Here is a 117,369-nt window from a genome sequence, read left to right as displayed (position 1 = left end):
TGTATTTATGTTCACTGCGAGATAAGTGTACACTGTACATTATTGAGTTATGTCCATTCCAGATTATTTGTATAGGCCTTCTGTTGTTAAAGGACGCCTGCAAGAAATAACACGCTTTAACTGCTGAAAGACTACCACAAGAAGACCTAATACCCCAAATTTGAAGCCTTCAGCTTCTATAACAAAAAAGTTCTAGGCATTTCAAAATAGCATTTTATAATGGAATTTTTGAAAGATTTCCAATGCTCATAAAAGAAAAAACAATATTAAATTACGTTGCCTAGACATAAAATTATAACCTTATCTTTGTCAGAAACTTAGATTGCCTGTAACTGATTACATTTTTACAATAAAAACATCACATTTCATAGTCAAAATCTATGAAAAAAATTCGATTTAAATTGCATTTTTAAACGAAAATCATAGAGGAAAAAAAGGGGTAAACTAATACAAGCTTAGCTGTGATTGGTTGTTAAGCTGATTCAGCCTTCTGATTGGCTACAGTACATTCGGTACAACGCAAGTAAAACTTAATTTTTTTTAATGATTTTGACTATCAAAATGGGTATTTTTATTGTAAAAATATAATTAGTTACTGGAAACCTAAATTTATGACAAAAATAAGCTTATAATTTTGTTTCTAGGCCACGTAGTTTAATTTCAAAGTTTACAACATGAGCATTGTAATTCTTTCAAAATTTCCATTGTACATAAAATGTCATTTTAAAATGCCTAGAACTTTTTTGTTATAGAAGCTGAAGGCTTCAAATTTGGGGTATTAGGTCTACTTGTGGCAGTCTTTCAGCAGTTAAAGCGTGGTATTTCTTGCAGGCTTCCTTTAATCAAAATATTGTGGGAGCATAATCTATACATTCCACCGTTTGACCATTATCAGATTTTAAGGTCATAGATTTTTGGAGAAAATCGTTACATTTTACCGTGAACTGCACTAGATCCAAATAATCCTATTATATAAAGTAGTAAGCGTTTTTTGTCTGTCCCGAAGGATCTCGCTAACCACTGAACCGATATTGTTCTCCTTTACAGCGAAGCTTCTTATAGGTCCTGGGAAGGTTTTAAACTATTTTTCGAGAGGGTGTCTTAACCCCCCTCTCCCCCGAAAAATATTTTTTATAACTCTTTGGAAACTCAAATTTAAATAGGATGAGGTCGACTTTCCTTCTCCTACCAGTGCAGTGCCCCTAGAGGCTTCTAGGGGCGTAGCCGCTAGTAATAAAAGAAAGGGACATTAAACAAAACAGTTCTAAAACCAAGTTTTGCAAAAAGAGTATTTGGATTAAGTCAAGCTGAGTATGCCAATAGCCTGTTTTGGCACACGCTACTTGACTTGGGGGAATATTGGCATACTCTTCTTGACTAGGGGGAAAATTGGCACACGCTGCTTTACTTAGAGCAATATTGGCATACTCTGCTTTACTTGTCAAGTTATGCTTTTTCTTAAATTTTGAAATAATTTATGTATATATACTAGCGGCTCCACCCACGCCCCCCCCCCCCCCTCGATGTCTGTAAGGGAATTTGAGGGAAGGAGAGAGCTGAAAATCTCCTTTACATTTAGGTTTTAAAAAGAAAAACTATTGTAGCAAAATCATGGTATTTTAAAGGACCAATAAGAAGCTTCATTGAAAGAAGAACCATATCAGTCCATCAATTAGTTAGATCTTTTATTTTGAAATTTTAATGGTTTAAGCTAATTTTCGTAATTTTTCTGCTACTTGGAATAAAGAGCTCTTAGTAAAATATAGGTTTTTTAGTCAAAAAGAAGAATACTCTGAAAATTCGACCTGATATCATTTATTTATACCTATATAGAGAGTCCCACGTCTTTGTTTAAATCATATGTGCATAGCCTAATTTTTTTCTTCATATTTTAATATTTTATAATAAAACTCTCTATTTTTCTCAAAGATCTAACATTATTTAAACAAGTTTTATTCGTTTATTTATTTTCTATGATGTTCTTTTAAATCCACAATAATATTTGTTTGTTTTTTTGTATAGAAATACATTTTAAATAACTATAATGGCATTTAAAAGTTAAAATAAATTTCAAAGTATATGAAGATTTCAACTAAATTAAAATAGCAATTCAGATCCTTATACTGGAATAGGTCACTAGGACAAACAAACATTAACACTTATAAAATAATCACAATATATAAAAATGTCTAAAAGTTGAAACAAAATTGGAGTAAATTTGTTGAAAAACTGGACGTAATTAAGGACATTCTGGTAATGATATTACAGTTGCTACATTTCTTAAATTATACCTACCAAAGTTAAAATACTACAGGAATCACCATGGAAAGTTTGAAATCGATAAGACAATTCTAATATGTCTAAATTAACGGGAAAAGCTCTGGACGGACCGACCCTAATTATAGAAAAGTTTTACTTTTAATAAACACATCACTTCGAATTTATAATTCATAATTACAAATATGTTTTACAAGAATTACGAAGACCTGTTGGTTCCTTCAGATTTTTAACATCTAAGCCTTCCTTTGCACCAGATTTTACAAGCTTAATTTTCACTAGTTCCTGTCTTCTTCCACTAGTTACCCAAATTATTTTTCGAGCAATTGTAAAATATGGCAAGTTAGATATTAATGAAACAATCACACTAAGAATATATTTCATTACTATAGGTTGAATTATTATAATATAAATCGGAAAATATGTTAAATTCATTTTTTAAAATTTTTTTGTCATGCTGCTTTGTTTGATAAACTATTGGCATACTATGCTTTACTTGATGAAATATTGGCATACTATGTTTTACTTGGGGGAATATTGGCATACTCTACTTGACTAAATATATAGTTGTGTGTGAATATTGGCACGCTCTGTTTTACTTGTTGCCATTGGCACACTCAGCTTGACTTGATCCGAATATTTTTTCTTTGAAATATGACAACATTTTAGAGAAGGTAACTTTCTTTGTCCGCCTGTCTTTGGATATATTGACAAGGGAAAATTTGTCGTCAATTTTTCTTGCTAATCACAGTTATGAAATCTTGACCACAAAGATTTTTTATCCAATCTTGACAAGTAAGGTATTTTTGGAAAGAGGAATATATATAGAAAACGCCTATGTAAATTAGAAAATCCACAGAAATCATAATTGCAAGTTATTTGCAAAAATCTGCAATGTTAATTTGCAAAATTATTTTCATGCCTTAAATGACAGATTTAGAAAAAAATCTTTTTATGAAACATGTTTATCTATAAGTTTAGAACATAATTAAGGCAAAACAATTTTCTTTAGTGTTACTTTTTTCTCCCTATATATGAAAAAAACAGTTTCTCACATTTTATGATAAAAAAAGGTATAGGAACAAAAAATATGTTTTTTCTTGATGTAAAAACAATAATTGGCACAAAATCTTTCATCCTAAATGTAAAAATCAGATATAGAATCCTTTTTAGAGGAAATATGGTGCAAAAAGTAACTAAGACATTTTTGCAAAGTATTAAAATCTAAAGAAAATAGTTCTTTTTGATTTTGATATACATATCAGATAAATGTATATAAAATTAGTGATCAAAAACTATAAAACATGTTATAAGTTTTTTCAACACTGTCATTGATTAAATTGCACTTTTAGGTTTAAGAATTGCCAAAGTAGTGCATAAAAACTCTTTTTATGAAGAAATTAAACAAAATAAATGTCAAAAAACCAACTACATAATGGCATTATAAAAAACGACTAATTGTTGATTTGAATTTATTTGTTTAATAACTTAATAAAAAGAGTTTTTATGTGCAACTTTGGTAAAGAGCAAACCTAAAAGTGCATTTTAATCAATGATATGGTTGAAAAAAGTTACAACTTGTTTTATAGTTTTTGATCACTAATTTTATATCCATTTATCTGATATGTATATCAAAATCAAAAAGAACTATTTTCTTTAGATTTTCATACTTTGCAAAAATGTCTTGGTTACTTTTTGCACTATATTAGCTCTAAAAAGGATTCTATATATGATTTTTACGTTTAGGATGATAGATTTTATGCCAATTATTGTGTTTACATCAAGAAAAAACATATTTTTTGTTCCTATACCTTTTTTCATCATAAATTGTGAGAAACTGCTTTTTTTATATATAGGGCCACAGTAAAAGTGTCTGACTATGACGTAAGAAAAAATTAACAATTAACCAATGAGAAGCCAGTATTCATAATGGTAAAATATATAGCGTTCTCTCATTGGTTAGTTGTTAATTTTTTCTGACGTCATAGTCAGACACTTTTACTGTTTTCATATATAGGGTGAAAAAAGTAACACTAAAGAAATTTTTTTGCCTTAAGTATGTTCTAAACTTATAGATAAACATATTTCATAAAAGATTTATTTATAAATAAGTCATTTAAGGCAAGAAATTAATTTTGCAAATTAACATTGCAGATTTTTGCAAATAACTGGCAAATATGATTTCTGCGGATTTTCTAATTTACATAGGCGTTTTCTATGTATATTCCTCTTTCCAAAAATACCTCACTTGTCAAGATTGGATAAAAAAATCTTTGTGGTCGATATTCCATATCTGTGTAATATGAGGTCCTCATTCATTGGTTAATTCGTTCATCCAGTAGGAGGGTATGTGGATGGGGGGTATCGTTATTTTAACCAGCTGCAGGCATTACCTTATCAGAGTGCATGAAATTCTGGTGTAACTTCCAAATAATAAAATCGATTGATTTACATTTGACCAATAATCAACAATCTGTTTTCTTTGTCCGTCTCTACCAAAACAAGTTACACATCACTATAGCAGTGGCGGGCAGAATATGGATGTATCCAACCCTGGTAAAATTAAGATGGACATGAAAGAAATTTGCATGCTTCACACGTCAATTCTCCAGTAAAATGTTTTTTTTTTGACATTTGATTATGTTAATTGTATAGAGGGTTGACACCTAGGGGGATGTATCCAACCCCTGGTTAATAGAATAACACCCCTCTGTAATAAATCCCCCTCAATTTGTCAAAAATTTTTGGTGGACTTTAAGCACCACTCCGACAATAACCTGTGCTCGCCAATTCATAGTTTTAAGGAAAGACCTGTCTGTTAGACTGAGATATTCTATAAATTTTGAAGAAATTCCAACAAATTATGACATGAGTTATTTTTGTCTGCATATTGTAATATTTAAGAAATAAAACAAAATATTTAAAAATTGAGGAGAATTGTTCTATCGATTTCAAACTTGGTATTACTATAACAGTTAGAATAATTTATTAAGCGTAGCAACTCTATAATTATCACTAGAAAGTCTGTACATTCATTTAAAACATGTTGAATTATTTTTTCTTTAAAGAATTTTTCACATTTTAATGAATTCATCCTATCCATCTGATTTATTGAATAATGATGACAATAACAACATAGTAAAGCATTTTATTTTAAAAAGTCATAAAAGATAAGTATGTCCTTACATGTCTTGGTATACTGGAAAAGGTAAAAATCAAGTTTTATTTTGGGCGCTTTTTGAGAAAATCCGCAAAATATTTATTTTTATTTTCGCCTAAAATCCTCTAAAAATTAGGTAAAAAATGTTAGGGTAGGCTTTTTTTTGCACAGCCCATAGTTATCCTAAAAAGATTTAGTCATACCAATGGAAAGCTTATCTCCTCTAGTTTTCAAAATGACAAACATTTTTGACGTGCAACATAGATACAAAACCATACAATGCACGTTAAAAATGTTTGTCATTTTTAACCTACCCGTGAGACCTTCTTGTATGTTCTACTATACCGTCTGCTTTTAAAGCTTTGCTTTTTTGAATGGTTTCATCTATGTTTTCTTTACATTTTGATAAGATTTTTTTTCAAATGCCAATGGGTTACAAATTAGATTATTTTTTGAGAAATGTATTATTTATTCCATTTCCATCTATTAATATTAAATTATTTAATACGTCTGATTCTACAAGTAGCTAGGTACAGTTTAGAAAGCGTAGCAACAATCTTACATATCTGAATTAATAAGAACTATCAGAAATGGAAGCGTCGGACCAACACTAGAATTTTCCCCTGTAATAAACGCAGATTAAACTCGAATGAAGTTTTTATCATGCTCTGTGAATTAAAATTTAAAGTTTTAATGTAACTTACAGAGCTGTATTAAACGGTTGTTGCTGGGCTGTTGAAAAATAAAATCTACAAACAAAATTTAGGATGTATAAAATTAAATTGTAAGTTTACTGCTTTGTCAATTGCGAAACCATATATAAAGTATGGGAGAAATTGTCAAATAATTACCAATTATTTCCATTTATATTTTAAAAATTCCATATTATCAATTTGTTGGTTGTTTGTCATTGTTGTAATGAAGAGTACCATCAGACCATTAAAAGTCTGGATGGCTCAAATATATGCTGCAGAAAAACACAGAAATATGGACTGTCGTATAACTATGAAGTATCTACACTGATTAATTTAAAAGAAAATATGTTTTATTAAAATTCTATAATTAGGGTCGGTCCGTCCGTACGTCCGTCCTTCACGGATAGCTTTTTTCGTTAATTTAGACATGTTAGAATTGTCCTATCGATTTCAAATTTTGCATGGTGATTCCTTTAGTAGTTAGGTATGATTTAGAAAGCGTAGCAACTCTATAATCATTACCAGAATGTCCGTACGTCCATTTTAAACATGTTGATTTTTTTTACATTTTTAACAACAAATTTGTATGTGACCTAATTATCCGATTGGTCTGATTTTTGGTATACTGATCCTGGGACAACAAAGTACAATATTATAAGCGAAGCAACTCTATAATCAAGTCCTAAAAATGTAAGTATGTCCATAATCATTATCCTGTATCAAGCAGTTTTTCAACAGATCTACTTACAATTTTGCTTTGACTCTTATACATTCGCATTCTGATTATTCAGTTCTGACATTATACAAGTGTTAATGTCCGTTTCAGAGCTTCGCTTTTATGGATGTTGTCATCCTTGTTTAAGTAATAGTACGGTACTATTATAGTGCATATTAAAACAAGGATAACAAAATCAATAATTTGGGTAGCAATAAAAACAAACTTACATTTTCATAATAAATATAAAAAATCACGAAACCTTTTTGCATAAAATATGTATTGGTCTTTTGTAACATTTTCGGCAGACTAAAGGACCAAGTAAATTATATGTTTGATGCAAATTGATAAAGTAAATCTTGACAACAAATTCCAGCCATATTGTATGAATAGCATCCGAAAAATGCACATTTTCAGGTTTTTAACCGACGGACATTTCAAATTATAAAGTAGCCTCCCTACTAAACATGTTGTTTAATTTTTTAATAATTTACTTACAAGACAAAATTGAATAACATCCTGTGTTGCAATTACAGTACACAAATCACAAAAACTAGAATAGCATCAATCTAAAAAGTTGAGCCATAATAATATTAAGCGGAGAAAATTAAGCTATACCTTCTACAAAAATAGTTTTGCACTTTGGCCTTTGGTAAAATATTTAGATCAACGTAATTTTACAGCTTTAACTCACGCACGCCCCCATAATCACAGGACACAATATATACAAACAAGAAAGATAGAGTCCATTTGTAGCTTATATTACTAACTTTCAAATATTATGTAATAATGTGTTTCAAATATTTTAAAGAAACTTGTCTGTATATTAAAATAAAAGAATAGAGGGGGTACGAGATATAAATTACTCTACCCACGGGGTGGGGACCAAGGGTCTTTAAATATGTCAATAGCATTGGAAATATTAACACAGCCAAGTCGCTACAAATAAGGAGAAAGCATTTTACTAGCAGACTAAAAGTTGTCTGGGTTATACATCTATACTTATACATTTATTGTCTGTCTCTCCTTATATCTGCCACTTTCCATTGTACCGATTAACTTATATTTTTTCTGGAAGCTTCATATAAGTTAAGGTTAGTTTTGTTCCTTCAACATAACCAAGAAAATTTTTTAATGTTTTATATATACAGAGAAGATACACACTTTTCCCATTTTTAAAAACAGATAGATATACAAAGCTATGTCTAACCGCCGCCGTGTGATATTGTAGAGTAGATTTGCTGCCAAAAAATCTATTATCAAAAAGGCCATCAAAGTCTAACCAGACAAGGTAATATAAAAATCAATATGACAACATTTTAATAAAAATCTTATGAAATCATGATTGCGTAATTTTTGTTATTTTTTGTATTTAAATCATTTTAAGCTAAGAGATAATATTTTTTATTTACTTAATATTTATTAGATAACCTTTGTCAATGTTACGTTACAAAGTTGTTCACGTTTTTCATGCGAAAATCTCCAAAACGGCTGGTCTGATTAAGGCCGTCAAAGCTTTTTTTGAGGGGGTAAAATGATGGGTTTCAATGTTTGTGGGGGGTAATCTTATTCCTTTTAATTTTGGGAGGGGAGGGTAAATTAATGGATTTTAAAATTTGAGAGTGATAAACACCCCTTAATCCCCTCCCCCTATTGATCTGATCATTCCACAATTTTAAGGGAGGCTTAATATTTGTCCTGAGAGGGTTTAGTGGTATTTGATTTTTCTCATCTAAAAGAATATGAAGTGGGTATCCCCCAATTCTCAAAGAGAAAAATACCTTTTCTCTCTCCGATTTTTTTTACATAAATGCCCTTTTGATTGTTAATTCATTACTGACCGACAAACCACATACTTAATATAAAATTGTGCATAATTAACTATTAACTGGCAGAAAGAGAGGGGACAATGGGATTTTTATTACACTAGTCCCCAAAGTTTTATAGTAATGTATTCTTATTCGTCGGCTTAACAATTTTTGGGACTTTAGTGAATTTTGATTGGTTGCTTTATTTAGTTGCTTGTTCAAACGTTTCAACCACAAGTTTTACGTTACAGATGGGGCAATTTTGTATATCATCATTGGGGATGTCCATCGATTTATCGGCCATTGTCTTATCCCTTTGGATCCCTGATTAACTGGCCTATTCTAAGGTCTCTTGCCAAGGTACACATGTCATTGTCAAATAAACATACACATATATTAAGTGGTTTGTTAAGACATTTATAAATGGTATTAACACAACAATTAACCTGGCTAGCCAGAGCAGAAATTATAATGTGATTCTTTAATGAAAAACAATTATTGAAACATCTTCTTATCTTTCTTATCCTGTATCAACTCTAAAAACATAAATACATGCAAAGAGCTAAAAAAGAGTCAGTATGCATTTAAATCAAAACAAGGATAACAACAACCATAATTAGCGTAGCACAACAACAAAAATTATGGATGGGCCAATGGACAAAGTGAGTTGATGTGCAGATGTTCGGTAGAGATAAACAATAAATGTAAAGAAAATAGAATAAAAATTTCCCTATTATGATATATAATACTAGCGGCTACGCCCCTAGAGGCCTCTAGGGGCACTTGAGGAGGAGAGAGTCGAATTTGATAATTCAATTTCTTATTTTAGATTTTAAAAGAAAAAGTAAAAAAAAATTTACGTTTGACGCTTATTTTTCGTTGAACTCTCTTTCTAAAATTGGTAAATTTAAAAAAAATTTAATTTCTCTAGGGAGGGTGGTGGTACCCTCCCCCAAAATAGTTATAAACCTTCCCGGGACATATGAGAATCTACCCTGTTAAGGAGAACCCAATCGGTTCAGCGGTTAGCGAGATCCTTCGGTACACACAGACAGACACACAGACAGACAGACACACAGACATCCTGTTACTTTAGTGTATGTATTTGTCCTCTTGTAGCATTACAGATAGACCTACAGACCAACTAATTTAAAAAACTAGAGATCATTGAAAGAAATCGAAGTAGCGAGTTTTGTCGTATTTCCACAGTAGCTTTTGATAGGTTATTTTGGGTTAGGTTAAAAGTTAATGAATGCCCCGCAGGGTTAAGATATATATCTTAAAGGGGCAAGCAATAGGAGAAAAGCTTCTGTGAAAATATTATAAAACCTGCTACTTCGTTTTCTTTCCATGATTCAAAACTAGATACTCTGCCAAAATTTTCAGCCGTCTGATATGAATACAAGCCAAGAAATTGAAATTTTCTTTATGACATTTCTAAAAGACGACCAGATATTTTGAATTATAGAATAGCTTCACTACTAAAAAAATCATTAAAAAGTCGTGCAGATTTTTTTTTTGTAAAATAACGACAGTATAGTTATTATTCTAATGAAATATCTGCCGTATTAATGCGAGTACAATTTCAAATGTGAAGAAACTGCATGAATTTGAAAACAATTGAACTGTCCCTTTAGCTTTAAATCCTAACTTTCTATATTCTTTTCTCTCACGCTGCGCCTTATACTTATGTATAGTTGTCAGTTGATAAGATGGGTCCGTCTTGGTTGGTTGTGCTTCTAGGGCTCTCCTGTGCTCTTCTAGTAGAGGTCTGTATTTTGTGTGTGTGTTTTTAGTCAATTTGGCAGTTTTTATTCTAATTTTTATTTTTATAAAGCAATTCTTTTAACTTTTTTGTTGTTAAAATGATTTATTCAACTTATAGAAAAAATCATAAAAAATAATAAGAAAAATACAAACAATTAACTAACAAAATGATACACAGATAGCAAATAATCATTAGTACAGTAAGTTAAGAACAATGTTTAACAATCTCACAGTGAGTTAGATAGGTTCAAAAACGATAAATATGATAAGTTAGTTATGAGATTATTAGCAACATAATGTTATAACATATATAATATAATGACACATAGGTTATAATATGGTTAATATCATGATATAATAGTTATTGGATGATAGAAGTTAAAGTTTTAGCAGCTAGATTCAAATTTCCTCATTTATTGTAGATATTTATCCACTGACAAATGAAGTTTACTATTGTCACTTTTTACACTATATACATAATCCACAAAGACAAATGTCATTGCTTCTCGGTGCTGATTTCTTCTGCAGTATTACCATGACTTGAAATTTGAAGAGGAAGGTGTCAGGAAACTGCAACTCGTCGACAGCAAGACGCCAAAGTTTCAATTAAGAAACCCTTCATCCATAAGTTAACTTTTTAGTAACTTAATTTGAATGCCAGTTCACGCTTAATTTTGTCATCTTAACGTTCAGTTTTTAATTTAAAAAAATACTTTTTATTAATTGGATAAAGGGGGGGGGGGGGGGCGGATGTGCCACTTTTTGAAACCAAAAGTAAAACGCGCATTATCTCGGACCAAAAAAAAGTTACAGCTCTAAAAATTGGCACAGCAGTTGCCTTTGTGGAGAACAATATGGAACTGTGCAGAACCGCCGCTCCCGCCGAAAACCGCCGTTTCCCGCCGAATTTTTTTGCCTTTTTTCGCCAAATTAGACAGTCCTCAATCAACTGAGATAAAAAAAAAATTTCCCTTACATTTTCACATGACACTCACATTATTTCAAACATGTCAATATTAAAAAAAAATTGCATGTGTAAAATCTTACAAGCGTTAAGTGAAAATATAAGGAAAATTTTTATGAAAAAAAAGTTTATCTCAGAGGATTGAAAATTGTCTACTATGGCGAGAAAAGGCAAAAAATTCGGCTTGAGCGGCGGTTCTGCCGCCGTTTCTTCACAGTTCCATATTATTTTCCACTAAAGCAACTGCTGTGCTGAATTTTAGAGCTGTAACTCTTTTATGGGCCGAGATCATGCGCGTTTTATTTTTGGTTTTAAAAAGTGGCACATCCGCCCCCCCCCCCCTTTTTATCCAATTAATAAAAAGTCTTTTTTTTAATTAAAAACTGAACGTTAAGATGACAAAATTAAGCCTGAACTGGCATTCAAATTAAGTTACTAAAAAGTGGCACATCCACCTCCCCCCCCCCCTTTTTGAATTCCACTTAACTCTTTTCTTTGTCATAATTGTTCATTTATGAGTGGCATAGTTACTCTTTACTTCCTAGTTTTGTAAGTCATCCAACAAAAATTCATATTTTCAGCGTTTATTAACATTTTTGTTCTATATAGAACCTCTAGGGGCCCTAGAGGTGGAGTAGGAAAGTCGTTAGAGGCATCTAGGGTCATTGGTTGACTTTTTTTTTGGGGGGGGGGGGGAGACCAACCTCCCTCTTTTTAAATTTTAGTTTTTAAAGGAAAAATTAAATTAAAAAATGGGATAATTTTTTATAGGGGCGATTTCTCTTGGGAGGTTGGTGGTATCTTTACCCAAAATATTTATTAACCTTCCCAGGACGAGAAGCTACATTGTAAAGGAGAAGCATATAGGTTCAGCGGTTAGTGAGATACTTCAGTACAAACAGACAAACACACAGGCATACTGTTATTTTTATATAAGGATCATGAGAGGAGAAACAAAAAAAAAGGGATCTTATGGGATAAGACAATGAACAATAAGTTGATGTTCTGTGGGGGCAATTATAATTAACAAAATTACCCCCCACCAAAATTATATATAAAAATTGTTTGTTGTTAAGTTAACACACCAATATGTGAAAGCTTTCGAGTTCAACAACTTACTTCTCCATTCGGGGATTAACAATTTTTATGTAAACTTTTTGGTATACATCTTGATAAATCTGGTTTTGCAACTGTTTTTCTATTCTTCCGTTTAGCTTTTAAATTGGCTACATTAAAAATGTTCTGAGAAGTTAACTTCTTTGTTCATTTTTCCTTGGTTTTAATTTTTTTAAATTCAATATAAAATGATAATTTGTAATATACTTTAGGGAGGGAGGGAATATTGAGATGTTTATTACACTAGTACACAAAGTTTTATAATTACGTTTTCTAATTAGTTTACCTATCCCCCAAAGTTTTATAATAACGTTTTCTTATTAGTTGACCTAACAATTTTAAGGACTTTTATTGAATTTTAAACCATTTACCTGAATTAGAGAACTAAATCGGTTCAGTAGTTTTTGAGATCTTAAGCTTTAAGCAAAAATAACCTTACTACTTTTTATATTACTAGCGGCTTCGCCCCTAGCCTCTAAGGGCTTTGCCCCAAGAGGTATAATTACATCTTCTATTACTTACCCAGCAGAACGGATTGCAAATTTTCGCACCTACCCAGAAGGAAAACATTTTCTCGATTAAATAACAGAATTCGCAAAATTTGTAAAAGAAAAAAAAAGAAAAATAGCGATTAAACAACGAATTTGCAAAATTTGTAAAAAAAAAAATGGGGGGAGGATTTTTTTGTTTTTGGGGGGGTTGGGGGTGTCCCACCCCCCAAGAAAATAGCTTAAAACCACCGCAGGACCAATAGGTATATACCCTGAAGAGTAGAATCCGGTTCAGTGGTTACCGAGATCTTAAGCTTTAGACGGACGGACAGACAGACAGACAGATAGACATCAAGCTACTTTGTATTATAGATAGGATAAATTTCATCTAAATCGTAAAGACAAAGATTAAATATTGATATTTCTTAAAAAATTAATTTTTAGGGGTTTACAATTGCGACCAAAGAACTAGCAAAGGAAGCAACAGAAGAAGAAGCTAAGGTAAACTTATTAATCACTAAACCACGTAATTTCATTCTAGTACTAAAGCTACTCGGAAAGTAATCTGCGTCTTATGGACTGTTAGTCTGTATGATAACATGTTATAAGGTACACTTCACATTTGTTGGTGATTTATCAATTTATAGAATGAAATATGTTTTTTTTTCTGTTTGGGGCTCTAACCCTGCGTGGCCACCTCCCAAGAGGGTGATATAAAAGGACTATTGGTCAGTTCACTCATCCAGTATGAGGGGAGGGAATGGGGTAACCGGGGTTGATGGAGGTCATCGATATTTTAGCCAGCTGCAAGCCTTTTTTTTATTAGAGTACATGAAAATCTGATGCAACATCTACGTAATCATATATCGATTTGTATAGTCTTATATTGACATAATAACAGCACGGAAGCTTAACAGGGTGCGAGGTTGACCAGATTTGTATGGTTGTCTAACACTACATACATGACGACATAATTTAATTTCCGCCTTTTAAATTTATGCTTTTTACTCAGCTGTATATAATTTCAATTTTTAAAAGCAAAGTTTATATACATATTTTGGGGTGGTCCGTCCTTTCGTCCGTAATCGATAGCTCTTATCGTTATTTACTAGTCATGTCCCATCGCTTCCAAACTTAGTTTGATGAGAATTAAAATAGTTTGGTACAATTAACAAAGTGTAGCAACTCTATATTTACTAAGAGAAAGTAAGTTTGTCCATATTAAACTTGTCGATTTCTGGATTTCATACCCAATATTTTATATCTTTTATGTTAAATAATCAACCTATTTAGTTTTTAAAGAAGTGGCTGAGTCAAAATATGACGTCAAAAAAATTAACCAATGAGAGGCCAGTATCAGTGGCGTGCGAAGCACTTTGTCTAGGGGGGGGCATTTTGAAGATTTTGTAAAATTTTGCCCCCCCCCTAAATCAAAGTGCTTTAGGGGGGGGCATTTTAATTATATATACTAATTTTAAATAAGGGCGTTTTAAGGGGTGGGATTATTTGATTATGGGCCTTCTAGTCCTTATCCCTTCTTCCCCAACCCTATTTCCCATTTATACCCCCCATCTCTTCCCCCCCCTCTCTTCTCCCCCATCCCTTCTCCCCACCCTGCAATGACCGAAGGGAAGGGAGCTAGAAAGCATCTTCGAAAAAAAAGTACAGAAGATAATTTAACCTTCCACCCCCCCCCCCCCCACCACAAAACATTTTTTATGGGAGGAAGGGGATGTTATAAAATCTCAGCAGGAAGGATGAATAACCCCATTAAATAAATTTTTTTGGGGGGGGAGATAAAAACACTCATTTTGGAAATAATTTACCAAAAATAAACCTAATATGTAGAACTGATTTTAAATATTTCTTTATTGTATGACAACAAGGATGACAACATCTATAAGTAGCAAAGCACAAAAAATCATTAATAAGAATATAGACAAGAAGATTTAAAGAGCATTAGTTTAAATAAATATATATTTTAGGTAGAAAAAGTCACAAATCCTTTTTTTTTGTATGTTGTGTGATGACAGTCAAAGTAAATTACATACTAGATGCTCGGAACAACGAGAGATTTTATTTTTTTGGATATTATAATCCACAAAAAAATTTATTGTGCTATAAAATCCAAAGATATAAAGAACTTTGTAAAAAATAAAAAAAATACTTGTCCTTTCATCTACAGATATGAAAATCTCTTAGAAATATGGAAAACTTTGGGGTATAGTCTCTTTTGTGGCAACGCCTCTTAAGGGGCATTTCGTCGTATTTTCATAGTAGCTTTTAATAGTTTATTATAGGTTAAGTTAGGTTAGGTGATTTTGTGAATTGGACCAAACAATGGGGGAATTGTGAAAGATACAAAATTGCCAAAAACGTCCTAAAAAGCAGTCCGACCTCCAGAAATTTCTAATATTTATTTATACTCCATAATGTTGGGAGTGTTAACATTAAGTTTTAGCCTTCTATCTTTAATTGCAGTTAAGAAAATTACATTTCCCCATTAGCATTACAAACTGACAGCCATAGTTATTATAGAGAAGATAAAAAGTTATATCAACATATCCTACCCTCTTCAAATGGCAATTTAACAATATGTCAATTTTTCATGAAGTGGTGTTTTCAAGGATTTATTAGGGCAGTGTGCAAAGCGCACCGAAAAATATTTATTTCCTCTTTGAACTAAAATCAATTAACTACAACAAGAGTGACGTATTTTAACAAGTTAGGAATATAGAGTGTAGTTAGTTTTAAGGCTCTTTAATGAAAATTGTCATAAAAAAAAACATGTCTTTTTGTAAGGGTATGTAAACAAAAAAATTATAAACTTATCCTGAACATCATATGACATCATATAAGTTATTAATTTAGACAGACATACAATGTTGAAAAAAAGGCTTAGATAAATATCAACGCTGTCTCATTTTTATTTAAATAACTTTTTGATTAAATATTTGATTTTTACAAATGTTTTTATACAATGTGATAAAAAGCAGAAACCAATTGGAAGGGCGCAAAGCGCAAATTTTTTTCTTCAAATATGCAGGGAGGAGGGAAGGTGTTTTGGGCTATTTATTACACTAGTCCCCAATATTTCATATAAACATTTTCTTATTCGTTAGCTCAACATCTTTTGGGACTTAAATGGAATATTGATTGGTTGGTTAATTAAGTTGAGTTTCCATACGTTTCATCCACTAATTGTAATCTATATAAGGGGTAATTTTGTGTATCATCATTGGGGATGTACAAATTTTCTTTGGTAAAAAGTTTATATTATACAAAAAAAGATACTTCCTATTAAGGTTAAATGAATAGTAACTGTCTGTTTGGCGCGAAGCGCAAAAAATTTTTTTTGTTGAGTATTTCTTGATCTTTTTTTTTGAAAATTGGGAGAGTTTTGCTTTTTGTAGGGTAGGGGACAAAAAGGGGCATTTTTGTTTACCAGGGGGGGGCAAAACGGGATATTTTTCAACATTTAGGGGGGGGCAGGGGGGGCGGTCGCTAGGGGGGGGGGGCAGGGGGGGGCGTTTTGGTCGCTAGGGGGGGGCGATTGCCCCAAACGCCCCCTTCGGTTCGCACGCCACTGGCCAGTATACACTGTAATTGACCAATGGTAAAATTTATAGTGGCCTCTTATTGGTTAATTTTTTTGGACGTCATAATCTGAGTCAGCCAATTTTACTAGCTTCTTTTTAAATTATGGATTTCAACGACTATTAGTTATCATCTTTATTTTCAAGTATTATCAAGCATTCTATACCGCTGATCAATATGTATCTACTATCAAACTCTTGAGTCATTTAATCCAATTTTAAAGATTTGGATCCCTTTTATAGAATGCTCATGATATATACAAGTTGCTTCACCCCTAACCCCTCTGACTTTTGAAATCTAATGGTTTAGAGAAAAAGTCAGTATTTAAAACACAATTAAAGGATAGATTTTTTGTTTCTCATTAACATATGACTTTAAAAATGAAAAATAGCATGATATTTTATCACAGACGGACAGAAAGACGGCGGACATCCTTTTTCTTTTATGAAGACATTGTATAGTGTAGTATACAATGTTTTAAATCTAATTTACACCCACGATGAGTAACAGAATATGTAAGGTAGAGATGGGGAATAGATTTAGTACATCAAGATGGTCAAACTGGCCCCATTATCCGTCAAACTTAATAAGGAAATGCCTTTGTTTAATGTTTATACAATAATATGAGTAACGACATTTTTCGAAGATATAATTTCCCGATGGCTATCTTCATCCTAAGAAGTTTAACTATTTATAGCTGATTTAATTATTATTCTGTTTTGTCATAAGTTTAACATTTACGAGGTAAAAAAATTTACATGTTAGAATTTACGCAAGCAAAGCTTTATCCTAATAAATGCAACTATTTATAGGTAACTCATTATTCGAACGAAATGGAAAAATAACCGCTTTTTCTCACCAAAGTCTGAACACATTCTAAACAATAATATAGTCGGATTGTTCTTCCGCTGTTTTCCTATTGAGCATGTATCTAGATAATATCTATTAGATGGTGTAACTTTATAACCTTGTTTTACCCTTCATTCTTATTAAATTTGATTAGCTATATAAATAAAAGTGAAAGGATGTGTCTCTGTCTGTTTATCTTTGTTTGTAGCTTAATTTCTTGCCAAGTGCTGAACCGATATGGTTTTCCATTACTGTGAAGCTTCTTATAGTTCCAGGGAACGTTAATAACTATTTTGGAGGAGGGCACCATAATAAATAGCACTAGGAAATTGCCTTAACAAATTTTCTTTTTAACATTATAATCGAAAGAGGAGGACTTACGATAAAAGCTATCCGTTTCGCACTTATGACTCACGGACTGACCCTTATTATAGAAAATCTTAACTTTTAATAATCTAATCAATTATGTTTAGGAATAGATGTTGAATATACGTGGATACTATGACAAGAGAAAATTGTCATAAATGTAGCTTGCTAAATCCTCTATCATTTATTGGTCGGGCCGTTCATCCATTAGGAGGGTAGGGGATTTGGGTAAAGGAAGGAATGGGGGAAATCGTTATTTTAGCCCGCTACAGGTTTCACTTTTGAGAGAACATTAAAGTTCCAAATAATAATAGATACATTTGTTTAGGCCTTTTTGGAAGAGTATAACTTGCAATATGGACTGCTGTTGAACGAGGCAACTATTGCACAATGGGCCTATGATACCAACATTACTGACTACAATGATGAAATTGCACAGGTTTGGTCAAGGATATAAAGGGATAAGACATTGAACGATAAATTGATGTGCATTCCCAATGATGATAATCAAAATCATCCCTTCTGTTGATTAAAATCATTAGTTGAAAAGTTTGGTACTAATATTTTAAAACAATATAATCAAAATTTTATATAAAAAAAATACCCATAGTTTTTTGATAATATGGCTGTAAATAAAACTTTGGGTACCATTCAAATTTACATCCACTGTCTCCTCCCTCCCAATGATTGGAAGATTTTATTTTTATGGACGAAAAAAATAACAAGGATGACAACTTCCCAAAATGTTACAAACAAACAAACATTAAAACATTTTAAACATAATTATACAATGATATGCATTTTTTTGTAGAATTGATTTAAATGTAGGAACTTGACTTTTATGACATATTGCTTATTTTCATTGATAAATTGATTTTTACCATCTCAAAATCTTAAAATATGAAAAAATATCCATTAAATAATTTAAAACTAAGCAATTAATGCAATATAAAAAATATATACCCAAAAAAAATTTGATATTTTGTACATCAAATATTCTTATCCATAATTTATAAATGAAAACATTTAGAATTTGAAAAGGACAGTTGTATTGTTGTATACTATATGTAATATTTATTAACAATTGTGGTAAATTCTCATGTTCTGGACAAACTAACCCCCCTTCCCCATCTTATTAGGGGGACGTTGAAAGTTTGATTGTAACTTTATCAAATTTAAAAGGCCTGCGGAAGGGGGGTGTAGGGGGTGTCAACACCACCCTTCAAAATTGAAATTCGAAATGCCTGCCATCTAAGAATGTTTGTATATCGTGGGGTGGGTAAAGAGGTATTACCTATCCCAAACAATAATTTTGGGGGTGCCGCAAGGGTGCTTTCACATCACTCTTTTAAAGTTTATAATACAGTTCAAAAGGGGATTTATGTGGTACACGTCTAATTTAAGGAAATTCACCGCCATTGCTGACATTTATATTTTTCTATACTTCTCACCATTGTGTAGTTTTTTATATAAAATCTTTACATTCTATAATTTTTATTGTTGGCGCAGCTTCTCATAATTTAGTCATTTCGTAAGTTTGTCGGTCAGATACATAAGTATTATGTAATTAAATTACGAGTTACTTACAGACAAACAGGCACACAATACAACACATATGGTCACAAATGTTTTATAAACCTTTATGTAAAACTATTTTTGTCTGCAAATCATCAAGTTTACTACTGAGGTGGATTCTTAAAAAAATTTGACCCACTAATCGCTTAGTGGGGCAAAATTGTTTTCGTGAAAAATCCTCCAAAATCATATAAAAAATCTACAAAAATTAAATAAATCTTATGTTAATAACCCTTCAATGATTTTGTTTAATTTTTGTAGATTTTTAATGTGATTTTTGTGGATTTTTCACGAAAACAATTTTGCCCCACTATTTTTTTAAAGAATCCACTTCTGTTTCTTTTTTTTAAATGTATTTTAGGTTATTGTTCCATTTTCTTTGTATTTTAGCTGCGCTACTAATATGAAGAATGTAGATGAATTTTCCTTGTGAATGTTATGCTTTTTTAGCAAAAAACAGAACAAAATTATTATTACTATGCAATTGCACTAAGGAATGATTATTTGATCTGAATAGGAACTATTTCGCCTCGATTTCCTTCTTTGTTTCTGTACTATAGTATAAATACAACGTTATGATGTGAATGTGTTTTGGTAAAACTTTTGAAGACAATTTATATTTATATACTTTGATCCATTTTGATTGCAAAGATTAAAATTTATTTTAATTTAGAATGCTTGGTTCAAAACCTCCACGTACAACGATGAGGCATTTGCTATTGCCGACGCTTTTGATACAACCGGATTCTCGGAGGATACCAAACGTCAGCTCAAGTAAGTGGAACTTAAAATGGATAGCAATATGCATATTTCTTGTATGGTTTTAAATTTGGGCATTTTCCCTCAAAGTGTCTAGTTGTGCAAAGAACTTCCTTCCTCCCCACTTATTTTGAACTAAAATGGCTTTTTTAGTTTCAGTTTTTTTACTTTAAGTCAGGTTAGGTCAGGTTATTTTGGGTACAGTGTAAACCCCACAAGGTTAGGGCCCCCCTTCCTCATTTTCTATGTATTTTAATAATATTGGGAGTAAAGTTTCAATGCTGTCTAGGCACCAAAGCACCAATTTTAGATTTACAGTTGATTGATTTCGGCTACAAAATTTTATTAACTGTAGGTCAACAATCAAGGGATTAAAACAGATATTTATAATTCTGTTTTCGAAAACAATTTTTTTTTGGCGCTTTTGCTTAATTAATAACAACAAATATTTCCTTTTAATGTTTTTAGATTTCATTTAAAAATCATATCAATACAGATATGTAAATTCAAATATTTTTTGTAATTGACGAAATATCTAATGTTAATTTAAGTGTTAAATACATTTTTTAAGATAGTATATGATATTAGATTTTAAGGAATTTAATATCATGAAACAATACATAAGAAAAAGATGAATAAAGGTTAATTCAGTATAGTCTGTCTTGAAATGTTAAATCTATTTATTGTTTTATTTCATACACAAGGACGTTTTTTTGGGTGGAGGGAGGGTAAAAAATTTCTTTTTCTCAGGGGGGAAATTACCCCTTCTTTTTTTTTGTCCACCTTTCACGTAAGCAGAAATTTTGTACAGTGTGTTATAATTTGGAGCAGGCTTAATTTTATTTTCATCTACTACCATATATCCCTAAATTCTAGTAAAATAGTTGTATTATTGCAGGAAAGTTGGAAGTAGGTCTCTAAACGACACGGAATCTACAGAATTATCTCAGGCTATCTCTGCTATGGGCAAAATCTATGGATCAACTAAGGTAAGAAACAATTTGCTAACGGTTGCACCCCTACCTTCTAGAGGCTCTGTATTCGAAATGGTTGGGAAAATTAGCTTAAAACCACCTTAACATTTTATTTTGTAAAATAACTTACAGACTGAAGTAACAAGTCAGGAATCACACAAAAAAGCAGCAGTCTTTCTTGTATACAAGCCTAGAAAATCACATTTCCCTAATAGCGTTACGGACTGACGGACGGACAGACAGATTAAGTGCACTATAGCTTCGATACATAAATCCCTCATTCATAAAAATATATCTCAAATATTTGATTATACTGTTAACTTATTTGAAATTATTAAAATTTTAAGTTTTATAATTATTATTTTAATAATTTTTTGGATAAATTTAAATACGTAATTATTGTAACTGATGAATTTTTAAATTAAAATTTATTGTAGAACTGTTATTTTGTAATGCAATTTTTTTCAAAAACACCTGGGGGGGTGGAGGTTTCAGTGCTCGACAGACACTTTAAGGGAAAGCATCTCTTTTGATATAAAGTAAAGTACATATTCCTCCCTCTGATACGAGAATAGTTATTTATCGCCCGTATTATAAATAGCTTTCCGTGGACATTAAAGGTCTCATAATTCTATTCCATGGACATTAAATGAAAAATTATAAGATTCGGCCGCTCGGGGTTCACAAAACTGGTATGATTTTTGTTTTAGTATTCGACTAAAATTGTCTGTAATATGATGCTCTAAATGATTTCTAAGCTTTGCTGAGAGCCGGTTCAAATCCAGCGTTTTCAAAGCCAAACTAGAAAGTACACTATATAAATGAAGTGAATATTGTTATCAGGTTTGTGTTGACGAGGCTGAGGAAGAGTGTTACAACCTTGAACCAGGTATAGTTTCTATCTAAACAACAACCATCTATCTATGTTCATACCTCTTATTCTAAAGAAAAGTATAAAATGCTGATGTCGACCCTCCAATTTTAGTTTTTAAAAGAAAAGCAATAAAATTCTGGGGTTTATTTTGTTCATTGGTTGATTTCTCATAGGAGGATTTATGTAAGTACCCTCCCATAAAATATTCATAAACCTTTCTGGACCCCGATGAGCTTTATTATAAAGGAGAACAATATTGGTTCGCAAACACATAGACATCATGTTACTTTTATGAATTTATAAAGTATACAACCACCAATGAAATGTTGTCTGAGTATCTAAGCTTGAAAGAGTTATCACTTTTGGCTATCCAATTGTCTATCTGAATGTAAGAGATACAGTTTTCCTGTCTGTAATTCAGTAATAAGTTACTTCCGATCTATCTTTTTTATCTGTATAGCTATCTATTAATACATCAATTAATCTATCTATGTATCTATCTAAATAACAAAGAGTTGTTGTGTTTGTTAGAGAAGTAACCTTGAAGTGTAACTCAATCTATTTAAATTTCATCAATAAACTTGGGATTCAAATTTTACTTTCGATTTCATCTCACTTTTGTTCAATATAAATACAAATTCTTTTTTTCCCTACCCTTTTTCAAAGTTTCCTTGATCATGCACTAAAAAGCTTTCCTAAAAACCAAAGACCAGTTGTTTATATAATATCATGCAGTTGCCCAATTTTCGAAAAAAGAATTACACATTTGAAAATAATAAGGCGGTAAAGACCATAAAATCAACCCTCCAACTTCCCCTCACCCCATCATTTTTGTCCGCCTGTCAGTCGGTCCGCAATGCTATGGAGGAAATATGACTTTCTCGGATGCGATTGAAGATAGTCACCTGAAATTTTTAATAAAGATTCGTATAACATATTCGCATCTACACCATACTTTTTTTGTTCGTCTGTCGTCCGTTTGTCCATTTCTTGTGCTTCGCTACTTTTGAATACTTTTTTCTGGTTCGTTTGAGTAGCTGTAACTATTATGACCATTTTTAATCCCAATTAAGCACCACGAGAATTTGAATAAAGAATGTTAATATACACAACAGTATAATCTGCTAATACTATTTTAAAACATATTATGCTTTATAAAACTGCATTATTATCATTTGTTTTATAATGTGCAAAAAATCTAAAAATAACTGGTTTTAAAATAGATTTAATTTTTTTTTTAAAGTTGCAAATAAAATGTTTTGAAATGTCATTTATTGTGATTCCTCCCACAAATACTTTATTTTGTTGCCTTCTGATCTACAATTATAGCTTGCTCGTCTGTTTGCAGTAATGAGATGATCTATATCTTACTTATGTTATATTGATTTTCAACTTTTCAAGTTTGCCAAAGATACATTAGGCCTTTTGTATGATCACATGGGCTTCGTTTTTATGGATTTGTCACTATTAGAAATAGAATTAGAATTCAGGGATCTAAAGGGATAAGACAATGGCCGATAAATTGATGTGTATCTCCAATTTATACCCCTTATGTAGATTACAATTAATGGTTGAAACGTTTTGACACTCAACTTAAAGAACCAACCAATCAAATTTCATTAAACTTCCCTAAACTTGTTAAGCTAAAGAATAAGAAAACGTTATAAAAATAAATAAGGCTAGTGTAATAAACAGCTAGCTCACTGTCCCCTTCCTTCCTGATTAGAATTAGTATAAAAAATATGATGTAAATTATGTCATATTTGACGTCATCGAAGATCACAAAAATCTATTAGTTTTTCCAAGAAAATTAAGGGAAAAGATTTAGTTTATAGAACACAATGATGTTTCAGAACAAGAAATATTATTTTGCTTAAAAATTTTTTTATTTTTCTGCCTGATAAAAAAATCTTATGTTGGAAAAGCTTCTGAAGGTTTACCTCAAAGTGCCGAGTCGAGCAAATAATCACCCTATTATTTTGAAATTAGTTGAAAATAGGGGGAATGAAGGGGGTAAGTTCTGTTTGTTTGTTTTTTACTTAAGGTCAGGCTAGTTTAGTTTACATTAGGTAATGGGTAGCCCCGCGGGGGCCAGGCATAGGGAACAAAAATACCCTTTTTTCTTATTTTAAATTTACTTTAAAAATGAGGCCGGGGGGGTCAGCGTAGGCAGGCACTTTGGTTGAAACCCTCCAGCTTTTGGATTTCATAAAAATCGAGTATAATTTTAGGACTAACGAACATATTGTCAGAATCTAAAGATTACGACCTCCTGCTCACGGTCTGGCAAAAATGGAGAGATCAGGTAGAAATACAAATTTTCAGGATCATGATAAGAAAACGAGGTAGGGGGTTTTGTCGTATTTTCACAGTAGCTATTCTCATATTTCTAGCGGGCAATCATTATTTAACATTTACCTAACCTAAAATAACCAATTAAAAGCAACTGTGAAAATAGGACGAAACTCCCTACTTCGTTTTTTTTAATGATCCAATTTTATTTATACTTATTATCTAAGGTATGTGTTAGATGTAGGTACACCCAGTGGTGTGCACAGGGTTTTGTCAAGGTGTTTGACAGTCCCTCTAAACCAAAATCGAGGGGCGTGGATACTTAAAAGTCAAACAAGCGTCCTTTGAATGGTAAATTGGTAAAAGGTTATTATGTATTCCTTGAGAAGTACAACCTAATCGGTTAAGTGGTTACCGAGATCTTACACCTCAAACGGACAGACATAAATAGTACTTCTTTGTATTATACATTAAACATCTAAATTAAAGGATATAAATTTTTAAAATAATACAAAGGGTACAAATATAATTTTGAAGTTAAGTTTGTATGATGAATGATGTAAAAGTTTTTATGTTGTAAAAGTTTCAATAAATACAAATATTTGATATGGTACATCTTTCATTCATAACGTCTTGGTTACTGTTTCAACAGTGAGATGACACTCCTTTAAAAATTCCAAAGTGTAGTTAGAGAGAGTAGTATGCTCTGTAACTATCCCCTCAAAATGATTCTAAAGAAAGTTAAAACAAAATGTGTAATTTGGACATTAACTAGTCATTTCCTAAGTCTTATATAACTCTTTCTATCTATTTACAAGGATTATGAAACTATAACTTTTAAGCTAATTTAGGAAATTTAATTGGATTTGGCCTAGTTTTGATAGTTTTCAGACCCAAATTCAAATACTTTGTACATTTTCCACACACATATTTCAAATATTTTTTTATGGCGCTCATGGACCATTAACAAAATTTAAAAAAAAAAAAATTTTAGGCAAGGTTAGGTTTAGATAAGAATGGAAGAACCCCGTAGGAACCGTACCTGTCGTACATATATCATTTGAGTTTTTTTAAGGTTGGACGTGCAAATAAGCCGCACTACGTGAAGTATGTTGAGTTGAAGAACAAGCAGGCTGTTCTTAATGATCATGATGATCTTGGTGATGAGTGGAGAGATAGGTATGTAATCTATAAACATTTTCAGTACTACTTTATAATTATAACTAGCAGCTTCGCCCCTAGCCTCTAGGGACTTTGATACAGTTTGGAAGAAACTTGAATTGCTCATCTGTAATCTATAATACAAAGTAGAACGATTTCTGTCTGTTTGTCTGTCTGTCTGTTTGTTTGTAGCGAAGGATCTCGCTAACCGCTGAACCGATTGGGTTCTCCTTTACAGGGTAGCTTCTCATAGGTCCCGGGAAGGTTTATAACTATTTTCTTGGGGGGTGGGACACCCCTAACCCCCCCCCCCCCAAAAAAAAACACGAAAAATTAGTTTGATTAAACCTCCTTAGGCAAAGCCCCTAGAGACTAGAGGCGAAGCCGCTAGTTCAATAAAAACTACTTAATTTTTTTGAAGGTTATTATTACTATAAATACTTTGCCGGTCGGTTTATCAGTACACCTTAGATTTCTGTATTATAATGGATATTTGCTTTTTAATAATTATGATGAAATAAAGTATAGGGGCGCAGAAAAATATCCTTAGTCATCTCAACAAAAGATTTAATGGCAATTACCATCAAGGGAGACTTATAAAGCTTCCCTAAAATGGTGAATTGAATCGGTTCATTGGTCAGTAAGATCTTAAAGGACAAAAAAATACATAGACGTCCAAGGGGGGGGGGTAAAAGGGTGATTACCCCCCCCCCCCAAATTAAATAAAATGCCTCTATGAAATAATGAGCTTGGGGGTGCCCCCAAAATTTTTATTTTCAAAATTTTACCCCCCCCCCCCCCCCAAATAAAAAAGCTTGGACGCCCCTGAACAAATATATCTCTTTTAATCTTGTTTTTTTTTTCATTTTGAAAATATTAGAAAGGGTTAAAAAAATAAGACTCATATTGTGAAGAAAAAATCTTGTGTACAACTATGTATGACACAAATAAAGGTACTAAGAAAGAGAGGGAATGTCTGATTGAGCCAATAGGAGAATCGCATCGGTACATACATATGATTTCATTGGTTGAAATTTTGTACACATCTTGTTACGAATGCATGTTTTTTTCATTTCATACATAGATAAAAGTCAGCTGTAAGCAGTATATTTTCTTAGTAGAAAGCTTTGCGGAATCAGAATTAATTGCCCAAAAATTTCGTTGAAATTTGAAAGCTTAGTAACGAGGTGGATTCTTTAAAAAAAGTTAAGCTGGCTACTCGCTGGTGAAGCAAAATTATTTTTGTGAAAAATCCTCCAAAATCGAAAAAAAAATTTAGAAAAATTAAATAAAATCTTAAAAGGGTTATTAACATATGATTTTGTTTAATTTTTGTAGATTTTTAATGTGCTTTTGGATGATTTTTCACAAATATAATTTTGCCTCACTATCGAGTAGCGAGTCTATAATTTCTTAAGAATCCACATCAGCTTGAGTCGAAAGAAAACAATACTTTTGTCTGGTAGAAATGTTCCTTCTTAGATTTGACGAAAAAAGGGTTCAGTATATGCTTCTATTCTTCTATTTCTATTATGACACAAAATTTTACATGATGAATTTCTTAAGATAAAAACGTTACTACAAAATGACAACAAATATTTAGTAGCGAAACTATTTTGCAAAATTTAGATAGGTTGATATGTTCCCGATTTCCTATATTATTTACTTAACACTTAATTATTATTATTTTATAGCCTCCAACTTGATATTTGTATAAAAGTCGTTGTTAAAATATAATTTTTTTGTCATATATAAATATTATTGTTATGTTTTGGTAAAAAAATGCTAACGTAAGATTTTTCTACGTCTGTAAGGCAAGTTTGAGGGGAATAAACACCCCTTTACTGCCACCCTTGGACGTCTATGATGCTTTGGTTAAAAAAAATTAACTCAAATTTTTGCTACGTCACAAAATTATGTAGAAATATTTTAATTTATATTCGACAGTATAAAGAAAACTTAATAATGAACAAGGATGACAACATCCATAAGTAGCGAAGCATAAACAATTAAATAAGAATTTAGATATTAGTTGACAAAAGCATGCATATTAGGAAAAAATCACGAAACCTTTTCAACATTTGTTAATTTCTTAATATTTATTTATATTTCTGTACTATGACAGACTGACGGTCAAAGTAAATTACATACTGGATGCTCAGAACAACGGGAAATTTAATTTTGATATTTTTAACTACAAAAATTTAAAAAAAAACGGACCATAAACACCAAAGATATGAAGAAAAATGTGAAAAATATAAAAATAGCCAAAAACCTGCAAAAAGGCAGTCTGACCGCCATTGATGTGTTCTTGAAACGAAAGGAAATTTAATTTTGATATCTATAACTGAAAAACTTTAGAAATTGGGCCATAAACACCAAAGGTATGGAGAAAAATATGAAAAATAAAAAATAGCCTAAAACCTGCTTAAAGGCAGTCTGAACGTCATAGTTGTTTTCTTGAAACGACAGGAAATTTAATTTTGATTCTATAACTGAAAAAATTTTGGAAATCGGACCATAAACACCAAAGATATGAAGAAAAATGTGAAAAATACAAAAATAGCCTAAAACCTGCTAAAAAGCGGTCCTATCGACATTGATGTTTTATAGTTAATTGTGCTCCTTGACAATGGGAATGTTGTCAAAAAATTTCAGCCTTTTATCTTTTATAGGAGCCGGAAAAATCACGTTTCCCCCAATCTAAGACGGACAGACGGACAGACGGACATACGGACAGACGGACATACGGACAGACGGACATTTCAAATTATAGAGTAGCTTCGCTACTAAAAACATTTCTTATGATATGGATTACATTATTTGAATTAAGTTAAATGAACTTTTTTATTCATGGTGTATACAATCCAATATATAATTGGTTAATATCGTTCGTTCGTGCATACGCCCCTAGCATTTAATGGCTCTGTGTTCGAAGGAGCAGAGAGGGGCTAAGAATAGCTTAAAACCATCCATGACCTAATTCTAAAAATTGAATAGCCTAAAACAACCTCAGGACCAGTGTAAAGCTTTCCTAAACCAATCGATACAGCGGTTAATGAGATCTTAAGCTTTTGACAAAAAAAATTTTTGAATCTTAAGGGATAAGACAATGGCCGATCTATTGATGTATATTCCCAATGATGATACACAAAAGCACCCCTCGTTTGAAACGTTTGGACACTCAACTTAATGAACCAACCAATCAAAATTCAATAAATGTCCCCAAAGTTGTTTAACCGACAAATAGGAAAACGGTATTTAGAAACTTTGGGGACTAGAGTAATAAACTCCCTTCCCTCCTTGGCTGTTATTGCTGTGCTACTTTTGTACCTTAATAATTTTGTCTTAAATTCATTAATCTAGCTTTAGTTATTAATTTTAACTTAAAAGTAATCAACAAATTTTTTCGGTGGAAAATAATTTTATTGAGAGTAGAATCATTTTTAAAGGTTAAAAATCTTTACTTAATTGTTTTATCAAAAAATTATATTGTACAGTTTAATCTAAAAAAATCGAAAAGATAAATTTATTTATTTACATTAGATCTTTTCATGAAAATACCATTTCATGAATTTCATTCTTCTGCTAACCTAAAAAGTTACTTTAGGGGCCTAGAAATACATGTACAAAATTTCAGCTCTTTATCTCTACTGGCGACCTAGCGCCAGGCATGTAAAATATCAACAGATAACGGTACCACGGCGGTTTTACGTCTCTATCTGTAACAGGAGCCGAGATAGAGGGAGGGGTCTGTTAGGGGGTTAAGTAGGGGTACAGAAGTTTAACTGCCTGTTTTTGCCGGTTTTGGTGCTGGAAGCGCCAATTTTTTTTAACTGAGAATAATATCTTAATAAGTTGTAACTATAAACAGTGAAAAAAGGGACAAAAAAAAAATAATTTTTAGGCCTTTTCAAAAGGCAGTTTTGAAATCCCATTATTTCATAAAAAAATTTAAAATGCTTAGAGAATGGCTTGGAAGGTGAATTTAGGTGTTCTGCATATTTCAACTTAAACACATAAGGCCTAAGATATGATATCCCAAAAATCTCTTGTCAAAGTCTACTCTACACCTAGCGCTGGCGATTTCATTTTTCACAGGTATAAAATGCATGATTTTAGAAAACTGACTGGTGTTAGGTGTAGAGTAGACTTTGACAAAAGATTTTTTGGATATAATATCTTTGGCCTTATGTGTTTAAAATGAAATATGCAGAAGAGCTTAAAACCTGCACATTACTGAGATATTGTTAAAACCGCCGTGCTACCGTTATCTGTTGATATTTTACATGCCTGGCACTAGGTCGCCAGTAGAGATAAAGAGCTGAAATTTTGTACATGTATTTCTAGGCCCCCAAAGTAACTTTTTAGGTTAGCAGAAGAATGAAATTCGAGAAATGGTATTTTCATGAAAAGATCTAATTGACATAGATGGACTGTTTGAAACAAAATTCAAATTAAAATATTTATAGCTGCTTTATATATGGAAGAAATAAAAAGAATAACTGCTCTTTTATATCCGATCTAACCAATAATCTGGCCAGATTGGTTCCAAACTTTCTTCTTATTGTTCCAATTTACTGATTAGGGGTATTGTTTTACTATATTATAAAAGAATATTTGATTTATATTTAGTATTATCTACAAACTTTTTTTGTAATATATTTCCTTCCTTAAAAAAAAAAATAAGCTGATCTTCCTATGGTTTCCAGCATTTAATTTAATCCCCCCCTCAAAAAAAAATGAATTAAAGCCTGCCCGGGACCTATAAAAACCTTTTTCTAAAGAAAAATACAAAATGGTCTAGCATATAGTAAAATCTTTACATTTTCCTCATTTATATAAGGATAAGAATTACCTGAAATATGGAAGATTTAAACTAAACAATACAAATACTAATATGTAATAAAGAGAGAAGAAACAAAAAGAGTAAATCTAAATGTAAAAACTATATTTTACTCTTCAACCCAAATAAAAACTTTGTTCTTACTTCTGGAGTGAGGATAAGGAATTGACTACACTAAAATAAAGAGGCTGACATAATAAATATAGAAATACTAGATCAACAATCACATAATTTGACCAATGAGAACACTGAATACAAACAACACAACTTCATTGATAGTTAGAATGAGTACATATTTTTCTTCCAAAGTATTATTTAATTAAATCGTAATTATATACAAAAATCTTCGTCTGGTAGAAATTCCTTCTTATGCGAGACAGATTATTTAGTCTGATTGACTATCTAGGTTAATAAATCTATTGCTGATATTCAGCTTAGGGAGAGTATATTCTACACTAGTTCTCTTTACATTGGATTTGCAAAACCATTTGAAAAAGTATTTAATTCATAATTATGAAAAAATCTCCTATCTTAGAAATATACTATACTAAAAATAATGTTTATTGTTTGATGAGCCAATGTAAAAAAGTGTTTGAATTTAAGGCTATAATATTATAAACTTCTGTTGGTTTCGAAATTATTCTTTTTTTCATTTTAAAGCTTCCTAAATCTTAGAATCCAAATTACCTACTTTGTTTCACCATAATAATTTTATGTTCCTTACTATTCCCCAAGAAAGTTTTTTTTTATAAGTTTGGATGCGTATTGAAAATATGGAAAGTATGTAATGAGTGAATTCCCTGGTAAAAAAATGGACCAATTTAGAAACATGCACAGTACATTTAAATAAAAGAATGGATTGGGCAGGGGATAAATAACTGCATGACCACGTTGGGGACTAGTGCCGACTTTCAATTGGGTCTTTGAATATCAGCCAATAGTGGTGGCAATATTAACACAAAAGAGCAGACAAATCTAAACAAAGGGACATTAAATGCTCTGGAAATTATTCATTTTAAAAAATGAAAGAAGGAAAAATATAAATTTAAATTTTATATAAACCTTAGCTTAAGATCAGTTGTCACGAAAATAATAAAAACAAAACAAAAATAAAAATGAAGATATACTGCTTAAATATTTTTGATAAAATAAAATTATTTTAAAACATGACATTTTCCATTTTTGTACATTTATTCAAAATTTTAAAATGTTTCTATATAGGTATATATACTAGCGGCTGCGCCCCAATTAACTAGGGGCTTAGTATTTAAAAGAGTAAAAAAAAAGTTGAAAAATAGCCTAAAAGACTTCAATCGAAAAATAAAATTGCCTAAAACCAACCCGGGACCTATGTGAAGGTTCTCTAAAATGGAGAACCCAATCGGTTCATTGGTTAGTTAGACCTAAAGCTACAGACAAAATACCGTACTATTTTATGTAATACTAGCGGCTACGCCCCCTAGAAGCCTCTAGGGGCACTTAAGGTAGGAGGGGAAAAAGTCGACCTCATCCCATTTTAAATTTGAGTTTCAAAAGAGAGAAAAAAAAATTTGGGGGGGGGGAGGAGGGTTAAGACACCCTCCCCAAAAATAGTTTAAAACCTTCCCAGGACCTATAAGAAGCTTCACTGTAAAGGAGAACAATATCGGTTCAGCGGTTAGCGAGATCCTTCGGGACAGACAAAAAACGCTTACTACTTAATATTATAGGATGATACTTTTTTGATGCTATTATGATAAAAAAACCAATGCTCACAGTAGGAAATATGTTTAACTTTTTTAACAGGGAAATTGAGAAATAGACAATTCATTGTAAACTTAGGAAATATTTTTTCCTTATTTCTATTATAATTACGCAAATTTTAAACGCGAATTATTTCTGCTTACTTGTAAGTTCTTCCGCCGTTGTAATTTCTGCATTGATTACATATCCTAGATTAAGAGTCATGTAAGAAAAGATAGCATAAAACAACTCAATAGTCATAATTCGAATGTTATTTTTTTACATTTCTAATTTTCTATTGCTGCTCTGTAAAAGTGATGTTTGTATCTAGTTTTTTTTTAACTTAGCTGCTATGGATGTTGGTATACTTGTTTAATCATAAAACCGCAACTTAAAATTTAAATCAACTCTTAATTAAATTAAAGGTTTTACCTACGTCAAACTCAAGTTACAAGCTACAAGGAATCTAAAGGGGTAAGATAAATTGATGTACATCCCGAATAATAATACACAAAATTATCCCTTCTGTAGATTTTAATTAGTAGTTGGAACGTTTTGACGCACTCAACTTAAGGAACCAACTAATCAAAATTCAATAAATCCCCAAAGTAGTTGAGTTAACGAAAAGTAAAACATTATCTTTAAATTTTGGGGACTAGTGTAATAAACAGCTCAATGACCCCACCTTTCCCTCCCTGTATAGCTATTCTTATATTTCTGGTGCCAGGCATTCATTTCAACGGTCAGGCAATCAATACCTGGATTTTATGATTGGATTAACAACAAAAATTGGCATATTTGTGTATGTAAATATGAACGTTAGCAGCATTACAAAATTTATTAAATGATTTTTTAGGGTAAAAGGTTAAATACGATTTTTATGGTAAAAAGTAATATAAATTATTTATATTATTGTAAAATTTATAAAAATTATTTTTTGCAGGTATGAAACAGATGACTTTGCAAATGATGTTGTACAGCTTTACAAGGTAAAATTTGGATTATTTATCTTTAATTTAAACCCCCACACTTAAAATCGAAAAGCCCCTTTTTATACCTCTTGAACTTAAAGTAACAGGTGTTAGTCTGTATGCATTTTCTTTTTACGGCTAGTGATAAATCTAAATCTTTGAGTATTGTCTTTATTTTGCAAAATACCAAAAAAATACTTAAAATTGAACAAAAAATTGTATAATACTATCGCATCGTATTATAAACAGCTTTACGCGGAAATAAACTGTTCAAATATTATGATTACATTTTTAATTTCGTAGAAAACTGGATATAATACGATACGATGCTTTTTTCAGTACAGCTTAGAACCGGTTCTAATCTAGTGGATATTAATCGGTTTCGAAGCCATACTGGAAATATAATAAATCTGAAATCGAAAAATTTTACAATTGGTTTCTATAATTTTAGGACATGGAGCCTTTATACCTAGAACTTCACGCCTACATCAGAAGGAAGGTAAGATCATGAAAATGTGGTTTTCGCAACTGCTATTTAAGATAGAAGTTTAAAAATTGTGTATGAAGTTTCTTTATACTAACGAGCATTCATTATTTAATTTGCTTGATCCGTCTGTCCGTCAGTCGAATCATAAAATAAGAATATCAAAACACATAAAAACTTTTGTGAAAGGTTTCGTTATTTATATATATATATTATATATATTGCCACTGAACGCCTGCTTTTTAAATCACTTTGTCCAATGTACGCTCCCCTCCTGTAAGTCATTATCCTTGTAAATGTTTTAGTTGTTTGAGACTTATGGAGAGGACAAGATTGACTTGCTGGGCCCCCTGCCTGCCCATCTCTTAGGGTAATAATGTTTTCAGTATGGCCTCGAAACCGGTTAATATCCACTGGATTGGAGCTGGTTTTCAGCTTTACTGAAAAATTATGCATAGCATTGTATTAGAGGCAATTTTTCACGAATATTAAAATAAACTGGTTTTATTCTTAAAATTTTACATTTTAATATGTTCTCAAAGTTCTCAAAAACTAAAAACCGAGATCGTAACAGTCAAACAACAAAATCTTTCTACTTTATATAATAGGATGATAGATCGATATTAGGCGGGCAAAATATGATATAGTTGAGGAATGATACATCATTTCATTTTCCACTTCGGGGAATTATTGCTGGAGAAAATCTGTACAATAATGACGTTTTTCCTTGTCAGGGAGAAAGGGGAGGTAGACAAATTTAAAATTATTTCTGGTCAAAATCTCTACAACAATGACGTTTATCCTTGGCAGGAAGAAAGGGAAGGTAAACAAATTAAAAGTTATATCTGGTCAAAATATCTACTAAAATAATAGGGGATGTAAACAGATTAAAAATCATAGGGGCATAAAATCTCTACAATAATGACGTTTTTCCTTGGCAGGGAGAAAGGGAAGGTAGACAAATTAAAAATTATTTCTGGATAAAATCTCTACAATAATAACGCTTTTCCTTGGCAGAGAGAAAAGGGGAGGTAGACAAATTAAAAATTATTTCTGGATAAAATATCTACAACAATGACGTTTATCCTTGCCAAGGAGAAAAGGGGAGGTAGACAAATTAAAAATTATTTCTGGATAAAATATCTACAACAATGACGTTTATCCTTGCCAAGGAGAAAAGGGGAGATAATCAAATTTAAATTATCGATGGATAAAATCTCTACAACAATGACGTTTATCCTTGCCAAGGAGAAAAGGGGAGATAATCAAATTTAAATTATCGATGGATAAAATCTCTACAACAATGACGTTTATCCTTGCCAAGGAGAAAAGGGGAGATAATCAAATTTAAATTATCGATGGATAAAATCTCTACAACAATGACGTTTATCCTTGCCAAGGAGAAAGGGAAGGTAGACAAATTAAAAGTTATATCTGGTCAAAATCTCTACTATACTAATGGGGAATGTAAACAGATTAAAAATCATAGGAGCATAAAATCTCTACAATAATGACTTTTTTCCTTCGCAGGGAGAAAGAGGGAAGTAGACAAATTTAAAATTATTTCTGGATAAAATCTCTACAATAATGACGTTTTTTCTTGTCAGGAAAGAGGGGAGGTAGTTAAATTGAAAAATGTTGGTGGAATCATTTAAGGAAGAAAATTATTTGCAATTTTTCTATTTTGCACCAAACAAATATGCCATTTTTCAATTTCTAAAGTCCTAAGTCACAAAATTAATAGAAAAAAAATCATAAAACGTTCAACGCTTTTTTAACACCATGAAGCATAAAATTTATATTTGTAAATAGTTTCTTTATTTACCTTGCTGTGTTACTATTGATTAAATATTTTTACAAAAGTAAAAGGATGTCTGTCTTCTGTTAACCGAAGGATATCTCTAACCGTTGAACTAGTACGATTCTCCTTTACAGTTTAGCTTTTCATATGTCCTGGGAGATTTATTACTATTTCGGGGGAGGGTTCCACCACTCTCCCAAGATAAATCACTTTAAGAAAAAAATGCCCCCCCCCCCCTAAAAAAAAAATTATTTTTTCTTTTTTACACTAAAATTAGCTCACCCATCATTCATAAATACATCCCTTTTTTCTGCTACTGAGTAATATTTTTACATAGAAATCTAAAACAAAAATAGAACATACAATCTAAAAATGAAATAGACCATGTTATTTATGGTCAGGTTATTATGAATATTTATAAAAAATAATAATGCAAAGATTATCTTTAGTTGAGGTATTTCTGTACGTCCTTGTCAGACTTTTGGTTAACCATCTAATTGTATGCCACTTTGAGGATTTAATTCAGGGCTCGACAGCCGCACGTTAGGCGCAGGGAAATCAACACTTTTCAATTAAATAAATAAATTTGAAGTCTAAACTCGACGCAAACAGGGCAATCCCTCTTTTCAAAGCATCTAAACGGGTTTAAATTTGATTTCATTGGTTCGTAAGTCACCGTTTGATTTTACAACTGTGGAAAAAAATAGCGGTACTTTCCTATAAATTGCCTAGTAAACACAGCAATCTCTACCCCCCTCCCCAATTAAAATTATAAATTGAAAATTAAAGGTGAGTGAGTTATTTTATGCCTAATCTCTATAGGGGGCCCTTTACCTGTGGGGCCATAGACGTCTAAGGGGGGGGGAGTAAAGTGGGGATTACCCCCCCCCCCCCATCGAATTTGGGGGTGCCGTAAGCACCCCTAAAATTTTCATTTTACCCCCCCATTTGAAATTTACCCCTACCATGAGGGTGCCGTAGGCACCCGCAATCATTTAGGAGGGGCTGCCCTTTACTCAATATTACCTAACCTAACCTAGTCTAAAGTAAAACAATAACACTGAAAAAATTTTAATTATGGATAAAAGTTAGGTTATCTTTTATTAACCTGTCTAGTAAATCCCCTAAAACAAGTAAATAATCTTTGACGAATGTTATCATCTTTGTTATGTTTATTTGTGGGTGTGTTGTGGTACTTTAAATAGATTATTCGTCATATTGTCTCAGGCTTAACAATAACCCGTACTTTCATTTATTGAATTTATCATGTTAAGGACAATGGAGTTGGAGATAGATAATTATTTTTAGCTAAATTCTGTTAAATTATACTTACTGGAGATTATTTCCCTTATTACTGATACCAATAACTTAAACTATTAAAGCCTAACATGAACGATTCTATCTAATATTAATATTTAATAATGACGAAAGGAAATGATATTTAAAATTTTTTTTGTGATTTCAAGTGCTTTAATTTTGTCAAAGTGATTCAAATTGAAATAATAAAATACTCCTTTGTAGAATATTCAAAAACCATCCTTTATCCTTCCTTACTAATAGACATAATTGTAATTTAAAACAACTAATATTGAGAGATATCTTATAAATATTTAAATATTCTTTTTTTTTGTTTTAGAGATATGTGGGGACGTTTCTGGGGAAACCTGTACACCATGGCTGTTCCCTTCCCTGATAAACCACAAATAGGTAAGCTTCGCTGATATTTATTATATTCATCCTTGTTTTTTTTTCTTATAAATTAAAACAAAATATAGTTTTAAGTATAGATTTATTAAACAAATCTAGATAAAAATAAAAATATTAAATCAAAACAAAATATTCATAAAAATAAAAATATTAAATCAAAACAAAATATTCATAAAAATAAAACTAATTTACTTTTGGTTAATCTTAACATCAATAGCTTTAGGAGTCTTCTTATTAGCAGTTATAACCAGAACTCCATCTGAGGAGAGATTAGAGACAACATCCTCTGGCCTTGTATCTCTGGGAAGTGTATACTTCCTGACAAACTGTCTTGCCACCATCTTACTCCCATCCTCGGCCTTCTCCTCGTGTTTACCCTCAATTGTCACAGCACCATTAGCAACACTGACGCTCAATTCATCCGGTCTGTAATTTGAAGTATCGAGGCTGACCTCCATCTTACTGTCATCCTCCTTCATTCTGATGACTTCACTGTCCTTGGTGTCCTTGAAGAGGTTCATATCCTTTAGATCCTTGAAGATATTGTCAAGGCCGGGAAGCATCCATTTGCGGGGGAAAATGCGGGAAAATGGAAAAGAGTCATCTTCGTCGTTCATCCATTTGTCAAGAGCACTTTCATTCTTGCTAACTTCAGAAGAGTTAGTTTTCTTAAGATCACTTTCAGATGACATTTTTCTCTCTGAGCTGCTGGACATTTTTCTCTCGGAAGATGAACTCATTGATGACCTAACAACTTTGCTTTCAGATGACTTTAATGAAGACTTTCTTTCCCTTGAATCAATTGACTTAGCAACAGATTCATTTCTATCCTTTAAAGATCTGTTGGAAGATCCAATCCTATTGCTGGACATGCAGGCCATATTCTTGAAATCTTCGTCAAATCTCTTCCACCTTTCCTCGGATTCTTGAAACATCTTTTCGCGGATTTTATCAAAGTCCTCCCAGGTAGACTTGAAGAAGGGATCCTCAAAGAAGAAATCTCTGATGGTCATAGGAACTGTGATTCTGCTTTCAGTCATTTTTGGTTTATTTGTTGCTTTGAGTATATAGTTAATTGTTGTTTATATGGCTGTAGTTGTTTTGTTTCTGATACTTGTTTTCAGATTTGTCCGATGTTTTATAGGAGATGCGCGCGGTAAAAAAGCTTTCTTTAACATTCTATAGAAATCTAGACAAAATTACGCCATCGGTCCTTGAGAAACTACCACAGAATATATTACATTAAATTTAAATTCCAGTCAATGTTTGTTAATATTCATAATTTATTCAGTTTATATCAAAAAGAAGGCTTAAATACATAGATAAAAATCAGTACTAGGTAACAAAAATATAAACATCTTTTAATATATACTCGTAGAATTTAGAAAATTTGTTTTGTATTTTAATTAATTAAATACTTGTAAAACAATGCAATTTGATTTTCTATATAAATCTTTATTTAAACAGAATAAAATTTTTTGAAAGAGGTTACTTAAGACATAAATTCGTTTATTAAAATTGATGAAACGTTAGTGAGTTAGTTAGGGATCTTTCTCATTCACACACACACACACACACACACCTGTTGCGTAGGCGTAGTATTATAGAAAGGGGCAGGCAGTCAATTCTTATTTTATTTGTAAGAAAGAGAGAGAAGGTCGATGAGTAAGAGAAAGAGAAAGAACTAGAAAAACATAGAAAGAGAGAGAGAGAGAGAGAGAAAGAGAGAGAGAGAGAGAGAGAGCGCTATTCATAGAGAGAATGAGAGAGAGAGAGAGCTAGAAAAATTTATAGTATAAGAAAGAGAGAGAGCTAATGATTGAGTGAATGAGAGAGAGAGAGAGAGAGAGAGAGAGAGAGAGAGAGAGAGAGAGAAAGAGAGAGAAAGAGAGAGAGAGAAAGGAGGGGGAAGTCTGAGATAGAGAGTGATAATAAAAAAAATAGAGAAAGAAAAATGGGAAGGAACTAGAAAAAGTATGCGTCATACATGCATTATGCATATGAGTGCGCTTCACTTCTTTATATGAATCAATTTTAGGCCTTTTACTTCATTAAAATCAGCAAATTTTCATATTAGCCAAAAAAAGTTTAATGATATAGGAATAATATTATAGTTTATCTAAAGTTGTGCTAAAAGTCATTCTTAAATTAGATATACTTTTCTAATAAATATAATTGGTTAAAATTTTGGGGTTGTTTTGCTGGTTTGATTTAACACTAGTTCAAATAAAGATACTTCTAGACGCTACAAAACTGTTTTATGTTCTGAATTCATTAAAATTCTACAAAACGATTTTCGTAAATGATGTCATTTTTCATTTTTAGAAATATCCTGATTATTCATTAGATCCCATATATAAAAGAAGTTGGATGCTTGTCTGTTTCTTACTTATGATCGCAAAACAGTTGGACATGAGTCAGTAATTTCAGAGAATCTTCATAGTTTTCCCTGTTAATTTTGTAGTTTTATATTCAAGAAAAAGGGTCAACACCTTTGCTTAGTAAAATTAATCCTTGTGTAAAAGCAACAGGATGTTTGTATGTGTATGTGTGCCTGTACCGAAAGATCTCAAAAACTGATGGCAATATTATTATTGAAGCTTCGTATAGGTCTAGCTAGGTTTTATCTATTCAAGCTTGGAGATAATCGATACCAGGATCATGTTACTGAGAACTAAACCTGACCCCTATATTTTTAAAAGCGAAGCTTTTCTGTAATTAGGGTTGGTCCGTTCGTACGTCCGTCCGTAATAGATAGCTTTTTTCGTTAATTCAAGCATTTTAGAATTGTCCTATCGATTTCAAACTTTGCATGGTGATTCCTTTAGCAGTAGGTACGATTTAATCTCTATAATCATTGCCAAAATGTCCCTACGTCCATTTTAAACATGTTGATTTTTTTTCTTTTTTAACAACAAATTTTTATGTGATCTAATCATCCGATTGATCTGATTTTTGGTATATTGATTCCTGGGACAACAAAGTATAATGTTATTAGCGAAGCAACTCTATAATCAAGTCCTAAAAATGTAAGATTGTATTTAAACATTATCCTGTATCAATCAGTATTCCATCAAATTTGTTCGACTCTTATATATTTTTATTCTGATTATTCAGTTCTGACACTATATAAGTGTTAATGTCCGTTTGTCCTATCGTTTCAGTGCTTGGCTTTTATGGATGTTGTCATCCTTGTTTGTTTAGTTCCCAATGAAGAGATGAAGAAGCAGAACTACACCGTACAGAAAATGTTCGAAACTGGCAATAATTTCTATACAAGTAAGTTGAAACATTTTATTCATTTAAACATTATTTTTATAAACAATTTGGCACTATTCATCTTTACCAAGTAAGGAGGCCTTTCCTTAGAGAAAGGGGACATTGGATTGTTTATCAAGAAAGTCCCCAAAATTTTGTAATGAACATTTCTTATTCGTTGGCTTAAAGAAATTGGGGACTTACATTAAATTCTAATTGGTTGGTTCTTAAAGTTGAGTGTCCAAACGATTTGACCACTAATTGTTATCTCAAAAACGGATAATTTTACGTATCATCATTGGGGATGTACAATGTACATTGTACATCTATTTATCGGCCAAGATACAACGTCATTGTTTTTGTGTTAATATACCTGTCAATCACTCATGTTCCTTTATTTTTACTATAATATCATGTAAAACAGGGGGGGGGGGGTAAAGTGGTGATAACTCCCCCCCCCCCCTATAAAATTCCCCATACCTTGGGGATGCCGTAGACACCCACAAGCATCTAGGTAGGGGTATTTCCCCCCCCCCCCAAAAAAAAAAAAAAAATAATCGATAACAAAAACAAATTTTGGCGCTTTTCGCGCGCAGTTTTACCACTAAATAATTAATAGTATTTCATAATTTCGCACATCATTTTACCCCCCCCCCCCCATTATGAAATTTTAAAGTTTACCCCCCCTTCAAAAAAAAATAAAAAAGCATGAACGCCACTGGTGGGGACATTGGACTGGAAATTATATTACTCACAAAGTTTTTTAAACACGTCCTATTTGTCCAGTCATTTCCACTAATACTTTTAACCTACAGAAGTTATTATTATGTTTATTATAATTAGGGGTGTAAATCAATTTATCGTCCACTGTCTTTCCCCTCAAGATTTGTGCAAAAAGTACTTAGCATACATTTTTTGGATGAATATTTGATAATGTTTTTATACAAGAAAATATACATAAATGTTGTTTTGTAACCATTGATGGGAAAAAAATGACAACATTTTTAAAAGCAAATATCTTCTAATAATATGTATTTTTTTTTTAGTTTTTAGTGGAAAGAAAACAATTTGTTTTTTGAGGGTCGGTTAGCTTTTTCGAAAGCTATTGGTTATGACGTTTCAGACAACCTATTCAACAAATGTATCTAACTTCTTTTGACAGGATGTACAGGGTGTCTCAAAAAAACTATGCTATATTTACACCTACATAGGTCTGGGCATTTACTCTGTACCTGACACCTTCTGGAACATGTCTATGTTGGAGATATAATTATATTTACTCCTAGGTCTGGGCATGTACTCTGTACCTGACACCTTCTGGAACATGTCTATGTTGGAGATATAATTATATTTACTCCTAGGTCTGGGCATGTACTCTGTACCTGACACCTTCTGGAACATGTCTATGTTGGAGATATAAATATATTTACTCCTAGGTCTGGGCATGTACTCTGTACCTGACACCTTCTGGAACATGTCCATGTTGGAGAAGCCTGATGATGGAAGGTAGGCAAATGGGAACAAGGCTGCTTATGACGTCATACAATACAAATGACCAATGATAGGCCAATACACATTTTAATTGAACAATGATAGGCCAGTATACATTTTATTTGACCACTGATAGTCCAGTACACATTTATATTGACCAAAGTTTAAATGTTTACTGGCCTATCATTGGTCATTTGTATTGTACAACTTTCATTTTTATAGCCACTATAAGATGCTTCCCAATAGAAATATGCATGGTTTGGCTTGAATATATTACTTTAGAATTTTCTTGAGGCTTCGCCTTAATACCCAATATCTAAATTTATTTTTATAGGTATTCCCTAAACATCTCTATTTGTGCTACCAAGTTTTCAAATATGGTAATGAATTCACATGATAGGTGTCTAATTAACTTTGTAACATAGGGAGGTAATCTGTCATGCTACTGCCTGGGATTTCTATGATGGAGAAGATTTTAGAATCAGAATGTGCACAAGGAAATTTCAAATTCAAAACATGTTTGAAATTTATAAATGTGTTGTTGAGTGTTTATAGTTTGGTAGTATTGCATGTGAAACCAAATTATAACATTTAATATAAACATTACAGTTTTAAAATTAGTAAATTTTAAACAGTATCCTACATAAAAATGCTAATATCTTGAATTAGTTTTAATAAAACCACTTGGTTTTTTCTATAAATTCTCTATAAAAAAAGGGAAAATCCATAAGTAAATTAATTTCAAAACACTTTATAAACCCTTTAAAAATAGAAAAAAGGACATAATTTTATTTATTGAAATTCTTAAAATAGAGAAAATGCTTTTGAAGACTTACAAACAATTCACCATGAACTGGGACACGTTCAATACTATCAAAACTATAAGAAACAACCACAGGTAGGCGTTGATGCATGACAATGTTCAATAGCATGCTGAACAACAATCTTAGATATAATCATGAATACTATAAACAACATAATTTGGTATAGGTTCTATTCTAATGTATTGCATGAATCTTTGAAATTAAACAAAATTTATTACATTTTATAGTTTGGTGATGGTGGCAAAATTGACAATTTTTGTTGTTGCTTTACCTGATTTTTAAGCACTCTAGGGTGGGGGGTTTGCAGACACAATGATCCATCCAAATAAACATGAATTTTTATTAGAAAAAGATTTTTTGTTAATATTTATTTATTCTTTAACTTCATTTTTACCAGAATGTGGTTGGATTTTGTTCTTACTCTTTTTAGTAGCGAAGCTACTCTATAATTTAAAAATGTCCGTCTTAGTTGGGAGAAACGTGATTTTCTCGGCTCCTATTAAAGATAAAAGGCTGAAATTTTTTGACAACATTTCCATTATTAAGGAGCACAATTAACTATTAAACATCAAAGGCGGTCGGACCGCTTTTTAGCAGGTTTTAGGCTATTTTTGTATTTTTCACATTTTTCTCCATATCTTTAATGTTTCCAAAATGTTATCAGTTATAAATATTAAAATTAAATTTCCTGTCGCTTAAAGAAAACAACTATGACGGTCAGACTGCCTTTAAGCAGGTTTTAGGCTATTTTTGTATTTTTCACATTTTTCTCCATACCTTTGGTGTTTATGGTCCGATTTCCAAAATTTTTTCAGTTATGGATATCAAAATTAAATTTCCTTTCGTTCAAAGAAAACAACCATGACGGTCTGACTGCCTTTTTGCAGGTTTTTGGTTATTTTATAATTATTCTCTTATTTTTTCATATATCTAATGTATATAGTCCGATTTTCCAAAATTTTTAAGTTAAGGATATTAAAATCAAATTTCCTGTCGTTTGAAGAAAACAACCATGGCGGTCAGACTGCCTTTTAGCAGGTTTTTGGCTATTTTTAATATATTTCCCCATATCTTTGGCGTTTTTGGACCAATTTAAATAACTTTTTTGGGATATCAGTATCAAAATAATTTTTCCCATTGTTATGAGCATCTTTTAAGTGATTTACTTTTACCATCATCATTAAACAAAATTTGTGTTTATTTTCTCCAATAAATCTATTCTTGATTTTGATAAATACACTTTAAATCTTCTTGTATGTATTCCCATCCATGATTTTTTGTGCTTTGCTACTTATTATTCTTTATGTATTGCCAATTATCCTACTTTTCAACTTTTACACTAGCAGACATTTGTATATGGCTGTAAATGAAATGGTCTCTATGCTAGTTTGTAGTAGGGAGGTGAAATTGAGCTATTTATTACACTAGTCCTCAAGGTTTTAAAATAACATTTTGTTATTCATTGACTAAATAACTTTAGGGTCTTCTATTGAATAATAATTGGTTGTATCATTAAGTGTCCAAGCGTTCCAACCAATATTCTACAAAAAGAAGAAATTTTTATCATCATTAGGCCATTGTCATATCTCTTTAGATCCCTATAACTTACTACTCTAACTGTTATTTGAAATTATTTCCTTAGTCCAATCACTATATACCTGGATAAGATATTCTAAACTAAGTGTCTTAATAAGATTTCATTCATAAATACCAAAAATTCTTAGCATACCAACAAGAAATAAAAACAAAAAATAATAAAACAAATAAAAAACTTTTTGAATATTGAAATTTTCCTCACAGAGCAAATTCTTTTGAAGACTTGCAAACTATTCACCATGAGTTGGGGCATATTCAATATCAACAAAATTATAAGCATCAGCCCCAGGTATTTGTACATTTTATTATCCAACTTTTAATATTTTTTTTCCTTATATATTACTGGATATCTGAAGCAAGGGCATCTGTATCCTCACATGCAACTAATACTATCAATTAACATTGATTTGTAACATATTCAATATCAGCTAAATCATAAACATCAGCCCCAGGTATTTGTACATATTATTCTGCAGTATTCTCCAACTTTTATCATTTATTATTGGACGGTAATATATCATTATTATTTACCTTATATATTACTGGATAGCTGAACCAGTGAACAGGGGCATCTGTGATTCTGTATCCTCACCTGCAAGATAGTGCATCTAATACAAGTAATTACATTGATTTGTAATATATTCAATATCAGCAAAATTATAAACATTAGTCCCAGTATGTGTACATTTTATTACTAAATATTATTTTCTTTATAAGTATTGTCATAACCAAAATCAAATAATTATAAATATTAACCCAGGTGTTGGTTGCTGCAACTTTCATTATTTGGTAAGGTTGGAGATTGCAATTAATACTATATTTATTAACTAAATAATAGGTATCAATACAATTGATACTAAAATTATTATTTAGAATGGTACTAAGGTATACTGTATGGTGGATTGGAGCATATTCAATATCAGCTAAAATATAAAGTTTTTAACTTGGAGTATGTTCTAACTTTATTAGTTTTTTGGAATGGTGCAAGGGATGATTATAATTTGTTTTAGGCATGCTGCTACTTTTATAGTCAGAGATAGTTAGACTTTATTTTTGTTTTTTAAAACTTGCAATTTTTTAATAACACAAGCCTAGCAGATTAGTATTGGTAATTATTCAATAGCATTTTACAACTTTTAAAACAAAAATTATTAGGTGTACAGGGATGGCGCAAATGATGGTTTCCATGAGGCTATTGGAGAGTTGATGTCTCTAGTGTCCTCCACTCCGTCCTATCTCTCCAAGATTGGTCTTCTACCTGGATATGAACCTGATGAGGAACAGGTATAACTTTATAAGGATGGAATCAGATTATACTTTTCATAGATTTTTTCTTTTATTTTAATACCCCAGAAATGATATAATTTTATTTTTATATTTAAAAGAATACCGCAGGCACATTGAAGTTTTATTTAATCATAGTGATACTTTCTTTTATGGCAACAAAATGTACTATTTGTAAGATTTTAGTGTTCTTAAATTCAACTTTATGGAACATGAATTGAATTCCTAAGGAATAGTCTCACTGATTTTACAATTGAATTTTTTCCTATGCTGTCCTGAACTGAAATAAGAATTGTTGGAGAATATTGTTTACTACATTAAATTTACACTTCGATTTCTACATAGGATCTGAACTTCCTTGTTAGTCAATCTTTGGTTACTGTGTCCACTCTACCTTTCCACCTTGTCTATGATCTCTGGAGATGGAATATTTTCAGGTAGAATCTATTATGACAAAAATCTGTATTTAGTAAATAAGATTTCTGCACATTTACCAAATTTAATTTATTTTTTTTTCAGTGGAAAGGTTAATGAATCTGAGTGGAATAACGAATTCTGGAGACTGAAGCTGGAATTGGTGAGACAATAAACATAATTATGTACTTAAAAGTAGAGTAGCTTTTTTTAATGAAAGGCATACCTAGTCATTTTGTAGTTTTTTACACCTATGTGGAGAAAGGTATAATTAGATATTTGAAAATTCTTTTCTGGTGCTAACTTTATATAAAAGGTTTATTTTAAGCTCATATTGTAAGTGCAAAAATGCCTATATTCTAACAAAATTGGACAATTGGCCAAATCCTGTATTTTTTTGAGGATTTACTTATATCTATGTAAGACTAATGAAATCCAAACTAATATGCTAGCCTAGTGAATTACCTAGAGACAAACCGATGCCCAGTACTTTCACAGTAGCTCTGCTAATAAGATCAAAATTCTTTAGAACTCATTTGACTAAATTAATTTGCTTTCTATGAAGGAATTCATAGGATATTTTCCCTACTATTTACAACTTTCAACATGTAAGGTGTGTCTGAAATTCTGCTATGGATATATGATTATATCATTCAATTCTACATTTCACTGTAAATTGAAGTAAATTCTCCCAAATTGAATTTTTGACCTAAAATTTTATTAGCTTTCATTTCTCCAAACAGATAATACTGAAGCACATCTAGAAGATGTAACTAGCTTGTTTGTTTTCCCATATTTCAATGTAAACTCTATATCCCCTAAAAAAATAATTGGGACTTTTTGGTATATAGAGAGATAAATTTTATAGGATTAGAACGGTAATCTTTGGATATCTAATCTTAATTTAAATTCCATTAATTTCCAATGTTTAGGTTGGAGTCGCCCCAGCAGTGGACAGAAGTGACGTTGAAAACCTGGATGGAACAGCCCTATTCCACATCAACCAGGACTATGATATGATCAGATACTTTGTCAGAACTATTCTGCAGTTTCAGTTCCTGGAGTCACTCTGCGAGGAATCTGGACACACTGGTCCTCTTTACAGGTATAGTTCCTGGAGTCACTCTGCGAGGAATCTGGATTTACTGGTCCTTTTTACAGGTATAGTTCCTGGAGTCACTCTGCGAGGAATCTGGACACACTGGTCCTCTTTACAGGTATAGTTTCTGGAGTAACTCTAAGAGGAATCTGGACACACTGGTACTCTTTACAGGTATAGTTTCTGGACTCCCTCAGCTAGAAATCTGGTCACACTGGTAATCTTTATAAGTTTCTGGAAACAAGAACAATTAAAGAATAAAGAAAGGCTAAAGTGAAATAAATTTTTGAGAATTTCAGATTGATTTATGTTAAGGGGGAATTATACCCTAACCTTCATAACATAGAAAATATATATTACAACTTTTATTCAGGTGTGACTTTTCTGGTTCTGAAGCCGCTGGAAGCAAGCTAGCAAAGATGTTGGAACTTGGTTCAAGTTTGCCATGGGAGGAAGTTCTTAAGGTAGTTAAACATTTTTTTTAAAAATAATGTTCTAAACGTTTTAAGAGGGTAATAAATGCCTTGCAATAGCTATTTTAATCAAACAATCTAAATCTGTAAAGTTAAACTATTTTTATTTGTTAAATTTAATTTTGGCAATGTTACCACAGTCTTGTAAGATTAAAGGGATCCAGGATACCTTTATTTTATCAGTTTTGGACAATGTAGACAGATCCATTCATGGTTACCTGGGCAGAACTGATTAGGATTTAGGTTGATTATTGTTAAAGTATATGTAATTTCAATTTTAATTTTATCTGTATCTTATATTTTTTTTATTTTATAGCTATAAGTTGAAAACATATATTTAGGAATTGACTGGCACAGATAAAATGTCAACAAGGCCAATTTTACAGGTAATATAAAGCAAAATAAAAATTCAATTATTTTTTTTCTTCAAAATATTGATTTTGGTCTAAGTAACAAAAAAAACATTTGATTAATAAACAAAATCTCTTTCAATACAAAGAAATAAATATTTTTATTTTTTAGTTCTTTGAGCCTCTCCATACATGGTTACAGGTATGAAATTTTAAATTATTTTGTCAGATCATATTTGGGAATGTTTTAGAAAAATACTAAACAAGAAGGCTGCTAAATAAATTCTTGTGGAGATTCCTTTAAACAATGTGCATCTACTCTGTATTTAACCTCGTCCATCCTTTTTCTGTTTGGCTATTTGGTAGAAAAGAAAGACAATTACAACAAATATTTTATTAAATTAATGAGTTAGATAAAGACACTTCATTTGATTACAGTCATGCATAAGATCAGTTTTGAAACATGAATAACTTTATTTACTTTTGGTTACAAAGACGCATATTTAAAAATAACTTAAAAAAAGATATAAAACTCATGTTTATGTTATGTAGCACTTTCACAAATTGTAAGTTGAATAAGTGTTGAGTCTTATTTTTAACTTTTAGATTTTAATGTGATTTGATTGATACAAGGATAGGTTGGTTATTAAAAAGCTAATCTAATTCAAGTTATTTGTAATATTAACACCTTTCTATCATTGACTTTTTATCAAAACACGATTAACCTCAATTTTTATTAGGAAAAATGTGTTTAGAAACTTTCATTATAAATTATTTCGTTAAGTACAGAGTTGAACAAAATTAAATTAAAGTTTCATATAAAGTTAATAGGGTTGTAAAGTTGTATTTGATCTTAACCTCCCCCCCCCTCAACCTGTTCCTTTTTAATCAAACTTTCAACTTGGTAACTTTAACTAGATTTTAAAAATCAATTAATAATTGTCAAGAAAATTATTGAACACTTATGTAAAGGTGCATTTTACATGCCATTAGTCAAAGAATATTTGGATCTACTGCAGTTCACGGTAAAATATTGCTGGTAACGGATATTGCCAAAAATCTATGAATTTTAAAGGCTGCTAGCTGCAAAACGGCTGAACGTACAGATCATGCCCGCACACTGTTTTAAGCGGCATAAGAAGGCTAACAAATAATCTGGAATAGCCATAAATCAATAATGCATAATTATCTCGCAGTGCAAAGAAATGCGCGAAAAAGGCCTATTTTACGCGTTTTTTCTTCAGTGAAGCTTTCCCTGTGCATCATTGGATCTTGGCTATTCCAGATTATTTGTAGGCATTCTTTTATCGCATAAAATAGTATGCGGGTATGATCTGTACGTTCAGCCGTTTGGCAGCTAGCAGCCTTTAAAATTCATAGATTTTTAGCAATATTCGTTACCAGCAATATTTTACCGTGAACTGCAGTAGATCCGAATATTTTAAATATAAACTAACCAAATCTTTCTGGTAAAGTATATGAAATTCAAATGTAATTAATCTGAAGAAAATGAAAACATTTAAAGAAATGTGAACATTTGTGATCATAAAAGCAGATTTATCTTAAAGTTTGAATTTGAGTACTTTTGACTATGGCAAAGTGTTCAATATCAAAAATATTATCATGCTTTCGAATAAAAAAAAGTAAATGAGTCGAATCAGTGGCGTTCAACACAGTTAGAAAGGGGATAATGGACTGTTTATTGCACTAATCCCCAAAGTTTTATAAGGACGTTTTCTTATTAGTTGGCTTTGGGGACTTTTAATGAATTTCGATTGGTCGGTTTATTAAGTTGAGTGCCTAAACGTTTCAACCACTAATTTTAATTTACAGATGGGGTAATATTTGTATCATCATTGGGTTGGGGATGTACATCAATTTATTGGCTTTCAGATCTATGGTTGCTTTCGAATTCACAAAGTCAACGAGTCTAAATCAGTGGTGTTTAACAGCTAATTTTTAATACACTACCGAGTGTGGTTCCAACAGTTACGGTTTGACGGACAGGCAGAGCTTAGTTGTATAGTATCTTCAGAACTATAAATGGAAACTGTACTATTAACATATGTATATATCTAGGACATTCCAATTTCCTTTTTTGCACGAAATATTAAAATGTATAAATATGAATGAAATTTGAATAAAAATTCTATTAAAATCTTTTTCGAGGTGAGAATTTCCTATTTAAATGTTTTTCCTTGACCCTTATTTAATATATTTAATGAAAATACAACGTTAACTATATATATTGTTTGGATTGACTAATTCTTTCTTTAAAAACATACAAATATAATTTTGCTGCAAGAATACAAATTTTAGTACGCAGCTTATTTTGAACTGAAGATTTATTTTGCTTTTATTATTCAAAGTAAAAAATATAATTTTAAATAAATGTTGAAGAATTTTAATTTGTATTTGCTATAATATGACGTAGTGGGCCAGTTATGTATACATATGTATAGTCCATGTATTGACTATACACACATGAAATTTAATAGCATGGCCCAAATCTTATCCAATTTCTTTTCTTGTCTGATACTTATAGTTAATATCATGATGGTTCCTGTTAGTGGGGTTTAAAGTAAGTTTGACCAGAAAGGCGCGACTAAACCTGTAATTTTAACACTTACTTTGAAAAAAAATCTAAAAGAGAGATTCGTTTTTGACTTCCAGCTGATTTTTAAAAATTGTTAAATGTTGATTTCCCTGAGGCTTACGGGTAGCTGAGGCTTAGCTGCCGAGCACTGGTAATTAGAATGCTATTATTTTATGAATAAAGGCTCATAAACTTTATTTTATATTATACATTAATTAGCATTAGAAATGTATTTATTTTGTATTACCTACAGCATTATTCGACCAACCTGTCAAAGTTTTAAATCATGATATAATTTAACCAAGTACAAATATTTCAATATTATAGAGTTAACACTTTCTTTTTTTGCTAAATAAAATCAAGTTTTTCAAACATTATTCTTTTTGTTTACTTTTTCTCTCAATATACCATCTGTAAATTAGTTACTATGCAGAACCTAACCAACAAACCAAACAAAAACACCTCCTTGTAGAGTAACATTGCTACTAAGAATCAATTTTAAAAGCAAACTTATAACTCTTAAGCAAACTAAAAACTTTTAAGAATATAAAGACACAGGAAGTTACGTAGGTATTCTATTTTACATTTTTTCTGAGAATCGCAAAATCAAATTCAACTGGACAAAAACTTTACACAAAATAATTCAAAAAATAGATTAAAACATTTAAAAGAAGATACTACTTTTTAAGAATTGGAATGCAGAAGGGGGATGCAACCTACCTCATGATAAAAATAAGGGGGATAAGACAAGTATCTACGTTCACCTAATACAGCGAAAAGGGGTGTCAGGATAAAAAAAATCACACCCTCCTAAAACACAACAAATGGGTGCTGAACAAGCCTCCCCCTGTTATCTTAATGCTAAAATAATTTAGTCATATATTTTAATTCCTTCACCCCTTCATTAAACATTTGTTTTATGTTCTTTTTACTTAAAACGGCTCACTAAATATACTTTTTTCAGGAGCAGAATGCCATGAACGGTGATGTCATTGGATGGGAAGGAAGAAAGGAGTTTTAAACAGCTGTTACGAGGCATTTCCTTGCATTAGTATATTTCTAGCTATCAAATGACTACTTTGATGTTAAAAATTAAATGTTATTTTTTATTGTTAAATATAAATTTGATTAATATCTTAAAATAAATTCATGTTGAATTATAAATTTAAATTTATTATAGTTAATTATATATTTATTTTTAAAGAAAATCACATTTATAATAACACCATGCCAGCTCTTTAATATTTCAATTTATCTTTCATTATTATTGTTTATTCTTTTGAACCCAATCAGCAAATCCACCTAAAATTAAGAGAAACATATCAATCTTTTATTTACAAGGAATCATTTTTATTGAGAAGCTAATTGTAGGTCTAAGAATTTTTCTAATACTCTCATTAATACAATACAATAGAATGGAATAATACACGGCACTGCTGTTGAAAAGAGACTATCCAAGGAAAAACATACAGCTCAATAGTAGGAATAATAGTCACATCTAATCCTTGTCAACCTTCTGTAGTTCTTTCTTATACAAAAGTTTGTTAGAGAGTATTAGAGAAAGAAACTAAATTTCAGGAGGAATAGATAAGATAGAAATTAGTGTAGATGAGCAAGGCCTTAAATCAAGCCTGCAAGAAATACACTGCTCTTTCAAAGGGCCCTTGAGGCCCCTCGGACATAGCAACTAGTATAAAATAAAACATTAAACTGTAATACAAACAAATTTGTATGATATGACATGTTTATTCACAAACAATGTTCAGTAGCTATAAGTTTCTATATTGGTATTTGTGTTATCAATTTACAATGCATATAAAATACTTTTGCGTGAAGACTGACGAACGTGCGTACGGACATATCTTGATTATAGAGTAGCAACTCTACTTATAATTGGACTCTCTTATTAGTGTAAACATATTCTTCGTTATGGTGATCTTATCTAAACTGTTTACTTATCTAATTATCTTTAAATGTGGTTTACTAATATAAAAAAAAAGACAAGGATGACAAGGTATTTTAACAGCGAATCCTTGTAACCATTTGGTTTCCATAAAAACTTTTGAGAGGCTTTCTTAAGAATTAGACATCATTATTTAAACAAAAAAAATATTAACGTACCCTAGACTTTACATTTAAGCCAGTTAAATTAATGATTATAGCAAAACTTTTAATATTGATTTTTCTCAAAAAGGAGTTTTTTGACTGAACTTGAATTGTAAGGCAAATCAGTGTTTTCTTTGGATGAAATCATCTATCTGTGTAAATTTCTCATTTTTAAAAGCGAAGCTTTTCTATAATCAGGGTCGGTCCGTCCGTACGTCCGTAACGGATAGCTTTTTTCGTTAATTTAGGCATGTTAGAATTGTCCTATAAATTTCAAACTTTGCATGGTAATTCCTTTAGTAGTTTGGTATGATTTAGAAAGCGTAGCAGCTCTATAATCATTACCAGAATGTCCGTACGTTCATTTTAAACATGTTAATTTTTTTAAAATTTTAACAACAAATTTTAATGGGATCTATTTATCTGATTTATCTGATTTTTTGCATATTGACTCCTGGAACAACAAAGTATACTGTTATAAGCGAAGCAACTCTTTAATCAAGTCCTAAAAATGTAAGTATGTCCATAAACATTATCCTGTATCAAGCAGTTTTTCAACAAATTTACTTACAATTTTGCTTCAAATCTTATACATTTACATTCTGATTATTAAGTTCTGACACTATACAAGTGTTAATGTCCGTTTTCCTACCGTTTCAGTGCTTCGCTTTTATGGATGTTGTCATCCTTGTTAAATTCTGAATAAAACTTGTAATCAGAGACAGACAAAAGATATTATGAAGAAAGTATTAAGTCCTATTCCAAAGTTAGACTAAGTTAGACTACCTTTATAATTGGAAGTATTGGTGAAACCTAAGGCATTTACAACAGAGGCTGCCTAAAAATTAAAATAAATAATTATAATATATTTAATGAAAAAACTATTACTCCAAAATTTTTTCATGATAGATTATAATTAAAACGCAATCATTATTTTTGTTTTATTTTCCATTAAAGACTTTAAAAGGGCATTTGATTTAATTCAACCAAAAACACACGAAAGCGATTTTTTTAGCCAGATTGAACTTCTTTCGATCAAGTCATAGATCAACAAGCGACTCAACTGAAATTTTAGACTTTTTCCGTTTTATAACGTAGGAGTAATCTTCAATATAACATTTATATTAAAACATTATATTTTGGAACATTTATACCTTTGCACTTCTGATTCCGGCCAGGCAGCTGAAAATAATCGGGTCTTCATAATCTGGCATCTTTACCTGAATTTAAACATAACATAACATTAATGTCTACGCCGAGGAAATAACTATATGTACTATATGTGGTGGTGGTATCTTCCCCCAAAATAGTTATTAACCTTCCCGCGACCTATATGAAGCTACCCTGTGAAGGAGAACCATGGCATAGACACACACACACACACAGATCCTGTTACTTTATTATAAGGATAAAGCAATATTTAGTTCACCTGCATTGATCTAAATGTGCATGCCTTTAACCAGACACATTATTCATTTTTGTCAACAGGTATAATGAACAGATACTGCTGAGTGAATAAATATCATAGAGGAAAATATTTGTCTATGTAACTTAATACCAAGTTTCTATAAAATGCTAAATGAAATTTTGTATTCATTTTGTATTCCAACATTATTTTTTCTCGAATTACTCAGGTATTCGTAGCTTTTAGGTTTTTGTCTAAGAATCGTTCAGTCAGTAAGGCCCTTGTAAAGTATATTATGCTTGACCAAAAATTTTATATAACTGATGTTAATATCTAATATGGTCTAAAAATAGAAGCAAAGTACCTACCTAATGACAAAGTAAAATAGAAGCAAAGTACCTACCTAATGACAAAGTAAAATAGAAGCAAAGTACCTACCTAATGACAAAGTAAAAGAAAATTCCTTTATGACTTGGAATAGAGACGGATTTCTAAGAAATTGATTTAAGGGATATCAAGGCTTAATTATAGAGATGCTTCACTTGGAATATTGTACTTTGTTATCCTAGGAATCAGTATTAAAAAAAGATAAATAGTATAATCATATCACATAAAATATCTTTTTTTAAAGTTAAATATCAATGTTTTTAGTAGACGTACGAACATTATGGTAACGATTATAGAGTTGCAAATCGTACCTCACTTCTAACATGAATCTATGGTCACTATTACTATGATGTTTCTCTTTGTTCTCATCCAATTATGTTTGAAAAAAAATATCCTTATCCCATATAACGACTAGTATGCACCCAGTCATATTAATAATTAATCAACTGTGTCAAAAGACATCTTGTTACATCATTCATGAAGAATACAGTTGCATTCAATAGCTTAAACATTTGCAAACTTAAAATTTTTAAAGAACTGAAATAAGATGACAATTTAAGGGCTGGTCCAACCACAAGGAAAATTAAGGGAAGCAAATCTCACCCAAATCTTTGATTATATACCCTTTGTCTGGAAGTCCTAACTGTGCATAGTAATGAATTGCGCCTGTTTTTGGGCAAAGGCATTTCCCTTACTTTATCATTAATGTAAAGATTCTAAAATGGCATTAGTAGAAACTATTTTTGACGTATTTAGTTATGAAGCAGTGTTAAGTCAAGAATCGAAGAAATCATCTCCTCGACGAAGAGCGGATGCGCAACGGATTAAAAGCAAACTTCACTACTTCGCTTTTCAGATCTTTATCCCTATATCCCCAACAAAACCAGAAATAATTGCAAATACATTACATGAAACTCGTGTAAAGTTTAAGAATGAATTGATAAGTAAGATCTAAAATTAGAAATGAAAATTTATTATTATAATTGATGAATTTCTGATTAAAAGTTAAACTTTGCTTCAAGCTTTATGTTAACGTTACAGTACACACCTGAATTAATCTTTTAAAAGATTAAGATTATACTCTAAAAGAGTTATTGTACGTTTATCACTCCATCTGATTTTAGAGTTTCGCTTTTATGTTGTCATATTTGTTTTCTTGTTAAATTTAAGCGGGCAATTTATAAATAATCTTACTTAACATGTTTTTCCTTAACGGTTTTAGAAGTGGTAACTAACTGCTTCGCTCCCAGCAGTAGGAAGGGGAAAGTATAATTTCATTCTTTTTACATAAAAGATTTAGCTACTATTAAAAGGAATCGGCCTTTGTTTAAAAAAAAAATTCAAACCTTATAAGTCTTTTCAAAAAGTTCCGGATTCATTTCAAAAGCTTCCTAAACAGTGTGAAATAAAAGTTGAATAGCGAAGATTAAACCTATTATAAAATTAGAAACCATCAAAGTAAATCTTTTTATAATTTCTTGTTAATTACTTTAAGTTTGTTAATAAAAATCATGTAGGTATACTGTTTTCTTACAAAAGAAATCAAAACGAGTAAAGAGGAGATTTCTCTTAAACTCTCTTAATAGGACCTTAAGGATAATATTCTACATAACTTTCAGGCAAGCAACATATATGTAAAAATGGCTGGGAAAATGAAAAAGCTTAGAATTGTTCTTGGGCAGGTTTAGGACTATTTTTAGGACGGTCTAATCTATAATAGATATTTTTAACTTACAAAAACAAAATTAATCTGACCCTTCTCCTACTCCCTATTATTTTCTTCGGGGGCAGGCATTAGGAAGCCAGGAGATAGGCCAATGGGAATAAAAATGATAACAAAATCATATAGTTTAACCTTAACTTGTCTGAGAGGAATGTGTACAGCTTTGTTAATAACACCATCATTCTGTAATTCCTTGGCTTCTCTTACATCAACTACTAACCCACCATCATCTAAAACAAGGATGACAAAATCCAAAAGTAGCAGCCAAGCGCATAAATAAAAATAGGGGGGGGGGGATAAAGGATCCTCCCCTTATAGAAAACTTTGAATACCATCCAAATAAAAATCTTGGAATCTTTGTTACCTACAACAATACAGACTGACTGACCGACAAAATAGGTAATAGAATAGATGATTTAAAACAGGGATGCGGAGCCGTTTAATATTTGTGCGGCTCCGGCTCCGCACAGCCGCCTCTGAAAATAACTTTTTTAGCTAACCCGGAGCCGGGGCCGTTTTTTAATGAAAATAGCAGCTCCAGCAAAATATGGCGGCTCCTCGGATCCGGATCCCTCTTTAAAAAGCATTTACATATTTTTCTTAAAATATAAAAAAAAATATTTCATTACAAATACATTAATCTTCTTAACTTGCATTTCTTTCATGATTAATAAAAAAAAATTTTAAAAAAGGAATACCTATAAATTTTTTAAAAATTTCTTGTTGCTTAGGGTTGTTTTTAAAAACACTTTTGACATGCTTTTTGAAGTTTTTGCGTATTAGTAAAACCTATACCTCTAATAATATCAATAATATCTTAGGAGTGCTTTTGTCAAAGTGCCTGTCTAGCACAGAACCATACTCTGTTGTTTTTAGGTGGGTTCTGTGCTCGACTAGGCACTTTTAGAGAAACCACCATGTAAGCTTTTTCTTTGTTATTTATGCTTAGTCAAAACTTATGAACCAAAAATAAAACCATGTAGAATTGCTGCCCTGATAATATACCTAAAAACTGTTTAACATCTTCATAGTCAGTAACAGGCGGCAGTTTGATATTGGATGTGCTGTATGATCTAGTTGATGATATAGACAACAAGGAAACAGGTCTTGTTGTTATGAATGAATATTTTCTTGTTGATATTGTAGCTGCATTTAGTTCTCTTGTAATATTTGTTGTTTCTAAAAATAAAAATCTTATTTTATCATATGATAAAAAACAGTTTGAAAAGCAATAATATGGTTGATACAAATATTCTGTAAGAAAGTTAAACACACCACCCTTGTTTAAAAAAAGTTCATTAGTATTTTCACATCCAGCTTAACCGATCAAGCAGAATAAATCTATGAACTTTAAAGGCTGCTAGCGGCCAAACGGCTAAACGTACATATTTTGTATGGTCAAAATTCGAACCGACAAAAGAAGGCCTACAAATAATCCGGAATGGCCATTACTTAATAATGCATAGTTATCTCGCAGAGCACATTAATGCGCAAACAATTTTTTGAGTCTTTTTCTTCAGTCAAGTTTTTCCTGTACATAGAAAATTTAACCCTTAATAGGTTTTTCAATATTTTTTTAGTAGAAAATAGAGGATTAAAAAATGAATTTAGTAATTCAAGAACTGAGAGTGTTGTCGGAAAAATGTTATTAAACAAAGTAATGTAACGCTTTTGTTTTCTAATAAAAATAATAAATCTTATAAAAGAAATTTTTACGATTCATACAAACTTTATTAAATTGGGTCTGAAGTAATCCTAGTTAATAAGAAGGGGTCAGCCCCTAAAAATCCACCAAACGAGATATAAAATTATTAACATAATATTTTTGTTTACCTGTTACCAAGACCTTCGATTGGCTACCAAAGCTTCGTTGTCCAAATCCAAAATGACATCTCGGCATCAAGCATCTTCTAAACAATAAAACAAATTTATATTTATTGTATAGTTATTGATTTCTTAAAAAATTTAATTATATACGGTGTAATTAATGTACTTAAATCTTTCTAAATATTGACATATAATATTTCTTTGACAAAAAGCGTTAACATATTAAACAAGCATTTTTGTTCAAAAGTTAAAGAAACCTCGCCTATCTTCATCAATATAAAAATTGAATTCCTCGTTTAAATGCTTTTATCAATTGCTCTCGTTCCCGCAAGTCCCTTTTCGAAACATCCCCTTTTAAGTTCATGTTTCAATTAAAAGAGTACATTTTGGAAACGTCATTAAATCAGAATTTTTTCATATTTTTTCTGTTATCTATTTGATAAAGATTTATTCATCATTATAATTAAATGCAAATAGAAAAATAAAACCTACGTAGAGATTTTGTACAAGGCTTAAGAAACATAGATTAATAAAATATACAATTATATCGGTTGATACCCTAGTATTTAGGGGATCTGTATTCAAAGGGTATTGAATATGGAGACAATGAGCCTAAAACCATCTCAAGACTTAATTCTTAAAACAAAACAGCCTAAAACCATCACAGGACCTAAGTGAAGCTTCCCCAAATTGGAGAATCTTAAGCTACAGACAAAAATTAATTTATATATTAGAATAAATAAAAATGATACAAAAACCAAATAGAAGAGATTTATTGCACCATGTTCTAATAGATAGAACTGAATCTTTTGTGATGTTTGTTATTTTCTATTTACTACAGGTGGGTAAGATCTTAGCCTATAAAAGGGCGTCATTAAGGGTCTGGGTTGACCCCCACCATCTTTGATTTAACATTTAGTGACAAAAGATTAAGGACAACAAATATTTTTTCAAAATGGCCGTTTTATCAGGCTAACAATAAATAACAAGTTACTTATGACTACTCCAAAAGAATAACTCTATCGGTCGGATAAACATGAATACATTCAATATCACTATATTTTATAATTTATAATTCATAAATTGTTAACTTATATTAATGAAGTTAACAAGATTTTTAATGATTTTTACTCATATTAATTCAATATATATCATATAAAAGACATCACAAAATTAAGTCTGGCACAATTAGTAAAAGTCCCAACCCTTCTCTTTTCTTCTAACCAATCATTTTTAACACTTATGTTGCATAACCAAAAAGTAGTATTACCTCATTTTAATGGAATATTTTTGGTCGACAAAAATATTATTTAACTATTTAACATAATAATAATCACAAAGCAATAACAAAATCTGGAATTATCTGTTGATTATTAGTTATCAAAAGAGTACAATTTGATGCGTCATTTAAGTCATTATAACTCTAGCTAATTAAGCAAAGCTACTCTGTAAATCTAAAGTATTTTATTTTATATATTGCGTTGATTAGTCTGTCAGAACTGTATTTAGAGGCGTGCAGAGAATTAAGCAAGGAAAAATTTTGACACCTCCCTTACGAGTTTTGATACCCACCTCAAATCAAAATCGAGGGAACTGTGAACTTTAGGGGTTTACAGAGTGGTGCTCCGCTAAAAATCCAACCCCTACATATTCAACATACTCAAAATAAAATTCTTTTTCACCCCTACCACCTCAGATTTAAGGGTGAAGTGACTTTTTTTGCTTGACACCTCCCTTATATATTTTATGGGTGTGAAAAGGGGGACTATCAACCCCCTACACCCCCCTTATGTACACCTCTGATTGATTTATAAGATTTTCTAATGAATAATAGTGCGCTTGGCACTAGCATTGCATTATAATGAACACAAAGCACTAGAATTAATAATAAGAAACTGTAAATAAAATAGAACTTGCCTACAGAAAGGTTTAAATATACTTTAAATTAATCAGTGCGATTTTTAATGAATCTATGAACTGATCCATAGCAGGTATAAAGAACATTATCGAGGGGGAATACAAGCAGAATTTATAGATTTGTATGTAAAATACTGTCTGCTAACTTTTTATTAAAGCCTAACATATTAACAAGTGTAGCTAGCTGTTCTTGTTTCTTATTATCTATGAGATAATGATTACTAATATATTTATCACCTTGTTTGTTAATGATTGAATAAATGAAGATTTTCAATATTGTGTAAGAAAATTAATTGTGTACAGATTACAGAGACTCCCAAAAAAAGATAAATTAGAGGGGTGGGTGTAAGTTTATTTCTTACTAGCGGCTACGCCCATAGACGCCTCTATTGACACTCGAGGGAATGGAGGGTAAGAAAAGTCAATCATTCACTTTCAAGTTTAGTTTTAGAAAAAGGAAAAAAAAGGTTTATTTACTTTTTTCTTTTATTGTGGGGGAGGGATCAATTATTCAAGGTTACTAGGGATTACACTTAGCTGGGTGGAGATACCCTCCCCTAAAATAATTAAAAACCTTCCTTGGACCTATAAGAAGCTTCATTGTTTAGGAGATCCATATCAGATCAGCGGTAAGTATGATCCTTCTCTACAGACAAAAAATAATTTAATACTTTATATCATAGGATACTTGAAACAAAAGTTAAATTATTGATTGATTGAAAGTTACTTTTTAAATCCAATGATAGGAAGCAAAAAGTGATAATCATAAAAAAATGATTTTACTTGCCATTGATTTTTAATAGGTAATATTAAGTCCTTCATCTGAAGTTATCTAAGGACACCATTTAAGATACTCTTTCTAAGGAAATAATATTGTGAACAATGGAAAGACGAGAGTGGTCAAATGTTTTCTACTCTTATCTTTTTGTCATTTGCAAAGACAAATGCTAATTCCTGAGTTCTTGGCTAAAAATTAACAGTATTCAGTCTGACTCAAAATGTGGAGGTTACCCTTAATAGGCATTTTATGCCTTTTAGGTATTTGTGTCAGGTAATTGAAATTATATTTTAATAGTTTTAAATATGATTGAAGGGAATAAGAATGTTAATCCTTATTTAAAAGTAACGGAATATGTAAAAGGCTGTCTGTGCAGTAGCAAAGAATCTTGCTAACTGCTGATTTGATATGGCTCTAATTTACAGTGAAGCCTCTTAGAAATTCAGGGTATAGCATAATAATATCTGTCTGTTCAGATCAAGATTCGGTATATTCCCTTTCGAAACATCGCACCTAATGGGGCGATTCTTCGTATTTTTCACAGTAGCTTTTCTCCTATTTCTAGCCCCTGCCGGGGGCTCTAACCCTGCGGGACCAATTACCTAACCCTGTGGGGCAATCACCTAACACAATATAACCTAACCTAAAATAATCTTTAAAAGGCCATTTTAAAAATACGACGAAAGGGACTATTCCCCAAGATTCAGATCTCGCCAACTGTTGGAACGATGGGCTCTGCTTTTAAGACAATATTTCTATTATTAATAGTTTTCAGTAATTTTCTTGGGTGTCAGGACAACCACCTTTAAAAGAAATTCCAATTTCTCCCCCCTTCAAAGAGAAAATCCAATCCACCTCCTTCCCCATAAGAAAACAATGATGACAACATCCATAAAAGCGAAGCTCTAAAACAGTAAGACAAACAAACATTAATACTTGAAGAGAATCAGAACTAAATAATCAGAATATAAATGTATAAAAGTAGAAACAAAATTGTATGTAAATTTGTTGAAAAACTACGTAAATACAGGATATTGTTTAAGGACATACTTACCTTTTTAGGACTTGATTATGCAGAGATATATCGCTTATAACATTTTACTTTGTTGTCCTAGGAATCAGTATTCCAAAAATCAGATCAATCGGATAATTTTATCACACAATTATTTGCTGTTAAAAAGTTAAAATTAAACATGTTTAAAATGGACGTACGGACATTCTGGTAACGATTATAGAGTTGCTACGCTTTCTAAATCGTGCCTAACTACTACAAGAATCACAATGCAAAGTTTGGAATCGATAGGACAATTCTAACCTATTTAAAAGAGCTATCTGTCTGTGACGGATGGACGTAAGGACGGACCAAACCTAATTATATTTAGAAAAGCTTTGCTTTTAAAAAGGGACAGACATCCAATCCTTATAATAAAGTAAAAGGATCTTTGTCTTTGTGTGTCTGTTTGTGCCGAAGAATCTTGGTAACCGCTAGACCGATCGGGTTCTCAACAAGGTAGCTTTTCATAGGTCCCGGGAAGGTTTATAACTATTTTGGGGGAGGGTACCACTACCCTGCCAAGAGAAATCGCCCTTAGAAACCCCCCTCCAAATTTTTATTTTTACCTACATTTTTAAGTTTTCATGATTTTCTCAACTCCTATTCAAGATAGACGACTGAAGTTTTTAGGGATTGAATACTTTCATATTCTGCTTATTTTTATCAAGTTTTAACGAGATTTGCTTATTGTTTAGGGTGTTAGTTTGATTCCTAGATTTTTAAGTTTTCACGATTTTCTTTACTCCTATTTGAGATAGACGGCTGATATTTTTAGGGTTTAAATAAGTTCGCACTTTACATATCCCCACAGTTGAGTTGCTAGATCGATTCCTAGATTTTCCCGTTATAAATCTTACAAGGTTTCATGACTTTTTAGTTTAATGTTTTTTATGAAACTGCTCTATAGTTCATTTTTCTGGATATCCATCCATATTTTTTGGGCTTCGCTACTTATGTATGTTGTCATCATTGTTTGTAGTTTTAAAAAGAAAAAGTTTCGGCACTTTGTACGAAGGAAAGTCCAGTTAGTTTTACAGCTGCGCCGCCTAGCTATAATTTCAAATATTTTTTTGGTATTTCTTTTATAGGAACAATTTCCCTTGGAAATAAAACTTTGCAGGACCTAATATAAGTTGCAATGTAGAGGTTTGCGAGATACTTTGGTAAAGACAGACACACACTAGAGATCCCATTACATTTATATAAAAATTGATATAAACACACCAATAGTAAACAAATTGACAAGTACGCCATCAGGTGTGTTTTTGAAGGTGGAACTTTACAGGCTTCCCATTTACCCTTATTAGTAGCGAGGCTACTCTACAATTAGAATGTACGTCTATTTATTATATTTCGACTTCCGTCAATTTGTGCAGTGGAGCTACTTTATAAATATAATTTAATTCATAAAAGTAAGAAAATTTTTATTTTTCATTTACTAAATTCAGTGATTGGATCAATGAACCATAAATTGAAACACCCCTCCCCCCCCCCTAATCATATACAAAATTACTTATTATGTTTATGGCCTAACGAATTTTTTTATCTTATTTATTCTAATGCAATGCCACCCCCTCCTCTCTAGTCTAAAATGTAATTTTCTCAACACAAACTTTCTGTATACCTAATCAACGAGTTCATTTTAAAAATTTGATTATTTTTTTTAGGAATGCCGCAGCCATAGACATAGACAGAGATCAGTTTGCCTGGGTGACACCGTTGCTGGGAAACATATCTGAAGAGTGTTTAGACGCTAGCAATGCCTATGTTGATGAACTCCTCAATCTTGCAAGTGGGTCCATGCCTGACCTGACCAGTATTCCTTCTGCTCTGAGCATGTTTGATGCAAATGGTAGATTACCAATAGAAGGGTTTCTATCTGACACCTTAGATATGCCCATAGATATCTGTCAGAATGATGAAACATGCGAGTACACACTTCCAGATCAATTAAGATTCATAACACTAAAGATTCCTATTGGCTATTCTAACAACCCGGGTAGTTTTGATCAGTGCCTTGGTATTGAGAATGTTGAAACTACTTATTGTCCAGTCCGCATGTCTGGTCCACAGGGTGTTGGTCTTGCTGGAAATCCAATACAAGCCAGAAATGGACCTATAAAAACTGATCCAAAATCAATTTCAGGATACTTAAACTTCTACACCAGTCTATCCAGATTTCATGAAAAGCTTCAGAATCAACCAAGTTATGTTGAACTTACTGATGCAGCCTCCATAAAGTCATATGTTGAAGAGATAAGTCAATTTGATATCACAACCACTCTTAGTCAAGAACAAATGCTACTCACACTTATGTCTATGTATGCTATCATTGCTTCTCCAATGATAGGCATGTGTTACCCCAAGGCATGCACAGTAGAAGATGTAAATACTAACTTCAACTTCCTGACAGCTAACTCTTCAGAACCAGCTAATGTAACAATAAGTTACATTAATGTCACAGAATGGCAGAATTTTACTCAAAGTTTTGACTTGCTTCCAGTCACACTCATGACAACTCAATGCTATTCCAATGAAAACATTCATGGTGCACCAGAAAAACTACCTTGGGTGTTTATATTTTTCTATGTTGTGTTTTCTCTCATAGCATTGTGTGTTCTTCTGGGAACTGTGATAGAAATTCTATACACATCAGTTTGGAACATGGCAATGCCAGACAATTTCATTTTTAAATTTCTAGTCTGCTACTCCTTATATTCAAATGGACAAAGATTGTTATCTACCAAATCTATTGGTAAAGACCACCTGGATTGTATGAATGGTATGAGATTTCTGAGCATGACTTGGGTTGTAGTTGGACATTCATTCTTGCTACCTTTCTCAGCAGCAACAAGAAACTTTAAGGATGTTCTTGACCTCTTCACCTCTGGGAATACATTTGCATTTGAAGCCATTGCAAATGCATTGCCCTCAGTTGATTCATTTTTTCTAATGTCTGGAACTTTGACAACCTACATATTTTTGAAAGAGCTGGATAAAGCAGGAAACAACACAACAAGGCACTCAGTAACCCTGGCAATGTATTATATTCATAGATATTTGAGACTGACTATACCATATGTACTAATCATGGGTGTTGTCACAGCAGTTCTTCCTTTTGTATACCATGGCCCAGGCTGGGAAATGTTATGGATGGAATCCGATGCCTGCCGCACATACTGGTGGAGACATTTACTGTATATTCAAACCTTGTTTGAGGATAATTTAGAGGATAGCTGTATGGGAGTAACATGGTATCTTGTAGATGACATGATGTTTCACATATTTTCACCCATCATTATCTATCCTATGTATTTCCTTTACAAGAATACAAAAAAGCATGTTTGGGGTATTTGCTTTTGGTTCTTTGCCCTGTTCTGGTTTGCATTTGGAGTATTTTATGTTGCATACACAGAAAAACTGTCACCATCAGTAATGATTCAACTTGAAAGTTATACTTCTGAATACACATATTATGTTGACTTTTATAATGCTCCTTGGGCAAGATATCAAGCATACCTCATTGGTATAGGTTTAGGTTACCTACTGCATCATTTAAGAGGACAAAAAGTTGTTCTAAGAAGAGATATCAACATATTTGGATGGGAAGTTGCTTTCTTGGCTGGCTTTGCAGTAGTTTATGGACTGTATGATGTTAGGAAGGCACATCAAACTTCACTATTTGCAGCAACCATGTATAATACATTCCAAAGAATTGCTTGGAATGGAGCTCTTGCTTGGGTAATATTCAGTTGTGCTAAGGGATATGGAGGCATTATCAATGAATTCTTATCCTGGTCAGTATTTGCTCCACTGTCAAGATTAACATTCTGCACATATTTGATCCATATGAACATCATTTTCATGTTCGCATCATCTGTTTTGGGTTCTTTCCCAAATGATTTTAACATGTTTTCATCAGTTTGGTATTATCTTGCATTGCAGTTCATAAGCTGTGTGGTAGCATTTAGTTTTGCTCTACTGTTTGAGATTCCAGCAACACGTGCTGAGAAATTAATTGTTGAGATGATTCTTGGTTCTCTAATGGGAACAAGCAAACCTGAACATATCCAAAATGGAAACATAAATCCTAGAGATGCTAACAAGGCCCAAACAGAAATCACAACAGTTGCTGCCATGGAAGTGGGTAGAGAAAATGGAGGATTTGAAAGTGAAGCAGCAAGAGCAAAGTGGATAGAAGCCAACACTCCTTCTGATGAACATGCAAGCAATGATTCAGTAACATCAAGTAGTGCAGATGCATCCAATACTTCCTCCCAACCTCCAGCTTATGAGCAACTAGCATCAAACCCAAATTATATTGAGAAGGTTTAACTTTGATTGTATAAAAAAATTAAATTCATCTTATTTTTTAAAAGAACTTTGTGATATTCTGTATTACACAAATTCTTCTTTGTTAAAAATAAAAATTATGCATTTATACATTTTGTTATATCCATATCTTGCATTTTAAACCATTTACGGCCATTAAAGATTCAATGTTTAATCAGATTCTAAAATTTTATTTCTATCCTTATGTAAAAGTAAGTAAAGATCTTGCTAACCAAACCACTAGACCAATATTTGTCTTGATGTCCTCTGAGAGGAGCAGGGTAGAAGACTTTGCTGGTGTTGTTGCTCTCCAGGTAGATACACCTCGTACAGGCTCTTCCTCGACATCAATCAACTAATATTTTTTCCCTTTAAAGGGAGGATTCATACAAGACCCTAACTCCACCCTCCCCTCTGGTCTTAACACCTTTTCAATCATTTCCAGAAAGTCCGTATGTTCATGATTATTAAAGTAGATTTTTGATGAAAATTTCTATGATAAAATTATTCCATTCATTTGATTTTAGAAATATTGATTACCAGCACGTTTAGGTAAAATGTTATAAGCAAAGCATCTCTATAAACAAGTTTCAAGATGTTAGCAATGTCTATAGTAACTTTAAAATAGAATCACACTTTATGCTTTGACATCTGAACAATGTTGAATATAAGTTTGCCTACTCTACACTTTACACTTAATAATGTTTAGCCTGGCTGTTTAATTTGAGGAGCTTCGCTTTTAGAATGTTAACATTATTGTTTTCACTTGAAAATATGCTTAAGTTTCCTACCTCATAAAAATTGACATTTTTTCTGAAATATTTATTTATATACATTTAAAAGGGTCAAGTTTTATCACATTTAAGCCAACATTTATTAAATATAAAGCAAATCCAAATTTTGAAGATATTTCATTATATTCAAACCATGAAATAACAATGAATTTAATTCAATATATAGTGTAAAATTATTCTTCTTTCAAGATTTATTTTTCAAAAATAAAATTAGAAATACAAAAAAAGATTTGAAATTGGTAGGTATCTAGAAAGAAAACCAACAAAAACATTTTGTTTTTCAAGGCAATAATTAATAGAAACATCGGATCAACTGCAGTAAAATATTCCTGGTAACGAATATTTACAAAAATCTATGAATTTTAAAGGCTGCTAGTTGCCAAACGACTGAACGAACAGATCATGCCCGCATACTGTTTTAAGTGGCATAAGAAGGCCTACAAATAATCTGGAATAGCCATAAATCAATAATGCATAATTATCTCGCAGTGCAGAGAAATGCGCGAAAAAGACCTATTTTACGCGTTTTTTCTTCAGTGAAGCCTTCCCTGTGTATCATTGGATCTTGGCTATTCCAGAATATTTGTAGGCCTTCTTATGCCGCTTAAAATAGTGTGCGGGTATGATCTGTACGTTCAGCCGTTTGGCAGCCAGCAGCCTTTAAAATTCATAGATTTTTGGAAATATTCGTTACCAGGAATAATTTACCGTGAACTGCAGTTGACCCGAAACATCTGATAAACTAAATATTAATAAAAATAAAGCTCTTACTACAAAAATATATTTCCCTATAAATTCAAATAACGATACTTTAACGGTAAAAAATCTAATTTTATAACTTTTTCAATTCAACTACCTAATGTTATCTGTTTTTATGATGCTAATATGAATTTTAGCTGTCTAGGACATTTTTAACACTTAACTTAACAGGATCCAAGAATTTTTCCGTTTTTATGTTAACAGAAAAAGGTTTTATTTTAAGGGGGAGGGGGGAAGTTTTGACACATTTGCGTAAACCTGGTGTATAGGCAGAGACGTCCAAGCTTTTTTATTTGGGGGAATAAAATTTTTTTAAGGGGGGGTAATTTGCTTTTGAGGGGGGGTAAAATGGCGCGCGAAGCGCGCCACAAATTCATTTTACTCCCCCCCCCCAAGGTAGGGGTAAATTTGAAATGGGAGGGGTAAAATGAAAAATATTTCGTTTGGGGGGGGGGGGTAATCACCCCTTTACCCCCCCCCCCTTGGACGTCTATGTGTATAGGCTTTATCTTTGGACTGAGAGGATAGGTTATTTAAGCTAAAATCATTCTTATTTCCCCCAGATTTAAGATTTATTGGATAGGCCTCCGGGTTCCGGAGCTCCAGGCCGTCTCTGGACAGGTAAAAATTTAAAAAATTGTTTTTTAAGAGTTAGAAGGAATATAATAGAATATCATAAAATAATTAAAGGCCATAAAAATATACAATGACATTTAATTGCTTAACAAATAGATACACAAAATATACAATTTATGGAAACTTGGTACATACAATATTTGTTTCAGTTTTATAGCGCTTGTTTAATTTAATTGATTTTAATGCATTTTTAACATCTAGATAATAAAAATAAAATGATATAATGAGTGAACTGAAAATGAAAATAATATTTTGATGGGTATTAAAAACTTTTAAAACATTCGTTATTTTTCTAATTTAAAATAGGATTTAAATATAGAGAAAAAAAAACTTTTAAATTGACATTAAGAAACACGATCAGTAATGTCCATAGTAGCGCAGCAACAAAAGTAAAGCAAATTTTATCTGAAAATAACAGTAAGCAGTTACACGGGAATTGTACCGAGAACATGCAAAGGTAATATTTACAAATTACTGCGTGTGTTGTGTATTGGTCCGATGAAGAATGTTTGTGCTTAGAAAAAAACTTGTATCATTTTTGCAGAGTTGCTGTGCTCGTCAAAATCATATAGGAACAAACTAACTACTATATAGGACAAACATTTAAAACGAGATAAAAATTAAGAGGGCATAATATATTTATAGTTTTAGATATAAATTTGTTAAAATTATAGTTTTATCTATATTAAAGAACTTATGATCTTCATAAAATTATGGGTTAAATGGGTGTTTTAACTTCTTAATTAATCTAATGGTTTTTATAACAAGATTAATAAACATATTAGACAAATTTTCAATGATTATGGAAGAAAAAAGCATTCTAAATTTATAAATAATAAAATATCGAGAAGTTATACCAATTACGTCGATCTTTTGTTACACTACAATGTTTGCTAATTGTTTCATGTTATATTTTCTTTTTTGCATGAATTAAAGTGACTATCATATCATAGTTAGCCAATCAAACACAAAATGGATAATGATATTTCAACTAAAAATAAGATATTTTTCCAGCTTAATTGTGTACACACTCTATAGGAGAAATCAATGCAATTTGTCTCAATGTAGATTATAAGGAGAAAATGTTGAGGCAAAATTCTTTTTCTTCAGATGAAATATCACTCATGATCCAAAAATAAATAAATAGGACATCAAGAAATGAGATAGAACTTTCAAAAATACATTTATAAAACCATAAACTTTTGATTCATATTTTAGGTCCTTTTACAAACGCAGGAGTGACAAACGTCAGAGTGTACACTTAACCTAACATATTTTAAACCATCTTATCGGTTTTTAAATACCTAACCCCTGCGAGGGATTATTTGTATATATTCATACCTTAACCTAACCTTACCTGTATAGAAATTATAATACTTAATCAACTTAATATTTTAGACAATCCTGCATTTGTCCGATCCGACGTTTGTCACTCCTGCGTTTGTCCTGGAACCATAATTTCATAATTTTTTATTAATCCAATTTTCTTTTGACAGCAGTGTAGCGCTCCATATACTGACTGTAACCTGTTACAACAATTGTCATAATAATATTAGAGGTCGCGATAACTTAATTGATATATTTTAGTTTGACCATTTGTCTGACAGTATACATTTTTTATTTAATGAACCACAAGACAAGGTAATAACAAGCAAATACAAAAAATTTAAAAAAATTGTTGATTGAGAAATGGTAAATTCTAATTTTCATTATTTTTTTAGTTTTCCTTAGATATAAAGTTTTTAGGCCATAACATTATCCTACTCTTCCATTAATTCACATGTTTGGAACGGCAGCAGTATGAAATCTATTCTTAGCTGATAACTCCTTTACAGCATATTTACAGAACTAAGTTAGTTAAAAAAAAAGACCTTACTACTTGTTTATTAAGAATCTTAATTAATTAAGCTATTAAATTTCGGCAAACTTGAATTCTAAAATATTTGTGACAACCCTGCCTGAAATTGTATCTAAGCTCTTGGTATCAAAAAGGTTTCCGTCCAGTGACAATAAGGAAACTCCACTGAAATAAAAATTTCAATTAGTCCTGCCCCATAATATGCTTAAATATATAGCTACTACTTTTTGTTATTTCTTAATACAATCGAGTTTTATTTAGAAACCCTACATTTCTGCTTTCATTTAAAAATATTCATTGAATGAATGTAAATAGTGTTTCTGTATAATATTGTACAACAATCGTGTGCTGTTATTGTATCAACAACAAACAAAAACACTGCACTGGTTCAACTAACGGATAAGTTGGATGAAATCATAAGCGGTTTCCCTCATAGTACCTAGTCGATCATAGAACCCACCTTCCCTTATTTTGAAAAAAAGGAGTAATTTTTCGTTTGTTTGATTATTAGTCTGGGTGAGGTTAATTAGGTACTGGGTAGCCCTGCAGGCATAGAACCCCGCAGGGGAGAGAAAAAATAATCCCTTCCCATTATATTCAATTTAATTCAAAAATAAGGGAGTGAATTCTGTGATCGATAGGCACCAAGAGAGATAAACCCCAAATTATTATTGCCCCAATAGAATACTCTTTACTAGGAAACAATGGGTACCTAACCTACCTATCATATTATAAATTTTAATAACAACTAAACCTGTCAGAAAGAAGCTCGGTAGGGATGGCCTCAAGACTGAGACAATTCTCCTCAAGTCTCAAAGTTTTCAGCCGAGGACAGGTGGCTATACTGCTATCAATACGGGAAATCTGAATTAAATAAAAAAAATAGATTTTAAGCTGATGTTTTTAAGGCTATCTAGGTACCTAAACAATATTGAAACTATATGATAACAATAATGGTTTACTATAAAGTTCATGAGACAAACGATAAGAGCTCATAAAAGAAAACTAAAAATCTCCTGCCAAAACGAACATTTATAAGCTACCTTACTATTTGTGTGCTTTTTACAAATTAAAAATCGATAAATCCAGTATAAAAAATATGTACCTGATTTTCATTTAAGTTGATTTCTGTTGCCTCAACTCCTTTAACTTCTTCAGGAATCTAGAGAAAAAAATGAAAATAGGTAATTAGTTATCGCATCGTATTACAGACATATTCCGCAGATATTACAATGAAAAATTATAAGATTAAAACCAGTTTTGTTAACCCCGAAAAGTCATTTAGGCTCTTCCAAAACATAAATTTTTAATAATATCTTAAAAATGTGTAAATGGGAACAGTACCAATGTAAAAAAAAACAATATCATATTACATCATGTTTCCTAACCTGTGTTATTTTGTTCTTGGTTAGATTGACGACGTTTAAATGTTTGAGGCCGGATAGACACGTTGGAAATTCTGTTAAACTGTTGTGGGACAAATCAACTTCTCTGAAATAAAATCAAATATTACTTTAATTATGTTATACTAGAATATGCGCCCCTAGCAACTAGAGGCTCTGTATTCGTAAGGGTAGTGAAAAGGGTACAAAAAGCCGATTACTCAAACCTAAAATAGCCTTAAACCATTTAAAGACCTATGTGAAGCCTCCCTAAAAAGAAGAACTTAATTGGTTTAGTTTTTATTTGATGCTTTAAAAATCTGAATTAAATCAATATTAGGTACTTACTTAAGATTTTTCAGCTTGCTAAAACCATCAGGAATTTTCTGCAAACCATTGTAGGACAGGTTCAGAATTTCTAGTTTGACGAGGCACTCAATTTGTTGCGGGATTTCTACAATCCTGTTCTTGGATATATTCAAGCTTTTGAGTATCTTGAATGCGCCTAGATTGACTGGCAGGGCGTTTAGCTTGTTGTTGGATAGATCTAGATTTCTTAAGGACCCTGCAACCTAAATTTTGTCATTATCATTAAATGACGGAATTAAAATGAAGATAATTTCTTAAACATTCAATAGCTTCAGACAATTAAAAACCTATACTTTATTTAATTTATAGGATACATATATATATGAAAGAATCTATTACTTGCACTAGTTCTGGTGGAAATTTTTCTAATCCCTTGTCAGTGAAGTTCAAAGCTCCGGTCTTCTGGGCTGTTTCTATGTGCTTCTTTAATGATCCACCTGCGTTTCCCATTTTATCTAAAAAAAATTTATTGAGAAGAATCTTGAATTTTGAGAGTTTTGTGAAGTACAATATCTAGATATACAAATATGTCGTTCAATATGAATTACATAAACAACTAATATAAATCTTTAACTTTACTATATTATTTGAATAAATCTGTATTGAATCACGTAATATGATTAAATATTCATTAAGTAACTCATAAAAAATCTATCAATTTGAGAGAGAAAAAATCTTCCAACTGGCTTTAAGTAAAAATAGCAAATAATACATAATTATTCATTTTTATTTCTTGATATGTGCTAGGTTTTACTATAAGCCATCAAAATACCAGCCCAAGCGCATTTGCCGCGTACAATTGTTTCTAGATTTTTCGTCTGCTACACATTGGTTATGTAAACAATGGCTTCATGTTTCTAAAGATCAAAATACTCATGGATAGTTGAAATGTTATGATAGTCAAAACCATTTATATTTCTTAAAATCTACAAAGAATAAAAGATTAAAAATTAAATATTACAGAAAATCTTATGTCCTAATTTGTTTTCATTTTCCAGATATCTTTTTGTTTTGTAATATGTTTTGTTGAAAGGTACCTACCAACTTACCTGTTCTTTTTTTTACAGATAAAATGGATACCAATCCAAACTCTCTTGGACCGCCTCCTCCTCCTGCCCCACCAATGTTGAGCAGACCTTTGCCTCCTGGGCCTCCCCCACCCCCAATATCAGGTTCCCTCAGTAAAGACTCATCGTAAGTTATTGCACGTTTTCATTAAAATATATTAGGGCAAAACGTATATGTAATATGTCTGTCTGATGGTGGAAATACATTTTTATAGCCGCGCTGCAATGGACATTTTTCCTTTTTTTTATGCATAGAGGCCCCTAGTAGATTTGAATTCATCTGTTTTAAGTAAACCCCATCCAAAGAAGTGTATATCTCAAGGAAAATTCTTATCGTTAAAAAAGTGTAGTGCTTAGCCGCTGAATATCTATGCACTGAATTGAAGAAACATAAGCATGTAAGAATTTTCAATTGAAATATTAAATGTTTATATTTTGCTTATAGGAAGTAGCATTAATAACAATTTCTTTTAACAATATACATTTCAGGGTAAACTTTCCTACAACTAAAATTGCATATAAATCGGCGACCATTTCACCAGCTGCATTAAAGTAAGTATGAAATATTTATTCACTCGTTCCGTAGTAAGCTTTAGTAATAAGTAAGCTTGTTCATGAAGTGCAAATTATTTTTAAAACATAATAAAATATTTTGGGATTCAATCAAATTTTGGAGTCTTAATGTACTAATAATTAAAATATACCTACATGATAAAAGAAATTTTGTGTTATTATCCTTTAATGTTATTTAGAGGTTTAAAGTCTAATGAAGTAGTTGATCTTTCTCCAGAAGAAATGGTTCAAACTGCTATAAAAAGATTCATTAATTTTAATCAAGGTAAACAATTTGCCTTTTAGCGGTTACTTATTATCTCACTGGGTACCTAATCTTTAAACAATTTGATTAGTATTAAAAATCATAATATATAGCATACGTTACGAAAAATGACCGGTTTTTAAAATGGTCTAGCCCCCCCCCCCCCCCCCCCCTGTAATGAAGTTGTAACCCTATTTTTTTTGTGTGTTCTTTATATACAATATGATGGTGTTTGTTGCTGTCCATTAGATCAAAGAACATTTTCCGACATTCAGCACAGCAGGCTATAAAAGAAGATATTCAAAATGAAAAATTCAGTCTATTTTTTAAAGTAAAGGGGGGGGGGGGGTAAAATGTGGTGACTCGTGCCACGACATACCAGCAATTTTATTTTGGGTGCTACTCCCTTAGTTTTAGAGATAATTGGATGAAATCTTTTGGGCTGGGTCAGTAATTACCCCAACTACTGGTATCTTTATAAAAAAACGGCGGCGGGACCGCCGCTCCCGCCGCCCGCCACCGTTTTCCGCCGCCACCAAAATCATTTGAGACCATGTTATTTTTTTCAAAAATTTTTCCCCTTACAAGCAACCCTGCGGGGGGACTTAGTCATTTTTTTCAAATTCTCGTATATCAAGGTTTATCTTAAATACAGTACTTCTCCTGTGATTTTGAAGATATTGAAACAAAATCTTTTTAGGTTGGTAAGTAAAAAAATATTTGAATTAAGAAAACGGCGGCGGGACCGCCGCTCCCGCCGTTTTCCGCCGCCAGCAAAAAATTTTTTTTTTTGCATTTCTCGCCGAATTAGACAATTTGGAATCATTTGAGACCATGTTATTTTTTTCAAAAATTTTTCCCCTTACAAGCAGCCCTGCGGGGGGATTTTTTTCAAATTCTCGTATATCAAGGTATATCTTAAATTCAGTACTTCTCCTGTGCTTTTGAAGATATTGGAACAAAATCTTTTTTGATGGGTAAGTAATAAATATTTGAATAAAAAGGAGAAGCCATGAATTTAAGATATACTATGATAAACGAGAATTTGAAAAAAATGTCCCCCCGCAGGGTTAGTTATAAGGGGAAAAATTTGAAGAAAAAAAACATGGTCTCAAATGATTCTAAATCGCCTAATTAGGCGAGAAATAAAATAAAACGGCGTAGGACGGCGGGAGCAGCGGTCCCGCCGCTGTTTTCCGCAGCCGTACCTCTGCCATTAGTTACTGACCTACCTAAAAATATTTTGTTTCAATATCTTTTAAATCACAGGAGTACCTACCACTGAATTTAAGATATACCTTAATGTACAAAAATTGTACATTTGAAAAAAATGAAAAGTCCCCCCGCAATTTTTTGTTGGCGGCGGAAAACGGCGGGAGCGGCGGTCCCGCCGCCGTTTTCTTAATTCAAATTTTTTTTACTTACCAACCTAAAAAGATTTTGTTTCAATATCTTCAAAATCACAGGAGAAGTACTGTATTTAAGATATACCTTGATATACGAGAATTTGAAAAAAAATGACTAAGTCCCCCCGCAGGGTTGCTTGTAAGTGGAAAAAATTTTGAAAAAAATAACATGGTCTCAAATGATTCCAAATTGCCTAATTCGGCGAGAAATGCAAAAAAAAATATTTTTTGTTAGCGGCGGAAAACGGCGGCGGACGGCGGGAGCGGCGGTCCCGACGGTCCCGCCGCCGTTTTCTTAATTCAAATATTTTTTTACTTACCAACCTAAAAAGATTTTGTTTCAATATCTTCAAAATCACAGGAGAAGTACTGTATTTAAGATATACCTTGATATACGAGTAAAAATGACCGCAGGGTTGCTTGTAAGGGGAAAAATTTTTGAAAAAAATAACATGGTCTCAAATGATTCCAAATTGCCTAATTCGGCGAGAAATGCAAAAAAAAAAATTTTTGGTGGCGGCGGATACAAGTAGTTGGGGTAATTACTTTCATCCAATTATCTCTAAAACTAAGGGAGTAGCACCCAAAATAAAATTGCTGGTATGTCGTGGCACGAGTCACCACATTTTACCCCCCCCCCTTTTACTTAAGCTGAAAAATCACATAGTAAAATTGAATTAAGCGTAGGGGTTGTGTCGAGTTTTATCTTAAGCATAAAATTCTGCTTTTATAGACACCTTAACTTAACCGAATTCCTAGCTCTCATACAAGTCATTTGAGCCTAAAAAGTATGTATCAAGAACTCAAAATCTATGATTTTTTGACTTAATCAAAATTCACTTAAAATACATAAGGGAACTTTAGCCTGCAATTAAAAACACTTTCGCATCAGCATATAGAATATCTTTTTACCCAAATGTAAATTGATTACGAGTACTTTTAAAAGTAAACCTATCCCCTCTTTCAAAACTAAGTTGGAAACTTTTAATTCAATGTATGTTGTATAGTTGTAAATAAATTATTTTCCATTGGGAATTAAATTAAAAGAAAGAATTTAATTTAAAAGTATGTACTTAACAGTTATGAATGTTGTATTCCCTGAAGACTCGGTCAGTGGAATTTATTGAATGCTTAATTAAGATTTTGAATAAAACGCTCTACTTTTGATTTCATGTATATTTTACATACCTAATTTTATTGATGTTTAGAATTTGGAAGCTGTAAAAAGGAAGTTTTAAATCACAGTACCCAACCTCAACTCCAAGTAAATTTTTTTTTAAATTTTAATCAGTGTTGCTTATATAAAAATAATAATTTATAATATTTTCAATAAGGAATCAAATAACTATTTACAATTTAGAAACTAAAACTTTCTGGTTTAAAATGCTGTGTTTGTTAATAATTTAAAAAGTTTGAAGGTAAAAATTAAAACAATTAAATTGCCTTCCCAGTAACTTTTTTAGTATTGTTTTATAAAAGTTCTTTACTTCATTACTATCCATTCTTACAGGATGGTCCTCAGTGTGGATTGGTTGCTCTCTCAATGGCTAGTAAACTATTTCCTACCCAATATCACGTTAATCCAGATCAGCTGTTTGAACACGCCAAAGAAAATGGATTTACAAAGGTAAGTTTAATTCCAATAACAAAATAAATATATCAATTTACTGTTATCTTCAGTAAAATATTCCTAATTAATTTTCTCTCCTTACAAATGACTAAGAAATCTCAATTATGAAAGACCCAATCATAGTTTTCATTAATCTATTTATTGAAATATAACAACCGTCATATTTTTAACTTGTTGATATGATAATTGATTTATTGCGTTTTATTTACAGGGCTAATTAAAAACGGAATGGTTTATATTGAAAAAAGTTATTTTAGATATTGATGTACGCATATGATGTTATTATTTTTAGTTGGGAGAGATGTTTTCAGCAAGAAATATGTTAGAATTATTTAATACATTTTTACCTGGATCCCCGACGCTTTGCCAGGTCTTAAATATGTTTTTCTTTTGACCGATATAGGACTTTGAAGTTATAATATTCCATATACAATGTATGTTTAGATAAAATGTCAATCATTGTAATGGAAAATGTGGCATTATCATTTTTTCTTTTAAAGCCAAACGTCAGAAATATCTTAATTTAACGGGAATCTCTTTGTTTGTGTCTTATTTTGTTGGAAACTGTTGAAAATTCAATCAGATTCCTTTCAAGGATAACATTTTGAGAACCACGTGTAACTCATTACAAAATCTAATTTAATATAATTAGGGATGGGAATCCGTCGAATTTTTGGGCCGGATTCGGATTCCGGATTCTGAAGGAATCCGTCAAAAAAAGTGACGGATTCTTGCGGATTCCGGATTCTTATTTTTGGCGGATTCCGGATTCGAATTCCGGATTCTAGCAGTATTTTAAAAGGCCGTCCGTCACAGAGGGATAGCTTTTTTCGTAAATTTATCTCTATGTTACTTAGTTGAAGCCTTGATTTGTTTAAAGTGTTGACTTTCAGCATAACTAAAACATTTACATCACATTAGTAATTATTAAAATTTGTTATGTAGAAATTTTTTTTTTGATCTTTGCCTTCAAACAGAGGGAGTTGTAAGAAAAAAGACGGTAATTTTAGCCTACCAATTTAGAATCCGGAATCCGCTATAAAAAACGGATTCCGGATCCGGATTCGGATTCCAAAATTGGCCGAAAATTGGGCGGATTCCGGATCCGGATTCCCATCACTAAATATAATATTACAATATCAGGTTGATTATTTGAATGATACCTATCAACTGTGCCAAGATTTCCTTGATGGTAATATTTATCTGGTGCCCTATGATTGTGATTTCAGCCATGCTCCTTGTCTAGGTAGGTAAGGTTGGGAATCTAAGTTTTATTGAACTCGTTATGCGTGTCCTCGAAATCAAGGAAAATCATAGTAGGTATATTTTAATTTTACTTGGTACTTTGAACTTAATTATTGTATAAAAAGATTCTTTCCCCAAATGTAATTTGATAGATATGGTTTCTTTCTAAATTTGATTTATACTGAACTGGCCCATTTGAAATTAAGGGGTTTCATACGAATGATTTTAAAATGTGACTTAATATGATAAAAATTAAAAAAGCTCTTTCCTTAATTGTATGAAACAGAATAGATAAGAATTAATGAAAAAAAGAACATCGAATTACATAAAATAGCAAATAAAATAAACAAGTACTAAGATCCGAAAAGACTTTCATTTGCTTTCTTTTATTTTTAAAGATTTAAGACGCAATCGTACATGTTTTTATGTTTGTTTATTTTAGCTGCCGGGAAGAAGGCTCACTGGGCGCTGATAACAGGATTTATCCTTCTGTCATATGGAGACACTGTGGAAACTGGATTTACATGTATTAAAGAAACCAAAATATCATCTGAATATTTAGAAAACAAACAAATTAAACTGTTTGGTAGACAGAGCAAGTCACTTGTGTTAGGTAAGAGTAAAGATTTTAGATAATTGTCAGTAATAAAAGGCCAGTATGCAATAAGAGTGAACTGTCTATTGGTCATTGATACAAGTACTTTTCACGTTTTTAGCATAACTCTTCAAAAACATACACTTGAATTACAGATTTGTGTTGGTCATTATATCATGCATAATATTCATTACTACAAAGTACATATTGCCTTTTTATGTGTAAAATAAGAAACATTAGTCATAGTTTAAATGCTAAAATTTAAATACTCCACCTCTTTCCCTTTTTATTATGCAAAATTACCCCCCCCCCCCACTCGTTCCTTACCTCCACTGCAAGAAAAAAATCATCTTTTGTTTTTAATAAACAGTATAGAATTTATGCTCATTAAAGCATCATGTATTTTTATTTATCTAACTGAAGATTGTTCTTAACATGAAACACTGTGTATTGGACTTATCAAATAAAAATAACATGTTTAATTAAACTGTGTTGATCACTCTATGTTATAAGCTCTATTAAGTGATTAAATATCGAGCACTCTAGTTATTCTTGTGATCATTTATACACATTGCTCCTCATAATTCTGGGTGGAGCTCTCTTATCAACAAGAAACTTATCAAACACAGTAACAACAATGGCCATGGACAGGATCATCCTTGATTATTCTTTTAAGAATATACCTGTTCCCTCAAGGTTTAAGTACGAGAAGGAAGTAGCTTTTAGACTGCAGAACTTTGCCAAAAATCTTTCTTTTAACCACTGGGCCAGATGCACAAACCAAACAAATATACATAAACCTTCTTTTGGCCTTAAATCAAACTTTTCTATTCCATTGTATAAGGAGGCCTTCGAATTAAAACCATTCAAAGAAGACCTTGTTAAGTTAATTTCAAACATAAAATATCGTCCACAAACAAATGAGTTTCAAAAACGCCTCAAAAATGACTGCAATATAATAAGAAACTCACCCGACATAATAGTTAGTGTAGACAAAACAGCTAATTTATACAAGATGAATTTAGCCCAATACAAGAACCAACTTCTGAACAACATAACTAAGGATTACAAGAAAGTAAATATGAATGAGGTGAACAACACTAACCTAGAGGCAAAAACTTTAGCCAATAAATTTGATGTGGCTAAAAAAGCTGAAATTCTTTCAGACACTTCAAGCTTTATAACAATCAAAGACCATAAAGAAGACTTTCCTGGTCGGATCAAATGCAGACTTATTAATCCTTCAAAAACTGAGATTGGAAAAATAAGCAAACACATCCTGGCAAAAGTCAACAAAGAAATCAAAGCCAAAACCGGTTCAAACCAATGGTCTAGCACAAAAGAGGCTCTAAATTGGTTTAAAGAACTAAACAACAAACAAAGCCCCACATTCTTTCAATTTGATATTTAATCATTCTATCCAAGTATTTCAAAAGAAACCCTCTTAAAAGCAATTAATTTTGCTAAACAACATACCTGTATCAACCAAGATGAAGTAGATATCATCATGCATTCTAGACAAACATTCTTATTTTCTGATGGTGAAGCATGGGTTAAAAAGAAAGGCGAAAAATTTGATGTTGCTATGGGCAGTTATGATTCAGCAGAGGTTGCTGAACTTGTTGGCCTTTTCCTTCTCAATGGCCTAGAAAACCTCATACCCCAACAATATATTGGCCTATACAGGGACGATGGACTAGCAGTGACAAATTTGAGTGGCCCAGGCGCCGAAAGTTTGAAGAAAAAAGTCACCCAACATTTTAAATCATTATTATTATTTGATTCTTTATTTGTCTTTATCATTTACATACAAAAATTACATTTAAAGTTTATCAATATTATTTTAAAAGTCATTCACAATATAAAAAAAATGGATATAAATTATTTATGTACACATATATTAAAGAATATCATATCAAAATTACATTGGTTATAAGAAAAGATTTTTACATACTGTGACATTCCCTTTGTTCAGTCATAATTTACGTCTTCATAAAATAATAATGGATCACATTTAAGATGTGATTAGCAGACTGAATAAGTAAGGGAGGGGCATGGACAGTTTTATTAACACTGTTAGGTACAAGGGTCGCCAGAGGATGACTGGTCCCTTACCTTGTTATTGCCCCTTTAATTTAAGTCAGATATCCTGTGGTATTCCCTGAGCCCAGTCAATAATAAAGCCTCAAAGAAATAGTGTATCACATATAAGATGTGCTTGGCAGACTGAATTAAGATGAGTGGGGCAAGGACAGGTATTCTGATAGTAGACAGCTCTGACCCTGTTAGGTTTAAGAGTCGCCAGAGGATTAATGAAGGATCATTATCGACTGGTCCCTTACCTAGGTATTTACCCTATAGCTGAATAACAGACAGAGTAGGAATAAAATTTATCCAGGGTCAAATTGAATTGTTGTTAATTTTTCATATCCTTGTTTATACTGTTTGTTTTTAAGCAAAAATTTCCTTTGAAAGGAAATAAATTCAAGTAGATTTGAATTTAATGGAAGCTTTTTTTTCAGTCTTGACTGAAAGATGAAATATAACACAAGTATAATTTCAATATTTAAAACAGTTATCATTTTACTTGTGAGCGTTTTTGGAACTCCTACTAACAGCCAGCTTGCGTCAAAATTGAGTTGAATATTATGTAGAAAGTCTGTAAAGTAGTTGGTAGTAATATCAGTTGTGACAGGACAGTCCAGATAAAAGTGCTGGGCAGTTTCTTTGGGTGCGGGTAGATTCCGGTCTAGTATACAAAGTGTACAATCTGGAGACTCTGGCCTAAAATTAGCGATATTAGCATTAAAATAGTTATAATTGTTTATAGATTTAAACGAGAATTCTCGTATATTTATTGGAATAAAGGACAAAGTCCATACTCTCTGCCATTTACGCTCTCTCTCTATGTCAAATTCTCTGATTTTCGCCCAGTTATACCTATTTAAATAAGACTTACACTTTTCTATCCTCTGATCATCATTCGAACATTTTAAATCACTTGGCTTTCAAATAACCACAAACATATGCATAAAAGTTGTGAATTTTTTAGACACAACTTTAAACCTTAACAATGGAACACACAAACCATTCAGGAAAGAAACAAATCCTCCATGTTACATTAACACAAAGTCATGTCACCCTGCTAATGTAATCAAACAACTTCCCAATATGATAGAAAACAGAATTTCTGAGCTATCAAGTAATCAAACGATTTTTGAATCAGAGAAAGCCAAGTATGAAAAAGCTTTAAAAGCCTCAGGTTACAAGCATGCTTTAACATACAAACAACAACAACAAAATCGAAACACTTTGCCAAAGAACAGAAAAAGGAAAGTAATTTGGTTCAATCCTCCATACAACTCTGCAGTAAAAACTAACATTGCCAAGGAGTTCTTAAAGCTAGTTGACAAACACTTCCCAAAAAACTCACCACTTCATAAATACTACAACAGAAACACATTGAAAGTTTCATATTCAACAATGGCTAACATGGGAAGTATAATCCAAAGCCATAACAAAAAACTACTGGGTGAATCAAACCTACCTACAGAAAAGGGTTGCAACTGTAGGAATCCACAAAATTGCCCCCTGGATGGAAAATGCCTTACAGAAAGTTTAGTATACAAAGCCCTTGTCACAGATGAAACAAACCAAACTAAATACCAATATATAGGGCTGTCATCTGGACCTTTTAAAAACAGATACTACAAACACTTACACTCATTTAGACACAACAACAATGGTACCAAGCTTTCTGACTGCATTTCAAAGCTTAAAGAACGGAACAAGCCACACAGCCTAAAATGGTCAATAAAAGCCCTTGCAACGACTTACAACCAAAACTTCAAGAAATGCCAATTATGCCTGACAGAATGTGTTTCCATTGCCCATGCTTCAAAATCAACCACAACATCACTCAACATGAGAAATGAAGTCTTCAACCACTGCATACATCGAAAAAAGTACTTACTGGACCAAACTTAACCTTATATGGCCATATCATAGCAATTTTTTTTATATATATCATGCATAATATTCATTACTACAAAGTACATATTGCCTTTTTATGTGTAAAATAAGAAACATTAGTCATAGTTTAAATGCTAAAATTTAAATACCTCACCTCTTTCCCTTTTTATTATGCAAAATTACCCCCCCCCCCCCCACTCGTTCCTTACCTCCACTGCAAGAAAAAAATCATCTTTTTTTTTAATAAACAGTATAGAATTTATGCTCATTAAAGCATCATGTATTTTTATTTATCTAACTGAAGATTGTTCTTAACATGAAACACTGTGTATTGGACTTATCAAATAAAAATAACATGTTTAATTAAACTGTGTTGATCACTCTATATTATAGAAAGTAGTAAGGTTGTTTTGTCGGAGGCTTAAGATTTCAATAACTAATAAACCAATTAAGTTCTCCACTTTAGGATAAATCTAGACTATTAATATTTAGATTCAAATCTTTTAATGTTTCAATGCTTTTTTTCAATCTCCAAATAAAGATCCTCTAGATGCTAGAGGCGCAGGCACTAGGTAACTTTTAAAGAGAAATATGGTGAAGAGATTGACTTTAATTTCATAGTGAAGGTTTGGGCAATGAAAAATAAATTTTGACATGCTGATATAATCATCCTAAATATTAGCCATTGATAATTATAGAAAAAAAACTTCATTTTTTCTTGTTTTGATAAAAAATTGTACGTGAAATTTTGGAAATTAACAATGATATTATAATGAATATTTAATCAGTGTCAATTATATTTATAATAAGAAAATGGTAATTTATATAATAACCATTATTACTAATAGTTTCCTATTAGTATTGCGTCCATATTTATGACAGTATTAACAAGAATACTTGCTAATTATTTTCCACTTTCTTATGGGAACTACGCCGTGATTTTACTAGTGAAGTCTTTTCCAAATTAGAGTCAGTCTATCAGTATAAATGTGATTGTTAATTCAGGCAGATTTGAATCGTCCTACCTATATAATATAAACTTTCATGATGATTATTTGCAACTTTCAACTCTATAATCATCTTCAGTAAGTTCTTTTGTCCATTTAAACATGTTATTGTTGATTTTTCTAAAATTTTAACACCAATTTTTATATGATATACCTAATAATTCTATTCATCTTATTTTTAAAGCAATGATTCCTAGGATGATTAAGCTTTTCTATGATAAAATATTCAAATATATCCGTATAAAGCATTACTTAATTCAAATAATTTTGAAATCGATTTAAACAGAAAAAAAAACTAATATTACTATTTAAGTAGTCTTTGCATCTAATTTTTCCTATGGTCCTTACTCCATATCTTACTCTTATTGGCTTCTTGTTCTCATCAAAGACGTCGATAAAAAATATGATATAATTAGAAGAAGAAAAAGTTTTCCAGTATGTCTTCGAAACCGATTAATATCTGGTGGGTTAGAAATAGTGAAAAAATGTGTAAAGCATCGTTTTACAGAAAATTTTTCACGAATATTAATATAAAAATCATAAAATTAATACTAGTTTTGATAGCCTTGACCTTCGGCCCGTCGTGTCTAACAAAACTGGTTTTAATCTTAAAATAACTATTCTGCGTGCGTTTTTTAAAGACATCATGTACCCTAATTCTAAAAATGGTATTTTTCTAATAACATAAAAAAATATGATTAATCCTAATTACATCCTATTTTATTACGTTCGTGTTTTTTAAAGAGCCAATTTATTAATATTTTATTTAGAATTTTTAATCATATCATTTTAGCGTGATCTAAATGTTCTTATTTTTGCGTGAAACTTCAATTAAAAATCAAGTAAACACTTTGAAAATATATTGGTCATAAAATTAAGAATTTATGTAAAATGTTGTATTTAGCTACAAATTAAATAGGAATGAAACTTTTAGAATCATGGTCAATAAAAATTTTTCAATAATTTGTGATATAATCAGCAACGCTACTCTAAAGATTGATTAGCCATAGCCTGTTAGGGCTTAGACATAAGTCGTGATGGAGTAGGTTGAGATACTTTTGTAAAGCAGCTACTAGTGCCAGCTCAAGCTTTACGTTCCAGCACATTATGACTTAACCCGCTATATCATTAATACCTCAACCTCGCCGAATATGGCAGGTGTCCCAAAAAAAGTCATTGTAAAGAATGATGCTCTCAAAGGAGGAGCTTGGGGTAAGGGAAGTACGTGTCAACTTACTCAATAATCTCTCTTCTTACACTACCAGTTGGAAATTGTGTGTTTTTTTTGCTAATGGGAAATTCGAGTCAACATTAAGAGATTCGAACTCGACGAACTCCCACCACTGTTGCCCAGTGTGCTAACATGCTACTCTTAAGTCTTCTTTTTTGTTAGTAAGTTATTTCTTACATATTTTTTTAAAACATATGGAGAAAAAAAACACATTCACATAAAAACAAAAAAAGGAAGTTTTTTAAAAACCTTTTGACAAATAGTACCTATAGGTATGACTCCATAATTTTAGTTATGATTTTATATGTTTAAGGTATCTGGAATATAGACGAACTTATAGCTAGCAACAAAAATCTGACAACTATGGATGATAAAAGAAATCCTGATGATTACATTGTAAGTACCTATCAAAACAACTTTTATATAAAGAATATTGAAAAAAAAACTACACTTTTGGATTAAATGGACAATCTCTCTTTTTTTTATGCTGTTTTGATTACAGTTTTATCCTCAAATTGCTAATTTAATTACGCATTTGAATCATGTGTTGAAATAGATGTCCTAAAGAAAACTTTGTCCTGTCTTCATCTTTTTGCTAAGTCAACTATTTCAATATTTGGATCAGGAATCCACTATTGTAAGATGACATTATGAATTAGGAGAAATTCTTACACTTTTCGTAAAAAAAAAGCCTTGGATTCAAACAACAAAAAGACACTTTACTCTTTTCTATTCTACACCAATTTTTAATAAAAAAAATTATCTTGGAAAGATTTGCGTTTAAGTTGCCGATTTTTTTTTTTTGCTATTTCTTTCCTTGGCTTTAGCGGCTATGCACCTTTGGGCCTCTAGGAACACTAATTTTTTTATTAGATTTTGGTGTAGAAAAAACGATTGTAACAGGTCTTTTTTATTTTAGTTTTATAAAGAAAAAGGAAAGTTGGTGGGGTTAATTTTTTAATAGGGGTTGATTTCTCTCTAGAGGTTATAAACCTTCCATGGATGGATCTTTGAGAATATACATTTGGTACAAACTGACATTCAGACAGCATGTTGTTTTTATTTAAGGATATATAAATATGAATCAGAGTTTCAATCTTATTCGTTACCTAATAAAATACATAATTTCCATTTTTATCACTTATTTTTTAGATACCTTCTGAAGGAATAGAAGCATCATTAGCAAACAAAATAATTAAAATCAAGATTAGTGAAACAAAGAAATGATTTAATGATTATGTTATTGTTATTCAAAGAAGATATTCTTTGTTGTTATTAAGAACCAAGTCTTCCATGAAACCAATGCCAAAGAATTTATTGAAATATTTATATTTTACAAAATTTTATATTTATGTATATATTGTAATTGTTGTTAAAGCTTTCATCTTGCATATTGTAAGAATAAGTTTGGTATGAACATATGAAGGGATAGGTAAATCAAAGATAAATAAATCTTCCACTTCTATGCCTAAAAGCAGCTCAATGCATTAGATTTTGTACTTGTAACGGTTGGAAATTGATATTATTTCTTATAATACCTATATTATGCATGCATTGTAAATAGTTTTGCCTTAGAAGAAACGTCAGGTTGAGCACCTAAATGAAATTAATATTTACACATAATTTTTCTTCCAAGGACCTTCCCCTTATTCTGATTATAAATTAATATTGTAAAAATCATTGAGTCTGAAAAAAAATGTTTTTACATAATGTTATGTAAATTGTTACAGGCAAAATAAAAAATGACAGCCAGTGAGAAAGACATTAAACTGAAGATTGCAAAATATGAAACACATTTGAATGAGGTCCTTAGAAAAGATCTTGAAAAATGCCTAGGTACGTAATATGAATTTTTCCTTCAAATTTTACAATATTAAATCAAAATCATCCATTTTTATAGTAGTTGATCAAAATTTCGCTAAATTTCGCGAAGGGTGAAATGATATTTTCACAGTTAACATTTTTGTGTAGATTTTCCTGATCAATGATTATCTATTCTATAACTTATTTTGTCTTATATAACAAAAGAAGTAAATTATCTTGATTAAAGAGCATATACAATATACATTCAAAACTCAATTTGATCTCCTGTATCTCTGTTTATTTATGAGAAAATGGTATTTTGATGTAAATTGGCGTTTGTTGTCTTGAAATTTCACGAATAGAAAACTCATTTTATCTTTTCATATCTTATTTCATATTTTTTTCCCTACATAAAATGTTAAGTTTTTAAAAGCGAAGCTTTTCTATAATTAGGGTCGGTCCGTCCGTACGTCCGTCCGTCCGTACGTCCGTCCGTCACGGATAGCTTTTTTTCGTTAATTTAGATATGTTAGAATTGTCCTATCGATTTCAAATTTTGCATGGTTATTCCTTTAGTAGTTAGGTACGATTTAGAAAGCGTAGCAACTCTATAATCATTACCAAAATGTCCGTACGTCCATTTTAAACATGTTGATTTTTTAACTTTTTTTAAATAGCTTTTTTCGTTAATTTAGGCATGTTAGAATTGTCCTATCGATTTCAAATTTGCATGGTGATTCCTGTAATAGTTAGGTACGAGTTAGAAAGCGTAGCAACTCTATGATCATTACCAGAATGTCCGTACGTCCATTTTAAACATGTTGATTTTTTTACTTTTTTAACAACAAATTTGTATGTGACCTAATTATCCGATTGGTCTGATTTTTGGTATACTGACTCCTGGGATAACAAAGTACAATATTATAAGCGAAGCAACTCTATAATCAAGTCCTAAAAATGTAAGTATGTCCATAATCATTATCCTGTATCAAGCAGTTTTTCAACAAATTTACTTACAATTTTGCTTTGACTCTTATACATTCGCATTCTGATTATTCAGTTCTGACATTATACAAGTGTTAATGTCCGTTTGTCCTACCGTTTCAGAGCTTCGCTTTTATGGATGTTGTCATCCTTGTTAATCTGAAATTTAATATAACTTATATTTTAGAGCTAAGAGATAAAATATATACAGAACAGGCAGAATTTTTAGCCCTGAAGAACTCAATTATAACCATAAAGTAAGTTTATTGCACATTTTCTTATTTTGAACATTTTTTTCAGTATGGCTTCGAAACCGATTAATATCCGGTGGATTAGAACCGGTTCTCAGCCATTCTAAAATAATCATGCATAGCATCGTGTTAAAGACAATTTCCTACGAATGTTAAAATAAAAATGATAAAATGAATGCCAGTTTTGTTAGCCTGATCCTTAGGCCCCTCGGGGTTAACAAAACTGGTTTTAATCTTATTATTTTTCATTTTAATATTTGCGGAAAGCTGTCTATAATAGGATGGGATAAATAACTACTTATTATAATGATATATTTAAATAGTTTTATGTAATATTTTGTTTATAGATCTGCCATAATTTAATTCTAATTTCGTTTAAACTTTTTTTCTATTGATGTTAAGGTGTTGGTTAGAAAAGAAACCAAATAAATGATATTATTAAGAACAAATATGATAACATCGATAAAAGCGAAGCTTAACAAATCAAACGTAAAAATTCTGCTAAATATGTCCCAAAATTACTTGAATATAAGATATATAATAGATACCCACTTATATGTTAAGACATGACAATAGAGAAGCTTCGCTCATGACAATGTGCTAAATCGTCCCAGAAATTCTTTTTTAAAGATCAAATGATTTATATAAGAAATAGTGGTCCCAAAAGGTATAAAATGACCATACCTAAAATGGACCTAGTCTTTTTTTGGTAACAGTTGCTACGCTTTCTAAATTGTATCTAATTGTTACAGGCATTATCATGTAAAGTTTTTGATCGTAAGGCTTAGGCCAATTTTATCCCTCCTAAATAAATGATATGAGCTATACGTTTATAGAAAAGTTTCGCTTTCAAAAATGCTCGTTGTAAATAGAAAGAAGAATAGTATTATCTAAGAAGTAGCCTTTCATTTACATTATTCTAATTTTAAACTACAAACAATTATATTGATTCTCAAACTCTATATAAACCAATTCTTAATATTTTTGACTGTACGGCTACTCTATAACTAAAGCGTTCATATGTCTACTCATTGTACAATTATTTTTATTAAAATGGCTATGTATGTAAAATATGAATATCAATTTTTGTATATAGAATCCAATACCAATGAAAAATATTTAAGCATAATTAAACATTGGCAGTTAGGCTGCTTATTGACAGCTTTTAGCCGCTTTTCTTTATGTTATGATTAGGTAGGTATATATTCTTAGTTGTACAGTGGGATGCTTTCAAGGTGACCAATTTTTCTCGTATTGATGTCACTTTCGCCCTTCTGGTGGGAGCTGGATGAGAGATAGACCATAAGTCCTTTAGAGTTTTTTGTTTGCTATGCTAGTAGCTTTCTATAGACACCTTAATATTTAAGATTGGTCTACTGTAGCCTCCCTGGTGACTCGGCAAAGTCAGAACTTGGATTTACTCACCTTGAAAGCATCCTTCTGTATTAGATGCACATGTGATTATGTTTGAGAATGTATGGGTGTATGAACTGCACACCATATGATCTTGCAATGTTAAGCTTTATTCTTGCTGCGCTACTTATGATTATGCAATATTTTCCTTGTTTATCCTAGTTATCTAGGTTTCACTTTCTATCAAATTTACTTGTTTTGGTATAATTTATGATTTTAGAGAAACAAAGTTGAAAGAAAAACAACCTTTACAAACTAAAGTTGATTTGGGTAAGATTTCCTTTTGTTAAATCTTATTTTTGGATACAAAAGGTTTTTTTTACAGAAAAGTGAATTTTTTTTCTTAATAACAAGCCATATGTATGATTTTGTATTATCTTATTGTGCTTCTAATGAACGTCTTTTTAATTAGAAATCTAAGTAATTGTATTTTTATAAACCTTTAATAGAAAACGATCGTTTTTTTAACTTTCAAAATTTTATTTAAATATGAACAGCTTTATACCCTCTTTTAGTTGATCAAATATTTTCCTAACCTCTAAATATTATAGGTTGTAACTTTTATTGTCAAGCAGAAGTAGAGAATGCCAGCATGATAATGGTTGCAATAGGAATGGGATTCTTCCTAGAAATGACTTTGGATGAAGCCCTGCAATATATTGACAGGAAGATATTTTGTGTGTAAATCTTTTTGGGAGATTTTTCTGAATTAATAGACTTCAAAACATTAATATTTGTATGGTCTTATGTAGATTAAAAGCCAAATGAGAAAATTTTTTGATGATGATACTCAATTTAGAATTATGTAAAAACATATCTAATAGAAAGAAATATAAATTTTTTAATATTTAATCCGATTTTTTACAGTACGGGCATTAATTGTAAAGCAAGAAAGAAAAAAATCCAAAATGGTATGTATTTTCCAACCAATTTGTAAAACAACCCATTTCGTTTTGACATCATAAAATTGGTAAATATACCCCTGCAAGGGTTGAATTATAGGAAATATACACTTCAGGGGGGAAGTTATAAAACATTGAACCTTGCTTTTATTATGATACATAGAAAATTATTGACACAAAATCTTTCAATTCAGAAAAGACAAAGAATTAACCACTAAAGCTGAGGAGTTAACCAATCAATCAATCAAGATCAAGGCAAATATCAAGCTGATCATCTGTGGACTGAAAGAGCTGCAAAGTATTGCCGTGGAACCGGGCAGACAACAGCATAGAGATATTTTTGCTTGAGATTAATAGTTATTATTATTTAGTAGATAATGCAAAATAATCTAGGATAACTATGTCCATGTTAAGAACCGAATTACTATACACTATATTTATATATGGGAAATACTTAAAATAAAACTCAATTTATAAAGAAAATAACAGATCTATAGGATAGAGGTATATACACTATACAGACAACTACCTCCCTTCGTTTTTCAAAGACCTTTTTCGTCTGCTACTAAATTATGTTCTGCTACTTTGCTGTGTTAATATAAGCGACACCATTGGTTGATTTTCAATGACCCAATAGAAAGGTTGCACAAGGTTGATGCGATGGGGAGATCTAGTTATTTAACCCTTTCTCCCTCTAATAAGAAAATGTAGTTAATATTGGGTGAAAATCTTTAAATTGAAAGAATTACATAGAAAGTTTAATTTTAGAATTGAATTGAACTTCAAAATATTATTTACATTTATGTTAAAAAAAGGCTGTGATTAAAATATTATTTTTTTCAGAAACTTTTTAGAAAATTTATAAAATGTTGATGAATAGTTTTTTAGGCGGGGGTGGAGTAAAGTTGGCCTTCAGATGTGGTCATTTCACCGCCAGGTATTACAAACAATTTAAAAATAAAAAAGGGGGGATAGTTTTTCATTTGCTTGATTATTACATTAGGTCCGGTTAGGTTAGGATAAATTGGCCGCATTTTTATGGCACCGTCCATAAGTATGTGCTCCGTGGACCGTAGGTGTTAGCTAAAAGAAAAAAATATTTGGGTATAGTCCCTTTCGTAACATCGCACCTTATGGGGCGATTCTTCGTATTTTTCGCAGTAGCTATTCTCCTATTTCTAGCCCCTGCGAGGGGCTCTAACCCTACGGGGCCAATTACCTAACCCTGTGGGGCAATCACCTAATCCAATGTAACCTAACCTAAACTAAAATAACTTTAAAAAAGCAATTTAAAAAATACGACGAATCGCCCCTTATGGGACGATGTTACGAAAGAGACTATTCCCAAATATTTTATTTAGTTTAAAAATTAGGGGGTCGGAGTTATCAGTGCTCAACAGGCATGTGACTTGTTAGAAAAGCACCACAATTAGTTCCCTTAAAACTGAAATACAATTAATACCTACCAACAACACACTAATTCTAATTACTTTTTAGGTCTTTGCATTTGAGCAGCCGACTTCTAAAAGATTACTACAAAACACTTGGTGTTGCTAGAAATGCTAGTCAAAAGGAAAAAATATTTATATCATATTTTATTAAAGAAACACTGAAATTAGAAAATGTTCTGATACTTCAAAAAGGTCTTTCAGTTATCAATAAAATTTGAATAAAGTTACAACATTCAACTTTTTTTTCCATATACAATTTTCATGACTTTGTTCAAGTCCATTTTATCTCCATTTTTAATTCTGCCTAAAGTATTTGCTTTATAGAAATACAGACTATACTACAGACCATAGACGAAAGTTTATTTGCAAGGATTATTATTTTCTTTTGGTTTAGAAACTAAAAGAATATAAATATTAATGTTTTCCAGGATATTAAAAAAGCATACTATCAATTAGCCAAAAAGTATCACCCTGATACAAATAAGGTGAGATAAACCTATTATTTTACTTTTAAATAAGTCTGATTTACTATTATTGCAATAAAAATCCGCTAAGTTTTTATTTGGTATTTCTTGTAACTCTACCTGTTTTACAACTCAAAGGCAATTTTATGTCGAAAAATATGTAGTTTTTTACAATTTAATACAATTTCTTTTAAATTATATAGAATATACAAATAGAAAATAGTTATCTAAATGCAAACATATTACATACCTTTTTAATATTAGTTTTTTTAGGAAGAACCATCTGCAGCCCAAAAGTTTCAGGTAATATTCAATATAAAATTATCACTCATTTTAAAACCTATTATTTTTTATTATATTCTTTTTCTTTTCACTGCTCTGTATAAAGATGTTTATATTCAGATTTTGTATTAAAACTAGGCATATATTTGATTGTCCAAAATTAGTGTAGAAGAGACTGTATTGATCCGGAGTGGAAATTATCAAAACTCTTCATCTTAAAACGTCTCCATTTGACATAAAAAATATTTTAGGAAGTATCCGAGGCTTATGAAGTATTGAGTGACGAAAGCAAACGGTCAGAGTATGATATGTACGGTGGGGACAGTCGGGCTGGCTCCGCTGGATTTGGCGGCCAGGATCCGTTTTCAAGAGCACGACAGGGTCAAACTGGTGGAACCCAGGTAATTTCTCAATAAAACAAGAATAAATTCGGCCATGAAGAACAGATATAAACCAATGAAAAATTGAATAACAACATTTTATTTAAGATTTCACTCGCTTTAAAAGCAATAATACGTTCTATCATCTTTTCAAGTAAAACAAAATGTGTCATACAAAGAAATTGATTACACAAATTATGTGGTGCTTTTCTCAATATACATTTCGAATACTGAACCCATCCCCCCCCCTCTTTTTACCTGAAGTAACAAACGTGAAAAAAAACAACCCGCCCTTCTCTTATTTTCAATTTAATTTTAATCTTGTTCTAAATACAAAACTAAGTAAGTGTCTGATTTTAGTGGCAGTATCAGAGCAATGTGGATCCTGAAGAATTGTTTAGAAAAATATTTGGTAAGATTTTATTCATACCTAGCATATTTGACAAGCAAAACAAAACGTTTAATAGGGTGGGTCGATTTTGGACATTTTTTATCTGATGAGACCATAGCAGGAACTTGCACATGATTTTAATGATTTATTGAATAATAACTATGGCGTCATGGTGCTCCTAGAAAAGGCCTTGGGGAGTAGAATCAGAAACTTATGTCTGTTTCAAAATATCCCGTTTCTAGCCTTAGAAATGACTAAAAACACCATTTTTAGGTTTTATTGAGAATTGGCCAACTTTTAGAGGTTTTTTAGTCATTTCTGAGGCTAGGAACGACATATTTTGTAAAGGAAACACCTACCGTTTTAGAGATTTTAAGTTCAAAACTGAAAAAAACATATGACAAGTGAAACTAAATATTTAAAATCTACCATTTCAGAGATTTTAAGTTCCTATAATTAAACCGTTTTTGTTTTTAGGTGAATTTTCCCGCGGTTTTGGTCGGCAGCAGGGTCGGGGAGGTTTCTCAAATCCATTCGACGATATCTTCAATTTTGATTTTCACGGAGGTCAACAGACACAGTGCGTTGTTTCTTTTATGGAGGTAAGAAGACTAGTTATATTATGTTTAAAATATCTTAATATTTGGGCTATCCTAGTAAAATAAAAATGTTTTGGCAGCCTACTACTGATCGTTTTATGGGACAATGAGCTTTTAAGGGATTCGCTTAAGAAGTGTGCACTGGGGTAACCCCCACTCGTATAATAAAGATTTTTGTTTTTTCTTTTGGCAAAGGTCTTCTGTGGGGGTTATTTTCCCCCATTACCCCGCCCAATTCTACAGAAAAGCCTTATACTAACCCTGTATCGGACATATTCTAGGATTTCCTAAATAGATTTTAACGAATTCCATCCGTTTGTGAGAATTACTTAATATCATGCTTTAGGCAGCTAAGGGTGCATCAAAAGAGATGGAAGTCATGCAGATGAGTGGAAATATCAGGTATTGTCTTAAAATCATGCTCTGTTATTAACTTTATAATATTATTGGTAATTAATTGGATTGTTCAACAGTGCAATAAAATCTTTTAATACTATTCGTAGACTAGCTGGGGATACTAGGGGCGATTTCTCTTGTTAAGTGGTGGTACCTACTACCTATCCTCAAAATAGTTATAAACCTTCCCAGTACCTATGAGAAGTTTCACTGTATAGCCGTAGTTAGACCATATCGGTTTAGTGGTTAACGAGATCCTTCGGAACAGACAGAAACACACACACACAAATCCTGTTACTTTTTTTAAAAAGAATACTGGATATTTTGTTTACGGATTAATAACAAAACCTTTTAATTTTAGGAATCCTACAATGACAAAAAGAAAATTGAGTGTGCCTATTCCTGCAGGTTTGTATGAACATTAATAGGAAGGGTGGTGGGGTAATATTGTTTATAATAATTTGGAGGGAACAACCGTTTATAGTCCATTGCCCTGTCAACAATTATAACTTTTGCTTACAGTAGAGGAAACCTAACCCTTTCTTTTAAAACTCTTTTAATTTGGCACTTGCAGTTTCTTCAATGTTATTGCATTTTAGATTTTAACTTTAAATTTTAAACTACATTACATGAAAAGATTTTAAAACTAAATTACAAAAAATCTTTTAAAAACTGTAAATATTTAGGTATTCAAGATGGGCAGACTCTGAGACTAAGTTTAGGAAATCAAGAAATATTTGTAACTGTTAGAGTTGAAGAATCTGAATATTATAGAAGGTAAAAACTTCTTTTCGGGAGAATTGTCTACCCACCCTAGCTGTAGCTTTTAAATTATGCAGCTAAAAATATAAGAACGATATTTATCTTTTTATTAAAGCAAAAGGAGTATGCTTGTCTGATGCTTAAGATCTTGCAAACCGCTGGACCTGTTATGGTTCTCTTTTTATAGTTTATAATTATTCAGGAGAAGGGTACCTTTACTCTCCCAAGAAAAATTATCTCTGGAAATAGATAAAAAAAAGGTCTTTTGTAGTTTTTAAAACCCTTTTGTTTTTGCGATTAGGGGTAAGATTTGTTTTCATGGTAGGGATTTGTTTCCATGATAGGAAAACCTGAAAACCACTGAAAAAATTGCATCTTTCGAAAATAAAATTTTTAAATAATAAAACTTTATTCTTTTCAGGGAAGGTTATAATGTACATACAAATGCAAATATCTCAATTTCTCAAGCTATTCTTGGTGGAATTATCAGAATAAAGGTAATGGTAACAACTGACTTTTGTTCTAGCTTAAATTGAAGAATTTTTAAAATTCTGTCAGATTCATTTAAAATAGATGAATTTTAAGCTTTTAATATTATTTTCTGATTAAAAGCAATCCAAGGCATTTGCACAGATTTTGATTGTAAAAAAAAACAGCAGAAATAACTTGGGTACATGTTTCCTACTTTACTTTTTTTTTTACAGACTACCAAAGGCAGAATTTAACAAAGGAATAGATTAATCCTTACTTTGTTTCCCTGGGAATTTTTTTAAAGGAGGGGGGGGGGGGGGAGGGGGTAAATGTTTCATATCACCATTAACCATTAAAACTTTATATTTGCTTGTACAGAAATTTAAATTTTTTTAATGTTAAGGGATTGTACGAAGATCTTAATGTACGAATTCCGCCTGGTACAGATTCCCATTCTGAATTAACCCTTTCTGGAAGAGGAATCAAACACATGGAAAGATATAATGCTTATGGAGATCATATAGGTGAGAATATTACAGCGGGAGGATACATTGGGCTGTTTATTATACTAGTCCCCAAAGTTTAATAATAACGTTTTCTTATTATCACCTTTGGAGACTTTTACTGAATTTAGTTGAGTGTCCTAGCGTTTCAACCACATATTATAACCAACAGAAGGGATATTTTTTGTATTATCATTGGGGACGTACATCAATTTATTGGCCATTGTATTATCCCTTTAAATCCCTGTAAGAATTTAGAACTTATAAGCATTAGTTGGGCAGCCTTACAGACAGACCCTAATTGTATTGTTACGCACTATTTGATGTATTTAAGAAGAAATAAAAGTGTTTTGATTAAACATGAGACTTAAAGATATGAAATAAACTCAAAAAATAATTATATTATTTGTATAAAGACCATTGAAATTGTCGTCGTTTTAAGAAAACTGATTTGAATCATTATTACCCAAATGATTTTTTTGTATTGTTTTATTTTAGTGCATATTCGAATAAAGCTTCCAGTAAAATTGACAGAGGAACAGAGAGAGGTGTTAGAAGAATATGCTAGACTCGAAACTGACACCCCAGGTGCAGTATACAACTGTAATCAATCAATCAAAAAAATTAAAAATTAGTCAGAAACATTAAAACAACATTTTGAAAGAATTTAAGAGACGGGTCTAATTTATCTATATTATTATTTTTTAATGATATGTAAAAAAAAAATTTTACAATAGCCACGTAACGTTATAGAAAGTGGCATGAGAAGGCCTCTAACTAATGTGGAATAGCCAAGATCCCATGATGTACAGGGAACGCTTCACAAAGGATAACATGCAAATTTCCGTATTTATGTGCGCTGAGAGAGGTGCATTACTGAGTAATTGCTATTCCAGATTATGAGGCCATCATTGGCCAATTAAAATTTTGTGCTAACATAATATATAGGATTTGCCGTTTGGCCTTTAAAGTTCATAGATTTTTTGAGATAATCGATTCCATAAACATTTTTACAGATACAAAATTGTTATTAGGTACAATTACCGGAGTGGATAAATCAGTATGGGGAGGAATCAGGAAAAAATACAACAAACAGGAAGATCAAAAATCAGACAAATCAGAAAATGCCAAGAATGAAAATGTCCAGGGCGAAGAGACAGATAAACAAGAACAACCGGGATTCTTAGCTAGAATTAAAAAAGCTATTTTTGGATAATTATATTCTTGTATTTAAAATATATTGCTATTTTCGTAAACACTTTGAGATAATGCCACATTTTTATTAGTGCCCAAAATTTTGCTTTATTAAAATTTTTGATAGGCTAAAACAGGAAAATCTAACGGGGGGAAAGTCACTTTGAAACTATTTTTTAACGCCTTGGCTCAAAGCCCAATTGGTTTATACAAATGAGATATTTTTTTTCTTCAAATCACATCCTAAATGTGTTTTTTTACCTCCCCAACAATATCATTTACTTTAAAAATTTGGTTGGGGTAGATCCAAAAAAAAATTGTATATTTATCCTTAAATCCTCAATTTTTGTTGTTAAAATATCATTATGTAATTGTTAATTTCTTATTATTTTGTTTAGAAAGATAATAAATCAAACAAACATAAAACATTATTTTATTAAGCTTTTTATTGAAGTTTGTACATTGTACTGATAAAATTTTAAATTTAAAATATTTTTTATATTTTTTTTTGTTTAGCATCCCTCACAGACAATATCTCCATCACATAGTACAATTCCACAGCCGGCCCAGTTCTTAAATATTACAAAATACAGCATTTTTGAAAATTTAATTATTCAAACTTAATTAAATGGCTTCGCGTCTAGCTGCTAAGGCTTCTGTATTCGGAGGCGTGGGGCTAAAAATAGCCTATGTTACGGACTCTACGGACTCTTACTGGCCAGTTATTCTATAATTAGGCGTGCACTCGCCGTAAATCGGGCTTTCCAGCATAGAGTCCGTAACAGCCTAAATCCACCTCAATACTTCAATTGTAAAAAGTAGCTTCTCTAAAGTTTAGAACTCAATCCTACCAATTGATGTAGGTAGTATTGTGAGAGAATCTCGCATGCCCGTAGAAAATGTTTCTCCGAGCTGGATAATGTAATGATACTCTACATCCTTTCCACACTTTATGACTCACATTACCCCTTCCTTGACCATGGAGGAAAGTATGAACCAATATCTGAGGACTATCTTAGCATCATAAATTTACGACAAAAATTCTCATGTCACAGCATCACGTGTTCTAGATCAATGAAAGCGAACTCTGAATTTAAAGAACTACCTTATGAGGAGTACAGAATCCAGCTCCCAGATCTTCTGACCTGTACCAGAGGTTACCAGTGCATCTGGCGTTTGGCATCACGTCTCCGAATCCCCAGAGATCGGTTTTTAATAAATGCCGCGTTTTTTCGACAATTTTTTAGACATTGATTGATTGAACGAAGACGATGGGAGAGTATACAACATAAGAATTTAAAATTTTAAAATTATTATTTTAGCCATACAACTTAAATCCATTTTCGCTGCATATTTATCAATGCATCTTTTTAGATCTGTATTAGACATTATACAAACGGCCAAAATAATAATTTTAAAATTTTGAATACTTAAGTTGTATACTCTGCTAAAAACCTTATTCCATCTTGAAGATCAATGCCCCGTACGATTTTAAACGATTTTAACAGAGTATACAACTTGAAAATTCAAAATTTTAAATTATTATTTTAGCCATTTGTATAATGTCTAACACATCTCTAAAAAGACGCATTAATAAATATGCAGCGAAAATGGATTTAAGTTGTATTAGATATTATACAAATGGCTAAAATAATAATTTTAAAATTTTGTAATTCTTATGTTGTATACTCTCCCATCGTCTTCGTTCAATCAATCAATGTCTAAAAAATTGTCGAAAAAACGCGGCATTTATTAAAAACCGATCTCAGCTTGGGTGGTAGTCCCACTAGAAATACAAAAGTTATATTTTTAAACTAGCGGCTACGCCCTTAGAAGCCTCTAGGGACACTTAAGTTAGGAGGGGGAAAAGTCGACCTCGTCCAATAGTAAATTTGAGTTTTCAAACAAAATAGTCATTTAATCATGAGAAATACTTACAGCCCAGATCTCCCATTCACGACCATCTGCCTTGAAAAACATGGCCTCGGGTCCAAGTCCTTTAGAATTTTAATAATAAAGTTTAGATAGGATTTACTATGTATACAATTTCATTGATAAGTTATTTGTGAAATAATGAAGAATTTAGACTTTCTTTTTTCAAACTCCAAGATGTGTACCTAATGTATCAAAAGCTTTATTTCAGTCCAAAGAACATGTTAGTATTAATTTTGTGCTACAAATAATTTGGCATCAGCTGAGAAATGATTTTTCCTGTAATGATTTCTTTAAGAACAAGCCATTATGTTTTACATATTGCACTCAAATTTTTTAAGCTGTAAAATTATTGCTGTTTTTATTAGACGTGATTCTTGTAAATTAGATTGAGAAATAGCTTTGAAAGTTAAACTATACCTGTTTCATATACCCATTCTACTGGAACACATTCAACTGAACCAGGTCCATAATTTGCAGATCCTAAAAATCATATTTAGATATCTTCATGAGTAAAGTATTATTTCCTTAAAGTTATGAAATGATTAATGATTTAATTAGCCTGCCAAGTGATTTATATTCTACAGTGTGTTTTTTTTATGAGAACTTTTTTGAAAGCAATTTAACCCCACTTATAGTTATCAGAATTGAATGATTAATGGCTTATTTTTTTCGTTTTTTAATGCAATTAATAGAACATTAAAAAATATTTCAGTTTTTAATTAAGAAGTACAGTAAAATCTAAAATTCAAAACTTAGGTGACAACATCAAAATGGTTTTAGCGCATTTTTCTTATGCTCAAATCTTCTACCATTTACAAGAAAAAAATTGGATTTTCAGTAGTGGACTTTGGGGGCCCAGTACTCCCTCCCTGATTGAGATATGACCTGCAAACTTTCATATATTCTAGTACATGTCTCCAATAGTATCTGTATCATTTGTTAGCCCTTGATCTCAACGTTGAAGCGTTTTGCAGCCATTCTTGCAAAAGGTAGAAGATTTGAACATAAGAAAAATGCGCTAAAACCATTTTTAGATGTTGACACCTAAGTTTTGAATTTTACATTTTACTGTACTTTTCAAACAAAAGCTGTAATATTTTTTAATGTTCTATTAATTGCATTAAAAAACGAAAAAAATAAGCCATTAATCATTAAATTCTGATAACTATAAGTGGGATAAAATTGCTTTCAAAAAAGTTCTCATAAAAAAAAACACACTGTAGTAATTTAAGATTCATTAGTCAGTTTCTGACCTTTGAAGAGCATTTAACAGTATAGAACAAATACCAAAGTTCAAGAAAAACCTTACTATTTCTGAGTGTCGTGATAAAATCTGAAGCGGTTGGACTGATATCGTTTTGCTTTTAATAAGCAGGGATACTTTTAATTAAAACTTTTGGCTCAATACCAGCTGAGTATCCACGTGGATATTCAGCTACTATTGGGGTCATTTTTGGATACTCAGCTACCATTGGGAAAATGTGTGGATATTCAACTACCATAGGGGGAAAAAAGTTTTTAAACAATTATTTTGGTTAGCTTTTTTTGTTAATTTATACATGTTAGAATTGTCCTTTTAACAATCTTTTTTTCATATAATGTAATAAATGAAAGTAAAGTGTTTTTACATTTCTAGGAAATTATATCAACTCTACATATAAAATCGTGGCTTTAGGGATTTTTAGTCCAAAAAAATAATATGAAGATTGATCATTTTAAAAAGCCAAGCTTTTTTATAATAAGGGTCTGTGCGTCTGTCCATCCGTCGATTTCAAGCTTGGCGTTATGATTCCTGTTATGCACATTATAAAGAATGTAATTACCAACAAATCAAAGTGATTATTGTATGCCCAACTACACTTTTAATAATTTGGTCATCCTTTTTTTTAAGTGCAAGGTGCAATAAGTGGGTCGAGATTTTTCGGCTTCTTTGTACAACTTAAATTTAAGATAAAACATACGTGGATTGATTTATATCTAAATGGTATTTATTATAAGTTTGAGGATATCTTATTTATGGAATGCTGATTCTTATTACGATAAGGTACAATGTTATAAGCGAAGCATCTCAATAATCAAGTCCTAAAAATGTCAGTATGTCCTTAAACAGTAGCATATACTTAAGCGGTTTTGCAACACATTTATTATAATTACAATAATTTTATATAGACTTATGCATTATTATCCTTTTAATGTTAGTTTGTCCTTTCATTTCAGAGCTTCGCTTTTATGGATTTTCAATATTTGGTTCCTAATCTGTATTAAAGTTAAATGATAGGTGTGAATTTCTTGCATTAATGTGCTTTATTGTCATTGGAATCAGCATTATGAAAGGATATTATGAAAATACCAATAGGAAACTATTGTGGATATTCAACTACCATAGGGGAAAAGTGTGGATATTCAACTACTCTTGGGAAATATGCGTGGATACTCAGCTACTATTGGGGAATTTGTGGATACTCAGCTGGTATTGAGCCAAACTTTTTTGCAAGCTACTCTATAATTCAAAATGTCCATCTGTCTGAAAATTTTGGGAAGAAAGTTGAATTTCTTTGCTCCTATGTTAGATATATGGCTTGAAATTTTTATGACTGCTTGATCAGTTGGTCTGTCGGTCACGCTAAAAAAGACATAAAATTAGATATATTCTACCTACATATAAATACACTTTTTCTCCCAATCTTATTGTCTGTCCAGCCATAATAATAATGCTTGTTTATTTATTTATGTTATAATCCATGTTTTATTATTGTTGAAGCTACCTTCACTGACTGAAGAAGTGACCTCAGAATGTCCATAGCAGGTCAGCTGACCATTGCCACTCCAATCACAAGTCACCTGGAAATGTAAACTGACCAATCATAGAAGACCTTTAAAAGGCATAAAAAAAACAAACCAATAGTAAGTCTGACTATTACTACTTTAAAAATACAGCAGAATTATAGTGACCAATGGAGCATGTAGGACTATTGAAACTGACCAATTGCAAGTTGAATGACTATTGAAACTGACCAATAGCAAGTTGAATGAATATTGAAACTGACTAATAGCAAGTTGAGTAAATATTGAAACTGACCAATAGCAAGTTCTATTACTATTGAAACAGACCAATAACAAGTTCTATAACTATTAAAACTGACCAATTGCAAGTTGAATGACTATTGAAGCTGATCAATTGCAAGTTTAATGACTATTGAAACTGACCAATAGCAGGCAGAATGAATATTGAAACTGACTAATCACAGTAGAATTTAACATAAGTTTGGGATAAATAGAGAACATACAATGTGCAAGTTAAAAAAGGTCATAGCCAAACAATTTCTAATATACTTATTATGAAACTTATAATTTGTACTTGATTTTAAAAATCTTATTTTTGAAAGTTTAGTAAGTTACCTTTTATAAGAACGTTCGTGAAAAAATAAACATGTGTTTAAAATATAAACTGCACAAAATCAATTTCTGAATTATAGCGTAAATTTTACATTCTGGAAATAATTGCTTCGTTGGAAACTTGCTAATTGTGATGATATTATCTAACAGGGCTTTTAAAAGAAATTCCTTTTAAATGTTAAGCTATTGTTAATATTTTTTACCAAACTATAGGTAAATACAAATATACTACACATTCCACTAAAATTATAGTAAAAGGGAAATCTACAAAAGAAAAGCTTACCAAGGCAGAAGAAAGAAGAACACCTACAACTACAAAGAGTTTTATCTTGACTGTTGACAAATAAAGGTTTAAAAATGATAAAATATATTTATCACATTTAATGTGAGAATGTTGCTATTATCATATTCAAAATAAATGCTGTAATAAGCTTTAAAATATTTAAACACTAGTCTCTCATTGGACACAAAATGACGTCCAATAAGAAAAAGGAATAAAAATATTGGAAAGAAAATTATTTTATTTCAAAATTAATTCTTGGCATTTTGGAATAAAAAATATAGGGGAAAGAAAATTATTTATTTCAAATTTATTTCTGGTCTTTAAATAATATTCATTATTTTATTTTAATTCGAGTGTCAACCAATAAGAAATAGGCATGCTGTTTTAAAAGTTTGGAATAAAAATCATTATTTTTTGTCAATTCCTTTTTTCAGAGTATAAAATGAGAATAAATTTTCCAACATCATTATTGATTTCTAATTTAACATTTCATACAGTGGGTAATATTTATTTCAACATTTTTTGTCATTCAAAATCAAGTGTCACAAAAATAATAATATTTAACATAAAAAAGAAATTTTTACAATAATTTTGTTTTCTTTATTTGTTGAAGATTTAAGCCCAAGCTTTTTCTGAGGGGAGAGACCCCCCTCAACCCCCCCTCTCCTGAGGGGGGATACCCCCCTCGACCCCCCCTCTGACGCTCTCTTCTTTAAATCTTTCATTATTTCTGTAATTTATTCTAACTATCTTATAAATTTCAAAACATGAGATAAAAAGGAAATAATTTGCTGTACATGATTAAAAAATTTAAAAATTGTAAAAAAAATTCCAACATGATTTTTAATTTTAAATACAAGAATATTTTTTCCTATATGATATGTTAAATTTAAATACAGGAATAATTTTGTACTGTGGAATTGAAGAAATAAATGCTGTACATTAGAGTGGCTTGATTTTCAATGATTTTCTAATTTTAAATGTGCTACATACACTTTCTGTCTGAACATCATATAAGAGACCAAAAAATGAAAAGAAAATATTTTGAATAATGGGGAGGCTCGCTGATGCATGTAAACTTTTAGAAAGACACTTGTGGGGAGAATTTTTTTTTTTTTTTTGGGGGGGGGGCAATTATTTTTCTTTCAAAGTATAGCTTTATGCACCTTCCCAATTTTGTCTTGAAGAGTAGAATAAGAATAAAAATCTGTTTTTAAAACTATTGATCCTAGCAAGAAAAATCCATAAATAAATTTAAAAACCAAGAGATTTTACATTTAATTTAAGATTTTTCATGCTTGGATGAATATTTTTTAAAACCAATTTGATATTCTTATATTAATCAACAAGACAAATTCAAACAGATGCATAAAGCAATACATTGAAAGAAAAAAAGTTGCACCTCCATAATAAACTTCTAAAATTTTTAATGCATGGAAACACCTTCCCCCAATTTACCCTCAAGGACAAAATCAATTTTTTATATTTAGGTTTCTTATATGACGTTTAAACTGTAGATGTTGATTACAAATTCAATGTCCAAAATTGATCCACTCTACTGTACATTGTTATAATTTAATATTTGATGTGGGTATAAACATTAGACATAGATGGTCAATCTGACCCCATTTTTTTCTTAAAAAGAAACCTTTGTTCACTTTTTGTTGTATATGAAATACAGCCCTATAGGCAACATTATTTGCAACTAAATTTTGCAATGATATAATTTTTAGAAAGATAACTTTATTATAAGAAATTAAATTATTTATAACTAACTTATTATATGTTGTGTCATACGCTTCACATTGTATGAGGGAAGAAATATTTTCTTCAAATATTTCACTCAAGGAAAGCTTTAACCTAAGATATTCAACAATTTATAGCTGATACATAATGGGATGGGAGACCAGGTACGTGCACGCCGTCCATCCTGCACCGTGCATCAATGACCCTGGAAGCTACACCAGAAGAGTCCTACTGTGCTGGAAAGGTCCCAGGGTAGATGCCAGACTGAATTCTGGTCACTTCCCCCAGTCTAGGGGGTTTGGGTGGGGCTAACAATCCCTCCCTAGAAAAAACCTGCTTATGTTCAACCCGCACAAAGTAATGACCAATTTAACTTTGGGCTCGGGAACGAAGTAGAGGTTGGAAACAACAATATGATGTTTGGCTGGGAAACCGCTAACGGACCAGTCAGGCGGATGATTCTGAATTCCCGCAGACCAGCAAAAATTTGCACCTGGAATGTTCGGACAATGTTTCAGTCAGGCCAGACAGAAAACATTTGCCGAGAAATGCTAAAAGCCAAGGTTGACATCCTGGCTATCACCGAATCAAGGTGGACAAACAATGGAGAGTTTAAACATCATTCTGGCTTGAAAATACTATACTCAGGTCATATGAATGAGGATCTAGGCCATAATCAAGGGGTGGCTCTTATGCTGACCAAGCAAGCAGAGCAGGCCATGATCAGTTGGCAACCCCATGGTCCTAGAATAATGGAGGCTTATTTCAAATCCTCAGTTAAAAACATCAAACTGAGAATTATAGTAGCATATGCTCCTACAGAACAAGCAAATACAGAGGTCAAAAACGAATTTTATGACCAGCTTGACTCTGTATTTAAAAATGGTCATAAAGAAAAGGATCTGACCATTCTCCTAGGAGATTTCAATGCTCAAGTGGGGAGTAATAATGAGAATTTAGAAGAGGTTATGGGCAGATATGGCCTAGGCTTAAGTAATGGCAAGGAAAATGACAATGGTATATCTAGACGCTTTAAAGGTTCTCTCCTTGATGTCAGGGTTGAAAGAGGACCTGATGTTAATTCAGACCATTATCTTCTATCTTCTAAAGTTCGGCTTAGATTTAAAAAGCAGGACACAAAGCCTAACCCCAGGAAGAAATATAATTTAACAACCCTCCAAAACTCTGAAAAGTTGCAAGAGTTTAAGCTCACTCTAAAGAATAGATTTGAGTTGCTGACTCTTCAAGAGGAAGATGGAGTGGAAGATATTTGGCAAGGTATCAAAAAAGTTTATAATGATACCAGCCAAGAAAAATTAGGTTTCAAAAAGGCTAACCAAAAGCCGTGGATCACTCAAAGATCCATTGATCTCATGGATCAAAGAAGAGAGGTAAGACAAAAGACACTCTCTAGAAACTCTCCAGAAGATAAAGACCTGTATAAGAGGCTCAGCAGGGAAATCCAAAAAAGTGTCAGAATTGACAAAAAAGAACACTTGGAAAACCTTGCCTTGCAAGCAGAAAATGCTGCTAATCAAAATAGAATGAAAGATGTCTATGAGATTACTAAGAGCATTGCAGGCAAAGTACACAAATCAGGATCACACATCAGGGACAAGGATGGTTCACTCCTTAAAACTGATGAGGATATTCTAAATAGATGGGCAGAACATTTCACTGAACTGCTGAATCTTCCAGTTCCAGAGGAAGAAACTGAGATTCCACCCTCAGATGCACTTGACATTGACTGTCGAGCGCCAAATCTATTGGAAATCAAAGAGGCCATTAAAAGTTTGAAAAATAACAAGGCCGCTGGACCTGATAACATCCCAGCTGAGGTCATGAAAGCAGACCTAGACACATCTGCTGAGGCATTCCTACCTTTGATCACTAAGATATGGAATGATGAGTTATGCCCAGAGGACTGGAAAAATGGACATATCTCAATACTGGCCAAAAAAGGAGACTTGACCCAATGTGGAAACTACAGAGGGATAATGCTTCTTTCAGTACCTGGCCGTATCCTTAGTAAGATTCTTCTTAATAGAATAAAGAAGAAGGTTAATGAAAAGCTAAGACCTAATCAGGCTGGATTTAGACCAAACCGTTCCACTATTGATCAGATAACCTCTCTAAGAATCATCATAGAGCAATCCAAGGAATGGAACTCTGAGCTTTTTGTAAACTTTATTGACTACAAAAAAGCATTTGATTCTTTAGACAGGAAATCACTCTGGAAAATCTGCCGACACTATGGCATTCCAGAAAAGATAATCAATATCATTAAAGCTATCTATCATAAAGGAGGTGGAAATGTTATGTATAAAGGTAAACTATCAACCTTTTTTGAGATTGTAACAGGTGTCAGACAAGGATGCCTTCTCTCTCCCTTCCTTTTCCTCCTTGCCATTGACTGGATCATGAAGAACTGTGAAAGCAATGATGGCATTCGCTGGCAGTTATTTGGCAATCCCAAATATTTGGGAGATCTGGACTTTGCTGATGATATTGCTTTGTTAACAAGCAATAGAAGTCAAATGCAAAGAAGGACTAACATGATAGCTGAAACTTCCAAGAAAGTTGGACTTGAAATAAATGTTCCAAAAACTAAAATACTCAGATTAAATGCAAACTCTCAAGAACCAATAACTATTGGAAACCAAATTCTTGAGGATGTTAACTGCTTTGAGTATCTTGGAAGTAAAATTGATGAAGCTGGAGGCACTTTGACAGATGTTAAAGCTAGAATTAACAAATCTAGAACAGCCTTCGCCAGCTTGAACAAAATTTGGAATTCCAACAACATCTCCATAAAGACCAAGTTAAGACTTTTCAAGTCAAATGTTCTGTCTGTTTTGCTGTATGGGGCCGAAACTTGGTTCCTAAACACAGCAGTGGTCTCCAAGCTTCAGACATATGTTAACAAATGTCTTAGGAGAATCCACAAGATCTTTTGGCCAAACAAGATCACAAATGTTGAGCTTTTAGAGCGCAGTGATATGTCAGACATCAAACTGACAATAAAACAGAGAAAATGGAGATGGTTGGGGCACACTCTAAGGAAAGGGCATGATGATTTAACCTATCAAGCCTTGACTTGGGACCCCTTCACAGGAAAAAGGAAACCAGGTAGACCAAAAACAACCTGGAGGAGGGAATTCCTTGAAGAACTGAGTAAAAAGAATTTTTCATCTTTCAGTGAAGCCTCTACTGAGGCCCAATTCAAAGATAAATGGAGAACCATTGTGCGTGGCCTATGCTCTGGAAAGAAGAGATAAATGGCGATGATGATGACATAATGTAAACAAAATTCCCTTGTGCTGTCTCTAGGTTATCTCTATTGTATAAATGAACGTACAAAAGAGGAGGAGAGAGAGAAGGAAATAGACAGAAAAGTGAGGGAGGGGGGAGGGGGAAGAAATATAGAGAAAAATAGACAGAGATATTTATTGTTCACCCTTAGATGATGTAAATTTTTTGATAGACTTTTTTGAATTTAAGAAAAAGATAGAGAATGAGACAAAACCAAGTATCATATTTTATTAATATTGCTTATACAAGAAAGGTCATTCAAAATTATTTCACCAATATTAAGGTCAAGTGACAAAAATTTAAATTTCCACCTACTTCGCCCCCAGAGGGGGCAATAGTAGAAGGAAAATTCAAATTTTGATCACATGACCAAAATTGTTGAAATAATTTTAATATCCTTTCTAGCATTCACAATATTACGAAAATATGATAAATAACTATGTTATCATTGCAAGCTTTTATAAAATTATTTATCTCTTTTACAGGGCAATAAAATATTAATTATCCTTTATTAAAAACCGTAAAATATTGTGGATTAAAATGTAAATGAAAAATGAAAAGAATGTGTTACTTGAAAGGAAAGAAATTAGGTTATTTAGCCTATTTTGTACTTAAAATATTCTTAAAAGTGAAGCTTTTCTATTTAGGATCGGAACGGTTGGCTCATTTAATTAATTTAAACATTTTAGAATTGTCCCATCGATTTAAACTTTGCATGATGATTCATATAACCTGCAAATTGGTAAAGTGTAGCAACTCTACCAACGTTACCAGAAAGTCCGTACGTCCATTTAAACATGGTTGGTGATCTTTTATTTTTTTACTACAAATTTTTTATGATATAATCATCCTGTTCATCTGATTTTTGGAATACTTATTTCTATTACAACAAGATAAATAGCAAGGCATCTCTATAACCAAATTACTAAAAATGAAAGTATGTCCTTTTACTGTATCCTCTAATTACGCAATTTTGCAACAAGTTTATGTACAATTTTGTTTAGACTTAAAAATTAATGTTCTGACACTCTACAAGAGTTATTGTTCATTTGTCGATCCTTCTGAATAAGGAGCTTGATTTGCTTTTATGGATGTTGTCACCCTTGTTAAACTGTTTTATCTTTAAAGTTGTTTTTAGTCCAAAAATCTGTACAAAAAATGTATGTGCTATTTTTCAAAACAATCATTGTGTAATAGACTGGCCCAAAAAAACATGAATTTTTAAATCTTTACATATCAATTTGCGCATACCTTGAATTTGTTACCGGCTCAAATGTAGACCTTTTAGTGAAAACTAGACCTCTCTACAATGAAAATTGATCTCGAAATTTCAATCTTAAGCTTTTTATCAAAAACTTCATATTTTCATGATTTTAACAAGAAATAATTAAAGAACTGCCAACCTAAAATAATGTAACAAGAGTTCAAATATGAAGCAATTATAAAAAGTAGGCAGAACCGCCATTCCTGCCGAATAATTCCGAAAAACGTATAAAACATTGTTTTTTTTAAATTGATAATTTGTGTAAGAAATTGAACTAAAACAGTAGCTATTAGTCTTATGAAAAGAGAAATGATGAAAAACTCTAAAAAATATACGTTTTAAAGACATAAAATAGGAAAAAGTGTTTAATAAATTTCATGGCTCAACAGACATTGTCGCCAATAAAGAAACAATTTATTTAAATAAAAAATTAAATGAAGGTAAAAAACATGTAATATAAGTATTCTCATATTCAACTTAAAAAAAAGCATACTAATAAAAAAATTAATATTGCAAAAAATAATTTGATTGTTTTTTATTAAACCAGGAATAAAGAGCAAGGCCTATCTTTAATTATTTTTCTTCAATGATTTTGCAGTATGAATTAGCTTTCCCAAATTATTGTAATTGTACATAAATAAATTTTTATACTTTCTTTCTTCATATGTTTATTCCTGGTGATTTCAATATTTTATTTCAATGTTTGTAAACAAACAGACAGAAAATTTGATGTTTTGCTTTATATCTGGTGCAAGCAGGGACAAGGGAAGTTCTTTCTGATCAACAATTCTATTAAAATCACGCAACTAATTCACGAAACCTTTAAAAGTTTTGAATGTTTGGGATGATTCAACTATTATAAAAAAGGGTTTATAGTAAAGTAGATAAGAGTTTAAATTCGCTAAATCTCATCACTAAACCTCACTATTAGATAAGAAATTAGCAGACCGTTTTTCAAAACAAACAAAAGAATTCTTACCAAATAATTCAAAAGTAGGGAGATTAAAAAAATATTTTTAATTACTTCGTAAAATGAAAATCTTTAATTTTTTTTCTTTTCCATAATATTTGTAACTGATTAAAGACAAAAAACAAAATATTTTAATAAATTTTTACTTTGATGCATTTTCAAACACTTTTATTAACCCCTTAAAGCAAGTTAAGACAAAAGTTTCATATTGATTCAATGATTAAAATACATCTTACTTTAAAGCTCAAAAATAAAATTCATTGTTCATTACTTATTAAAACAAGGATGACAACATTCATAAGCGAAGCGCTGAAATTGAAGGACAAACATACATTAACTCTAGTAGAGTGTCAGAACTGAATAAACTGAATATTAATGCATATGTCTACAAAATTGTGAGTAAATTTGTTGCAAAACTGATTAAATACATGTTACTGTTTAAGGACATAATGACGTTTTTAGGACTTTATTATAGAGATGCTTCGCTTATAACACTTTACCTTGTTGTAATAGGAATCAGTATTCAAAAAATCTGATGACTAGGATAATTTTAACATACAAAAATTTGTTGTAAAAAAAGTGAAAAATAAGCCTGTTTTAAATGAACGAATGAACTTTCTGGTAACGATTATAGAGTTGCTGCGCTTTCTAAGTGGTACCTAACAGCTATAGGAATTAGCATGTAAAGTTTGAATTGATAGGACAATTCTAACCTTTTTAAATTAACGGAAACAGCTAACTGTAATGGACCGACCATAATTATAGAAAAACTTCGCTTTAAAAAAATAAATAAACATAAAATACTAAATTCTTTTTGACGAACACCTTAATAACAAATAAGCATAAAAAGTATATATATTGGTGCCTTACCACAAAGTTGCCTATTAAGCACTGATCCCCCTCCTTATTAAGATTATTTCTTTTGGTTTCCTTAATGCTATACCAAAAGGACCCCCGCCCCTTTGATCGTTTACAATTTGTTTTAAGTTAATGGTGGGGAAAGGGGGGATTCTGTGCTCTACAAGGCACTTTGGGGAAAATTACCCATTTTTAAATTCTGTAATAAGTTTGTAAATTGTTAATATTCGAGAAGATTAATTGTTTTTATGTTCAATATTGCAGGACATGATAAATCATTTTATGATTTCAGGGAAGCTCCTTATTTACATTTCCTATTTCGACACTTCCCTCCAACTTGTTTCGCAATTAGAGGCAAGATGTTGTCAAGAAATACCAAGTTAAACCACAACATATATTATAAAATTTAGGATTTGGAAAAGAATAGTTATGTAGTTCAGAATTTTATTGATAGGTGTCGTAAAAACTTTTTTTATGTAAAATTTTTTGATGAGATAAATATCTAAACAATCTTAAATCTTTTTGAAAATATTACAGCTATCCACTCTTTGGGATTTTCAATAAATTTTATTCACTATTAAACATATAATTTACTAGTAGTCTATGATTTAGATAAAATATATAAAATATGTAAAAAGCATTATTCAACTCGTTCATCTCAAAACTGAACATGGAACTAATCTCTGACTATCATTTTTGCATGGCTTGTAGTAAAGTGAGCAAAAACTAATAAAATAATGCTTGAGATTCTTATCAAATTCTGCCAAAAGTTGCATAATCTCATCATCTAGTTTAAACTGGAAATCTATGAAATCAGCTCTAAAGCATTGTTTGCCAGAATAGCCTTCCCTTGTCCCTGGGTGCAAGGCTTTCTTAATTTGGGGAAGAAAAGGTGAAAATAAATATGCATTTGACGAGATAGCGATAGATTTTTTCTTAAAATCAATTATAGGGCTAAAATCTACAAACAATACATAACCTATTTTTACATTGCGCACATTGAAAAGCGATTTAGACCTTCATTTAGGCCTCACTATTGTGTATAGTTGCAAGATCAGAAAATATTCGATAGGATAAAAACAAAGATGACAAAAACAGTAAGAAGTGTAGATCTTGAAGAGGAAAATGATGACAGGCCGAGAGCAAAAAAAAAGTTAAAATCTATCTTTAATAGCATCCGTGAAAAATTAAATTTCTCCAAATTTACACTTCAAGCAAAGCACAGCAGATGGACATTTTTATTTTATTAGTCTTTTGCTTTCTTTGTTTAATTTTTATTGCATCACTGGGTATTATGACTGTTTTTTCGTTCTTGTTTAAGTTCTTTCCGATATTTTCATCTTTCAAATAATAGAAATTTTAAATGACACAAAATTGATGAGTAATGATATTTTATTTACATAAAAAGTGCTGCAGATGTATAAAAATATCTTATATCACAGAAATAATAATATTTAGGAAAAGTAAAGGACATCAGGGTTAGGGTGTTGTTCAAGCACAGATACAGTTCTTTAAAAAAAGCACCTTAAAGGAAGTCTGCAAGAAATACACCGCAATAACTGTTGGAAGACTGCCATAAGTAGACCCTTTCAAAATTTTCATCTACAAAAAAATGTTATTTTAAAATACTTATAACTTTTTTTGTTATTGAAGCTGAAGGCTTCATATTTGGGGTATTGGGTCTAATTGTGGCAGTTAGATGAGTGTATTTCTTGCAGGTTTCCTTTAATTTGAAGTTCCTATTTTAAGTATCATATTGAAAGACCAGCCGTTTTAAACTTTGTATACGGTCTAAAAAATAAACTTCATATAAAGATAAGGTTATGCATTAATTAATCTGCTTTTATCAAATCCCTTAAGGTTAACTTTTAGTCTTTGAGTGGTGCATAATAATTAATATAAGACTTTCAAAATTTAGAAGAATTATTTTGCATTTTCTTTCAAATTTTAAGCACGGTTTCTGTTGTTGAACATGAAAAAATGCCGAGGTCCTCTTAATAAAAAGGCAATAACAAATCACATACAAAGATTAATTACCACATATTGAGCAAATTAATTGAAAGATTTATTCTTCCGTAGCGTAGCTACTTTACGTTTTTCTTGGTTGGTAAGTCTTTTAGGAATACTTTCGGAATTTTATACTGGACATGATGTTAGGTTACAATTTATAATAAGGAGGGCACGGCAGCCGCGCTTCAGTCGCATGTAAGCCTTATGGAAATCAACCTTTACAAATTTTAAAAACCTGACCCAAACATGAAAATCTCTATTTTTAAAAATTCAAAGCATCACAGGTTTAAATTTAAGGCTTCACCGTAGCTGCCGAGCCCTGCTTATAGGTTAAAGGATATTGCATAACATATACAATACGCCTCAAAATACTCTGATCGGCTGTTATTTAAATTTTTGTTCAAATTCATTGCTGCTGATGGACGTTTTATTTAAATTTTCTTCTGTCTAGTTCCTTCTTCCATAGCTCATAGATACCCTAAATAACATAAAGTTTTAGAAATAAAGTAAACATTTCGACTCTTTTCAGGGACAATGGACATTGCACTATTATTTTGTTCTGCCTCATAAGATTGAATATTATCCCCCTTTTAGGCTAATGACAGAACGAGTTCATAAACTTTGGACAATATAGTTACACAATTATTTATAGTTGACTGTTTTCAAAGATTTATAAAGTGTCTTCTACTCTCATACTCTACTTTCTACTCTCTATACCTCATTTTCATGACGTCACATGGCCGATTTTTGAGAAACTTCATTGATTTCTCTCTAGTGACCATAATAATTAAAACCTTTTAGTTGACATAAATAATAGTCAAAGGACTGTTTTCAGAAATATAGCAATGTCATCCATGACCCCTTTTTATAAAAGCCATTTAGTTGCCATAAAGTCAATGAACTTTTTTTAAAAAAATATAAAAAGCCATCCCCATTTTAAAAAACCATTGAAATTGCAAATCTTTAAATTAATCCAGGCCCATCTCCCTTGGGGGTTTACCCCCCCTATGTAGGCTAGAGGCGTAGCCACTAGTCAAGAAAGAAAAAAATATTTTACCTGATAATTTATTCCAGATATAGAAAGAGCATTCTTCAAATCATCTAAAAGAAGATGTATCAACTTTTTTGCTTTTTATTTAAAGGAAGCCTGCAAGGAATTCCACGCTTTTACTGCTGAAAGACTGCCACAAGTAGACCCAATACCCAAAATTTGAAGCCTTCAGCTTCTATATCAAAAGAGTTCTAGGCATTTTAAAATGACATTTTATGTACAATGAATATTTTGAAAGAATTTGAATGCTAATGTTAGAAATTTTGACATTAAACTACGTGGCCTAGAAACAAAATTATAAGCTTATTTTTGTCATAAATTTAGATTGCCAGTAACTAATTATATATTTACAATAAAAATACCCATTTTTATAGTCAAAATCACTTTAAAAAATTAAGTTTAACTTGCGTTGTACCGAAAGTACTGTAGCCAATCAGAAGGCTGAATCAGCTTAGCAACCAATCACAGCTGAGCTTGCAGAAGTTTCCCCCTTTGTTTCCGCTTTGATTTTTGTTTAAAAATGCAATTTAAATTGAATTTTTTTCATAGATTTTGACTATGAAATGTGGTGTTTTTATTGTAAAAATGTAATCAGTTACCGGCAATCTAAAATTCTGACAAAGATAAGGTTATAATTTTGTGTCTAGGCGACGTAATTTAATATTGTTTTTTCTTTTATGAGCATTGGAAATCTTTCAAAATTTCCATTGTATATAAAATGCTTTTTTGAAATGCATAGAACTTTTTTGTTATTGAAGCTGAAGGCTTTAAATTTGGGGTATTGGGTCTACTTGTGGCAGTCTTTCAGCAGTTTAAGCGTGGTATTTCTTGCAGGCGTCCTTTAAGATAGCTAGCCGGTTCTTTCAGTAAGTAGTAGATGTAAAATTTTTCATAGAATTCAGATATGCAATCGGTTTTTTTGTAGACCTCTTATTTTTTAAGTAATTTAAGTTTTTAAAAAAAATAATTAAGTCGGTTTTAAGGTACTAAAACGCAACAAAATAAAAGAAGAAAATGGCCAGTATGAACAAAAATAGTAAGATCTTTAATTTGAAACCTTACTTTTACAATTATGTTGAGTAATTATTGAAAAAATCATATTTTTTAACCTCGGTTTAATCAAAACTTTGAAGTAAAATATAATCTTCCACAGGCATAAAAAATATGGGTTCATATATAACTTTAGAATCAGAAAAATATTATGAATCCATTGTAAACTAAATTGAAAAAGTTATATAAAACTATAATAAAAAATATAAGTTTGTTTTAAGAATCATAATTTTCGGCTTTAAAGGGTTGAACAACTTGAAAACTTGAAACTTGAAATAAACCTAAATAAATATACATACAATGTAACAGATATTTTTTAAACACAAGAAACACTGCATTGTTTTGAAGTTTATAAACAGATTGAAGCATATTTGTTCATAATTTTTCGTTCTTTACATGTTATGTAAGTATCACTATTTTCATTGTAGTATCTATTGTATATATTCTATGAACATTATCCTTTTTTTTGTCAATTCTATTGGTTGAGGTTAAGCTTCTCGATTAGTCAATATTTGAGACTTGTGATTGGCTAGTTTAATAGTTACAATTAAGTTTAATTGTTACCTGTAAAAAATAATACGTTAGGCCATTTTTATTATTTTTATTTTTTTACTTTTTTCAATTTTGCTTACAATGGATTCGTAATATTTTTCTGATTCTAAAGGTATATATGAACCCATATTTTTTATGCCTGTGGGAGATTATATTTTACTTTAAAGTTTTGATTAAACCGAGGTTAAAAAAATTTATTTCTTCAATAATTACTCAACAGAATTTTAAAAGTAAGGTGTCAAATTAAAGATCTTACTATTTTTGTTCATACTGGCCATTTTCTTCTTTTATTTTGTTGCGTTTTAGTACCTTAAAACCGACTTAATTATTTTTTTTTAAAACTTAAATTACTTTAAAAATAAGAGGTCTACAAAAAAACCGATTGCATATCTGAATTCTATGAAAAATTTTACATCTACTACTTACTAAAAGAACCGGCTAGCTATCTTAAATAAAAAGCAAAAAAGTTCAAACACCTTCTTTAGCAAAATGTTTAGCTTAATTTTTTTTTCAGCTGATTATCCATTAGACACATTTCGACACGGCCGGGCTAAAATTTGATGCTGAATTTCTTTTTCTATAGGTGTAAAAACTCCCCTCCCCCATCTAAAGACAAATAAAGAAATCAAATAATAAGAATAATAATTGGATGAATGCGAATAGTCACAAATGAAAGAAACCGAAAATTATTTTTATGTAGTTATTGTAAATAATTTACATTTTTATATTTTAGTAATATTTTTGTGATTTTATGTTTATAAACTGATTAAAAAAAAACCAATAAAATACGTAATAATAATAATAATAACTTTTAATAATAAAAAGGTCAATTGGAAAACCTCTAAATCCTTGTCGTTAAATTATATGGAGTTAAATTGAAATTGTAGGGTAGTTTTCGTCTATTCATTTATTATTTTAGGTCAGGATAAGTAATTGGGTACTCGGTTTAGGGGTCCTACCCCAAACGTAGGAGTCCCAAACGTCGGAGTGGACAAACGCAGGAGTCCCAAACGTCGGAGTGGACAAACATAGGAGTGGGAAAAACGTCGGAGTGGACAAACGTCGGAGTGGACATTGCTTAAGTAAAACGAAGGAGTCTCCGCTATTTTAATAATATGACAATTTTGAAATTTTTTTATATCCCTCTATATACAAAAAAATACTTATGGCCGCAGCGCTCGGCCCCATGGCCTATAACCTAACCTAACTAAGAAAAATAAGGGGACCGAGGGAGGGGGGGGGGAAGTGTATAAAAAAATTCAAAATTGAAAAAAAAATTCAAAATTGAAAAAAAAATTCAAAATCGAAAACAAAAATTCGGGACTCCTGCGTTTGTCCACTCCGACGTTTGTCCCAAAAATCCTGTGTTTGTCCACTCCGACGTTTGTCCCACTCCTGCGTTTGTCCCACTCCGACGTTTGGTACTCCTGCGTTTGTCCACTCCGATGTTTTTCCACTCCTACGTTTGGGACTCCTACGTTTGTCGTGGAACCGGTTTAGGTTCTCTGAAAGATTTAGGCATAGTAACTTTTTCAGCATTTTTGGAACTCAGCTGAACAGCAAAAGGATGAAATTAGTTTCTATAACCTATTTTTCAGAATGTATTTTAAGAAGATCAAACACAACGCCACTGTCGACAAGCTCTATTTTAGATTTACCTGGATTGTTTGGATAATATTGAATAAATCTTTCATCATGTTGAGGTTTCATATTCAACTAAAAATAAACAATTCAATGGATTTTGTCGACTTTACAATCAAGAGGGCGGTTTCCCTCAGACTGCCTTGTTGTGAACACTTTATTCTTTTGATATTTTGTTTGTTGGGTTATCACTTTAGGTTGTTTAGGTTATGTTATATTGGGTTGCCCACAGAGTTAGTTCACCACAAGAAAAGACACTACCCGCCCCTCCCCCTTTTTTTAATTGAAGGTTCAATGCTCTGCAGGCATTTTGAGGAAAAGCACCTTTGAAAGTAGACATAAGAAAAATGATATTTCAACTGTGCAGTAATAAAAAACTTGTAATGCCTTTTTTTAATGGAC

At 31.4% G+C, this 117,369-nt stretch overlaps 10 protein-coding genes and 1 long non-coding RNA gene across 13 annotated transcripts in view; 5 read left to right on the top strand and 6 right to left on the bottom strand.

Annotated features, from left to right (window-relative positions):
* Window positions 1-10,315: 10,315 nt before the first annotated feature.
* On the top strand, window positions 10,316-51,520 carry LOC145314309 (angiotensin-converting enzyme-like). Of its 2 annotated transcripts, none has more exons than XM_080154177.1 (24): window positions 10,316-10,424; window positions 13,438-13,494; window positions 18,134-18,244; window positions 20,054-20,154; window positions 21,038-21,128; window positions 21,957-22,002; window positions 24,219-24,292; window positions 25,355-25,458; window positions 32,952-32,997; window positions 33,431-33,478; window positions 33,769-33,833; window positions 36,901-36,971; window positions 40,176-40,250; window positions 41,666-41,735; window positions 42,146-42,217; window positions 44,345-44,429; window positions 45,296-45,424; window positions 45,770-45,861; window positions 45,944-46,001; window positions 46,771-46,943; window positions 47,311-47,401; window positions 47,752-47,796; window positions 47,933-47,962; window positions 51,321-51,520. In XM_080154177.1, exons 1-24 carry the CDS (start codon window positions 10,368-10,370, stop codon window positions 51,375-51,377), a joined length of 1,848 nt encoding a protein of 615 aa, XP_080010303.1. In that variant the 5' UTR covers window positions 10,316-10,367; the 3' UTR covers window positions 51,378-51,520. The 2 variants fall into 2 exon arrangements, with proteins under 2 accessions (XP_080010303.1, XP_080010305.1); XM_080154179.1 differs by lacking the exon at window positions 44,345-44,429 and adding an exon at window positions 42,534-42,618.
* LOC145314311 (uncharacterized) lies at window positions 37,037-38,152 on the bottom strand. Its single transcript, XM_080154180.1, has one exon. The coding sequence runs from the start codon at window positions 38,009-38,011 to the stop codon at window positions 37,160-37,162; it is 852 nt and encodes a 283-aa protein (XP_080010306.1). The 5' UTR covers window positions 38,012-38,152; the 3' UTR covers window positions 37,037-37,159.
* On the bottom strand, window positions 51,509-66,795 carry LOC145314313 (rhodanese domain-containing protein CG4456-like). Its single transcript, XM_080154184.1, has 8 exons — window positions 66,677-66,795; window positions 57,811-57,887; window positions 56,983-57,156; window positions 56,110-56,207; window positions 55,601-55,645; window positions 53,617-53,682; window positions 53,249-53,300; window positions 51,509-51,658 (listed from the first exon to the last, which is right to left on the bottom strand). The coding sequence occupies exons 1-8, from the start codon at window positions 66,691-66,693 to the stop codon at window positions 51,621-51,623; spliced, it is 567 nt and encodes a 188-aa protein (XP_080010310.1). The 5' UTR covers window positions 66,694-66,795; the 3' UTR covers window positions 51,509-51,620.
* LOC145314308 (nose resistant to fluoxetine protein 6-like) lies at window positions 60,604-66,056 on the top strand. The gene is made up of 2 exons (XM_080154176.1): window positions 60,604-60,772; window positions 63,221-66,056. The coding sequence occupies exons 1-2, from the start codon at window positions 60,720-60,722 to the stop codon at window positions 65,886-65,888; spliced, it is 2,721 nt and encodes a 906-aa protein (XP_080010302.1). The 5' UTR covers window positions 60,604-60,719; the 3' UTR covers window positions 65,889-66,056.
* A 60-nt stretch (window positions 66,796-66,855) lies between the features above and the next one.
* Window positions 66,856-67,480, bottom strand: LOC145314314 (uncharacterized). Its single transcript, XR_013877735.1, has 2 exons — window positions 67,388-67,480; window positions 66,856-66,992 (listed from the first exon to the last, which is right to left on the bottom strand). It is a non-coding gene; the product is annotated as an uncharacterized LOC145314314 (long non-coding RNA).
* A 1,136-nt stretch (window positions 67,481-68,616) lies between these two features.
* Window positions 68,617-72,143, bottom strand: LOC145314312 (leucine-rich repeat-containing protein 57-like). 2 transcript variants are annotated; one of them, XM_080154181.1, is made up of 8 exons: window positions 72,023-72,143; window positions 71,663-71,886; window positions 71,321-71,423; window positions 71,038-71,094; window positions 70,687-70,796; window positions 70,033-70,097; window positions 69,512-69,600; window positions 69,159-69,297 (listed from the first exon to the last, which is right to left on the bottom strand). In XM_080154181.1, the coding sequence occupies exons 1-7, from the start codon at window positions 72,131-72,133 to the stop codon at window positions 69,548-69,550; spliced, it is 723 nt and encodes a 240-aa protein (XP_080010307.1). In that variant the 5' UTR covers window positions 72,134-72,143; the 3' UTR covers window positions 69,159-69,297; window positions 69,512-69,547. The 2 variants fall into 2 exon arrangements, with proteins under 2 accessions (XP_080010308.1, XP_080010307.1); XM_080154182.1 differs by having other exon boundaries at window positions 68,617-69,600; window positions 72,023-72,139.
* Window positions 72,144-72,749: 606 nt separating this feature from the next.
* LOC145314306 (actin maturation protease) lies at window positions 72,750-86,396 on the top strand. Its single transcript, XM_080154174.1, has 10 exons — window positions 72,750-72,877; window positions 73,240-73,302; window positions 73,503-73,588; window positions 76,182-76,237; window positions 76,484-76,600; window positions 76,896-76,973; window positions 77,747-77,849; window positions 78,291-78,461; window positions 84,967-85,049; window positions 85,806-86,396. Exons 1-10 carry the CDS (start codon window positions 72,756-72,758, stop codon window positions 85,878-85,880), a joined length of 954 nt encoding a protein of 317 aa, XP_080010300.1. The 5' UTR covers window positions 72,750-72,755; the 3' UTR covers window positions 85,881-86,396.
* On the top strand, window positions 86,359-90,852 carry Uxt (Uxt prefoldin-like subunit). The gene is made up of 5 exons (XM_080154175.1): window positions 86,359-86,489; window positions 87,628-87,697; window positions 89,325-89,374; window positions 89,656-89,770; window positions 90,201-90,852. Exons 1-5 carry the CDS (start codon window positions 86,396-86,398, stop codon window positions 90,352-90,354), a joined length of 483 nt encoding a protein of 160 aa, XP_080010301.1. The 5' UTR covers window positions 86,359-86,395; the 3' UTR covers window positions 90,355-90,852.
* On the top strand, window positions 90,847-97,325 carry LOC145314305 (dnaJ homolog l(2)tid, mitochondrial-like). Its single transcript, XM_080154173.1, has 14 exons — window positions 90,847-90,943; window positions 91,504-91,581; window positions 91,888-91,942; window positions 92,195-92,224; window positions 92,455-92,604; window positions 92,944-92,995; window positions 93,452-93,576; window positions 93,920-93,975; window positions 94,331-94,377; window positions 94,656-94,746; window positions 95,153-95,228; window positions 95,606-95,726; window positions 96,204-96,293; window positions 96,740-97,325. The coding sequence occupies exons 1-14, from the start codon at window positions 90,873-90,875 to the stop codon at window positions 96,919-96,921; spliced, it is 1,224 nt and encodes a 407-aa protein (XP_080010299.1). The 5' UTR covers window positions 90,847-90,872; the 3' UTR covers window positions 96,922-97,325.
* A 2-nt stretch (window positions 97,326-97,327) lies between these two features.
* LOC145314907 (uncharacterized) lies at window positions 97,328-104,442 on the bottom strand. The gene is made up of 8 exons (XM_080154984.1): window positions 104,428-104,442; window positions 102,514-102,627; window positions 101,600-101,675; window positions 99,252-99,314; window positions 98,838-98,896; window positions 98,669-98,685; window positions 98,005-98,101; window positions 97,328-97,471 (listed from the first exon to the last, which is right to left on the bottom strand). Exons 1-8 carry the CDS (start codon window positions 104,440-104,442, stop codon window positions 97,412-97,414), a joined length of 501 nt encoding a protein of 166 aa, XP_080011110.1. The 3' UTR covers window positions 97,328-97,411.
* Window positions 104,443-112,037: 7,595 nt separating this feature from the next.
* Window positions 112,038-117,369, bottom strand: part of LOC145314906 (beta-1,4-mannosylglycolipid beta-1,3-N-acetylglucosaminyltransferase brn-like) — a 14,559-nt gene continuing 9,227 nt past the window's right edge. Inside the window, exons 14-16 of the mRNA XM_080154983.1 lie at window positions 116,985-117,042; window positions 113,731-113,774; window positions 112,038-113,151 (exon numbers count right to left, since the gene is read on the bottom strand). Of these exons, the coding sequence (XP_080011109.1) occupies window positions 113,101-113,151; window positions 113,731-113,774; window positions 116,985-117,042 (153 nt within the window). The 3' untranslated portion in view covers window positions 112,038-113,100. The remainder of the gene's footprint in view (window positions 113,152-113,730; window positions 113,775-116,984; window positions 117,043-117,369) is intronic.

This window comes from Acartia tonsa, chromosome 3, assembly GCF_053477335.1.
Source record: "Acartia tonsa isolate MP-2025a chromosome 3, ASM5347733v1, whole genome shotgun sequence".
NCBI classification, from domain to species: Eukaryota; Metazoa; Arthropoda; class Copepoda; order Calanoida; family Acartiidae; genus Acartia; species Acartia tonsa.
Note: the sequence above shows the minus strand (reverse complement) of the source record. Positions and strands in the feature narration are given on the sequence as shown.

What these genes read in the sequence shown, in the direction of transcription:
- LOC145314311 (XM_080154180.1), bottom strand. Translation starts at nt 38,011, where the DNA reads ATGACTGAAAGCAGAATCACAGTTCCTATGACCATCAGAGATTTCTTC.
- LOC145314907 (XM_080154984.1), bottom strand. An exon ending in TTCTTCTTTCTTCTGCCTTG is followed by an intron (nt 101,676 to 102,513) that starts GTAAGCTTTTCT and finishes TTACATTTCCAG; the next exon opens with GTGACTTGTGATTGGAGTGG. An exon ending in AGAATGGGTATATGAAACAG is followed by an intron (nt 98,897 to 99,251) that starts GTATAGTTTAAC and finishes AAAATTCTAAAG; the next exon opens with GACTTGGACCCGAGGCCATG.
- LOC145314312 (XM_080154181.1), bottom strand. Translation starts at nt 72,133, where the DNA reads ATGGGAAACGCAGGTGGATCATTAAAGAAGCACATAGAAACAGCCCAG. An exon ending in AGCAAGCTGAAAAATCTTAA is followed by an intron (nt 71,424 to 71,662) that starts GTAAGTACCTAA and finishes ATTTTATTTCAG; the next exon opens with AGAAGTTGATTTGTCCCACA. An exon ending in ACCGAGCTTCTTTCTGACAG is followed by an intron (nt 70,098 to 70,686) that starts GTTTAGTTGTTA and finishes TTTTTATTTCAG; the next exon opens with TGGAGTTTCCTTATTGTCAC.
- LOC145314308 (XM_080154176.1), top strand. Translation starts at nt 60,720, where the DNA reads ATGTGGAGGTTACCCTTAATAGGCATTTTATGCCTTTTAGGTATTTGT. An exon ending in CTTTTAGGTATTTGTGTCAG is followed by an intron (nt 60,773 to 63,220) that starts GTAATTGAAATT and finishes TATTTTTTTTAG; the next exon opens with GAATGCCGCAGCCATAGACA.
- Uxt (XM_080154175.1), top strand. Translation starts at nt 86,396, where the DNA reads ATGACAGCCAGTGAGAAAGACATTAAACTGAAGATTGCAAAATATGAA. An exon ending in AACTCAATTATAACCATAAA is followed by an intron (nt 87,698 to 89,324) that starts GTAAGTTTATTG and finishes TTATGATTTTAG; the next exon opens with AGAAACAAAGTTGAAAGAAA. An exon ending in ACAAACTAAAGTTGATTTGG is followed by an intron (nt 89,375 to 89,655) that starts GTAAGATTTCCT and finishes TAAATATTATAG; the next exon opens with GTTGTAACTTTTATTGTCAA.
- LOC145314305 (XM_080154173.1), top strand. Translation starts at nt 90,873, where the DNA reads ATGTTGATGAATAGTTTTTTAGGCGGGGGTGGAGTAAAGTTGGCCTTC. An exon ending in ATCACCCTGATACAAATAAG is followed by an intron (nt 91,943 to 92,194) that starts GTGAGATAAACC and finishes TAGTTTTTTTAG; the next exon opens with GAAGAACCATCTGCAGCCCA. An exon ending in GTGGAATTATCAGAATAAAG is followed by an intron (nt 95,229 to 95,605) that starts GTAATGGTAACA and finishes TTTAATGTTAAG; the next exon opens with GGATTGTACGAAGATCTTAA.
- LOC145314313 (XM_080154184.1), bottom strand. An exon ending in AGATGTTAAACAGTTTTTAG is followed by an intron (nt 56,208 to 56,982) that starts GTATATTATCAG and finishes TCCTTGTTTTAG; the next exon opens with ATGATGGTGGGTTAGTAGTT. An exon ending in TTTTTGAAAAGACTTATAAG is followed by an intron (nt 53,683 to 55,600) that starts GTTTGAATTTTT and finishes GTTTAAATTCAG; the next exon opens with GTAAAGATGCCAGATTATGA.
- LOC145314309 (XM_080154177.1), top strand. Translation starts at nt 10,368, where the DNA reads ATGGGTCCGTCTTGGTTGGTTGTGCTTCTAGGGCTCTCCTGTGCTCTT. An exon ending in AAATCTATGGATCAACTAAG is followed by an intron (nt 21,129 to 21,956) that starts GTAAGAAACAAT and finishes TATTGTTATCAG; the next exon opens with GTTTGTGTTGACGAGGCTGA. An exon ending in GTGTTACAACCTTGAACCAG is followed by an intron (nt 22,003 to 24,218) that starts GTATAGTTTCTA and finishes GTATAATTTTAG; the next exon opens with GACTAACGAACATATTGTCA.
- LOC145314306 (XM_080154174.1), top strand. Translation starts at nt 72,756, where the DNA reads ATGGATACCAATCCAAACTCTCTTGGACCGCCTCCTCCTCCTGCCCCA. An exon ending in ATTCATTAATTTTAATCAAG is followed by an intron (nt 73,589 to 76,181) that starts GTAAACAATTTG and finishes ATTGATGTTTAG; the next exon opens with AATTTGGAAGCTGTAAAAAG. An exon ending in GAAATCCTGATGATTACATT is followed by an intron (nt 85,050 to 85,805) that starts GTAAGTACCTAT and finishes CTTATTTTTTAG; the next exon opens with ATACCTTCTGAAGGAATAGA.